This window comes from Lygodium microphyllum, chromosome 18 (genome assembly GCF_053477565.2).
Source record: "Lygodium microphyllum isolate KBCC chromosome 18, Lygodium_microphyllum_v1.1.10, whole genome shotgun sequence".
NCBI lineage: Eukaryota > Viridiplantae > Streptophyta > Polypodiopsida > Schizaeales > Lygodiaceae > Lygodium > Lygodium microphyllum.
In genome coordinates this window covers 91002943-91147121 of record NC_141152.1, presented here as the reverse complement: position 1 = coordinate 91147121, position 144179 = coordinate 91002943, and the positions used below count along the sequence as shown (strand labels likewise).

The following is a 144179-nucleotide window of genomic DNA, read 5'->3' as shown; positions in this document are numbered from 1 at the left end:
GAAACCTTGGGATCTTGCCAAGCCACGATTGATCCCGGATCGAATGCTGGATATATTCGGAGAGAAGGATTCACACCTTAGCAGTTGGCCGTATAAACGACCACTGGAGTGCTTGTGTTTGTACACTTAGGAGCACTATTTATACTTCTTTGATCAAGGAACAAATGTCGGAAAATAACTAATACTTCAGGTTGAAAGCTGGAGGGAGAGGCAGTATCAGTTACCTCCAACTGTCTACCTGACCCTATCTAAGGGGGTTGTTTAGCTGCGCCGGGTACGTGGACCGAACTCGCCGCAAGAGATCTCTCCATGGGCGCTACTTGGAGCAAGAGGATGCCTGGGTGCCAGGGGAGGCTCTGGCCGTAAATCCCTTGCCTCCGGATCCTGCATAAGAGGCTGACGTGACTCGAGATGGGATCTCGAGGCCCGCATACTAGTCAATGGGCGGAACTTGGAATAGCAATCCCTGAGGATTACTGGAATAGCCTTCGGGCGGATTATATGATGTATTCCAAAGACTGATAAATAAAGATCAAATGTTGAAAAGGAACTTGCTTGACATTGTTTTTCTTTGTCAGTGCCTAAGTTACGTGAAGGAACCAGTGTGTAATTGGTTAATTAAGGAAGCTGTTTTTTCTTGTCAAACTAAATGTGGTAGGTAATTAGATAACTAAACCAACCTGAGGAAAGTGTGGTGGATGTGACCTTGGGTCCGTTCTATGGAAGGGTGGTCCCGGTTGGCCGGGAACTTTTCTCAAAGGATTTGACAGCGAGGTAACAATGACCTAGAATCTAGAGAGCTAGAGTCCCGATTTATGCTATTTTAGGGGAACAGAATGGGACTATGCCTTACGGGTAGAAAGGTCGAGCTTTGCATCCCTCTCGTTTCCCATTCTCCTTGAACCAAGTGCAGTATAAATTCGCTTCGACCCTGATGTTTCTGCATAAAGTAGTTCGTCTGGGGTTCGACGCTAGCTACCATTCTAGGAACTTGACCATTAGGGAAACCCTGATTCAGGTCGGTCCTAAGTGGGAACGGCCGGAATGCTTCCTGTTGAGTGTTGAAATGACTTGTTTTTTGGATGATTTTTGTTGTTTTTGAGAGCTGAATGGTTGATTTTATGGGATGATTGGTTGATTAGGAAGTGGATTGAGAGTGTTTTGGATGATAATGATTGTGTTTTGGAAGATCATGATGTTTGTTGATGGTTCTGTGATGTTTTGATAGGTTCTGTATACCTTCTGTTTTGCTCTGTTTTGTTCTGATTGTCTTCTGTAAGGAGGGAAGGAGTATTGATTGATGAAGAATGAGATATTGTGAAAGCTTAGTGAATGTTTTGTGAGAGTTTGGAATGGGTTGAGAATGAGTTATGTAGTTTTGATGACCTTCTGTAACCTTCTGTAGGTCTTCTGTAGAGCTTCTGCTTCTGTTCTGCTTCTGTTCTGTTCTGTACTGTAACTGTTCTGGTACTGTTCTGTAGACTGTTCTGTATACTTCTGTAAGTGTTCTGTGGAATGTATGTGTGACTTTGGGGAAAGTTTTCTAGCCTTGGAAAGAGGTGAATACAAGTGTAAAAGAGCTGAAAGAAGTGGAAGAAGTAGCTGCTGAAGACTCAAGTGAAGACTAGAGTGAAGTGACAGTAGTGAGCTGTGAAGAGACACTGTAGTGGCTCTGGTGACTCTTCATATCAGACATACCTCTTGGGAGGGGTATCCACGACCTAAGAGTGATTATTGAGAGTGATTTTGAGAGATTGTAGTGAGGATATGATGTATTATTGATGGAGTGTGTGAGAAAGAGTCAGAGATAGCCAATTCTACTGAAATAGAGTGATTGTATATGAGAGATTGAGAGAGAAGACTATGAAGATATTGAAGATGAATAATATGTGATGTATTTCCATTCAAAGATGGTGTACTTCTTTGCTTTCTTTGTTCTATTGATGGATTTTGTGAAGATGTTGAAGAATATGGTTGATTCTATTAAAAACCGTGGGAGATCTACATGATGCTGTATGAAGATTTGTTGTGCCTGGTGTTCTTTTCTTCATTGTGATCATATGAAACATGATAAACAAGCTTGTTGATGTTACAAGATAGATTTTCTTGCAAGAGAATTCCCTTTTCCTTGGTGTTCCTCTTGGGGCTCCATGTTTTTGGTGCGCAGCCGGGGAAACTTGCCATCAACAAGCACCAAAAGAGGCTGAAAATGAAGGAATTGGCATTGCCAAGAAGAGAAGAATTCAATGGATGTTTGTAAAGTTCCTTCTTCCACTGAAGAGTTGGAATTCCTCATAATCAAAGCCACTTTCCACAAGAAGTTCATTCCACAATGGCGGAAACACATCACCATCATGATGCATGCTTTATGTGATGGACAGTTTCCTCTTCCTATTGAAGCAGCAGAAACTTGCATCTTGGTGGCAAACTGTTTGGGAACAAACTGAAGAGCAGAAACAGAGAGAATGAACATCCATGGAAGATTTGGCATTCATTGAGAAGTTTCCAGACAACATCAAGTGGGAGATTGTGAAGAAGCTTCAGGAGTCTTGGTCTGTAGAGGTTCACAAAGACAAGAAGGAAAAGAGTTGGAATTTGTTCGTGGATGCTCAACAGCAAGATACATGGGATGCTTGGTATACTGATAATCTTTTGTTTGTTCAATTAGCAACCCACTGGAAGTTGGTAGACAGAGTGTTTTTCACAACATACACTATTGAAACCATCAGAAGCTGGCATTACTATAATGATGGCACCACCACAATGCTCAGACGTATGCATTTTGACACCTTCAGAACCGAATACCTTCCTCTGTGCAGTGGCATGAAAGCAAAATTTAGGGACGTTGAGAGGAAAGAAGTAGAAGAAATGTTGGCAAGAGAGTCCTCCAGAGACTGAAGCCTTCTGTTAACCCTCTGTGAAGCACTAACAACATAGTGGAGTCAACCCCCTGATGAATGACGCAATAAAAAGGCAAGCGTTGGAACGAGTCCAGAGGTACGTGAGAAGAGAGAAAGCAAGAATCAGAGCCGAGAGCGAGCTCGCAGCAGAAGCCGCCTTTGACGCCCTTGCGGAACTCTTTACAGAAGTCCCAATGGCACATCAAGCCCTTCCTCCTCCTGCTGGAGGTCCACTTCCAAGCCAGATCCGTCCTGGAAATATTGATGACAGACCAGCGAATGTAGTCCCATTGCCAGTTTTTAAGGGAGAGTACAATGAAGACCCCGATCTTCATGTAGCAGAGTTTATGGTAGCATGTGTGGCTAACAATGCCAGAACCCCTGAGCATTGGTTGGCAATATTCCGTGCCACTTTCAAGGGCGCGGCGTTTCAGTGGTATGAGAGACAAGCAGTAGGAACTTTTGGCACATGGGACGACCTGAAGTTGGCCTTCCTCACTAAATTCAGGCGTGAAGGTTTTGAAGAGCGGATGAGAGAGGAATTTATGAACCTAAGTCAGTCCTCTGGAGAAAGAGTGGAAGCCTATGTCTCACGAATGGAATCCATCCTGAAGAGATGGACTAACCATAATCTAGATGATGGCATTCAGAAGGGAGTGTTTCTCAGAGGATTACAACCAGAAGTCCGTAAGTTTGTGGAGCTGCAAAGACGAGCCACACTGCAAGCTGCAACAGAAGGTGCAAGACTGTACGATGAAGTGGAAGCTCGATTAGCGATGAATTCGGGAAGAGGAGTCCTACCTCCTCTGATGCCAGGAATGATGTATCCACCACATGCAGTCCCAGGGACTGTTCCCTACCCCTACCAACAGATGCCCCCAGTCTCACAGTATAGTGCACCAAATCCACAGTGGCCACAATCCATGCCTCAAATGATGGCTCAACCACAACAACAATGGTCCCAACCAATTTTCTCAATGCCAAATCAGCAGCAACAGTGGAACCCTACCAACTGGAGTCAACAGCCAACAGTTCAAACAGGAGCACTGAATCAGAACCAGAACAGAGACCCCTCTGTACCAACCCAACCAGTTTATGCAGTGATTACAGAAACTCCTCAAAACCCTCCTGCCAGTACGTCAGGAGGAGAAAGCTTGAAGGATTATTTATCCAACTCAGTTGCAAATATTAAAAAGGAGTTGATGGATGTGATTACAGAGCAATTACAGACGCTGAAAGTGAATACCGCAAGCATATCCAATGTTGCAGGAGCACGAAGAGATGTGATGCGGTCAAATACTTGGTGTGGTAAGTGTCATCAAGCAGGCCATTTAGCCACTGAATGTACATGAAAACCAACCATTCCTGGGGCCTTCTGTTCCTACTGTTTGCGGAAGAATCATACAGAGGACATTTGTTCCCTGAAGGAGATGCATGATAGGAGAAGGAAGGAAGAAGACGCAAGATTTAACTTGCTGGAATCCAAAATGACAACACAAGATATTGGACCCAAGCCTAGAGAGTTTGGTCCTAATTTCGGACCCAGAAGATTTCCTTCTCAAAGTTACAGAGGAAGACAGTCTGGCGGTGGTCAGAGATCAGAAGTGGAGTGTTACAGATGCGGGGAAAAGGGACACATCTCACCAAATTGTCCAAATCCTCGAAGGTCAGTGGATTACAAGCCCTTATGCAGTCGATGCAAAGGAGAAGGCCACACTGCAAAAGACTATCCAAGCCCAGCCCCAGTGAAAAACAGTGCTACTGATAGTCCAGCCAAGGCCCAAGAGCCTACCTCCAATTTAGTGGAATTGGAAGTTGCTGCCATCACTCGTGCAAAGCAGAAGGAACCACCTATCCAGAAAGAAAATAACCCTCGTGCCAGAACAGTGAAGTTCAATCTTCCACCAGAAGAACTGAATAGAACAGAGCCTAACAGTGCCGTACAGAGCCCTACAGTGCCACAGAGAGTTACAGAGACAGTTACAGAGGCAGGACCAAAGGTCCAGGATACAGAAGAGGAGGAAGTGCCACAAGTGGCAGAAGAAGTTCCTGTAATTCCTCTGATAGAAGGAAGAGGGAAAATGAAAATGGGTGTTGCCCCATTCCCTAATCGGTTAGAGAAGCCAGTGGATCCTATTAAGGAATACGATCTGGTTAGAGATCTAGATACCTTTAAACCAAACCTCACATTCCGACAATTATTGATGTTGTCCCCCAGTTGCCGGAAAAGATTCAAAAGTATACTGACAAAAAGACGTGGTTTAAGGATTGCTCCCTCGACAGCAACAAAGCCCAATAAGGCTCCAGAGCCTGTAAAAGAAGTGGATGTGGCTAATGCTTTCCTAGATCCAGGTACTCCAGAGACTGGTGTATGGATAGAAGGTTGCTTCATTTCAAACGCACTGATTGATGGTGGTTCGTCAGTGAATATTATGACGGATGTGACAATGAAGGATCTAGGCCTACAAGGTGTGCAACCCACCCAATGGCTCATCAGACTGGCGGATCAGAGTAGAATCAAGCCTTTGGGCATTCTTCCATATGTGAAGACTACTACGGCTGGAAAAGATTATTGGCTGACCTATTTGGTGGTGAAGCCAAACTCTTATGGTACATCCTATCCTCTGTTATTGGGTAGACCATGGCTTTTTGAAGCCAGAGCAAGGACGGATTGGTTCAAAGGAACCTTGACTTTGGGCAGAGGACCCAACAAAATGGTGCTGAAACTGTATGGTTCTCAAAAAGGACATGGATCCACCTCCTTGGAATTATCTTCTGACTCCCCTAACGAGGCTACAGATGGAACATCAGCAGACGAAGATGCTGTCAAACAGATCCTTCCCAAGAAAACAATGGCACATTCTTTAACTGTGGATACTGTAAGCCGACTTCCAAAAGATGCAAAGCCATTATCAATGGGTGAATACTTCCTGCCTGAATCAGGAATGCCTTCTGAAATCACTTCTGACAGTGAGATAGAAGCATGGATGTACTGCTCTCCCTGTTACATGGTCACAGCAGAAGCAGAACCAGAGACAGAGGCAGGAGAGGAAACAGAGAATCTGTTCTTCTGTTACAGAGCTCCTACAGAGACAGAAGCAGAAGCAGAGACAGAAGCAGACGCAGAGACAGAGACAGAGACAGAAGAGGTTGGATATGAAATGGACGAAGAAGATTATGAAAGTGAGCCAGAAGAGTCTATCCCACCTAAAAAGGATACATTTGAGGAAGAAGTTCCAGAAGTATCAGAAGCCGATGAGCTCATGCTATGGGACAGCATGGCGATGGTACCATTTGGTCTGGTAAATGGATCTTCTCATATGCAAAACCTTTATAAGAAATGGATTAAGAAGAGCAAGGCGTCTTTTAAGTGTGGCTCCTGCCGTCCTAACCCATCCTTGCCAAAGAAAGACGATGATGATGCACCGTGCCAACCAGCACCAGTCCCACAAACCCAACAGGCATCAGAGGGTCCCTGTTATGTGACGTTCCTAGATGTATCATCAGAATATGAGTCTTCAAGCCAAGAGGTAATTACTTTTGAAACCAAACCCGGAACAGCTCTAATCCCATTCCAACGTCTTCAGGAGCAACCTAAGTCTCCACCAAAAGAAGAAATCGGTTCTAGTGGGACATCAGACGAGGACACCACTCCCTTGAAGGAGTCGGATCTCTACCCAAAAGCAGTCCGCGGGACCTTTATCCGTGAAGTAGAAGGTGAAAGGCAGTTAACCTTTGTGGATGCAGAAGGCACTGAACGCCACTTGAAGGTGGGTAGCAGTCTCCCAGAAGAGGAGTTGTCAACTTTGTACAACTTGTTGAAAGAGAATTTGGACGTGTTTGCATGGTCTTACAAAGACCTAAAGGGGATTGATCCCACAATATGTCAACATCATATTGACTTGGAGCCTGATGCCAAGCCAGTACGGCAACGACAGAGGCAAATGAACCCGAATTATTCCACATTGGTGAAAGCGGAGTTGTTGAAGCTTCTAGAAGCCGAGTTCATTTATCTAGTGGCAAATAGTGAATGGGTTTCACCCATCGTGGTTGTACCCAAGAAGAATGGCAAATTGCGAATATGTGTGGATTTCCGAAAGCTTAATTCCAAAACGAAGAAGGATCATTTTCCTATCCCTTTCACAGACCAACTGTTGGACACAGTGGCAGGACATGAGCTTTATTCCCTTCCGGATGGATTCAGTGGATACAACCAAGTCCAAATCGCAGAAGAAGACCAATCCAAAACAACCTTCACCACAGAATGGGGGACCTACGCTTAGCGAGTGATGCCATTTGGGCTCTGCAATGCCCCTACTACTTTCCAACGAGTCATGATGGCCGCATTTCAAAATCATCTGCACGACTTTATTGAGGTATATTTGGATGACTTTTGTGTCTATAGTTTGATCAGTGAACACTGGGGACATTTGGAACAATGCTTTGACCGATGCCGGGAGTATGGGATTTCCCTCAACCCCGACAAATGCATCTTTGGAGTCTCTTCTGGAGTTCTGTTGGGCCACATTGTCTCTGCACAAGGGATATCAACAGACCCTGCAAAGATTGAAAAGATTGCAGCTCTGGCAGCACCCACCAACCTCAAACAGTTGAGGGGATTCCTAGGCCATGTGGGTTACTACAGAAAGTTCATAGCCCATTTTGCAACAAAGGCAACCTCCTTGCACAAGCTTCTGAGGAAAGATGCAGAGTTTACTTGGACAGAAGAATGTGACAAAGCCTTCCACACTCTGAAGCAGTGTTTGATAGAAGCACCCATTCTGCAACCTCCTGATTGGACGAAAGAGTTCCATGTACACACTGATGCATCAATTGAAGGCTTAGGTGCTGTCCTCTGCCAGAAGGGCTCCTCAAAGCTGGACCAACCGATCTATTACGCAAGCCGAAAAGTCACTGATAGGGAACAAAACTATACAGTGACAGAGCTGGAGTGCTTGGCAATGGTGTTTGCCCTGGAGAAGTTCCGCCACTACCTCCTATCCACCCACTTTAAATTTTATGTGGATCATGAGGCCTTGTCCTTCTTGATGAACAAAGCAGATGTGAAAGGACGATTGATGAGATGGCTCCTTTTATTCCAGGAGTTCGACTTTGAGGTGATTACTAAGCCTGGTCGTTCCCATGTTCTGGCTGATCATCTGTTGCGTATCCCACAAACTGCAGACGAGGAGCAGGATGATCCAGACCTCCCTGATGCTTCCCTATTTTTGGTAGAAACTGTCACTCCCTGGTATGCAGACATTGCCAACCTGCTGGCAACCCAACAGTACCCTCATGGTATTTCTAGTCGGGAAAGGAAGAAGCTCATACTAGAATCAGCCCCCTACACCCTGCTAGGCGGTGCACTGTACAAGGAAGGCAAAGATGAAGTGCTCAGAAGATGTGTTGCAGGAGAAGAGATTGGGATTGTTCTGAAGGCTTGCCACGACGAGCCATGTGGAGGTCACTTTGCAGGAGAAGCTACAGCTAGGAAGGCTCTGCTAGCAGGATATTGGTGGCCTACCATCCACAAAGATTCCTATGATTACTGTAAAAGATGTGATGCTTGTCAAAGAATGGGGAAACCCACCAGGACAAGTGCCATGCCACTGCAACCTATCCTTCCTTTGAAGCCGTTTGAGAAGTGGGGCATTGACTTCGTAGGTCCGATCGACCCTCCCACCAGAAGGAAACAGAACCGATACATCCTCGTATGTACGGATTATGTCACAAAGTGGTGTGAAGCTAAAGCCCTAAAGCGGGACGATGGTAACAGCGTGGCCCTGTTCATGTACGAGAATATCATCACCCGTTTTGGTAGTCCCTTAGAGCTGGTAAGTGATAGAGGCACTTATTTCCTCAACAAAGTCATGGAAGAGTTGACAGAGTTGTATAAGATCCGCCATCGCAAGTCCACTCCTTATTACCCTAGAGCCAACGGCCAAGTCGAAGTCACCAATCGCATCCTCTGCTCGATTCTGACAAGAACAATTGCTGCACATCGTCGTGATTGGGATGATCGACTTACAGAGGCCCTCTGGGCGTACAGAACCTCCCATAAAGCAGTAACGGGACAGACACCTTTCCAGTTGGTGTATGGAACAGAAGCTGTTTTTCCTGTTGAACTGGAACTACCCTCTTTGAGAGTGGCGATCAAAGAGCATTTGGGGGATGATGATTCACTGCAACGCCGTCTCCTGCATTTGGAATGTTTGGACGAAATTCGCAGGATGGCTCTACAGTGCATGGAAGCCACGCAAGCTCGACGCAAGGCTTACCATGATAGCTTCATCAAGCACAAGGAGTTCAAAGAAGGTGATTTGGTCCTAGCCTATGATTCACGATTTGGCAAGTTTCCTGGCAAGCTCCAACAGCGGTGGATGGGCCCCTATAAGGTACTTGCAGTCAACCCTAATGGCTCTGTCCAAGTGCAGACCGTTGATGCCTCTGATGATCCCTTTCTGATCAATGGATATCGCCTCAAGAAGTACTTCCCTCCTTGGGGATCTTGACAATTACGGACACTTGATCCTTTCCCTCGTTGGCACGGCACTGTAATTCTTATGATGCTACTTCTGATAGCCGTTCTTCAATCACTCCTGATGAAGTGGACGCAACCCTCTGTCCCCTCAAAACCCCCTTCCAGCCTTGATCTCTTATCCTCTATTTTCCACCAGCAACAGTGGCGAGGTGGGTTCTGACAAATGGTCTTTCTAGCATTCCCTTGTTCAATATAGAAAAAAAAAAAGAGAAAAAAAACAAAACAAAACAAAACATATCGGTCATGGGAGAAAAGGACTTAGGTCCCTATCATGCCGACCTATTCTTCGAGAAAAGGTGGAAACACCCTCGGGAATAGGGGAAAACAAGAAAAAGAAAAAAAAAAACAAACAAGAAAAACAAATTTGTTATGAGAGAAAAGGAAGCAATTCCCTGTCATAGCGGGCCTCGTTCCAAGAAAAGGTGGTAAACACCCTTGGGCGGGAAGCTGGCTGTGGAAAAGGTGGTAACACCCAGCAGTCCAGAAAGTGGATTCATTAATTGATATCCCTAGGATCCAATTCCGACGCTACCTCCCTTGGTACGCTGTGTCCTGGGTCTCTTTGCAAAGTGACTAACTGTCCTCTAGCAGACGACATGTTCCTATCCAACACAATGTTCGATTTGATGGCTACCTCCCTGGGTACGCCTCTTCAACAACTGATGACGCGATCTTCATCGACAACCCCTTGAGTGATGTGAGCTTTCATCCTAACCGGATGGGGAAGTGAGTACGGTTGCCCTTTGTATCTATCAACAGAGAGTGAGACAGAGGGTGGGTCGAGAGACCAGTCTTTTCCCTTCCAATCAAATGAGAGGTGAGAAGTGTGAATGAAGTGTTGCACGCACGGGATGGGCCTCTCAAAGCACAAAGCACAATTTGTTTCTGTGCACTGCACCATAAGGCTCCCTGGCCTTCATTCTCGCACCGTATGCCGGCACAGGGCGGGATGCACAGTTGCACCATCAAATGCGCACAAGGCATACAACCTTTGCACAAGTGACCGTGAGGATTACATTAATGGGTTTCAGGAAAAGGCTGCCCTCCTGTATCTATCAACAGAGCGTGAGACAGCAGGTGGGTTGAGTGTGACTGGAGTTTCTTCAATCAATTACCGAGAGGTGAGATTGAGGGACGTTACGACACTTGGAGTTAGGTATGTTCCCGTTTCCCTATGCACCCACGGGATGGGTCTTTACCGTTAACACAAAACACATCACCCTGTTCTGTACACTGCACTGTAAGGCTCCCTTGCCTTCCTCCTTGCACTTATGCCAGATGGGTTGGATGCACTAATGCACCATCAACTGTGCACCCTGGCATACTCCTTCTACACCATTCCCCCTTGTCGATTCCTCAACCGGGTATGAGATATGGGTCTTAATCCTTATTCCTCAAGTGATATTAGTCATGGGGCGAGTGACTGATCTTTCATTCCAATTGAGTGATTGTGAGTTGAGTGCAATATCCCTCATCATCGACGAATTTCCTGCGATTCCTTCCATCAACTACCTCCCTGGGTGCTGCCGCGTGGTCCCTTCCATGACGGACGTGTGCCGAGAAGATGCCTTGGTCCCTCCAGCGCCGACAACAACACTGGACGTGCCATCGACACTCAACCTTGATTCTTGACGAAATGGGCCAAGTTCTTCTAACCCTACACTTTGGTTTTTTTCGTGCCGGTCATGTTTTAAGTGTGGGGAAGTTAGTGGATGGTCTGTGGCGTGGTCCTAGGTCCCTGTTGTTCGGTTAACCCTATCCGTTAAGGTCTTAAGTGTGGGGACGCGTCCCTGCGCGTCTACATTGCATACCCTTTTGCATATGCCTTACCCTGCTCATGCATGTATGCCATGACTTGCTTTTACCCTAATGGGATCCCTTTCCACCCACCCGTTTATGTTCCACCCACCCTTGGGGCTATTCCCTTGCAGTTTTCCTTCATTCCCTGATTTTGCGGTCCTGTCCTGTGAATGCATCCTACGTTCACCAAAGTCCCAATCCAACCTTATAGCCCTGTTCCCCCCATTGAACTGATCATTTTTCCTTTTTACCTACCCCTATTTCGGTGCACGGTTTTTGAATTATTAATTTTTGAAGCATTTTACGCAATTTAGCCGGTTTTCCATGTGAACGCGCTTTTCTTGCTTCGGAACCGTGATCTGATGTCATAGCCCTGACCACCACTTTTCCCCTGACATTTTTCAATTTTATTCCACATCATTCCGATACACGGTTTGTCCGTTATTAATTTTCCGGGTTTTCACGACTTTTTTATGCGTATTTTTGACATTTTTCCATGTGAACCTGCCCTATTTGCATCGGAATTCCAATTTTATTTGACAGCCGTGTCTCCTGTGCCTTCCCCTACCTTTTTCCTTTTTCCTCCACCCTTTTTCGACTTCTGGATTTTTACTTATTAATTTTTTAATGACTTTTCGGGAGTATTTTTGGAGTTTTTCACATGTGAACCCCTCCTACTTCCACCGAAACTGCAGTTTAACATGATAACCCTGTGCCACTCCTTTCTGTGGACATTTTTCCTTCTTACTGCATGTCATTCCGGTGAATGGTTTGTTCGATATTAATTTTCGATCCCATTTTCGTGTTTGTTTTTTTGGGTTTTTCCCATGTGAACACGTCTTATCTCAGTCGGGATTATGTTTTGATGTGATAGGATTGTCGGGCACATCTTTCTGCACAGTTTTCCTTTTTTCTGCACTTCATTCCGATGCACGGATCTTTCGATATTAATTTTTAAATTGCGTTTTTAATTCGCTTTTTGTGTTTTTTGCACGTGACCGCCCTTTATCCCTTCCGGAACCCCCGTCTCATATTTTTCTTGTTTCCCCCCTGTCGTCCTGCCCACTTTTTGTTTTTACGATATTTCGTTTTGACGTCCGGATTGGGCGTTATTAATTTTTCTTTCTTTTTACGTTTTTTCTCGCGCTCGTTTTGCGCGTGAACGCGCCCTTTTTCGATTTTACGAATCTCCACGCGCCTCGGTCGTGTCCGCGAAACCCGTACCGTCTTCCCGGTGCCATTTCAATCCCGTCACGGCAAATTTTTTTACCCGTCCCGCGCATGTGCGCGGGACGGGGGTACCTACCCTTGTCCCCACCCTGCCCACCCCCCTACCCTACCCTTGTCCCTACCCTTCCCTACCCTTCCCCTCACCTGCCCACCCCATGGCCCCCCCCATGGGCCCCCCCACCCCTTCCCCCCCAACTGCCCATCCCTTCTCCCCAACGGCCCTTCCCTCTCTCGTTCTCTCTCCCTTTCTTTCTCTCTCTCCCCCTGCGTGTCTCCTTCCCGCTACCTCCATCGCTACCTCCATCTCCCTATTTCTCCTTCTCCTCCTCTCCTCCCTCCCTCCTCCACGGCGCCTCCTTCATGCCCCCTCCCTCTTCTCTTCTGCACGCCCCGTGGGCCTCCCCACCTCGGCACCCTGCCGCCCCCTCCTGTGGTGACGTCGCTTTGTCCGTTGCCGACGCCGCCGAGTGCTGCGCCCTGCCCCCTCCTGTGGTGACGCCGCTCTGGTGCCCGCCGTGACGCCCGCCGAGTACCCCGCCTTCGCCATGTGGCCGCCCTGCCCGCCATCCGCCTCTGCCCCCCTCCTCGTGGCGCCCTGTCCTGCACTCCCTGCCACCGCATGTGGCCCCGCCGTGGCCTCCTCCTTGCCGCCGTCTTTGCCATCGTGCCGCCGCCTCTGGCCCGCCGCCACTGCGCCTCCTCGTGGGCCCTGCCTCACACCCCGCCGCACTGTATGCCTCTGACGCTTGGCGTTTCGCCACGTGCCCGCCGTCTGTGCCCTATGCCCCGGCTGCCCCTGGCTGTCCTTTCCACCACGCGCCCGCTGTCGGCTCCTTTCCCCCACGTGCTCCTCCCCACCAAGCCCCCCTTCCCCCCCCACTAACCCCCATTCCCCCCACTGCAACCTACTAAACCTACCCCCCCCACTAACCCCCCTTCCCACCCACTAAACTCACCCCTACCTAAGCCCCTTTTCCCCCCTCGGGACAATCACACACACCCTGCAGAACACCCCCCCTTATACGCCTCAACCCCCTCCTAAACCCCTGTTTTTCCCTCCAGCAGACCCGCTGAACTTCACCCCACCTGTGTCCCCTGCAGAAGATCCCCTTTACGCCCCCTTTCATCCGCCGACACCAGCCGCACCCGCCGCCATTCACGGACCACGTGGAAACCCGCCGATACATTTTCTCCCCCCTTGACGCACGCGCATGTGGGTGCTTGTTCGTGTTTGATCGTGTGATTGTGCGGGATCGAGTGCGGAAGATCATCAGTTGGTTGCTGACCACGCAGCTGCCACGCAGCCTGTTGCTGGGTATTTTTCCCACATTTTTCATTAACACACCCGTAAATCCTTTTTTCCATTTAAATAACACCTAAAAAACACACAAAACCATTGCAAAATGTAAATAAATCATTAAAAAACCACTTTATATTCTGAAAAATTACCGAAAATCTAGAAACCTTTCCTTTTATTTTTGCAATCCATGGCCCTCTTTTTCTCAACCTATAAATTTCACCAAAAATATTTTTGCCTATTTTTAAATTCCAAAATCTTTCAAAAGACCCAAAAATATGCTAAAAATTCATTTAACATGCTAAAAATTTTCAAATTAATTTCTGAAAAATTCCTAACACTTCCCTTCACATTTTTATTTATTTTTGGTATCTTTTTCTTAGCTATCATAATATTTAATTTTCCCCTTCCATTCCTTAAAAATACAATACAATAATCAGTCAAACCTTTTTCCTTCAACACACCAACTAACCGTCTAGAGAAAAAATCCAGATATTTTTGGATAGCAGAGAAGCGCATTCTTTGCATTTTCATACACCCACTACCAGGTATTGCCCTTTTTATTTGTTTAAAAATAAAAACCAAAATAAAACATACACACAAGCTACCCCAAAACCCACGGTTACTATTATTATTATTTTAAAAAAAACACCAAAACAAAACAACACGAAAAAAAAAACACACAACCCAACAAATCAATATTTAACCTAAATCAAACCTAACTACCACTCTGGCACGCGCATTCGCGCTAAACACACATACTTTTTAATTAACAATGAACCAGCCGTTCACTTAGCACGTGCTACGTGCGCTACAAAGGCACTTTAAATTTTAAACTAAAATAAACCAGCCGTCACATGAGCACGCGCTGGCAAAAAAGCGCTCCACATCACCTTAATTTATAATTAATGAATTGCATTTAGAGACCCAGTCGGGAATCGAAGTCCGGGAATCGCATAACTGCACCGCTTAACCTAATAATTGGTAATTAAATTTATAATAAGGAACCGTCGTTTTTTTGTTAAGGTTTATCACCTAATAAAAATTCACCCATTCCTAATAATTTATTAAAATGAACCCTTCATTAAATTAATTCCCCCCTCACTGCACTTAATTCCCTTTTTAATGAAGCGTTTCGTGGGATGGGTATACGCAGTCATTAGTGTTCTTTTCCATGGTCCAGTCTTGGTTTATCACAGATGTCGTATTGATATGTGTCGGATATGGTATGGTTTTGGTTTCCTGTCTTAGTTACGATTACGGGTACGGTATGCAGTTTTTTTTCTTTTATTGCCTGATACGGGGTTCAGGGTGTTTGTCTGATGCATCGCATGAAGCTTTCGGTCGCATTTGTCTCAAGGTCATGTCAAATTTTTTCTAGGATGTGGTTTGCTTGGGGTTAGTAGGTCGAGTCACGTTTGATTGGTAATTCTCTTATCCTTGGTTTTTTGTCTGTTGCTTTGCAGGCATTCTCTTTGGTTGTCTGTGTTTGTGGTGTGTGTGTAACCATCTGAATGGCGCCTTCTCATGCTCCTCCCCCTATCCAGTACGTCCCACTAGTTAGTAGGGATTACTCGTCCCTACTTACTTTTGAGCCCCTCACGAAGGCAGGACTTGCTGCTTTTGTGGCCACTCCTTTTCCATTACTTCTAGAGGATCCGTCCTTATGTGATGAGTTCCTGGCCTCTTACAGCAAGAAGACAGGCGTAGTCCAAGGAATGTCTATGACATTGACGTCTCGAGGCTTAGGGAAGGCTCTGTCTTTACCCTTCAAAGGAGAACCTTTTGTGACCACTCGTCAGCTCTTCTCTAATGAAGAGATTCTCAAGCTGTTGCAGAAGCAGACAAGGGAAGTCCTTGATGTTAAGAAAGTGATAAACTCTTCAGGAGTTTCGTTTTCTATGATCACTGATCCCGTATGGAAGACGATGTGTCAGTTCCTTCAGGACAGGTTTATGCCTGCCAAAACGCCATCCCACTATTTGTCCAAAGAGCTTTTCACAGCTTCCAAGATGGTGTTGAAAGGAGTTGCTATTGATTGGAGCACTTACCTCCTCACTAAAATGGATCAGCATTTTGTTAAAGTCACGAGGGGTAATGTTACCAATGTTACCTATGGATCATATTTGTCTGCCTTCTTGACCTATTCAGGTTTACAGAAGACTGTGCCTCCACCTCCTCCATCAGATCCAGTACCTCCTCCTCCACCTTCAGAAGAGTCAGCACCTATTGACATTGAGGATGATGATTCTCCGCCTCCCCTGGTCATACAGCGCAAACGCTTGAAGAGGCTAGCGGATAAAGCCCCTGCTGTACTTCCCTCAGTGCCTATCCCTGCTACTTCTAGCAGTGAACTCCTTGGGTATCTCACTTGCAATAATCTGTTCCGAGCACATAGAGAAGGATCCTTGGAGATCTCAGTTCCTTCCCTGAACAGTCTTGTTTCAGGAGATGCCATTCCTTTCCTCTGCAAGGATATTCAAAGTTCCATTGAGTTGTCCGTGACAGCCTGTGTTCAACAGCTGTACGCATCTTTCTATGAGGAGCTCATGCAGTCTAAAGACCAGTTGCATAAGGCAACATCTGAGTTAGCTTCTGCTAAGGATACCCTAGCAGATCTATTTAAGCAAATGGAACAGCAAACCCAACTGGTTGCCACTCAAAGCGATGAGATTGCTTCATTGAAGACCCAGTTATTCGAGGTTCAGTCACAGGTTACTCGCCTTTCAGCAGAGAAGGAGAGGATGTCCAGCGAAGTGAACGAATTCCAAGTTCTTTTAGATGACAAGCTTTCAGCTTTACAGATGGCTAATGACACAGTGGCCAACCAAGCCTCCCAAATCCAGCAGTTGCAAGATCAGCTTGCAAAGTCCCGCTCTGTTCCTCCAAGCCCTCCTGTTCCATTGATTCCTTCTCTTTCACAGCAGGATTTGGCTGCCCTACAGAGACAGGCTACTTTGTGCCCTCTATTCCAAGATAAAGTGGAAAGATTGCAGTCCAGAATGGACTTGTTATGGTCTACCTTTGAGCAGTTTCAGGAATATGTCTTACCAGACCATTCTTTCTTTGTCCACTACCACTTACAGAAGTTGGTCTTCTATATGAAGCTTTCCACGATGGATTTACCTTTTCCAGAGGATGGCTGAAGTGGGGCTTGGTCTGCTGAGTTGTTGACAGAGGTAGTCAGAATGGTCTTTGAAGATTCTGTCACGCCAGACACTATGTTGATGTCATACATGTATCTCCAGATGAGGTAGATATGGCATGGTATGTGGGGGATGTGGTCTTACAGGCTGTTCTATATGTCAATCATTTGGAGTTGCGCATAGCTGATATGTTTCAGAGTTATTCCTCCAAAGTAGTTGATTGTCAGGATAATTCGTGGCATCCCATGATTGATTCGGTGGTCCTAAATCAAAGACAAAACACAGCTCCTACCTTTACCCAGACTACTAACCAACTGAGGATGGATCTCTTAACCTATCTTTCCAAACATAATCCATTTGATGCTACCTTCTTTGATGCCTATCATAGACGATCTCTCTTAGGACCTTCTGTTCCTACCCTCCTCTATTACCAACAATTGGCTCACCGCTATGCTATATATTTTTCCCTTTGTCAAACTAATTCCACAGTAATTTTACCACTTCTTTTCCAACCTTCCAATTTCCCTCAAATTCCTATTTTCACATACTGTTCCTTTATTGAGGATAGGGTATTTTCCCCTTCTCCACCCTGTCCTTCACCCCTCATAAATGTACCCTCCACATTTCCTATTTATCAGTTAACACCGTTCCTTAGTGATTCCTTCCAAATTTCTGCCACTCCTTCTTTAACCTTTTCTTCCTTTTATGATTTTTCATATCCTTCCCTACATCCACTTTCCCTTATTCCACTACCCTCTCCTAACACTTCCATATCTCAATCACCTCAGTTGGTTAGTGACTATGACGGTTTTGATACTCAGATTTCCAGAAGAAGGGGATGGAGTTCGGATGATTGCCTTATAGGACCACAGATTAATTGGCCCGTAATTCCAGGGGAATGGACAGCTTCTAGTCAAGCTTATCAAAACTATGTTCATTTTGCCCAACAATATTCACAGTCTGCAGATCCCTCAGTGAGATTAACTGCTCACTTTGCTTGGTACCTGGCGTATATGCATAGGCACTCTCATACTGATTCAAAGCCTATTCCAAAGTTGTGCATGAATATCAATGTTAGCATTGATTCCCAACAGCTGGAGATACTGTATTTTCATGCCCTCTATTTGCCTAGCAGATACCTCGTCCTGTTGGAAAGGATGTGCTGTCTCCAATTTTTTCAAAATCCTCCTAAAAACTTTGTAGATGAATCCTTATCTATGGATCGATTCCGACAACATCAATCTTTTAAGAGGGATCATCTTCATTGATACCTTTTCCATGTATAATGGAAGCTTTTAATGCAAAACTCTCTTTTTGACGGAGTCATTCAGATGGTTGTGTTGTGTATTAGTGTTTGTGTTGTGAGTTCATGTATGTCAAACGAACGTGGTGGTTTCCTATTGGATTTTGTGTACGAGCTATGTTTTGGAGATTTGTAGAGATGGGGCCGTGGTTGGAGAGTTGCAGCTGATGCAGATGACGAAGAAGCAAACTTTTATATCCTTTACAAATTTGTGATGATTTTTAGTTTGATAAGAGGTGTTAATTTCAAACGAGTTTTCATTTCTTTGTATTTTTATATCAGAAACAGGTTATAAGTTGGGGTCGTGGTGGATGGATTCTTTTTGAAAAGATATTGGGGTCGTGGTGGATGGATTCTTTTTGAAAAGATATTGAAGATCAAAGTTGAGCTTTTCTATGAACTTGTATTCCCTTTTTCCTGGGTCGCGAGGACGCTTCCTTATTAAGTGTGGGGATATGTTGAGTGTTGAAATGACTTGTTTTTTGGATGATTATTGTTGTTTTTGAGAGCTGAATGGTTGATTTTATGGGATGATTGGTTGATTAGGAAGTGGATTGAGAGTGTTTTGGATGATAATGATTGTGTTTTGGAAGATCATGATGTTTGTTGATGGTTCTGTGATGTTCTGATAGGTTCTGTATACCTTCTGTTTTGCTCTGTTTTGGTCTGTTTTGTTCTGATTGTCTTCTGTAAGGAGGGAATGAGTATTGATTGATGAAGAATGAGATATTGTGAAAGCTTAGTGAATGTTTTGTTAGAGTTTGGAATGGGTTGAGAATGAGTTATGTGGTTTTGATGACCTTCTGTAACCTTCTGTAGGTCTTCTGTAGAGCTTCTGCTTCTGTTTTGTTTCTGTTCTGTTCTGTACTGTAACTGTTCTGGTACTGTTCTGTAGATTGTTCTGTATACTTCTGTAAGTGTTCTGTGGAATGTATGTGTGAGCTTCTGCTTCTGTTCTGTTTCTGTTCTATTCTGTACTGTAACTGTTCTGGTACTGTTCTGTAGATTGTTCTGTATACTTCTGTAAGTGTTCTGTGGAATGTATGTGTGACTTTTGGGAAAGTTTTCTAGCCTTGGAAAGAGGTGAATACAAGTGTAAAAGAGCTGAAAGAAGTGGAAGAAGTAGCTGCTAAAGACTCAAGTGAAGACTAGAGTGAAGTGACAGTAGTGAGCTGTGAAGAGACATTGTAGTGGCTCTGGTGACTCTTCATATCAGACATACCTCTTGGGAGGGGTATCCACGACCTAAGAGTGATTATTGAGAGTGATTTTGAGAGATTGTAGTGAGGATATGATGTATTATTGATGGAGTGTGTGAGAAAGAGTCAGAGATAGCCAATTCTACTGAAATAGAGTGATTGTATATGAGAGATTGAGAGAGAAGACTATGAAGATATTGAAGATGAATAATATGTGATGTATTTCCATTCAAAGATGGTGTACTTCTTTGCTTTCTTTGTTCTATTGATGGATTTTGTGAAGATGTTGAAGAATATGGTTGATTCTATTAAAAACCGTGGGAGATCTACATGATGCTGTATGAAGATTTGTTGTGCCTAGTGTTCTTTTCTTCATTGTGATCATATGAAACATGATAAACAAGCTTGTTGATGTTACAAGATAGATTTTCTTGCAAGAGAATTCCCTTTTCCTTGGTGTTCCTCTTGGGGCTCCACTTCCACTTCATGGCAGACTTGGGAAGACCTAGATCGCAAACCCCATGACATTCCTTAGGAGTACAGGGTGGCGCTTTCTAGACTCTCTTCTCAATGGGCTGCTAAGACGTGTCCCACAAGTGGACAGGGGGACACGTTACAACTATAAATTAAGGGCTTGGGGATGACCAAGAACGGGGGACGAAAGCAATCTTCACGAGGACGAGACACTGATCGAGAATTAGGAGACTATTGCGCTGGTCATAGAGACATCATTCTATTCAACCCAAGGAAGGGAATACGTTGAAGCTCTCTTATCCTCTTCTACTCTAATAATCGAACAAGAGAAGATACTAAAGCAAGCGTCCTCTCTTTTAACCCTCCTTGTAAAACTATAAATTGAGGGCTTGGGGATGACTAAGAGGGGGGACAATGAACAATCTTGACGAGGAGAAGACCCTAATCGAGAAGGAGGAGATTCTATTCCACGAGAAGAAGAGACATCATTCCATTCCACCCACGAAAGGGGATATGCTGAAGGTCTCTCATCCTCTTCTACTCTAATCCGAGAAGAGAAGACACTGAAGAACTTTATCATATTTTATCAATCCGGTTAGAATTCGTACCTCTACTCTTATTCCTATGTAAGCCTTGGAGTGATGGCTGCCCAACGAGGTGCCACGCGCTGCTCGCCCATAGATTCGTAACTTTTATCTTCATGCTACAAAAATGGAGCTCCCTCTATGGCACCATCAATGATGTCATCAGAGGCGCTAAAAAAAGCATTCTCCCTTTGTCATAGATGATGTCATTGAAAAATGCTAAAAAACAAGTGTCCTCTGTTTTAATCCCACTCTGCAAAACTAATGAGGATGAGACACTCATTGGGAAGGAGGAGACTCTATTCCACGAGACGAAGAGACATCATTCCATTCAACCCAAGGAAGGGGATACGCTAAAGGTCTCTCATCCTATTCTACTCTAATTCAAGAAGAGAAAACACTAAAGCAAGCATCCTCTCTTTTACCCACCTTGCAAAACTATAAATTGCGGACTTGGGGATGACTAGGAGGGGGGGACAAGAGCAATCTTGACAAGGATGAGATGTATATCGAGAAGGAGAAGACTCTATTCCACGAGACGAAGAGCCATCATTCCATTCAACCCAAGGAAGGGGATACACTGAAGGTCTCTCATCCTCTTCTACTCTAATCCGAGAAGAGAAGGCACTGAAGAACCTTATCCTAGTCTCTTAACCTGGTTAGAAGTCATCCCTCTACTCTTGTTACTGTGTAAGCCTTGGAGTGACAGCCCTCCAACGACACCCCACGTAATACTCACGCATGGATTTGTAAATGTTTATCTTCATGGTACAGAAATGGAGCTTTCTCTTTGATGTCATCAATCATGTCATCAGAAGCACTAAAAGAAAATGTTGTCTCTTTGTCATGGATGATGTCATCGAAAAACACTAAAAAGCAAGTGTCCTCTCTTTTACCCTTCCTCTGCAAAACTATAAATTGTGAGCTCGGGGATGACAAGGAAGGGGGGACAAGAGCAATCTTGATGAGGACGAGATGCTAATCGACAAGGAGAAGACTCTGATCCACGAGACAAAGAGACATCATTTCATGCAACCTAAGGAAGGGGATACACTAAAGGTCTCTCATCCTCTTCTACTCTAATCCGAAAAGAAATGAGATTGAAGCAAGTGTCCTCTCTTTTACCCCCCTACAAAACTATAAATTGAGGGCTTGGGGATGACCACGAAGGGGGGACAAGAGCAATTGTGACGAGGATGAGACGTTGATCGAGAAGGAGGCGACTCTATTCCGCAAGACGAAGAGACATCATTTCATTCAACCCAAGGAAGGGGATACACTTAAGGTCTCTCATCCTCTTCTACTCTAATGCAAGAAGAGAAGACACTGAAGTAAGCATCGCCTCTTTTAACCCCCCTTTAAAGCTATAAATTGAGGCCTTGGGGATGACTATGAGGGGGGAACAACAGCAATCTTGACGAGGACGAGACACTAATCGAGAAGGAGGAGACTCTATTCCATGAGACGAAGACACATCTTTCAACTAAACCCAAGGAGGGGGATACATTGAAGGCCTCTCATCCTCTTTTACTCTAATCCAAAAAGAGAAGACATTGAAGCAAGCGTCCTCTCTTTTGCCCCCTACAAAACTATGAATTGAGGGCTTGGGGATAACCAAAAAGGGGGGACAAGAGCATTCTTCATGAGGACGAGATGCCAATGCAGAAGGAGGAGACTCTATTTTGCGAGATGAAGAGACATCATTCCATTCAACCCAAGGAAGGGGATACACTGAAGGTCTCTCATCCCATTCTACTCTAATCCAAGAAGAGAAGACAGTGAAGAACCTTATCCTATATCAATCCGGTTAGAAGGCATACCTCTACTCTTGTCCCTACGTAAGCCTTGGAGTGACGTTCGTCTGATGACACGCCACGTGGTGCTCACCCATAGATTCGTAAATTTTTATCTTCATGCTACAAAAATTGAGTTTCCTCTTTGACGTCATCAATCATATCATTAGAAGAGCTAAAAGAAAGTGTTCTCTCTTTGTCATCGATGGTGTCATCAAAAAATGCTAAAAAGCAAGCATCCCCTCTTTTACCCCCTGTAAAACTATAAATTGAGAGCGTGGGGATTACCAGAAAGGGGGGACAAGAGCAATCTTCATGAGGATGAGATGTTGATTGAGAATGAGGAGACTATTGCGTGAGTCATAGAGACATCATTCCATTCAACTCAAGGAATGGAATACACTGAAGGTCTCTCATCCTCTTCTACTTTAATCCGAGAATAGAAGACACTGAAGCAAGTATACTCTCTTTTACCCCCTTATAAAACTATAAATCGAGGGCTTGGGGATGACTAGGAGGGGGGACAACAGTAATCTTGACGAGGACAAGATGGTAATTGAGAAGGAAGAGACTCTATCCCACGAGACGAAGAGACATCATTCCATTCAACCCACGGAAGGGGATATGCTAAAGGTCTCTCATCCTCTTCTACGCTAATCAAAGAAGAGAAGACACTAAAGAACTTTATCATATTCTATCAATCTGATTAGAAGTGATACCTCTACTCTCATTCCTATGTAAGCCTTGAAGTGACAACAACCCGATGACATGCCATGTGTTTCTTGCCCATAGATTCATAACTTTTATCTTCACGCTACAAAAGTGGACCTCCCTCTATGATGTCATCAAAAGCACTTTAAAAATGTGTTTTCTCTTTGTCATAGATGATGTCATCGAAAAACACTAAAAAGGAAGTGTCCTCTCTTTTATGCCCCCTCTCGAAAACTATAAATTGTGGGCTTGGGGATGATGATGATCAAGAAGGAGGAACCTCTATTCCACGAGATAAAGAGACATCATTCCATTCAACCCAAGGAAGGGGATATGCTGAAGGTTTGTCATCCTCTTCTACTCAAATTTGAGAAGAGAAGGCACTGAAGCAAGTGTCCTCTCTTTTACCTCCCTTGCAAAACTATAAATTGATGGCTTGTGGATGACCAGGAGGGGGGTACAAGAGCAATCTTGACAAGAACGAGAGGCATATTGAGAAGGAGGAACTTCTATTCCTCTAGACGAAGAGACATCGTTCCATTCAACCCAAGGAAGGGGATACACTAAAGGTCTATCATCCTCTTCTACTCTTATCCGAGAAGAGAAGACACCCCACATAATGCTCACCCCCATAGATTTGTAAATTTTTATCTTTGCACTACAAAAATCGAGCTTCCTCTTTGACATCATCAATCATGTTATCATAAGCGCTAAAATAAAACGTTCTCTCTTTGTCATCAATGATTTCATCAAAAAATGCTAAAAAGCAAGTCTCCTCTCTTTTACCCCCCTGCAAAACTATAAATTGTGGGCTTGGGAATGACCAGGAAGGGGGGACAAGAGTAATCTTGACGAGGATGAGACGCTGATCGAGAAGGAGGAGACTCTATTCCATAAGATGAAGAGACAACATTCCATTCAACCTAAGGAAGGGGATACACAGAAGGTCTCTCATCCTCTTTTACTCTACTCTTAAAAGAGAAGACATTGAAGCAAAGGTCCTCTCTTTTACCCCCCTACAAAACTATAAATTGAGAGCTTCGGGATGACCAGGAAGGGGAGACAAGAGCAATCGTGATGAGGATGAGATGCTGATGGAGAAGGAGGAGACTCTATTTCGTGAGACGAAGAGATATCATTGCATTCAACCCAAGGAAGGGGATACACTAAAGGTCTCTTACCCTCTTCTACTCTAATCCGAGAAGAGAAGATACTAAAGCAAGCATCCTCTCTTTTAACCCCCCCCCGTAAAACTATAAATTGAGGGGTTGGGGATGGCTAAGAGGGGGGACAACATCAATCTTGGCGAGGACGAGATGCTAATCGAGAAGGAGGAGACTCTGTTTCGAGAGACAAAGAGACAACTTTCAATTCAACCCAAGGAAGGGGAAATGGTGAAGGTCTCTCATCCTCTTCTACTCTAATCCAAAAAGAAAAGACATTGAAGCAAGCGTCCTCTCTTTTACTCCCTACAAAACTATATATTGAGGGATTGGGGATGACCACGAAGAGAAGATAAGGGAAATCTTGACGAGGTCGAGATGGTGATGGCGAAGGAGGAGACTCTATTCCGCTAGACGAAGAGACATCCTTCCATTCAACCCAAGGAAGGGGATACGCTGAAGGTCTCTTATTCTCTTCTACTCTAATCTGAGAAGAGAAGACATGGAAGAACCTGATCCTATTCTACCAATCCGGTTAGAAGTCATACCTGTACTCTCGTCTCTATGTAAGCCTTGGAGTGATGGCAGTCCGACGACAAGACACGCAGTGCTTGCCCATAAATTCATAAATTTTTATCTTCATGCGACAAAAATGAAGCTTCCTCTTTGACATTATCAATCATGTCATTAGAAGCACTAAAAGAAAACGTTCTCTCTTAGTCATCAATGATGTCATTAAAAAATGATAAAAAGCAAGTGTCCTCTCTTTTATCCCCTGTAAAACTATAAATCGAGGACTTTGGGATGAGTAGAAGGGGGGACAAGATCAATCTTTACGAGGACAAGAGGCTGATCAAGAATGATGATACTATTGCGCGAATCGTAGAGACATCATTCCGTTCAAACCAAGGAATGGAATACACTGAAGGTCTCTCATCCTCTTCTACTCTAATTCAAGAAGAGAAGACACTGAAGCAAGCTTCCTCTATTTTAACCCCCTTGTAAACCTATAAATTTAGAGCTTGGGGATAACTATGAGGGGGGATGACTCTATTTTGCGAGAGGAAGAGAGATCATTCCATTCAACCCAAGGGATACACTGAAGGTCTCTCATCCTATTCTACTCTAATCTGAGAATAGAAGACTGAAGAACTTTATCCTATTCTATCAATTCAATTAGAAGTCATATCTCTTCTGTCGTCCCTATATAAGCCTTGGAGTGACGATTGGTTCGACAACAGGCCACACGATGCACGGCTATAGATTCATAAATTTTTATCTTTGCGCCACAAAAATGGAGCTCCCTCTTTGACATCATCAATGATGTCATCAGAAGCCCTAAAAGAAAACGTTATTTCTTTGTCATCAATGTTGTCATCAAAAAACACTAAAAAGCAAGTGTCCTCTCTTTTACCCCCTGCAAAACTATAAATTGAGGGCTTGGGGATGATCAAGAAGGGAGGACAAGAGAAATATTGAGAAGGATGAGACACTGATCGAGATGGAGGAGACTCTGTTTCACGAGATAAAGAGATATCATTCCATTCAACCCAAGGAAGGGGATATGCTAAAGGTCTCTCATCCTCTTCTACTCTAATTCGAGAAGAAAAGACACTGAAGCAAGTGTCCTCTCTTCTACCCCCCTTACAAAACTATAAATTGAGGGCTTGGGGATAATCAAGAAAGGTGGGATAAGAGCAATCTTGATGAGGACGAGACACTTATCGAGAAGGAAGAGACTCTATTCCACGAGATGAAGAGACGTCATTCCATTCAACCCAAGAAAGGGGATACGTTGAAGGTCTCTCATTCTCTTTTACTCTAATCCAAGAAGAGAAGACATTAAGAACTTTATCCTATTCTATCAATCCGATTAGAAGTTATACCTCTACTCTCGCCCCTATATACACCTTGGAGTGATGGTTTTTTGACGACACGCCTCGCAATGCACGCCCATAGATTCATAAATTTTTATATTCGTGCTATAAAAATGGAGCTCCCTCTTTGAGGTCATCAATGATATCATCAAAAGCGCTAAATGAAAACGTTTTTTCTTTGTCATCAATGTTGTCATTAAAAAACGCTAAAAAGCAAGCGTCCTCTCTTTTACCCCCTGCAAAACTATAAATTGAGGGCTTGGGGATGATCAGGAATGGGGGACAAGATCAATCTTGAGAAGGACGTGACACTGATTGATATGGAGGAGACTCTATTTCGCAATATGAAGAGACATCATTCCATTCAACCCAAGGAAGGGGATATGCTGAAGGTCTCTCATCCTCTTCTACTCTAATTCGAGAAGAGAAGATATTGAAGCAAGCGTCCTCTCTTGTACCCCCTTGCAAAACTATAAATTGAGGGCTTGGGGATAACCAGGAAAACATTCTCTTTGTTATCGATGATTGTATTGAAAAACACTAAAAAGCAAGTGTCCCCTCTTTTACCCCCTTGCAAAAGTATAAATTAAAGGCTTGGGGATGACCAAGAAGGGGGGAAAAAAGCAATATTCACGAGGATGAGACACTGAGCAAGAATGAGGAGACTATTGCGCTAGTCATAAAGACATCATTCCATTCAACCCAAGGAATGGAATATGATGAAGCTCTCTCATCCTCTTCTACTCTAATAATCAGAGAAGAGAAGACACTGAAGCAAGCGCCCACCATCGTCTACTACTCAGAAGAGATACATTATAGTAGCCACTGACTACTTCACAAAGTGGTCAGAAGCACGAGTGATGAGGCAGGAGAATGTAAAAGAGACTACCAGTTTCCTACTTGAGCATATCATTTTCTGTTTCGGTTCGCCAAAGGAAATACTATCGGACCGTGGAACCCATTTTTTAAACAAGATGACTAAAGCATGGAAAATCAAGCACAATAAGATGACTCCCTATAATCCACAGGCAAATGGACAAGTTGAAAGTACCAATAAGTAGCTTATGGGTATCCTGTCCAAGATAGTCTTTGAAAAGAAATGGGACTCGGATACAAAATTATATGTGGTGGTGTGGGAGTATAGCACGACGTTTAAACGAGCCACTGGCCACACCCCATTTAAATTAGTTTATGGGGAGGAGTGTGTCTTGCCCTTAGAAATTGAGTTGTCGACAATAATATTTGCAATCAATCATTCCTTTGGTGACAAAAATGCCCCATTCGAGCATTTTACAACTATAGCCCACTTGGATGAGCTTAAATTGCAAAGTTTGTGGCACTAGGAAGTATCTAAACGTCGGATGAAGCAACTACGTGATCTAAAAGCAAAGAAATATAGGTTTAAGAAGGGGCAGTTAGTACTCTATTACGATGCGCATAGGGAGCTATTTCCAAGGAAGCTCGAACCTAGATGGGATGGCCCTTACAAGGTAGATAGGATAGGTAAAAATAAGTCCATGGTTTTACTAGCTGATCTATAGGGAGTGGAATTTAAAAATAAGGTTAATCTTAATAATATTAAACCTTATTATTTCTAAGTATGCTAACGCACTAAATGCACTACAGGTCCATGATGCTGGAGAGGATTTGAGACCTGCAAGAGAGCTTAAACTTGTTGATGGGACGGTTAATCTCTTATTTGGAGCACTCATATCTAGATCAAAGATATCATCAAGGGAAGCTTATCTAGTGGAGCAAAGGATACAAAGTAGTTGAGCAAGAAGATGGTACCTTTGTGGGGAGATTAAATTTTTCTACCATCACTGTTTACAAATCTTGACAAGCATCCTTGTTGAGTTTAATGAAGAAGGTGGGATGGAGCCATCAGTTCATCCTCTAAATATGTTGAATTTTGACTATCATAATTATGAATAGGGGAGTTCTTGATGGCTGGATGTGTAGACCCATTGTGGACATACACGTTATACTTTGATGGAGCATCCAGGGGCAAAGAAGGGAGTGTTGGAGTGGTTATCCGAGATCCTCGACGTAGAGTTGCAATAAAATTAGCTGCTTATCTCAAGATAGGATTCACTAACAACATAGCAGAGTATAAAGCCTTGATTATGGGCCTGAATATTGCCAAGAAATGTGGTATTTGGCAGTTGTTAGTAAAAGGGGATTCCTTATATCAACTAAATGAGATATACACAGTCCAAAATCCTATCCTTCGCATATATCATCGAACTGCTATGACTCTACTTGATGAATTTGAGAGCAACTCTCTTCAGCTGATCCTACGTTCTTGGAATTAGTTTGTGGATTCATTAGAGAATTTTGCTTATGAAGAGGACCTCTTCTTCAACTATGGTTCTAGTCCATATATTGTTACTGATAATGAGATAGGACTTGATTGTTTGTGGGGAATTTTATCAGACCACACGTTATATGGTAGGTGATGGTTGATATGGGTAATGCAAAGAGTGGTCGAGACCCATCTACCACTATTATCTTGGACCCATAGGTTAGTTCGAAGACATGTTATGCATACCCCTCTTGCTATATATACAGGAGGGATGGGTCACAACTTGATGCATTTAGTTTAGGCCTGAGAGCCCTATTTTTCCCCTTGGAATGGAGCGTATATCTTCTTTATTCCAAGGAGGGATGTCTAGGTGTTTTTATGTTTGATCTCATTAGGGCCAAGAGGGCTAGTTGCTTTAAGGTTTTAATGTTTAATTTTATTAGGCCAAGAGGGCCAATCAATTTTGTAGTGTCATGATTGATTTCTTTAGGCCAAGAGGGCCCCATGTCTGTTTGGTACAGGTACGTTTAATAGTTTTTTGTTTTAGTGATTACAACATATAGGTTGACGAAGTCACTGGAGGGAGCCTTTACAGCGAAGAAGCTTCTTGTGACCATTCCAGGTGGTTTTGTCCCCTTTCCGAGTCTTTTTTCCTTAAGCAATTAATGATATATTTGCCTGTAAGGGTTACTTTCTTTTGGTTGTTGGGGACCACCAATTAAGCCATGAAGTCTATATATCTGTATATTTGTGGGGGGGTCTGAGTAGTCATTGCCTTCTGCAAAAGCCATGAAGTCTGTATATCAGGTTTAGGTTCTGTATATCTGTGGGGGGGTCTGAGTAGTCATTGCCTCCTGCAAAAGCATTGTCAGACACTGAAAGACCTATTTTAGATGGGAGTTCTAGTGACCCTATTCTGCTGACCTATTAGACAGCTTTTCTAGGTGTTTTTATTAGTGTGAGGCAGTTACAAAAGCCTGCCAACACTACAAGATATAGACCTTATAGCGACGTTTAAAGCGACGAAAATACAAACAACAAAATTTGCCCCCGTCGTCGCAAAAAGCGTCGTTATTGACGACGCCATGGAATCGTCGCTATTTTCGTCGCTATATGCGTCGCTATTTACGTCGCTATATGCGTCGCTAAATAGCGACGCATATAGCGACGGTTACAGAGAGTTTGCGATGCTGATAGCGACGACAATAGCGACGCCTGCAATAAATTTGCGACGCAAATAGCGACGGTAACAGAGAAAAAAAAAATTGTGGCAGGGCAGCAAGCTGCCCTGCCACATATAGCACTGTGTGCTGTATGAGAGCCATACAAAATAGTTTCTGCACTGCTGCATACAAAGCGTTTGCAAACAAAAAGAATCTATACTGAAATCATAAAACTGATAGATGAAATAAATACATGATATCGCATAAAATGCGATTGGTACAATCATAAAACAATATCACTAATACATAGAAAATGTCTACATAGATCGGGCGACTAAAAACTAAAGGTATGTGAGCGCTAAGGATCCGAGGGCGAGCTACAAATCGTCGTCCCCCGAAAGCTCGTCCCTCTGCAAAGGAGCATCAAATGGATTCTGCAGAAAAAGAAACAACATATCAATCCACCATACAATAATGCATTCAAATATCTCATGGTAACTACGGACATGAAAGATGAGAGACTTATTGGGCCGCCGCGTCTGTACAATCGGTCGATCAATGATCTGAGACCGTGCCTCTCTACATATTGAGTCTCAAGGCCTTGCGGATCACGATTTGTAATGGAGTGCTGCAAAGAAAACAAAATGCTAACTGTTAGAAACATGATTGTCAGTACAAATAATATCTCAAAAAAACAAATAAGCAAAACAAAAGAGAAACTTACAAAGTCCTCCAAATATGTCCTGTGGCCGCCACTCCCAAGATGATGTACCGATCCGGCCTCGATTCGTGCCCTCGCCGCCTCCCGCTGCTGACTCCAACGTCCTGGCGAATTTGTAGCCTCCTCCCTCAGTCGGTGCCAGTCCTCTGCATCTAACCACTCGGGCTTTGGAGCCCCACTCTTGATTGCCTTGCGTGCGTCGGATCGTCTATGTGACATGTATGCACGCATGCAATCCATCATCCAACCCATAGAGAATCTATCCACTGCGGCTGGCACCGGGAACTCCTCGTGCAAGGATGCTACTATGTACTCCTTGCTCCCCTCCGGTATGTTCCTCCAATGATCCAGGACGTTGTGCCGAAAAACTTGTTGGCACAACTCCCTCATGCGAGCCATCACCCTCCTCCCCTCATCATTCATGATGATAGCTCCTGACCTGCCATCCACTAGGTATCCATAATCCCTAGGAGTGTGCCTCCTATGGGCCCTCTCCCATCTCTGTCCACGCTCCTGGGCATATCCAGGAGACCCCTGAACATCCGGTGTACCGACGGGGGTACCCTCTCCCGGAGTGCCACTGAAAGGGGTGCCACCAGAGGGAGTGCCACCAAAAGGAGTGCCACCAAAAGGCGTGACATCTGCCGACGGCTGCGCAAAAGCCGGAGTAACTGGAGTGGACGTCCCCACAGGTGTAACAAATCCTGGAGGTGACCGAGCTCCAGCTGAACGACGAGACGGAGACACCGCGTCCGTGTCTCCACAGCAGCACCCCCCTGATCCTCCTGCAGTCGCAGTCCCTCCCTCTAGCCCAAGTCGCGAGCGTCGAGATCGTCTGCTCGAAGCTGAAGCATCTGATCGCACTGAAGCTGATCTAGCAGAGCGCCCTGACGAAGAACGAGACAGCTCCTGATCTGCTATCTCTCTGAATCTCGCGAGCTGATCTGGAGACATACGTGCCATCATCTCCTGAAACTCCTCATCGCTCATCTCTCGACTCATCCTGAAAATATCGATACCTGCAGAGATAAAAAATAATGTTAGAATAATCAATTGAAACTATACAAAGCGCATTAATATAAATCATTTTTGAAAAATCCATCTTAAAATGCATATCTTATCTACCTTTATGGAAGATCTAAACAACGAATTGAGTAATACAATTCTCCAAGAATGAAGTATTCTATGGTCCCATGTTAATCTCCTGACATAACTCTGCATACACTGGAAGGTCGATAGACATGTCACCACAAAAGAACGAGTCTGCCTCGTTCTCAAAAAATTCTACGACTTCTGTATTTCCATCATTGTTAGCCGATGCGGGCTCCAAGCTTGCGGTGGCCTCCACCCCTTGTAATTTTGATCCCTCTATTTGCATATATTCTTCATCTATGCCTGGAACATCGCTTTGATTGTATACTCTCGCACCTCGAGGAGTTGAAGGTATAACATACCACCATCGAGGTTGTCGGGGATTTGGATAGAAGATTACCTGTTCACAAACACTTACAAACCGTCTTCAAACCATTGTAACATAAAGCATGTCGTATTACAATTAGCAAGCAAATGACTAGAAGATTACCTGTTCACAATGTGCCGGCAACACAAAGGTGTCGCGCAAATCCATCCATTTTTTTTCGGAATCTATTTCGAGAAATCCAGATGGACCTCGTCGAACCGTTGCGCCAGCTCCTCCAAGTACCACTTTGAACCACTGCACATCGAATATTATCATGGAGAAGCTACGGTAATCCACCGTAATAATACTTTGCAAATTTCCAAAATACTCCATCTCATCCACAACCGTGTTCGGATCCGTTGCTCGTCGCCGGCTCTCTTGCTCAAACCTTGCCATGACACCACAGTCCATTGTGGAGCGCATTTTGTCAATACGCTCCACCCGAAAATGCCGTCCGCGCGACCACGCTGCACTATATATTTTGTACTGCACATTGAAACACTCAAATTAGATGTAGCAAACAAATTCAGATACGACACATTCTAAACCCCTCATTACCTTTAGACTACATCCCCTCGAGAACTCCCACTCCTCCATTGAGACCTCTGCCCCTTCGCTGGATGCTGCGATCAAGGCTCCATGCAACCATCGTGTTGACATAAACCGCGGCATCTCCTCCATGCCTTCGGGATATCGAATCGGTCGGTGACGCGTACTGCGTCAGAATTCAGCTCGCGCTTCCTCTCGATCTTGCCTTGCAATCTGGTACTTGGCGAGCCACGTCTCCATGGAGGCATGGTGCAACATACAAAAGCGATTCACCTTCTCTTCCATTGAGGCATCCATTCTTTTTTCTACCCCATTTCCAACCACCACATCTCCAGTCAGTCTGTCATCGTCCTTGAGCGTCCATAGCATTTCATTGTCTGGTTCCACCGTTGGTAGCCATTGTGAGATATGCACTAATGCCTCTGACACCAACCAACCCTCCGCCATGCTACCTTCCGGACGAGCTCGTTGTCGCACAAAGCCTTTCAGGGTTTTCATGAAGCACTCCAGGAAGAACATCCATCGCGTATGGACAGGTCCGGCAATCTCCACTTCGTCCACAAGATGCACAAGAAGGTGAACTTGTATCGTGAGCATGCTAGTGGGCAGGTATTTCTCAAAGAGACAGACCGTCTCAACTGCTCCCCGCCTTGCGGATTCAATAGAGGACGTTTTAATCTCTTTCTGTGAGATCCATTGCACCAAAGTCGACAGCTTGTAAATGGCCCCGCGAATTTCAACTCGTACCACCCACATACGTGCGGTTTACCATTTTCAGCTCGTACCAGCTTGCAGCGTTCATACGTGCTGGAGGTCGTCCAAGAAAACCTTCCCTGAGTTCATGATCCTCCGGCAAGAAAGCGGCGTGTCCTTGATATACCATCTTCTTCATGGTTCGTGACCTTCGGGAGTCTAACTGTGGCCCACACAATGGACATGCATGATAACCTGAGGTAACGAGACCTGCAAGGCGATCCACGACCTAGTGAATACTTGATTGAATGAAATAAAATATAGATATTACCGGCGTGAACAAAGGTCTGCTCACCTGAGCACTCTCCCAATCCCGGAAAGTCATGCATCGTCCACATGAGAATGGCTCGAATGTTGGCTGACCGCCGACCATCGCGTCTACTCATATCTTGCACCGTGACCCCCTCCTCCCACAAAATCTTAAGCTCATCGACTAATGGACGAAGATACACGTCCATATTTTTTACTTTGTAGCGGCCCGGGACGAGCAAGCTAAGGATGAGATGTCCTTTCTTCGTAGAAAGCCATGGAGGAATGTTGTAGTTGACAAGCACTATAGGCCACACACTGTAAGAAGTCGAGCGCAGACCGAATGGGTTCACACCATCCATGGCGAGACCGAGCCGAAGATTCCTTGGCTCTCGCGCAAAGCCTGGGAAGGTAGAGTCAATGTGGCTCCATGCGCGCAAATCTGCTGATATTCGTTGCACTCCATCCGTAGACCTATTCTGCACATGCCACGTTGTCAAGCTTGCCATGGCAGACGTGCGAAACATGTGGTTTATGCGGGGGATGAGCGGAAAGTGTCTGAGGACTTTTTGAGGGATGGTCTGCCCTTGCAAGTCCTGTCGATACCTGTGAGCACCACACTTTGGACATGTCTCCATAGTCTCGTATTCATCTCGAAACAATATGCAGTCATTGATACATGCATGGATGTTATTGTAGTCCATGCCAAGCTTCCGTAAAACATGTCGTGCATCATCACGAGACTCAGGCATGGTGTTTGCAGGTGGCAATATATGATATTTCAATAACCTGAAAAAATCATAAAACACCTTGAAAAATCCATCCATATTTACAATAATACTGTTTTTAAAAAAAACAATGAAGTCTGTGTGCAAGGTACCTGAATAACTCAATCACACTCGTATCGCTCCAACCGTATTTTGCTTGCACACTTAAGAGTGCAAGCAATGTCTTCAACCGAGACACTCGGCACCCATCATATAATGGTATGGATGCTTCCTCTCTAAGCGGGTCAGATGTCTCAACATCCATGGGAATCAATGCATCGATCATTGCCTCCATCTCAGGCTCCAAGATTGTAGGCAAGTCGGGAAGGTTGTCTGTCTCCTCTGGCATTGACGATATAGATGGGCCTTGCGAGTGGTCTATTGGCTCCTGCCATCCATCCATCGCACTTCCACGAACTCTTCTAATTGGCCGCAAAGGGTGCACTCCCCCTTGGGTCGAGACATCACCCCCCTGGACACAAAATTTGCCAACAAGACCCAATCTTATTGTGTATGGTTTTCAATTAGCTTGAGAGTACAATGCATGAAAAATGCTAACTTGAAAATACCATTTGCTGAAAATCTGCAATCGCCTGATCAATAATCTCAGGTTGAAACTTGCCAAATCATCGTACGTGTTCTATAGACAATCGGCGTTTTCGTCTAATTGCCAACTTGCATTGAGAGCAAGGACATGGGACACGCTGATTAAGATACGACTCGCGGTCTTGAACAATAGGACCTTCTTCATTTGCCATCTTATCTACATTACAGCAAACGAGGCTTAAATGGATAGCTTTATGGAGATGTACGTCAACTTGCAAGTTGACCATAAACCTTGCATTGTATATAGTAGTCGAGAGATTTTCCGATGTTATATCTCGGCCTTGTATCATGCTCAACGATTTATTTATCCCGGTAGATAATTTTTTGTTATATCTCGGCTTTGAGTATAAGTAATCCATTTTAAAATTAATGCGCGCCATCTATGAAATTTTACAACTATAGTAATAAAATTTATTTCAATCAATTCTACTCATAGTCATAAGACCTGAGAGAAATTATCCTATACTCAATTTAAGGGATCTCCACTTCTATAACAATAATTTTGGGTTAATTTTGATGAAGTACGTGGCCGTATGCAAAGCACATTGCATACCATTATCGATACGTATATTATCTTAAATTTCATTCCCTTCCCTCTCCCTCTCCCTCTCTTCCTCTCTTTCTCTCACCCTCTCCCTCACCCTCTCGTTCTCTTTCTCTCCCTCTCTCATTTCCTCCCTCCTCCTCCCTCTCCCTCTCCCTCCCTCTTTCTCCCTCTTTCTCCCTCTCCCTCTCCCTCGCTCCCTCTCCCTCCCCCTCCCTCTTTCTCTCCCTCTCTCATTTCCTTCCCCTCCCCCTCCCTCTCCCTCTCCCTCTCCATCTCCCTCTCTTTCTCTTTTTCTCCCTCTCCCTCTCTATCTCTCTTTCTCTCTCATTTCCTAAACAAGCAAAAAATAAAGTGATTTAAACATCCTCCAAGCAAAAGGGAGAGGGAGAGATACAATGCACTCTCCCTCTCTTTCTCTTTCTATCCCTCTCTCATTTCCTTCCCCTTCCTCTCCCTCTCACTCTCTTTCTCTCTCATTTCCTCTCCTAAACAAGCAAAAAATAAAGTGATTCAAACATTAAACAAGCAAAAGGGAGAGGGAGGGAGAGAGAGAATGCACTCTCCCTCCTTCTCCCTCTCTTTCTCTTTCTCTCCCTCTCCTATTTCCTCCCCCTCCCTCTCCCTCTCCCTCTCTCTCTATTTCTCTTTCTTTCTCTTTCTTTCCCTTTTCCTCTTCCTCTCCCTCTCTTTCTCTCTCGTTTCCTCTCCTAAACAAGCAAAGAAGAAAGTAATTTAAACATTAAACAAGCAAAAGGGAGAGAGAGAGAGAGAATGCACTCTCACTCTCTTTCTCTCCCTCTCCCTCTCTTTCTCTCCCTCTCTCTCCCTCTCCCTCTCCTTCTCTTTCTTTTCCTCTCCTAAATAAACAAAAGAGAACGATTTAAACCTTCAACAAGTAAAAGAAAGAGAGAGGGAGACTCACCAATGAGATATGGCGAGCGTGGGCGGCTTCTCTTTGCAACGAGGGCTCCTCCTCTCCTTCGCGAACAACGACGGTGGCGGTGGCGGTGGCGGTGGCGGCGGCGGCGGCGGCGGCAGCAAGTCTCTTCCTCCTCTTCTCTCACAAAGCCTTGGCTCTCTCCCTCGCTCTCTCCCTCGCTCTCGCTCTCAAAAGGCGAAGAAAACAAAATGAAAATGGCGCTCTAGTTTCGGCCGCGCTTTTTTTCCCTGCGGCGTCGCTATTGGCGTCGCTATTTGCGTCTCATTTGCGACGCAAATAGCGACGCCAATAGCGACGCCAATAGCGACGCCGATAAACGCCGTCGCTAATCGGCGTCGCTATTGCCCCAGTCCCTTGTAGTGCAAACAAAATGATGACACAATGGAAAAAACCCTAAATATCTACAAGAAAATATATGCATATACAGAGGTGTGTAAAAAGGGGTTCTAACCCCTATAAAAATAGAAAATGATAGAAAGAAAAATCCTTGAGTAGTTGTTCATCACCTTGTGAAGGCTTTGTAAGCTCCTAGGGCCGAGTCAGAACCAATGCCTTGTCTTCCTAGGGGTGGCATCTAGCTGAAACTAAAAGTCAGAGAAGGTTAGAGCAAAAATAAAAGTGAGTGTTAGAAAATGATTAAGTGTCGCCTTGCGAGGGCTTGGTAGGTTCTTGGGTACCGAGACAAGACCTGATGCTAATGCCCCATTCTCCTTGGGTCACTACACTCAGCTCCATCCTTTTTACACTCTCAAGTATGGAAAATCATGGGCTAAAAGAAAAATGTGCTAAAAGAAAACATTTATTGATCAGGCTATAGGAGTCCTCACCTAGGAGGAGCTCCTAGTTGAGTTGTCCTTAGTTAGATAGGTGGTTCAGACCACCACTTAGGATGACCTCTATGATAGTTCTAGACTCCCTCCATTTGCATCAACACTCCCCCCTCTGGCAGTACAGCAGTGTGATTGGTAGGTTCTCAATAGGGAAGTGCAATGGAAACCTCTAGTCAGCCGCCGCCAGTGCATTCTGTGAGTGCCCCCCAGTCAAACACCTTCTGTATTGTCCTCTCGGAGGAACAGCTCTTGGCCGTCCGTGCCACAGAGCTAGAGCTTAAAGAAACAATGATTTTCTGTCAGGCAATAGGAAACTCCCAATCCAATGCCCAGCTTTGGGATTGGCTCCACTCCACACTATGCATTGGCACATGTAGATCGTGGAGGTAGTCCTCATGGGCTGTGGGATCTTCATGGTTTGTCTTACCTCTGCCGACGCAGCTCGTGAGTTAGTGAAGAGCTCACCCTATGCCTCCACGAAGGTGGTCATTCACATGGTTCCCTGGTACAACGGTTTCATAGTGGAGTCATTTGAGCTCTACAATAGATTTCTCAAACACCCAGTTACTTTACTTTTCCTTGGACTGGCAATAGAGTACCGCCAGTTTAGTGGAAGACTTTGGTCGGCTCTTCGGCATAGTTCTTCCTGCCTCCTTTGCAGATGCAGTGACAAATGCAGGAGTCCCCAAGGTACAAGTGGCCATGAAAGACACAAAGAGTATACCCAAGTTCCTGGAGATAGAGGTAGGAGGTCACTCCTTTAGGCAGCAGGTCACTGTGATTGGGCAACTAAGGCAGTTCCTACGCTACCATGACTCTCGGCATCAAGCAACAAGCTATACGTGCTTCGAAGCCAAGGCAGCTTCGTCGACAACTCCACAAGTGGATGCTGATGGCTTCACATGGGTCTAGAGATGACAGAGAGGGAGACGATAGGGGGGCCACAACCAGACAGCTCCTCATACATAGCCTCGACAGTAGGGAGTAGGAGGGCGTGAGATGCCCCCTCAGTAGAGCATTCCACAGCCCCCCTACCCGCCCCACCCGGTAGGACCGCAACCCTCCATATCCACCACCCACGCCACAAACTACCTCACCTGAGATCCCATAGCCCCCACACCCAACCCCCCGCCACTGACCTGGGCCCATGTCCCCCCTTTCTAGGGCCACCAACCCCCCCACACCCACCATGTACTTGTGACCATCCCACCATCCCTCGATCTTCTTTCCCCCCACCACCTCCCCTACCGAGCACCCCCCCTGATCCGCCCTCGGCTTAGGTGATCCCCCCTGTCTCACCAATGAATTCTTTGAGAACTCGGCCACCCAGCTGGTGAAGCCATTGGCGGTTATGTTTCAGCAGGTTTGGGAAACAAGGGTCATGCCTTCCTCATGGAAAGAAGGCCTTATCAAATTGATTCCAAAGGTCCCTTCGCCATCAATGCTGCAACACTGGAGACCAATTTCTTTGATGGGCTCCATGTATAAAATCTTCTCCAAAGTGCTGGCGAATCGGCTTCACAAGCACCTTCCAGCTATTGTGCATCCTCTCCAATATGGTTTCATTAAGGGCTGCAACATTCTGCATAATATCTTAAATGTGCAAATGGCTATTGATTATGCGAGGCACTCTAGTCAAGAAATAGTATTGATTCAATTGGATTTGGAAAAGGCTTTTGACTATGTAGACTGGTCTTTCATTGCAGATCTCATGTCTGCTATGGGTTTTGGTACTCGGATGTTCCGATTGATCTACACCATTAGTGCTGCGGCTTCTTCAAGAGTTATGCTCAATGGTGGGGTTACAGAGCCATTTGTCCTTGCACGCTCGGTCAGACAGGGTTGCCCTTTGAGTCCTCTCTTCTTTGCCCTGGCGACTCACCCGGTCCTTTTAATGTTATCCTCAATGGCGGCTTCTGCTCAGCTGGCCGGATTGTCTCTTCCTTTGGGGCAGCACTTCATTAGCCAATCTTTGGCTGATGATAGCTTTATGATTTTGCGGGCAGACAGGGACAACATTAGAAAGGCATTAGATGTTTGGACGCTCTTTGGTCATGCTTCTGGTCTTCGCATCAATGCCTTTAAATCATCCATACTCAGTTGCACGAACCTGATTTACAGTCATTAGGCTGGCAGGGCCAGGTTGTTTCCCGTGGCTCCATTGTAAGGCATCTTGGATACCCATTGGGGGTGGATGTACGACTAAAGGAAGTACTAGAGTGGATTTCACAAAAACTGGCAGCGAAGTTTATGTATTGGAAGTTGCAAGCGTGGCCATTCCATATCCGCCTCAAAGTGGCTCAGACAATTATGCTGCCAATGCTAACGTATTTCCTGCCATTGCTCCCGTGGATGCCTACTACTTTGAAGGCTCTCACTCGCCCTATTCGTTTCATGTTATGGAAGAAGGATTCACTGCAAGCAGGTATTTCGTGGATTTCATGGTCACATACATGTACCCCTAAACGCATGGGTGGTGGAGCTATTTTGGATCCTGAAACTCATATGCTGGCTCTTCGTTGGTCTCTTTTTCGCGCCATCTGTGTGGATCATCACCCGTGGACCATTATAGCCCGTTATTTTCTTGAGGACAGTGGGCTATGCCATGGTAATACACGACTTCAGGCCTCCTGGTGGCATGTCCTTAATGCTGACTCTTGATTTGCCAACCCCTCTTCCTTTCTGTTACTGCACTTGGTCGGCTCTTGAAAAGTGGTGCTCCAAAAGACCCGTTGGCATCCAGTGGGGGACCGCTTGCATACTAACTCCTTTCAACTAGAATTGTTGGCAGTATCAAGGTTACTTTCATGGGAAGACAAACATCAGCTCAAACCAAGATTTAACCGCATGGCCCGTTTAGGTGTGACTTTGATTGCGGATGCTACCCTTGCCACTCAAAATGTCCTCGCATTGTTTCGGACTACTAGGAGACTTTTCAGGATCCCGCGCGGATACCGTGGTTTATGGCAATAGCTTTTGTCGGAGCTTCAGGGTAGGCAACCCTTTCTTGCCCTGGCTGTGGATCGTCCTTGGCAAGACTGGGACCTTGCAGGCCGGTTGAGTCTGGAAAAGGCCTTGGCTAATCAGGTGTATCATCTTCTCATTCAAGATCATCAATGGCTGGGTGTGAAAGCTAATAGTGTTTGGGGACTGCGGAAATCGCAGTCATGGTGGAAGGCAACTGTGATGGAGGACTGGCTGAATAAGACACCTTTCAAATGCAAGGTCTTTCTTTGGCGGGTAATGATTGGTGGTCTTCCTCTTGCCTCGGCCCTTTCCAAGTGTAGAATCTCGAATGGCAATTGTTTCTTCTGTACCACTACTGTGGAATCGACCCGACATCGATTTCTTTCTTGCCCACTCGCCAAGAATATCTGGTCACTCTTGTCGCAAGTCTAGCGTGCAATGGTGGGGTCCTCATTAACTCCTTTCGATTGTGTTTTTGTGCGCCCAAAGTACCCCACACCGCCACAGTTACATATGAAGATCTTATTCCACTTTTTCACATACTGGGGATGCTAGCACATTTGGACCACGCGGAATGCTTTTCTCTTTGATTCGGCCTCTAATGTACCGAGACACATTGTCCGGCTTAAAGGGCTCATTCGGCACTCGGATTTGCTCCCTCAGGAGGATTTGCTTCCCTGGCATATAGCAATTGCCTCTAGGTCTTTGCCATGATTGGTGTAACCTTTTTTGTGGATTAGTACTGGGATTTTCCACACGTTGGCCTAGGGGCCTCGTGTCTTTTGTAATCATGTAATCATGTAATCTTGTACCTTTTTTTCGTAATTAATACAATTACCTTTTACGAAAAAAAGAACCATTGCCTGCATCCTCAATAAAAGTAACATACACTATCGTATGTTGTTGTATGCTAATATCTATACTCTCATCAACCTGGATGGAGTACATTGGACTGCTCTTGATATCATGTTTTAGTCTTTCCCAATAAACATGCTTAATGGCCTTCACAAACTCTTTGCCTGCATCTTTACTTGTATAAGAAGAGTGCTCACTGACAAGAGGCATATTTGGAGTTTTCATGAATCTTTGGAAGCTACACTGATAGTGGAACTCTTCCAAAGGCAAGTATCTCTTGACAACATACCAAGCAATTTGTATGCATGAGATTATACGTTCTTTTTCATTGTCAATCATAGTATCAATGTGCTTTTCCATAGGGATCATACTTCTTTTCTCATGTTCTTGCCACATGAGCCTTGCTTCAACATGCTCCTGTGAGTTTTCATGGATCTGCAATGCATTCTTCTACAAGGATGTTGCTCCATTAGCTTTAGCAAAGGGATTCGCCTTTTGAGCAAATGAACACCATTTACATTTCACCCTCTCTTTGCCATCATTGTCAACTATACAATAGACCCATGCATGATGAATTTTCCAATGCTCAAGAAAAATCCGATGATGATTTTTCTTTGCACTATTATTGCTTTCATCTATACCAAGCATTCCATTCATAGTATTTGATGCATTATGATCCATCTCTCTCGTAAAGCATGTAATCCAAGTGATTCTTCTAATGTCTTTTTCTTTTTACTCTTTTTTATGTGCTTCCATGTGGCCATGATTACACATTGCCACATACAAAAATATACATTTGATTTTTCTCTAAAGCACAAGTTACAACTTGAAACGTACAAAGTAAAAGGAAAGGCACTATAAACATACCTCAAGACTCAAGATAAAGCAAGGTAAGCTTTTGCCTTTTTAAACAAGCTCCAACTTCCAAGTTCCAAGCTTGGTTTTTCTAGTTTGAATATAGAGATATTAGAATTTGATTAAGTTGTAGTGACTAGTCTCTGTTGTTGCTACTCATAAGTTAACCACAGTTGTTGCGTTGCTCCACAGATATGCATGATGTTGACAGTTGGAGTGCTGACTCCTGACTCTCTCACTAGTCAGTGTGAAGTGAGTCACACTAAGTCAAAGTCCACAGCCACAGGAATATTTGCATAGGCTGCCTATAGGCTATAGGCCTGCCGCCTCAACCCCAAGGTTCGGGGATATTTGCGCCAGGTTGCGCAATGTGTGCACACACTTTGTTGCACTGTGCAGACTTAGGCTTGTAGACTGGAGCTAAGCAATACGCAACACACCAACTTCAGCAAAGTAACATTGGCACGCAGGCAGTGATGGTGCAGGTGGTGCAGCACTCAGCACTGGGCCGGGGCTGGCGTTTGCTACTGCTCAGTGCTCATTGTCACTCAAGTTAGAACTCCAGTCTTGACGCACGCGGCACGAGTCATAAGGACTCACAGGCTATAGCTCGTGACGCACAGTGCACATAGCACCACTGCTCTAGAGTCCGGTGTGATTGTGGTCTCGACTCTCAGCCTCTCTTGACTCTCGAGTCAGTCTTCACACATCACGATTCATGATGCATTCCTATTCGAGGAAGAGTGGGTGGGTGGACTTTGGAGGGAATTTTGATACTCCTTCCAACTTTTCAAGAGTCACATCCATAAATCTTGTGTGAAAGAGACTTGTCAGAAGAAGATTAACTAATAGCTATACGTAATAGTAAATATTACTTACTATATACCTTAAAATTGGTTTCAGTTTTGGATAGGCATTCCTCGATATTGCCCATCCATAGACATTTTTCCCCAAACATTACACTTCCATGTAGACTAACAAATTTCTAAGTTGCCAGTGGTGAAAAGTTCAATATTATTTCACCATTCGTAGGACAGGTGGAGACCCTTAGACGTGTGGACATCCATCAAATCCTAACGTTGGTTATAATCCCTTTCTAGAGGATAATAACCTTAACATTACTAAGCCCCCATTCACACGGGCTAAGGTTTGGACTAGTTCACAAGGTTGTTTTCTCACTACAAGCAACTATGTTTGAGCTAATGGGGATCTCTCTTAAAGCATGCTTCATGTGTCTACACCATGTGGACTTCATTTTATTTGCATGCTACACATAAGGAAGGTTCATTACCAAGGTGCTTGACAATTCACTTGTCTCTAATGCAGACGCTATTTTTGCCCATCAAGCACAATAGAGTACAAGAAGTTTTTGCATCATTGAAACTTCAAATGTCCAACAACAAAGTTCTAGAACGACAAAACTACAAACAACCAAATCAAAAGAATATAGCAAAAGCCTTGCTAACTCACACAAAGAGTTACAAAAGAATACCTTTGACTTAAAATTTTCTTTTTGTAATAGTTAGGCTTATGTTTTAGGGAACTCCTCGATTTTTTTCTAATCCTCAAATACACTTCTAAATGTCTCTTTGATTATGTCTATGTTAGCTTTTGGTTATCATAGATTTTGAAGAGAAGCATGAAACTTCAAAACTCCATATGCTTAATTCTATTTGTAATCCTGGATTTTGGAGAGAACCATGAAGCTCCAAATACTCTAGATATTTGGTTTTCTTAAAATCCTAATTGAAGGAGACAACCAAGATGCTTCTTCCATTTAAGATGTTTTGCTTTTGTTTGATTTAGGAAGTAAGTGCCAGCTAGCCAACTTTGTTTCTTTTCTAGCCTATTTTTTAGCCAAAGGTGTTGAAATATGACCCCTCAAATAGGTTCACATGAATCCTCTCCTATTTAGTGGAAAAGAGGAGATGTATCTATACCCATGTAAGATGTTAGTTGGACCTACCCCATGTGAATTTGAGGTCATCAATGATGTGATCAAACCCAGTTGTGTATGTCTATAAAGGGAGCTATTTTCCTCATTGTAATCAATACACTCAATCAATATGAAGATCATTCTTGTTTGCATCTAGCTTGTGTCCATCTTGCTTTCTTTTCATCACACACACACACACACAGAGATGCAAACATCATGAGCACTCTAAGGTACCATCCTCCATAGGCAACCTCTCAAGCTCATGAATATATGCGGACCCAAAAATCCAACACCTTCCCTTGTGGAGTAGCAAAAGACGAAGGTGACGTTCTAACATTTCTACTTCCCACATTCCCAATTAGTGGAAGACAACATGTATTGCTAATATAAATTCAAGTCTTATTTAATATTTGGAAGGACTACAATATAAAATAATGTAATTCATTTTTTCAAGAAGACAAGGAAAAGTATATCTCATAGATTCATGACATGGCCTATGCTCCAAAATGGGACATTGATCGTCAAGCTCTTATTGTTTCAAGAGTTCAACTCTTCCTATGGCTTAAATTTTCCCTACCAAGAGAATAAGAAGAAGAAGAAGAAGGAGGAGGAGGAGGAGGAGGAGGAGGAGGAGGAGGAGAGCTTCTCCACATTAGTCTCTCTCACTCTCTCCCTCCTCTCCTCTCTCACTCTCTCTCAACCTCTTACCTTCTCAAGCTATGGAAGAGAGAGAGAGAGAGAGAGAGAGAGAAGAGATGAAGCAAGCAGTAAAGATAGAGCTTCACCCTTACTAGTCCCTAATTCTGAGGCATGTTGTCACTCTCAAGTAGGGGAGGTTGCGAACTTAATGGAAGAATGTATAGAGAAGTAGAATCTCAAAAGTTGCACATATAAGAATGATAGTTCTCTTCATTTTTACACATTATATACATAGGGTTTCATTATACGGTTGAGTGCCCTTTACCCTTCTTCATTTGTCTTGTACATTGCACTTTGGACTTGGGAGCCTATCTACCTTGACTTCTGGACATGATGTATTTAAAAATGAATTATCTTGCCTACAACCTCGAGACATTTGCATGGAGGCAAGCTCAGCTCTCACTTTATTTTGTTAAAGTCATATAAGAGTCATATCCACAAGTGTTAGATCAAAACATCAAATATCCACCTTGTGGACTTGTGATGCCTAAAATAATATGATAAAGTAAAAAGGATACATAATTCTTTCAGAAAAAAATTCTAGCACCAATAGTTGATCTTCTTCACTTCTTGTCCATAAGCTTTAACTGGCTTGTTGCAACTTGTTATCTCTTTGGGTTAACATTTATCCCCCTTTCTTGGCTAAGTGCTAGTCCCATGGCATGCTTTGTTGAAGGTAGTAGAATGGAGTGGAGGATAAGGCCCTAGAGGTGCGCAAAGTTCATTGGATGGGAACATAATGTATGGGATGGTAGCTATTGATGAGAAATAGAAGGGATTGTCGATGTTGATGGCTCCGAGTTGTTTTTCAAGTGTGCTTCCAAGCAAAAAATATGCTCTCCTCAAGGTGGGTCTACCTGGCAGTATAGTGGTGGTGGTGGTTATCCTACAATGGTCAGCTAGGAGATGGGTCTAGCTTCAAGAGGACAAAATTCCTCAGATGTGTCCGACACTTGAGGAACCAATAGGTGTAGGGGATGAATGGGTTGCACTGAAATCCAATGTGATAACTTCGTGGAGAAATCTTGGGATATCCCACCCTTGATGTGCCCTAAATTTATGTAGTGGGAAAAGGACTAGGAAGTTAGAGATGGAGTCAGGTAGTTGAGCTACTAGGTATCTCTACTCAAGGACCCCTAGGTGCAATGTTGTGGTTGGTTGCACGTAATCTAAGGGTGGAGATTTTATATTTCTTTGCTCTCTTTTATTTTCTTTTTAGTTTTTCTTATTCAAATGGAAATACTACATCTCAAGGAGGGGGTTAATGTTTGAGATAAGCAAGTTCTTCTTTAGATATGTTCCTTAAGCAAATCCTATAGACAAAAGAAAGATTGTGGGAAGAAATAATGGGAACATTGGGGAAATCTCTTGTGCACCATGTCTTATAACAAGCTCAATGTGGAGGTGACATCTTATGCATCTATAATATCAATCCAACAATCTCTTCAATCTTTTATGTATTTTTCTTCTCCTAGATTTGTTCTTGAATGTTCCTTCCAAAACATGAGAATGTGTCAAAATGTAGTTCATGCCTTTATGACTCTTTTTAGCTGAATGTTAATAGAGGAAATGTTGTACACGTCAAGATTGATCTATATACAAGTCATCAAATTTTGTGTATTGACCATTCTACTCTTAATTATGAGTTATTGACAACTTAAAGAGCTTCATGCTACTTTATGCAACTTCTTAAAAGAAGAATCAATAAGTGAATGTCATATTATTATAATGTTTTTGAATTACTTTCCTCAATGTTAAGGTGGACTTTCTTAGAGGGGCCCAAAGTGAGTACAAGTTCTCCTTAATGAGGTTGCACATCATGGAACAAAATCCTTCCCTAAACTTCATAAGTTAGCTAGTTGTTTTATGTGTCCTACAAGGTCAATGACAAAATCATCTTGTAAGGGAGAGTTCGCATGGTCAAGGTCACACAAAAGTTTAGGGTCTCTAGATGTGTTGATGAAAAATATCCTAGAACAAGTCCTTAAGTAGATGTATCACTCCTATTTCAACTTAGTATTGGATAAAGGTAGCGTACCTATCATACAAGTGCTTGATGGTCCATGCAAGGCTATCTAAGTTGATTTTTGGTCTGAAATGTTGCTAGATAGGTCAAGCATATCGGTCTCTAAGTCTTGGGAATTAGTCAAGGGAACCTACTACAATTCCTATTAATAGCTTTAAAACACATTTTGAGGGGCACACTAGTACACACTATGATTAGCTGAGCTTTTGACCCACCTATCGAAAAAACAGTCTCATAGTTTATGACATGGAGTACTAAGGTATCTAATCTTGTTTGTTTTTTACCTTGCAACTTGCACCATCATGTTATGGATATTTGATGTTGTAATAAGAACTTTAATGTGATACCACAGATTTTTGGACACCCAAAGGCTTAAACCTTGAGTAGTATACAAAATGTGTGATGAGTTCCTTGGGGCGATTCCATGTTTATGAGAGGGTTTGGAAAGTTTGACTTTGACTTTTACCAAACCCTAAATTTTTACTAGATGACATTGCAGTACATTATGAGGTCACACATTCTCGAATTACTATTACTTCTATAAGAAAGGTGGCCACTTTGCTTGAGACTATCCAAAGATATTGGAGGATCAAAGGCTAGGGTGCATCAGCAAGTTCTTAAAGAAAAGGTGTGGATTTTGCAATGTAGCCAATAATTCGAGCATCACTAAAGAAATAGTAGTAGTTAAGAAAACTACAAAAGATGACGATAGAAAAGTGCATCATGAGGTAGCACTTGGCCAATTGCAATCACCAAGAAGTGATGCTACCCAGGAAAAGCAAGATCATCAATCATGAGAATTTGGATTCCAAAATGGATAAGCAAAGGAATAAGCATTAGAAACCCAAACAAAATTTATCAATCAAGAAGCTTGCAAGACTTTCACTAGTTGTATTTATTATGCAACCCTTGAGGGAGATGAATGGATTTTTGAGGATATATATTATTAACATGGATTGGATCACAAAGAAACTTCTATTTCCAACCTCACATTACTATTTTCCAATAGAAGGAAAGAGGCATTGCACTCAGTTGTTTAAAGACAAAAGCTAGATATCCTTTCTCCTTAAGAAATCAAAGTCGATGAGGATGAACCAAATTAGCCCATTGTGATCAGATATATCATTAGTGATGTGGGTTGTTCCCAAGGAAGGGGAGGCATAATGCTCATGACTAGAGACTAGCTATCACCAAAGATAGTTTTGCTAGTGTAGTTGGTTCAATTCTCGTAATGAATGTTCTGATTAATGGTGAGCAAGCATTGGTAGTTTCAGTATATACTTTCAAATGCATCAACCAAGAGAGTGACTCGATGGGCCTCACTAAGTGGGGAGCTAGATAACAAGTGCTCACTACTAATGGGGGACTTAAATATAACAATTGAAGAAGCGGACTACTTGGTCATGGTGGTATGATCAATGATGAGAAAGAAAAATGGAAGTCCCTACAAAATGACCCACAATTATAGGACTTAGGTCCCATGTTCGATGAAGCCCAATGGCCAAGCTACACATCACATAACTATCATCAAGGCAATACTTGGAGGGCTACACACTTGGGTAGAATTTATGCCAATAATGTAGCTTGGTGATTGGCAATCAATTGTGGTGTCATAATCACAGATATTATGGCATTGAATCGTTGTCCCCCTTGAATGTATTTTAAGATTTCATGGTGGGTCTAAGAAATGCTATCATTGTTCTTAAATATCTTTGTCTTATTAGACCCCAAATTTACCATGAAGATCAAATGTGTGTGGGACAATACAAAAGGCACTACGTCCAACCTTGTCACCAAATGGATTATGTGTAATGATGCTACCATAGACAAGTCAAAGAAACATGGCAAAGCTTGTGCTCATAAAAGGAAACTTCTTATTAATCTTAGCACCCAAGATAGCAATGATTTGCTTTGTGCTCTTAATTTGTACCTTAATAATTAAATTCTATACCAAATCTTTACAAGAGATCGAGGCTTATTTGAAGGATCAAGGAGCAATTGAAGTTCAATCTATTCAAGTACAATGTTGAGAGCCCAATAGATGCTCTTAGTTCATTTTACTTTAATGACCTCAAACACAAACAAATAAGAGAAACTAGGTGGCCCTCTGAACTAATGATGGAGCCTTACTAACAAAGAGAAGCTATAGATATGAGAGATTTCTCAAATGGAGGACTATTTGCCTTCATATATAACACTCATCCACTCAAGTCCTTGATGTTTGATAATGGTATAGTCCTTTGGGCTTGTGTCAAGTGGAGTGATTAGAAGGGCAACATCTCTTTAAGATATTTGAATATTGGTAGAAGAAATGCCCTTGCACCAAGTTGAGAACATGGAAGAAGGGAATCAAATTGGTTTAGAAGAATAACCATTCAAGAAGATTGAATTGACCTTAATGAATAAATTTCATATAAGGGAGAGGTTAAGCAAGAGGAAGGTCTCTCCACTATGTGTTCTATGCAAATGATAGAATGAAACTCAACACTTGCTATGGAAATGCCAAGTCAAAAATTTGTGGGCTTTTTTAAAGGAAACGGGTTGACTTGGTAGGTTTTCATGGCAAACTCATTGTGAAGATTGTCTTGTTTGGTGACCATGGAAATCTGAATGATCAATGTTGTGGAATCTTTTTCGAGCAATGGGTTAACTTGGTAGGTTTTCATGTCAAACTCAATGTGAAGACTTATCTTGTTTAGTGACCATGGAAATATGAATGATCAATGAAGTTGTGGAATCTTTTTCGAGCAATAGCCATAATATTCATCAAGAATTTAAGAAATAACTTTCTTTTTGGTAGACTCCCTACTAGCTCATCCAAAAGTCCCCTTTAAAAGTAATGCTCTTGAGAATTGTATTTAAGCTCTTTTGGTCTTATAGCCCATTGTTCCATTATAATCTTTTTCCAACCAATGGAAAAAAAGAAGAGGCTGAAATGTGTCCAATTTTTGTTATAAATATATATCATTAGCCAATTTTATAACTAAAATGTTTTTAAAAAAAGGTTTTCATAAAGTCAAATTTGAATTTAAAGCATCTTTTTAAAAATCTAATCGAGAAAAAACACAATAAAGGTAGAGTTCCACCCCACTTTTTGTGATTGATATAAATCTCTCTTTTTATTTTACACCATGCATCATGTGAAATTCCCAACAAGCTTTGAGCAAGAAAAAGACTCAATCTGAAAGACTCAATCTGTTCATTCTACACGCTTTGGATTTGCTTTAATACAAGTGGTGGAGAGAGTTTCAACTAGTGTTCACGAAAAACCTAGGTTTAATGTAAGATTAATTGCAAAAATTTCAAAAAATACTTTAAAATTTAAACAAGAAGATTTTAAACCTTAACTTTCACAGACTTCTTAGTTATGAAAATGGCAAATACATGTATATTGGTTTTAAAATCCCTCAAAATTTTTGGGTTAAAGGTATTTGAATCTACTATTAAAAATGTTTTTAATAGATTCAAGTACCTTTAATAGTAGATTCAAATACGTGTTAAAAAATTTAGTTTATAAGAAATTGCAAATACGTGTAATTTGATTCAAAAGTCCCTTCAAAATTTTCGAGGTAGAAGCTCTTGTACCTACTAGCAAATATGTTTCTTGTGAACACTGCAACTGAATCAACAAATCAACCATTTCAACTTTCTGCTTCTCTGAACCAGTTGGTACAGCTTTCTGACAATCAATTAACAGTAGTTCTTCAAAGCCAAACTGTGAGTGCTTTGAACTTAAAGAAGGTTATGGTGCATGGTAACTCGACTATTTCCCTTGTGGTTTGCTACTTCACAATAATTTTACACTCAGCCACATCATGTTAGATGCAGCATTAGCCTTGTACAACGTTCCAAGTGAGGCTGAGTACAAAGGAACTGTATAGTGTGTGGTAATGTTTAATTTACACAAGGTACACTTGGCCTATGCTGAAGAGACTTTCATGAGGAATGTTTAAAGTAGCACTGTTTTCTCTACATATCCTCCTCAAAAAAGCATAAATATAGTCAACTGCCACCTTCTTTATAAAATTTGCCTCTCTGTTGGCTCTCACCACCACATCCCCTAAGATGTGAACAACACCATCTTCCTTTGCTTTCAGTAAAGCTTGCAGTTCATCTTCTTCCTCTTCCGTCGCCATCCTCATATCAAACCTAACTCGGTTTCCTGGAGGCCTCCCTGTTGATGTTTCTGAAAGTATAGAGTCACTTGTGAATGTCAGTGCAGAGTGATTTCCAAGCTGGTCAACCACCACAGTAGTCTGTGGAATGGATTCCTGAACTGACCCTGATGATCGAAACAGGGGGCTCAAAGATCCCTCAATGGAATCACCTTCATTGGACTCAGACTGCTCATTAGTCGGGTTCTCTCTGACAAATGCAGCAAGGTGGTCAAGTAAATTCTGTTCAAATTTATCATCCTTTTTGTGCAAGTCTTTGTATCCATATCGAGCCACACATCTGTAAAGGTAGAAGCCTTTTGGACCTATACGCCTTGTCAAAAAACGCTCCTCACGAGGAACAGTATTTACAGGAAGGTATTTGATGCAAACAAAAATGACAACAGAGTGAACGGCTGGTAAATGTGTGATGAAGTGGGAAAATATGGGTGGAACACCGTTTGCAAGTTCTGTATAGACAAATCCAATCCCTGGAACCCTAACAAGACCCAGGCTAGGACCTAGACCTAGTATCCATGCCATGGACACTTTGCTTTGCATCTCGAATTCATACCTTTTCAAAGTACCATAATGCCAAACATGCATAACAATCAAGAACACAGCTGCAATCACCAAAGGTGCCCAACCTCCTTGATCCACCTTACACAGAACAGATGATAAATAGACCATCTCCACTGCAAGAAAAAAAGTAGCAAAGACTATCACCAACACAATGTTACTCCGCCACACCAACAGCATTACTAGTGTCATGAGGATTGTAGTCACAAGCATAACAATGATAACAGCAGTACCTGCACAGATGGTCAAATTTGTTACTGTTTAAACCAAACTTACGTTCTTGCAGAAAAGACAACACTAAGAAGCAGCAGAACTTGCCATATGCATTTCCAATTTGAGCTGTTTTCTGGAAGCCTGCAGTGATGATTATGCATAGAATCATCAGAATCCAATTTATCTCGGGTATGTAGATTTGACCAAACATTTTGTTGGATGTATGAATAACCTTGACCCTTGGGAAACACCCAAGAGCTGATGCTTGCTTGATGATCGAGAAAGTTGCAGAGATGGTTGCCTGACTTGCAATCACAGCAGATAGAGTGGCCACTACAAACATCGGCCAATACACAGATTCTGTTTTGAAACAAAAACAGAAGAGCTATACTGACAATGAACTATAATATAGACCAATTCTCAATACATTTACTGTTTTTCAGGCATAACAAAAAGAGAGGTACCTGGTATTGACTTATAAAATGCTTCATTTACATGCTCTGGGAACTTAGAAAGGTAAGCTGCCTGTCCCATGTAGGTTGCCAATAAGCAAGGAAAAACGAGAACAGTGAAACCAATCTGTAACAAAATGGCGAAACTTTATCAGCTCTCTCCCTCTCCCTTTAAGAATCATCTTGGAGATTGCAAGCCATGAAAGAGTCAGTGGGAATATCCAAACAAGTAATTACAAAGCAGAATCATCTTGCGGATTGCAAGTCTTGAAAGAATCAGTGGGATTTCCAAGAGATGAAAATATCACCTGCTAGTAAATCTGAGCCAAGTTGAGAAGAGTCATGAAACTGGGGATGAAAGTGAAATGTTAGAGAGAGGAGAGAGAAAGAAATACTGAAGAAAGGAGATGTAATGAGAGGAGAGAAAGAATGCCAAAGAGAAGATAGAAGTCCGTGGAGAATCTTGCAATAGAGGTGGAGTCGAGTGCAGGGTGGAGTTGGCGATGTGGAGTGAGGTGGAGTCCAGTGAATGGTAGAGTAAGATGAAATGGATTGAGTACAACAGGATGAGAGCAAGGAGCACAAAGAAACCACATTATTATTACTTGACTTGAAACTTTACAATGGTATTGCACCTTTTATTAGAAAGGACAAGGCTCTTAAGAGATCTCCACACATCTTTGTCTTCAACAATATATTTTTAGAGAGAACAAAAATCTTTGTGGATGCTGGACCCTAGAAAGTCTCCAGAAAGAACTGATGTGGTCGAATTGAGATTTTTTCTAGAGAAAACAAGAATCTCTACAGGGAATCTGCTAGACCTAGAAGTCTTTGGAGAAATCTCAGGTGGTTCAAGTGGAAAAATCTCAGTAGAAACATAATGTCCAGCAGGGGGGGATATTTAAAAATCTCTAGAAAACCAAAATCTCCCTAGAAAAGTCAAGTCATGTAAAGTGACTCAAGTGTACAAAAGTAGAGTGTAAAAAGTGACTAGTACATCCCTAATAAGGGTTGTTATTATGCTGCACATACGAATGGTGAGTAAGGGCTTGTTTTTGAGCTACACACACAAGTGCTTCTTCAAAGCAGTATGCTCACTTTGCTGTATAGCTATGTAGCCTTTGGAAATGCTACATGTTTTGAAAAGTGTTGTAGAAATGTCATTGAAAATGCCATAGGAATGTCTCAAGAAAGGAATCTCGCATACAAAGAACAGTCCACATTTACACATCTCAAATATCCTGAGCATCTACTAAATTGAACCACACCATCAAATATACTTACAAGGTGATCTGCTTCACAATACTTACTATATCCCCAACTATCACCTTTGCCAAGGCATGGAAGTTTCCTCTCCTGCCACTCTAGCTATTGCCTCTATGGTCAAGCCGTCTATTTGTATGAGACTCAAGGTGTAGATGCGTTACCAAACATGCCACTTTGTGCCCCAAACATCATGCCAATGCTGCCATACATGGGGTTATGCATATTACTAGCCATACCCAAATACATTGGGCCTTGCATACCATGCATTGGTTGCTGCATACCATAAGGAGTTGTACCAAACATTCTTGTATGCGTTCCTTGATTCATCATACATGGAAAATAGTGCCATCACCAAAGTATCCTAGCTAGCCCATCAGTGCATGCATGCCCAACTGTCGGGTTGGCACTACCAGCCCTCAACTAAGCAAGCTTACTTACATAAAGCTTACCATACTTGGCCTACTCTAGTAAGTCCACCTAGTTAACCAAGCTTAGCTAAGGTGAAGCAAGCTTGCTTGCTTGCCAAGTTGGTCGCCTAACTCGCTTAAGTTTCCTTGCAATCGACAGGGATACTCAAGTCTCTTATCCAAGGTAGACTAGTTTGACTACCAAATCACTTGGACTTCAAATTCAATTAAGGTTACTTGCCATAAGTCCCTTGAAACCATCTACTTGACCAATAGGTGATCTTGTCTACTTGACCTTCAACTTGGGCTTGTTGATGTACCCTTAGCTTAAGCTTGCCTATTGATCTCAACTCAATTAAATTTGCTAGCTTACTACCAAACTAAGCTTGCCTTAAGCTTACATAGACTTCAACTATGCTTGCACTTGACCTAAGCTTGATTTCTTATAATAACCTTACTTATTATTGATCTGGACTCAAGTGCGCTTGCTTACTTGACTTGACCTAAGATTGCTAAGCTTGAGGCAAATGTCTTACGAGCTCGGATATCCGCATCTCCCATCACTTTTCAACACTTAACAGCTATGCTACTTGAGTACGAATCTACTTTATGATTACAAGGAAGTCTACCATCTCATTTTGGCGGTCCTCGTTTGAGAGCCTTAGCTACTTTAGAGAGGGGACACACATAATAAATAAGGGTCAATGCTACTTTTCTCGCAAGAAGGGGCACCTCTACAAGGACTACAAGAAGCGAGTGCCATTGCATAAATAGGAAGAAATGAAGAGCAATAACTGTTGAGCTAAAAATGCATTAGCTTGACTTAAACAACCCCAAAACATGCTTAATGAATGAAGAAAACATTTTACTTTAAAAAGAAACACGATCCTAGAGAGTTATTGTGTCCCACATGCAAAACCCTAATTTGGGTGCCCCAAACTTTTTATAAATAGGCATGCAACCCACCGCTCTCCCTTAATCTCATTTTTGCAGATTTTAGGTCTCGCACATGTTTTCAATCTTCCACCCACTGTTTAGAGTTGATTTCACCCTCCTCATTGCTACTGTTGATTTTCCCTGTTGTTGCTAACCTGCCACATCATCAACCAGCCTGCATTTGCTGTTTGGAGCTGCCGGCTGCACAGTTTTCTCTCCCCTCAACTGTCGCCTTCTCCTGCAGGCTATCACCTAGCCTTTGTTGGCTGCATTTGGCAGTTTTCTCTCCCTGCAGCTATCGCCCAGCCTAAACAAGCTGTGCTTTGCTGTTCTCTCTCCTCACCTACGTTTTTAGTCTTTCTCTCTCTTGCCTACCGTCTACATCACATCCAACCTTCCTTGGCTGTGTTTGTTGGTGTTTGACATTCGGAGGCTGCCTTGCTGTGTTTCGGGATTCGTTCGAAGTATGACACACTCTCCAACTCATTATCCCTGCCCTAATCCTCAAGATACAAGAGTTTTTGGTACAATATTCACTCTCTACATAGTGCCTTTGTTGCATGAGCATTGTATATTCAGCAATCATTCACTTCATTATTTTCTGTATTCATTGTCTCTGAGTTACCCTAACCCTAATTGTGTTCTATGGTATCAATTTGCGCTTTGTCATACGATAGGTATTGTATTTTTGTGTTTAGAGCATCTCGTCACATGGTATCAGAGCCAAGTTCTCTTTGAGAAACCTTGGACTTATCTAAGAGCTCATCCGCACAAAACAAGAACAACAAAAGGTCCAAATGACTTCGAACAACGACACACCGCTCCAAACTCCACAACCAAGCACATCAAGAAATGAGCAGGGGTGGGCCTCCTAGGTTGCCTTTACTAAATCTACCATGGGTGGAGAAACTTCGGACTATCATGGAGTCCATCAACTGTACAAGATTTCAATCGTTGCTGAGTATGATCTCATCCTTATGCATAGGGCTTAGCAGTAGCAACAGATTGGAGGTAAGCCTGAGTTTCCTCCTTTAGATTTGGTGCATAGAACTATTAATCATGTAGGTACAACGGAATCTCCACTTCGGACTGGCCATCCTCAAGTGGAAACAAGCACAGATTACATACCACTTTCATCTTATTTCTTTTATCTAGTGCCAAGTATACACAATCTCAATTCTAATTCTATGCTATCTGATTCTTCTATTCCTCGTGGTACGGGAGATCCTCCCGAAGAAGGGACAATACATAACATCTTTTGGTTTGGAAGTAATGAGGAAAATGGATATTTCTTTGAAAACTCTATACAAGGTTTAAAAAAAGAAGCAAGAACTTGTAATTATCCCTTCTCTTCCTTTTCCTTCAAATGACTTTGTTTCTCATGGTCATATTGGAGTAGGTATATCTCATTTTGTTGCATTTAATGAACAAAAGGAACCAATGATGTTTCCCACATCTTTACCCATCACAAATCCATTTGGGCTTCCACCCATCCCTCTCTCATCTTCCACTACACATTTCTTTCAACCTCCATTAAGTGTACCTATGCTTCCACCACATACCACACTAGGGGGTCCTCCATTGAGCACAGCCTTTAGGACTCCTTCCTTCTCCTATTTGGGTGGTGTACTAATTGTTTATTCCTCAAACAATTGAAAAATGATGGAAAAAGACCAAAGACACGCAGGTGGCCTCTAAAGCTAAGCTGGGGCCAAAAGTGTAATTTTAAATGAAAGGCACCTTTAAAAAAACTCCAAAAACTCGTGTAAAAGAACGCCAGGCTTCGTCCTGTGCCAAGTGTAAAATTCTAGATGGATGTAGACTAGAGGCATAAGGCTAGAAAAGAAAATAGAGAAAGGACCTTGCCACAACAGCTGGTCATGTAAAAAATGGATGGGTGCCCATGGGATTTTATGGTTTGTATATAAAGTTCAAAAAGTGAATGAAAGCTCATTCTTTGATGTGTGGCTAACAAGAGTTTTCTTGTTCTTCTCTTCTCTTCTCTTTTCTCGTGGGCGCGGCTATGGTGGATGAAACTTGAAGATGGAGGAGGCTTGAGGATGCTTGAGCTAGCAGCTAGGATCGTGGAGCTACCGGTTTGTGCGGGAGAGGAGGCAACTCATATCGGCATCAAGGTAAGCTCACTACACCCGTGGATATGAATGGCGCATCAGCTATGTGAGAGATAGCCATTAGTGCTCGGCTTGGGACACTTGAAGCAATAAGCGGTCCGTGGGTCTTGGCAGTTGAGCGAAAGCTCCCACATTTTGGTTCCGTTGCCAGAACCAAAGATTCAAGCTTAAGCGCTTGTGCGCCTCATATCAAGCATCGAAGTAAGGGATTCATCCCTGAAACGGAGCTTAAGATAGGAAGTTTGGGTGTTTTGATCTTTGAAACAAGTAAGTATTTTGGGTTAGTTAGTTTGTTTGATGATTGGAAAACATGGAAAAATCATTTCAGTTTGTTGCTTTCGATTCTTGTTGCATTTAGCGTAGGATAGGATTAGGAAATCGAATCAGGAAAGGGTAGGGTTTACCATTGCAAAACAAGGCAAAACAAGGCATAAATCATGCAAAAAATAACAAAAAACTTGCTTGGGATACTTAATGTCGGCAAGTGAGTGATTGGGAGCGTCAGAACCTTACCCGGGAAGGGGTTTAAGAGCTAAGAGGCCAAGGGAGAGCTCATTTGCAACCATTGCAGTGAGAGAGAGAGAGAGAGAGAGAGAGAGAGAGAGCTGCTGCAAAGATTTGATTCGATCTCGTCATCGGAGAGCCTACCGCTCACCTCAGGTATACCAATCACTTCCCTTGGCACCCTAGTTAGGATCTGGAAGTTTGTGCTTGGAGTGATTCTCTAAATCGTGAGATTTGATCGAAATCACGATTTAGATTTGATCGAAATCGTCGTTGCACTGCATTCATCGCGCTGCGTTCAGCCCGTCCGAGCAGCCGTTTCTGGGCCGAGGCCCAGAATCGGCCCTCAGCCCTTGCCATTCGGCTGACTTGGCCCGGAAACCCTAATCAACCCTCGGCCCAAAGTCTACTTGGCCCATCCGAGTAACGGCACTCGACCCCATTGACCAACTCAACCCACTCAACTCAGACGCCCACCGCTCAGCCCGTGCGCCTCGGCCCATCCGAGTCACCTACTCGGCCCCTGCAATTCAGACCAGTTGGGCCGACTGTGAATTTGTCTCAAATTTTCAAAAATTTGACCTAATCCGGCTAGAGCTCAACAGTGCAAACTATCGCAAGTTCTCCTGATGCTCAGAACTTGATTCTAGGGCACGGAATAGATAAAACTGTAAGACGCAGCCGCTTAGCAGCTTGAGTAGACTGTTGCAAGACCTAGAGACCTAGAGGCAGCCCGCTGAGCCATAAAACCCTGATTGGACCAAAAAACAAGTAAGACAATGTAACAGAAAAACCCTAAACGCCGTCAAGACGGCCAGAGAATTGATCGACAAAGCCTATCAGGCCCAAAACGAAGAGAGAGTGCATAAGACACTTAGAGATTGTTTGCCGCACTCACCTTGAATTTCCGCATGTGAAGTACACTTGAGAAAAATTGAAAGCCTGATTGAGCGCAAGTGCACTGGGAAGGACACACATTGAGTGGAGATAAATTGAGGATTGTATTTAATAAGTCAAGGAACTCACTCAGATAAACCACTCAAAAAACCTACCAATAGGAGAGGACCCAAAGATGTGGACAAACCATCAACACAAGAAGTAGGACCAAGCAAGCGGCGCCAACGAAGTGGATTTGACAAACCTACTCAACCTGATCGATAGCTTGGTGGAGCATGAGAACTCAACTATGGCAGAAGAAAGCTCAGACCGCAGGTCTAACGAGGAACTCGACTTAGGCGTCTTTCCAGAGGCTATTCAACAGCTGGTTAGTAGCTACGACGCGCACGCCCGGTATGGGCACCGCGGCAGGACAGCAGATGCTATCATCGCAAACTTAGAAGAAAAGAAAAAGATAGCCCACAAGGCATTGCAAAGCATAGTCGAATACAATAGAGACCAACAGACTAGGAGCCAAAGGCAAAGCACGGAGTTGCGTGAGATGCAGCGAGTGCTGAACTTAGCCAGTAGAAACCGAACAGATCACGAGAAAGCCCTAGTTAGGCCGAGTGTGAATTTGTCTCTCTTCTTCTAAGTCTGCAATGATAGCATCTGATGTCCTGCCGTGGTGCTCATACCGGATGTGTGCATCAAAGCTACTGACCAGCTAACTGAATAGCCTCTAGGAAGACGCCTAAGTCGAGTTTCTCGTTAGACTTGCGGTCTGAGCTTTCTTCTGCCATAGTCGAGTTCTCATGCTCCACCAAGCTATCGATCAGGTTGAGTAGGTTTGTCAAATCCACTTCGTTGGCGCCGCTTGCTTGGTCCTACTTCGCGTGTTGATGGTTTGTCTACGTCTTTGGATCCTCTCCTATTGGTAGGTTCCTTGAGTGGTTTATCTGAGTGAGTTCCTTGACTTATTAAATACAATCCTCAATTTATCTCCACTCAGTGTGTGTCCTTCCCAGTGCACTTGCGCTCAATCAGGCTTTCAGTTTTCCTTAAGTGTACTTCAAGTGCGGAAATTCAAGGTGAGTGCGGCAAACAATCTCTAAGCGTCTTACGCACTCTCGCTTCGTTTTGGGCCTGATAGGCTTTTTCGATCAATTCTCTGGCCATCTTGACGGGGTTTAGGGTTTTTCTGTTACGTTGCCTTGCTCGTTTTTTTGTCCAATTAGGGTTTTATGGCTCAGCAGGCTGCCTCTAGGTCTCTAGGTCTTGCGACAGCCTACTCAAGCTGCTAAGCGGCTGCGCCTTACGATTTTGTCTATTCCGTGCGCCAGAATCAAGTTCCGAGCATCAGAACTTGCGACTGTTTGCGCTGCTGAGCTCTAGCCGGATCAGGTCAAATTTCTGAAAATTTGAGACAAATTCACACTTGGCCCAACTAGTACGAATTGCAGGGACCAAGGGCCGAATCAGGTTCATCCGAGGGCTGAGTTTTGCGTGGGCCGAGGGCTGAATTGGGTCGCTCGAACAGGCCGAGCAGTGGATGTCCGAATCGCATGGGCCGAGTTGGTCAATGGGACGAAGTGTCGTCACTCGAACGGGCCGAGTAGACTTTGGGCCAAGGAACGATTAGGGTTTCCGAGCCAAGTTGGCCGAATAGCAAGGGCTGAGGGCCGATTTTGGAACTCGGCCCAGAAACGGCTGCTCGATGGGCCGAACGCGGTGCGATAAATGCAGTGCAATGACGATTTCGATCAAATCTCACGATTTAGAGAATCACTCCAAGCACAAACTTCCAGATCCTAACTAGGGTGCCAAGGGAAGTAATTGGTATATCTGAGGTAAGCAGTAGGCTCTCCAATGACGAGATCGAATCGAATCTTTGCGGCGGCTCTCTCTCTCTCTCTCTCTCTCTCTCTCTCTCTCTCTCTCTCTCTATACAATGGTTGCAAATGAGCTTTGCCTTGGCCTCTTGGCTCTTAAACCCCTTCTCGGGTAAGGTTTTGACGCTCCCAATCACTCACTTGCCAACATTAAGTATCCCAAGTAAGTTTTTGATCATTTTTTGCATAATTTATGCCTTGTTTTGCCCTGTTTTGCAATGATAAACCCTACTCTTTCCCGATTCGATTTCCTAATCCTATCCTACGCTAAATGCAACAAGAATCGAAAGTAACAAACTGAAATGATTTTTCCATGTTTTCCAATCATCAAACAAACTAACTAACCCAAAATACTTACTTGTTTTGAAGATCAAAACACCCAAACTTCCTACCTATCTTAAGCTCCGTTTCGGGGATGAATCCCTTACTTCAATGCTCGATATGAGGCGCACAAGCGCTCAAGCTTGAATCTGTGGTCACAACAACGGAACCAAAATGTGGGAGCTTTCGCTCAACCGCCAAGACCCACGGACCGCTTATTGCTTCAAGCGTTCCAAGCAGAGCACTAATGGCTATCTCTCACATAGCCGACGCGCCATCCATATCTAGGAGTGTAGTGAGCTTACCTTGATGCTGATATGAGTTGCCTCCTCTCCCGCACACACCGGTAGCTCCACGATCCTAGCTGCTAGCTCAAGCATCCTCAAGCCTCCTCCATCTCCAAGCTCCATCCACCATAGCCGCGCACGCGAGAAAAGAGAGAAGAAGAGAAGAAGAGAAGAGGAGATGGTGAAGAGCTTCACCCTCTTGATCCCTCACTCCCACACACTCACTCTCTCACACTCTTACACTCCCTCTCTCAAGAGCACACATAAGCAAGGAGAAGAGAAGAAGAGAAGAAGAAGAAAACTCTTGTTAGCCACACACCAAAGAATGAGCTTCCATTCACTTTTTAAACTTTATATACAAATCCTAAAATTCCATAGCCACCCATCCCTTATTTACATGACCGGCCGTTGTGGCAAGGTCCTTTCTCTATTTCCTCTTCCAACCTTATGCCTCTAGTCTACATCCATCTAATATTTTACACTTGGCACAGAAGGGAGACTGGCGCTCTTTTACACGAGTTTTTGGAGTTTTTTTTTAGGCGCCTTTTATTTAAAATTACGCTTTTGACCCCAACTTAGCTTTAGAGGCCGCCTGCGTGTCTTTGCTCTTTTTCCATCCTTTTTCCACTTAGCTACCTTGGGTGGTGTAACAAAGATGAGGTTTGATTCCGCAGAGCTTTGACATAGTCAAAAACTTCAGCCCGCAATACATCTGCATTTTGCATTAGACACTAAAATACTAGTGACTTCCTGGCCACCCAAGGTAGCTTATTCCAATTCCACTGATGGAGTAATGCGATTCTTTAAGAAGTTATTCTATGCAATGAGCTCAGTCATCCTCTCCTCCAATTCATGAAATTGCTTATTTGTTGCTATTTCCCGCCCAAATTCCGAATTCATTCGCAGTCGTAAGAAAGTCCACATACTTCCCTTACATATCAACTTCCATCTTTACCTTGTCTTCTTTCAAAGCCCTTATTTCCTGTGCACCTTCATCAATTTTAATGCGTAGGGATGCCACCTCTTGCTCCAATGTCTCCTTCCAATAAAAGTCCGCCTGAACTAATACTGGCATATCCAAGACTCCTTCAATCCATCTAACAGAAATATCTGATGCTTTATTGACCATCCAATGAGGTAGGTCTGGTATTTTCCCATAAAACTTCTTCAATCGAAAGCCATTCACTGGCTTGGGTACCAAGGTTCCAAAGGCATCCTATAATCTGAAAGTACCTTGGCCCAACTCCTCAACAATTTGATAAGGACCATAGTATCTCAATTTCAACTTACTTGGGTGTGGCCCAAGCTTGGAATTGTACAACATGACCCAATCATTTTTTTGAAAATTTTTGAATTTCACATGTCTTACAATCCAAGCTTGCCTTCTGTTCTAAGCTACCTCCATGACATAAGCACTTTGAATCCAATCTTCCTCCAATCTCAACAACTGCCTTTGCCTATGCAAAACTAAATCTTCAGGGCTTAGACAATGCTCAACTGCCAACCTTAAACTAGGCACCACTGCTTCAATGCCATAAACTAACTTGAAGGGCGTCATGCCAGTGACAACTTTGTATGCAGTTCTGAACGACCATAGTGCAAAATCTAATTTGTCATCGCAATCGGATCGGTTTTCTTCAACAACTTTCTTCAGAATTCTGACAAGCACCTTGTTTGTACTTTCTGCAAGTCCATTGGCCTGTGGGTGATATGGGGTAGACTTCTTATGCAAAATCATATGTTTAGATGTCAATTCCTCTATAACTGAATTCAAAAAATGAAGTCCTTGATTAGATACAAGCTCAATAGAACATCCAAACCTTGTCATAATCTGCTTATACAAAAACCTAGCCACACTAGCCGCCTTATTATCTCTGAGCGGAATTGCTTCCACCCACTTAGTAGCATAATTTGCTGCGACCAAAATATATCTAGCTCCTGTCCTTTTCGCTGTAGGCTTAATGGGCCCAACAAAATCTAGTCCCCCACTTTTGAAAAGGCTCAAGTGGCATAATTGGATGATCTTGCATTCTATCCATTGAAGTTGGCTGCCCAATCTTTTGACATTGTAAGCATTCCCTTGCAAACTGATGTGCATCTTTAATCAGCAATGGCCCCCATAAACCAGCCTGCATGATTTTCCTTCTTGTAATTTCACCTGAAAAATGACCTCCGGTTGCTCCAAAATGTGCCTCATGCAATACAGCTCTTTGTTCCTCATCTGGTACACATCTGCGAATAATCTGATCTAGTCCCTTTCGGTATAATGCACCCACAATAATCAGAAATGGTCTACTCCTCAATGCAAATTTTCTTTTTCTAATCTGTTGTCATACTTGCATTCAAAATCCCATCTGTCAAAAATTGAAACATTTGGTCATACCAATTGTCATACTGCTGCCCTTGTATCTGAAACAATTCCGCATCCGGAAGATTATCCGACACCCCAGGCATTTCTTGCTGATTCTCCAACCTACTCAAATAATCCGCGACTACATGTTTACTCCCTAGTGTGTGAAGTATTGTATAATCAAATTCTTGTAACAGAAGCATCCATCTAGCCAACCTGCCTTCCAATTTTGGCTTTCTCACTAAAAAGATTAATGCTTGGTGATCAACATGAAAAACAACTTTGTTCCCCAACAAATAATGCCGGAACTTTTCTAATGAGAAAATCATCCCCAAAGCTTCTCGCTCAGTTACGGTATAATTTTTCTCAGCTGGCCTCAACATCCGACTTGCATAGTAAACTTGTTTGAACCATCCCCGGATCTTTTCCTGCATTAAAACAGCCCCAACTGCAATATCCGATGCGTCAACAAACACATGAAATGGTAACTGCCAATTTGGTGGCTGAATAATGGGAGAAATAACTAGCATCTTCTTCATCACTTGAAATGCTTTCTCTTGGGCCTCCCCCCAAACAAACTCTACATCCTTCTTGGTCAAATGTGTCAATGGTGCACTAATATCTGCAAGATACCTCAAATACCTGCTGTGCCATTTGATTTGGCCCATGAATCTTAGCACTGCTTTCATATTGTCCAGTGCTGCTGCTTTCTGAATTGCACTCATTTTATCTGAATCTATCGACATACCTTCTTCCGAAATGATGTGTCCTAACAAGTTCCCTCTTTGAACTGCAATTGCACACTTGTATGGATTAAGAGACATTCTAAACAGCCGACACCTCTCCAAACATTTCCTGAGATATCCCAAATGTTCAGCTTTTTTACCAAAAACTGAAAAATCATCCATGAAAATCCGCATGAACTCTATCAAATATGGCTCAAATGTCTTGAAAGCTGCTTTAGAAAATGATGGTGGTCCATTTTTTAACCCAAAACTCAATACTATATATGCAAATGCACCCCATTCTGTTACAAATGCAGTTTTTGCTATATCTTCCTCAGCCATCTGAATCTGATTATATCCGGAAAAACCATCAAGAAAGCTGTACATCTCAGGCCCTGCTACATCATCCAGAATTGAATCCATAAAAGGTAATGGGAATGGATCAACAATAGTGACTGCATTTAATTTCCGATAATCTACACATACTTGAATTTTTCCTGACTTCTTTGGAACGACAACAATTGGGGACAACCATTCTGCTTGATCAATAGGTATAATGAAGCCCACTTGTAAAAGTTTATCCAGCTCTTCCTTTACCTGTTTGGCATAATTTGGATTCATGCGATATCGCTGCTGAATTACTGGAACTGCATCTTCCCTCAAATTGATTCTGTGCTTATATACTTATGGATCCATCCCTTTTAAATCAGAATAGTCCCAAGCAAACACATCAATGAACTCCTGCAGCAATCTCCTGAGATCCTCCTTAAATTGTGCATCCAAATTGACACTCAGCTTGACCATTTTTGGATTGATTTCAGACCCTAAATTTAGATCCTGCAAGTCATCCTCCTTGACTCTTGAAACTTTATTCATCAGTTTGTCATACAAAATTTCTGCTCTAGTGACTCCTTCTTTTGATGACATCTCCTCATCCAAATATTCCGAATCCTTCTTTTCCTGTATATCAGAGTCAAGTCCTGCATTCTGAATTGATGTTTGACCTGTATCCAATACACCAATCTTACCACCATTCCTCTTCTCCTGTCCCACAGAAACCTCCTGTACTACATACTTCTCTACAATCCGTTCCACATCAACCTCAAACATGGGGATAACTGTCGGGTTTGCATCCATATACCATGCTTCTTCCTCATCTTCAACTTCATCTGCTAAATCAATGGTCTGTGCCATCATAGGTCTCTCTGATGTTGACAACTTCTTTTTAGCAGTCATCGAAATTAGTACTAAATGCTTCCCTTTCTTTAGAATGACTTCATTCCTTTCCCAATCCTGCTTAAGTTTCGCAGATCGGGAACCATGGCCTTCCCAATAATATCGAATAGGCATTTCTTGCATCCTGCATTTTTAACACCACAAAGTTTGCTTTAAATGATAACCCATGTACCTTTAGAATTTTCCCTCTCAACATTTCGACTAGTTGCACTCTCCTCTGATCTGCCATCCGTACTTGAAATGGTGCAGGTTCCAACTTAGCATCTGACATCTTCATAAATTCCGCTTCAGACAAAATGTTTACCCCTAAGCCTCCGTCCTGCAAAACATCCGAAAATATGCACCCATCAAACTCCAACTGTATTGCAGGTATAGTGAAATCCACATCATCTAGGCTGATTTGATAACTCCCCACATTATCCTTTAATGTTGTTTGAAAATTTGGAATAGGAGTCTTTTGTATTACTGAATAAAATTTATCCCTGAAAATCGGCACCAAAGAAAGTAGCTAATCCAATGTAAACTGCATAGGAGTATTTAGTAATTCCTCAAACAATGCTCCAGATGGTAATTCTGAATTTGCCACAATCTTAAGTTGCCTTTGCTGTTTTTCAGATGTTCTAACCTTCTCTACTTCCTCTACTACCTCATTCCTAACCTCCTTTTGTACTTCCCAATCTAGTGGTGATTTCAATTTTGATTTTGAACGTGTAACAGCCATTGCTTCAGGCTCCTCTGATTTACATTGATGACAATCACATTCTGGAGAACATTCCACCAACACCTGATTTGTCTCTTGTACTTCTGAAACCTCAACCTCAATCAGATTACTCTGAGGTGCTTTATCTACCTCTCCTTGCTATACCAATGGTGCAAGTAACTGTGCCATTTGTGTATTTGGTACTTGTTGATTCCAATTTAGCTGATTCCAATTTGAATTTTACTGCCATCCTTGCTGTTGTTTCCAATTTCCTCCCCATGGTCTAAAATTTGGATAACGGGGTCTAAAGCCTGAATTGAAATTACCTTGATATGGCCGATTTTGATTGTAAGGTGGCCTCCATTGCTGTTGGGGTCCTCTCCATCCCGGATTGTTGTATGTCCGCTGCTGTCCTGCAACATCCGGAAATATTCCACTTGCCTGTGCTATACCTTGCTGAATCCTCTACTGAAGTCTTTCTGGAATTCGTCCTCTGTAATTTGGATTATACCAACAATTCTGTGTTTTATGACCATCAATATCACATATGTCACAATGATGCCGCTTACCACTTGACTCAAACTCCTGCTTCACCCCCATCTCTTTTAGCTTTTTCTCCACCAACTTTTCTACCATGTTATCTTTAAACTTGTCTTTATCCTTCTTCTTATGCTTCCTCCTTTTATCCTCCTTTTCTGAATCTGAATCAGAATCGGTATCAGAATCTAATCCACTGCTTGTGCTTGACCTAGCACTTGAATCTGTATCTGACTCAGAATCTTCATCACTGCTGTCATCCGAAGATCTCCTTTTCTTCCCTTTCCTCTTCCTTGAGCTCCGTTTTGTAAGACCCTGAATTTATCACACCAAATCACTTTTCTACTCTTGTTGCCGTTTGTATTAAATCATCCAAACCTGCTCCTACATCCACACCTACTACTGCATTCCGCAGTTCCTTTCTCAAACCATTCATGTAATATCCTGCCAACATCTCATCAGTGGGTCTTTCTACCGCTGTAAGTCGTCTCAAACACTGATTAAACTTCTGATTATAGTCTTCCACAAACATCTTTCTCTGCTTGATTGCTTTAATCTTAGCAAGAACATCATTTGCAGTTTTCTCCTTCCGAAATCTATTCAAGAATTTTGTCTTCAAATCCAAATAGTCTGCAAAATGAGTTGGATTAAAATTGCTCAGCCACTGCATGGCTCTTCCTTCCAATGCCACTTTGAATTGTCGCATCTTAGCTTGAGCATCATACACTCCGTCAAATCCTCTGGCCTGCCATCTTGTGTCAAATTGAGCTATGTGGCAATCGGGGTCTTCATTAGACTTCCCTGAAAAGCTCCCGAACTTGATGCGGAAATCTGCTCACTGTGCTACCATCCTTCACTACATATTTGGGGATAGATTCCCTACAAAAGATGCTGATATCACTAGTGATGGAGGTGGTGCTTGTAAGCTCCCCCCTACACTCAAAGGATCAAATTGTAATCTCCTTCTTGCAAATAATAGCCATTGTAAAACCACTACTCCTACTACAAGTGGATCCCATTGCTGGTTCTGCTCCCCCTCCTGAAAAGCTCCTTCATATTCCTCAATCTCCTCTAATTCTTCTGCATTCCTTTCAAACTCAGACTCCGTACTGTCGCTTTGCATTCCAAGGTTATTACTACCTTCATGCCCTTCCACATCAGGATCATTCTCTTGCTGCTGCAGTCGCCTCCGTCTTTCTGCCCACCTGGTAAAATATGAATGAAGAACTTGATGCGAATCCTCCAGCCCGTTTACTGCCTGACATTTAACTTCAAAGATAACACACCAACATCTGCTACCATCATTTCAACTGCTGCTCCATCATTTCTTGGCACTCATCCTTCTACAGAAGAAAATAGATTCGACCATGACATCCTATCATCAACACCGTGATCGCCAATGTTTATTGTTGCTTGAGTAATGCAGTTTCCACACGCTTCTTGATCTGACTACACTACCTGTCATCTAAACTGTCAACCTACACTTCATCTTCTACCTTAAGAAATCCTACCAACTGTACACACACATCTCACAGAGATCTACTACTGCTCGACACTTCAAACAAATGATACAGAACAGAAGAAAAAGAAGATAGACAAAACATCATGTAGAGAGAAAACTGTAAACTGGGTTGTCATATATTGTCCGCCATAGCTACAATCAAAAGAACATCCGCCAAGAACTACAGGCGTATCCCAACAAACAGTACTTCCACTATATATAGATAGACCCTTGCCTTTCTACATTCCAAGAACTCATGACCAACAAACTTCCAAAAATCCGACTATTACAAAAAAACATATTCTAAACATCCGCCCATTGGTATGCCTTAAATACCAATGATGGGAGATCATCCTCCTATTCACACACTTTCGAGTTTTCCCCCTCCAAGGCATTCTTCAAGTGTGGATCATTTAGTACCACAATTTGCCTCTTATGTGTCATAAAGACAAGGCATTAGATAAGTTTTAAAAATTCCTCACACTTGCTGAAAACATAAACATTAAAATGTCTTCGCTCTAACAATGGTGGTGAATATGTATCAAAAGCCTTTCAGGCCTTTTATGACAGCAAAGGGATAAAAAGGAAGCTCACTGTCCCTTATAATCTGCCCCAAAAACGGTGTTGCAAAGCGTACGAATAGGACTATTCAAGAGAAAGTCCGTACCATACTATGTTATCCCAAGGATTTTTTACAAAAGTTGTTATGACAGTTGTACACTTGATAAATCGATCATTGAATAGGTCATTTTGGTGGGGGGGGGTCCCTCAAGAAGTGTAGTCGGGCAACCACCTTCATATGCACACTTGAGAGTGTTTGGCTGTAAAGCATTTTTTCACATATGTAAGAGACAACGCAACATATTGGAGCCAAAGTCCTGTAAATGCATTTTCCTAGGATATGGTGACGAGGATGAAATGGGATATCAATTATGGGATCCCAAGAAAAGGGAAAGTGTACGTAGCAATGATGTTATCTTCCGAGAAGATTGGATCCATAAGCAACCCGAAAAGACTGAGAAAGTCAGAAGGGCTGTGTTCCGAGAAGAGATACCTATAGGACAGCAAAGAGTGCATGTTGTATAGTAGCAAATACATGTTGTAAATGACCCTGTGAATGCAAGGAATGATGTTGAATTTGATCAACAAGAAGTTGCCCATGATATACCATAGTTTTAGTAAGAAAATGTGCCATTAGAACAGCCAAAACAAGGAGGACAGAATGCTGAACCATTTGAACAACAAGCTATTAATGCAAATTTGCAGGCTGAACAGCCAACAAACACTGATCATTGTGTTTGTAGATCGAGTAGAAATACAAAACAATCAGATAGGTTTGTTTTCTGGTGCAAATTATGTTGCTGATTATGCAACATTGATAGATTGTGGTGAACCATCATACTTGAAGGAAGCTACGAACAAAGGGGACAACAAAAAATGGCATAAAGCCATGCTTTCAGAGATGGAATCTCTAAAAAAGAATGACACTTGAAATTTGGTGCATTTTCCCAAGGGATAGAAAGTCCTACCATGTGAATGGATTTACAATATGGTCACTTCTTGTTCCTTGCTAAAGTACCAAGCACGGCTTGTTGCAAAGGGCTTCAAGCAAAAACATGGGATTAGTTTTGATGAGATCTTCTCTCCTGTCGTCAAGATAAATACTTTGCGGACCATATTGAGCTTGGTTGCATGTGAGGATATGGAGCTCATACAAATGGATGTAAAGGCTGCTTTCTTAAATAGTTATCTGCATGAGGACATATATATGCAACAACCAAAAGGTTTTGTTGCAAAGAGAAAGGAAAAGTGTGTGCATAAAGGCTTTGGCTCCTAGATATTCTGACTTTCCTTGATTTTCACGACGTGTAATCTTTTGCTTAACCCAATCAATTTTTGGGTTGTGTGTCTTTAGCCAAGGCATCCCAAGGATGATTGGATTCGTGGGACTGGATATGACATTAAAGCATATACGAGATTTGTGGATGCCAAGAGTCACCATGAGTGGTTACGTTTCCTTGGTAATATCTCTAGATGCTAGAGGTCTTTCATCCATGACTTCAGGTGGTGCAGAATTGGTCTTTTGGAGTACTGAAATCCGGTATCTATTCACAAAGCCATCACCAATGAAACATGCGGAGACCCCGTAGTCGACCAAGGCTTTGAGGGAAAGGGTCTTTCTTGACACGATCATCTGGACTATGACAAGGAAAGTTTCCATGGGTGTGGCTGGAATCAAAAGACCCTTTCTAATATCAAGGTCCAGTTGTACGGTCTCATTCACAACCGGACATCCTTGTTTTCCTGCTCGAGGGTAGTTGCAGCAACTCTTGGAGTTCTTACCCTCTTACTTGGGTAATTTAGGGTGATGTATCCAGGGTTTTCACAACATAGGCATAGATGATTCTTTGTTCGTCTTTGCTTTTCTTGTGGGGACAAGGGCTAGAATTTGGTATTATCTATTTGTATCGGTTCGAACTTGGTTTCTTCTCTGATTGGGTCTTGATTAGGGCTAGGTTCCATTGGCAATGCCTTAATTCTTCTCACTTTTCTCGGTTCCTCTCGAACAATCTATTATCACACTGGATAGCTTGCATGATATAACCGTCGAGTGTTTTTGCCTCAGGCATAGTGAACATGAGGTCCTTGATGTCATCTCGAAGACCCCATCTAAATTGGATGATAAAATACTCCTCATGCGAAGTGAGGCCACATATTAATTACCTAAATTCAAATGCATAAGCAGAGGCAAGGCGGTTACCTTGTTGTAGCTTCCAAAGTTTTGTTTCTACTAAACAGTATCTGCATCTCCAAATGTGGAAGTGAGATCGCAAAGAAATGCCTCATAGTTATGAAGTACTGGCATATTTGTTTCCAAGATTGGGACAAACCATGATAAAGCTTGACCACAAAGCAAAGTCCCAATGAATCCCACCTTGGAAGTGTCATCTAGATACCTATCCGGTTGCATGCAGATATAGAGCTTTATTTGTTGGAGGAATCCACTAAACTTCGAACTATCACCATTGAACTTCTCTGGCATGCTGATCTTGGGTTCTCTTGTTGGGGTTGATAAACACATGGACTCATTTGATCACTTCCTCTGTTGTTCTGCAAGTTTCGAATCTGGTTTTGTATCTCTTGAAATGTAGGGCCTAGATGCATAGTGTATTCTATTTGAAGTTACGTTGGTCATTTACTCAAGACTTGAATTTGTTGTTGGAGGTTTTGAAGGGAGGCCATGATTCTTTCAAGGATTGCCTCCATGTTGCTCAATAGGGCTAGAAAGTAGTCTTGCCAAATTGTTATGGGTGCACTAGACTGTGCTCGAGAGACTAGACTAGATACAAGATTTGTTATAAGAATTCTAATTACAAGATAATCCCACATAGGGCCACAAGGTACAATGATAACTTAACAAGATAGGGAAAATCCCACAATCCGGGACCATAGGTATAGATAACAGGACCTGATAGAATATGAAGGATCCCACAAACTGAGACCGTAGATATGAATACAAGATTTCCCTCGACGGGAATGAACAAGATACAAGACAATATTAGACAAAATCTAGTACCTTCTCTTGTGTAGTTCAGCTTCGCTGCCTAGTGCGGAATTTTCCCTGGACCGGGCAGATGGTTCCAGGGATTCTCAGGCCAAGGTGGCGTGGGCGACCGTCATCCGACATCGGTCTAAGGGAGGGCTTGGGATCATAGACCTAGAGTTCCAGAGCCTGGCCCTTTTGGGCAAGCTAGTAGTCCGCAGGTTCACACCAAGAGGGTAAACCTAGAAGGTCCTACTACTGCAGGAGGGTCTCCAGGAGTGCAGACCAAGGCTTAGTGGTGATTGAAGGCTATCCTTGAGATGGATCTTCACAACGGCCCAAATCACGCCCCCCATATTCTTCTTCCTCCGCAGCCTATGTGTGTGACAGGGCCTCCGTAAGGCCCTAATTCAAAGCCCCCCAGGATGCCAGGAGGAGATAGAACGCCAGCCACTGGTCTGGAACCCCCAGGTCAAAGATCGGGACAAGATACAGATTGGTGAGCACCCCCACATCCAATGGGCTTGGTTGGGAGGCCGGCCCTACTCGTACCATCAGGACATGGCGGAAGGTGTACAGGATGGTAGACCAGGAGGTGTTGCAGCAAGCATCAGGTTGTCAAAGAGGAGCTGAGCTGAGAAGAAGGGAGATTGATGCAGCGATACCTCAAGAGTAGCTCGACCCCCCGTTACGAGAGCCGGTAGAGCCTAGCGAGGTATGGGCCGCTAGATTTTCACCGGCAGGTATCCCCCTACTGGTGACATGTAGAGTAGACAACGCCCCCTATGGGACTTTCTTCATCATGCAAGAGGGGGGGTGTTTGGTCCTTGACAAAGGGCAGCAGGATGAGGAGATCATTGTCCTTCCTTGGAGGAGGATTCGTGGGGTTGGTCTTCAGGAAAAGACCTAGCGTCTGGACCCTTATGTATTCTGGGAGGAGTTCCGAGAGTGGCACCTCTGGATATGGGAGAGCATGCCACTTGATGAGTTGGAGTGGGACCTTGGAGAGTGACTATGGCCGGCCACTGCGGTCGCCAAGAAGCCACCGAGTTTCTTGAAATACATAGCCAAGATTGGCAAACATGTACTGACGCACGAGGACATGCACTAGGCGCCTTTGCGTAGTAGATACTGGGCGGAGCACAACATCACGGATGCCTTCCGTCGGACTTTCTGGTGCCGCCTATGGGACAGTTGGGGGCCAAGGAGGATATCGTATTTCCTATGGCTTTTGGCACATGGAGATCTAGCGGTGGGGAGTTGACTAGCCCAGATGCAACAAGATGGAGGGTGTAAATGCTACCCACAGCAGCTTTTGGAAACTCCAAAGCACTGCCTTTTGGTCATGCAAGGCAACACAGCTCGTGTGGAGAGGAGCGTGCCGCATTCTCCACCGTCTGGCACCCAACCTTGGATGTATCTCGTGGGGAGCTTTCTGCTAGCATACAGTCAGCTAAAGCCATCACCTTTTGTATGAGACCGAGATGCAGGACACTATTTTCATCATTGAGCTGGGTCTTGCGCAGTGGTCGGCTTGGAGGCTTTACCTAGCCGCCAAGTACTGGAGCCCACACCAGACCGCTCTAAGGTATGGGAGATCGTAGGGAGTCTTACTAGATGGCACATCTGGAAGGCACGCTGTCAAGAGGTTTTTTATGGGGAGAGCCTTTCAGTACAGGCGACTTTGGCAAAGCTCAAACTTCCATCATCCACTCCCTCCGCAACCGGTGGGACCAGATGCAAGGCTTGTCAAGAGGTCCCTTTTCACCTCCTACGCACCTGGGGCGGGTAGGACCTGTTCTTCATGATGCCAGCAGGCAGCCCCAAATGGCAATACACCCCCTCTCCATGGCTTCTTGCCCCCATCCCCCCCAGACCGCCTTGAGAGCCTTGTATACATGATGTATTTGTGACTTTGCATCAGCCCTAGCTACTCTGTTGAGCATGAGCACTCTATTGTAATCAGTTTTTTGAGTAATATAATCAGCCACATTTTACTTGCAAAAAAATATTCTCTCAACAATTCTCAGCACAATCCAACCTTCGGTGGAGCAATTGAAGAAATTGTTGTTGAAACCCTAATTTACAATAGAGTTAGGGTCTCCATAGCCACCTTGGGATCTTGCCTGATTATTGAAGACCTTGTACTCGGTGTGGCAGCTGAAGGCAAAGAATTTGCAGCTGATCGGAGAGGTTACCCATTCTCAAGTTATTGTGGCCCACATGCGAGAGGTTGAAAACCCAATTGTGCCCAATTTGTAGTACAATCAAGGGGCAAATTGATTTTTATAAAGTGCTGGTCACCTTTAACACCAATTATATTGAAGATTGAAGGAGATCAGCCGGTATCCTAGTGTACTTCAACATTCTAGTAATATAAGATTTAAAAAATACCACAAGGGGCACTTCTTGTTGGGGCCAATCCAAGATCGATTGTCAAGATTAAGTGGTAAAGTTTGCAATTTCAGATTTGTGTATATATTGCTTGTTGTCATTTGTAATAAATGCAGCCATTCACCACCCTTGCCAAGAACGAAGGCTGGCTTCAGTGGTGCCATCATCCCTCACGACTTCATAGTGCTAGAGAGAGTGTGTGTGTGAGGTGGTGGAGGTGGGCCATGCTAGTCTTATCTATATGCAGATGTGGTGGACCTTGAGCATGGCTTTCTACATGCATTGATGAAGTATAGCAAATTTAAATCCCAGAACTAGTTTTCCTTTAAGGTTCATGATGGGAGGTGAGAATGTGAGTGTTCTCACATGAGGGGACACTTTGGTGGTTTGACCAAAGGAATCCCTGGTCATGATGTGCTTTCTACAAAGCTCGTTCATGACAAGCATTGAGATTCAGCTATTTCTACTCTTTGTGGTGAGGGATTGGTAAGATCAATATTGACATCATCTTTTTGAGGCATCTTGCTTATGGCTTGATCATCCATTCCTTGGGTATCCATGGTCCTAATCGTCATTGTTGTATGTACTATGGGGGGTATTTCATCATTTCATCGTACTTGTCACCCATGATTTGAGAGAGGGTGTTAGCATAGTACATTTCATGGGTTGTGAAGCTAGTTTATTGGCTGTGCATATGGGGGCATTTCTATTTGTATAGTCGGCATATTTCAGCCTAGCTGACCTGCATGTATGGCCCTATTAATAGCTGCCCGACCTGATTATTTTATTGCCCCATTTTTGTCTATTTATATCTCTCCTCATGTTATATTCATTGATTCATACATGTACATCGCATTCTATTGGATAGAGGGAGTCAAGGAGCACTTTGTTGGTTGCCCACAACTTGTCTGGTTGCACATAGTTGTGCTTTGGTATATGGATTCCATTTCCAAAGTAATTATTTGTAAGTTTTTGCGTTCTTGTTCTTTTGCACAATTCTCTGTGCATACAATAGCTTCATTGCCTTGCTTCTGTTGGTCCACATTTGTCTGACAAATATTGGCTGCTATTGTGACTCCATTCATGCTGTCAACGCTTTTCCAAGGCTGAAAATCAGAATTTCTGCAGCCAAAGTGAGTGAATAGAAGTCCAACATGGCGTGGAGGAATGGTAGAGGAAAGAGAGAGAGAGATGTGTGTATTTATGTCTCTAAAAAGCCACGATGACCTAGGAGACAAATAAGTGAGTACATCTAACCAAGTTACCTCAACCCAAGAATAACAATGAAAATGAAATGCAACCCGCTAACTATAATGATGTTCATTTTCCTCACATGCCAAAACAAATGATCAATAAGCCTCTCTAAAAATGTTGTACTCTCCTCAATGTGATAATATCTTTCATGCGGTGATCCAAGACAGTGAGTCAACTAAGAGGAGATACCCATCTCCAATTGCAAGCAATGATGGCTCGGATCTATTGAAGATAAGGATGCCAAGCAAAGCAATGGGGTGGTAGGCATCGTGCACTATGAAGTGTGAGCATTTGATTTGTTGTGACCCCTTTGACTCATGGATGGTGTATCAAAGCTACTGTAGTGATAGCATTTAGAAGGCTAACTCTTGTTACTATATTTTGGTAGTGATGTGTGTGAATACATTTGGGACCGTCGGCACCTTTTTCCCTCCTTAGGAGGTTTTCTTCCCTCGGGCTTGTATATATGCCTATTCACTTTTAGGGGATACTTAGTTTTTTGAATCTTCTCTATTGATACCTCTCAATACACTTTGAGTTGTGCTCTCTCAAGCTTCTTCTTCTCCAAGCTATGTACTTGCATTCCTGCCACCCTAAATCTAACAATTGGTATTAGAGCAAGCTTTGACCTCTTGGGCAAAGTCGTCGACACCCTCTGCTTGATTTCCTCATATTGGCACGAGATTTGATGAGCATTAGCAAGTTGACAAATACTAGGGAGAGCCATTAAGGACTTGGCATCGTCAAAATTTTTACTCGGTTTCATTTTGGCTTTCGATTGTACAACTGCCAGTATTGTGCACGCTGATCCTTTTGTGCAGGTTTCTCACTTTACCATGCAAATTTCAACCATCAGCCACCTACCATCTGTTGTCTAGCCATCAATGACTACAACGCATCACTATCTAGCCCTAGGTGGCCTATTTCCAGCCATCGCCCTACTGTTTAGAGGTCTCCATTTGCTATGTCATCATAGCACCTGATCAACCTGCGTTTTCGCATCTAGTACCGAGCAATAGGTTACTGCCATCTCTCCCACCAGGTGATTGCTACAATAACTACGTTTTTGTTGTCCAACAAACTGCCTACATCGGCACACGGCGCACGCCTCCTATTGTCACCTAACAATTCTCTACCTCAAGTGATCAATTTTCAGCCTTCTTTGATGGTACACTGCTACATTTACCAAATTTCAGCCTCTGACAACTATGTTTTGGTGACCATCCTGTTGCCTTTCATTATTCAGCACTCTCTCATCTCTAACTAGTGGTTACAACACTTGGAATTTGTCTACAATGGACGCCATACTCCGACACTCTACTGCTCTACCCTTGAGCATCCAATACAGTCTTACATTCATTTACTACATTGATTCATTCACTTCACAATTCTCCTTCTCTCTCTGTTTGTGTTTGTGTTTTGGTGTTTCGAGTTTTGAGTTTTGCATTTAGGGCTTGAGTTTTGCACGTCATTGTTTGTATCTTTGTGTTTCTATCGTGGTCATACATGTTGTGTTTCCTCAGTGCAAACCCTAGCAATTCCTTCACATGGTATCAGAGCCAGTGCTCTTGTAAAGGGTATCCTGCAGATATTCTGGAGGCTTGGTTTTGTGCGAGGCACATGAACAACTCATAACCGAATCATAATGTCTCATACACCTTCTCAAGATACCATGATGCCTTATTAGGCTTCTCCATCATTGGAGACCTTGAGGAGGCATTATGAACTTGGCAAGGAAGACGACACCCAACCTTCACCTTCTTTGTTTTCTTCTATTCCAAATTTCAATCTCATGACAGAGGAGAAGTTTGATAAGTACTCGTATATCACGTAGAGTCTGATTTTTCTGTGATTTTGTTTAGTTATTAGACTTTGTTAATCTAGTATCTATTCTTGTCTTGAGATTTGAATATTATACAACTTTAGTCTCATTTATGAGTTATTTATGATATATTACGATTCATTCTTGATTTTGACATTTTGTCAGTTTGTTTTGAAATGAGAATCATGATGTTGCAACTTGACTCAATCCATATTATAGATACGCTATTTACATGTTAATTTCAATTTTCTTTCTATGATATATATGAATCGTAATGTTTGAGTTCTAAATCATAATACTGCTAACTTTGACATAAGTGAGAAGTCAATAATGGATCATGAATATATAATGTATAATGTATTATTCTCAATTGACTCTATTATCACTCAAGCTCAATTAGCCACTCTTTGTTTAAGAGAGAGTTCCATAGAGGTTAAGAACCTCTTTCCCCAATCAAAACTACTAAAAATCCCAATATAAAAAAACCCGCGGTTCTTATTTTACCCCCTCTTTAAAGAAACTTACAAAACACGTTTCTGACGTTTCGTTTCTAAACATTTCTGACGTTTCTGGCTATTATATTCCTAGGAGTTTTGCTCTTCTACTAGCATAAAGGCTCCCCCTCTCGAGAATGATTATGCAGCATCTCTCTTGATCCATCCTGATGGTTCTCGGCACCACAAAACCGATATCAAGCTCTTCTTTTTTCTTCAGTATCAACATCTAGGGTTGAGAGGGGATTTCTATCCTTTCATGGTATTCTACAAGTTTCGACACTTGTGTTCGACATCAGCCTCCCTTCCCTATTGTATATTCTCCTTTGCATTGCATGATTTCATCACCTTTGTAAAGAGTGCTTGGACAAGTGAACAATTTCTCCGCAATGGATACTATCCAACTGGAACCTGTTACATGAGCATTCTCAGCATGTAGCATACTATGCATCTCATTGTGTAGAATACCCCTGAGTAGATCCTAAGCTGTCTCCACCAACGGTTCTTACACCCCACCACCACTCCATCACCCTTTCCCTCGTCATTGACACCCCCGAGTGCTTAGGTTAGCTTGTTTGTTTTATGATGTGTTGAATTTGATCATCCTTTTTCATTCTCCCATATGGACATAGTTCCTTAATTGACCGCAAATCATATCTAATCACATCTTTTAAATTTTTTTTAAAAGAAGATTCAATGCGATTCCATCCATCTTCATAGGACTCAGTAGACCACTGGAAAACCAACGAGTACCCTTTGTTTGATGCCCCGTTCTCTCTGAGGTGACTACTTGGAGTCCCTCAATAAGATAACCATCGCCTCTTTAGTTTTTGTAGGCCACTTGGCAACCGTCGTACACCTTTTGCCCGATGCCCTAGCTGATTTGGGGTGTCATACCTTGGGGTAAACATGTGTTGGCCTTCCTTTTTTACCCTACTATTTGGAGGTCTCCATTTGCTATGTCATCATAATACCTGATCAACCTGCATTTTTAGCATCTAGTGCCAAGCAACAGGTTACTGCCATCTCTCCCACCAAGCAACTGTTGTAGTACCTACGTTTTTACTGTCCAACAGACCACCTACATCAGCACACACCTCTCCTATTGTCACCCAATAGTTCTCTGCCTTAGGTGATCAGTTTTCAGCCTTCTCTGGTGGTATACTACTGCGTTTACTAGATTTCAGTCTGTGTTTGCTGCGTTTTGGCGATCAACCTACTACCCTTCATTATTCGGCACTCTTTCATCTCCGAATGGTGGTTACAGCACTTGGGATCCGTCTATGGTGGATGTCACACTTCAACACTCTACTGCTCTGTACACTCTTACGCTCCTTTACTACATTATTTCATGCACTTCAGAGTTCTCCTTCTCTCTCTGTCTGAGTTTGTGTTTTTGTGTTTTGAAATTTGCATTTTGCATTTAGGGTTTAAGATTTGCACATCACTATCTATTTCTTTGTGTTTTTGTCGTGGTTGTACACTCTTGTGTTTCCTGAGGTGCAAACCTAGCAGTTCCTTCACACATATATACACTCTCCTAATGATAAGATAGGAAAGCTCACTCCCTGAGCTAATCTCCTAATTTTTGTTGAATATTCTTGTGAAGCAAAAGCCTATCGCTTGTTTTGTCTTATATGGTTCAAGGTTCATCTTTCTAGTCAAGAGTGGCTAATGGCCAAAACATCCTAGAATCATACTTAGGTTGTCATTGATGAGATGCCCAAGAGCAATTACAAATTGAGTTGAGTGGTCAAATTGACCAGAAAGCCCAAATGACTAAGACTTTTTCACTCGGATAGTCACCTTGACTAAAAGCCTTTATAACGAGTGGTTTCAAAAAGTAAAACTAGATGCTCATGATCAAAGAAACAAACCATGAACCAATGAACCTATGCAATTAAGCTCTCCAAAATCTAAATTTGGTGACTCCCAAAAATTAAAATGTTACTATTTTTGAAAGTTACTCAACTGGAAATTTTGTTTACGTCAAAACTCTCAAATTTCACAAGGAACAATTTTGTCTTAGCAGCTCTCTCAAAATCTTAAGTTTTTAGAGTAGAATGTTTAGAAGCTTCTTTCTCAAGAAAAGTGATATGTCGAATCTAGAACAGGTAATGTGTCATTCTGAAGAGACAATTGTCTATACACTTATCATTTTTAACAAACATTGTCGTCTGTAGCCTCTACTTTCCACTTTTGAGCACCCAAGCCCCAAACCTATATATTGGAGGTCTCTCTCTTCATTTCAAATAAGCTTTCATACTAAAATTTCAGCCATATGCTTTGTACTATCCTATCTATCACTCATCCAAGAAGCACTTTCTACTTAGCTTGATCTAGTCCAAGCATTAAGGAAGAATATCAACTTGGTACTTGGATTATGTAAAAATCAGGATTTCAAAATCCTAATTTTCAGAATTGCAACAAATCAACCCTTTTGTATATGGTTCAAGCACCGAGTTCCTGTGGTTTGTTTAATAAATTCCTATAAGAGGAAGAACCAATTTCCCTGTCAATGTGGTGTCGACTCTGTGTATGTGTATGTGTGTGTGTACTAATTTCCATGGTGATAATTAATCAGATTAGTTAAGTTCAAAGTATTATCATTCTCACCTTCTTCCCCACCCTTACATTGGTATTAGAGCGAAGACTTCTTCCTTGCAAGAACTTTTCTGGTTGACAAGATCATCAGGCCCAAGTTTCTCAACCATATTAAGAGGCAAAGAGAAGAATTTTGATAAACAACCGGCTCTCGACAACCTATATTTGTATGCTTCTCTGATTATGAGAAGATACAAAGATATAAGAAGCTAGAAGCAAATCCAAAAATTCAAGGTTTGATGGAGAGAAGGTCTAAAACACGGACTGAAGTGAAGGTCTTTGAAGATTTCCTTACTAAGAAGGCTCTGGAGACAAATGGTATTACAAATAGTCTTCTTTCCCTTGTTAGGGTATTGACCAATCTTGTGTCCTTTTTCTCCACAAAGAAACATCGCCCTTCTCTTGTATATTTTGCTAAATGTTGACTTGGGGTAAGATTGCTAATCAGCTTGTGCTCATTCATTTTGATATAGAGGCTCCATATCCTTATATCCATCCTCAAATTGTTAAAGCTCTACATCTACCAAAGAAGAGGTTTGGAACACTAGAAATATCAGGTGCTACTTTTCAAGGAATGGAGTCTCAAGTTACTCCCATTTTTGGGAAACTACGAATTAAAATAAGAGATTATGTAGATCATGAGAGTTTTATCATGGGAGATCTTGGTCATTGTGAAATTGTATTAGGAATAACCTGGCATAGAAGAATAGATCCAACCATTGACTGGAATCAAAATAAATTTAGATTCCCTTTTAAAGGTAAAAATGTATCTTTTGATGTGGGAGTGGAAAAAACCTCTATTCCCATCTTATCCCATGTACAAATTTATAAAGCAATGAAAAAGTCTATTGGGTTTAACTACGCTCACAGAGGAGTGTCAATGATCCTCAATAGGACACTAGGGCACTTTTTACTCTCCTTACAAGAGGTTTTTTCCCCCAACTTTATTCTCTTTTATTTTATGTGCCTATGTTACACAGTTTGGGCACTTATCGTGTGTTACACCTCTCGAGTGTAAACACGCTTAAGTAACCCTAAGGTTTAAGGGCTATACTTTGTACTTGCACATTACACTCTTTGATTTGCATTGGGATTCGTGCCTTCACTCACACACACTCTCTTCATTGTCAACTATACTCTCAGCTGAGCTTCAATCTCACTGAATTCTCTCACCTCTCACATTTGGTATCAAAGATGGCCCTCAGCTTAGCTGAAACTGTGGCCACCACCAACTGAGCCACCACTCGCAGTGAAAGCAACTCACAGGTGGGCGGCCTTCAGCCCCACAAGCAGCCTGTCCACCTGTAGCACCAGCAGACACCTCGCCAGCCCTAGTCCACCGCACCTGCAATTCTGTGCACCTCCAGTCAGGCACCTGCCAGCCAGAGTCAACACCACGCAGGCCCGCTGCTTGTGCCACTTGCGCCAACCCTGTTTGCCATTAATGCCTGCCACCTGCTCCTGCCTACACCACCAGCGCCAACAACACCCCGTCTATTCCTGCCTGTACCACCTAGCCTAGTCGGCTGACTGCGCTCGCCCGTCTGCAAGATGCGCTAATTCAGTGCTCAGTTCTCTAGCCTGCTCTGCCTCCAATCACCTCCATTGCCAACTCAGCCACCAGCTCAGCCACCCAAATCAGAGGTAAAAAGGGGAATAAAAATCACTTTTTTAATTCAAATTTGATCTACTGGAAGGGGCTTGTGCCCATGTAGCATATTTCTGTTTGTGCAAGTGTCGGGGACACATTTATAGCAGAGATTTTGTGAATTTTGGTTCAAAAATTTGGGGCTTTTGATGTCAGCTCAAAGATTGGCAAATGTACATCAGTGACAGTCTATAATAGACTGAATTTGTGCATTTTGAGACAAGAAATTTTGGGGCTTTTGCATTTTTGTGCTGCTGATCACTGTTTGTACCTTGGACGAAGTGTATATCATACCCTTTTTTGATAGAGTGTGATTAGATTTGCTAATTACAGCAAGGTGCTTGCTGTAATTTCTGGAAATTCTCAGATTTCCAGGTTAGTCCAACTTGAAGTATTGCTCTTGTCCTCTTTGATCAGTGACATTTACCATGGCCAATCAGGGAGGTGATGTATTCACATATGTGTCCAAGGAGGATAGGTTGGATGGCAATGACTATTCTCTATGGTCTTTTATGATGAAAAATGTGTTGATTGCAAAGAATCTGTGGAATTATATCAGCGGTGGAGAAGTTCGGCTTGGAGTTGTGCCTCGTGCTACAACTGCTCTAGGAGGATATGGACAAAGAGCCACTTAGCCTGTTCAGTCCGCTCCAATTGAACCACTTCCCTAGAGATCAACAACACAAAAGGCATGGGACACATAGAATGCTCAAGCATTGTCGCTATAATTGCATTGGCAGTTCAACAGTCTATCATAACCCACATTATATCTACAACTTCTTCACGACTACCAAAGAGACCAAAAGATCATCACGTTGACATTGTTCCTGGGAGCTTGCCTCCAAATAGGCCACCCTATCATATGAGTCCAATAAAATAAGAGGAAATTATGAAACAAGTGAATGAGCTCTTGGAGAAGATCTAATAAGACCCGGTTGCTCACCTATTTGCTCTCCACTCCTCTTAGTACACAAGAAAGATGGATCTTGGTGCATGTGTTTGGACTATAGGGCCCTCAACAAAATTACAATTTGGAATACGTTTTCCATTCCAAGAATTGATGATATCTTGGATAGATTGGATGGATCCAAAATATTCAGCCGGATTAACTTGAAGAGTAGCTACCATTATAAAAATTGCTTCTCAAGATATTTATAAAACTGCATTCAAGACAACTTTTCTTCGTACAAGCTTCTTGTGCTACCTTTTGGTCTCACAAACACTCCTGCAACCTTTAATAGAATGATGAAAATAATCTTTAGAGCACACTAGAAGTTTACAAGTACTTCTTTGTTGATATTTTGGTTCGTTCAAAAGATGAAGCAGAATAAGCAAGTTGCAACACTTGAAAATAGTGTTTCAAGTACTCTGTAAACACAAACTTTATGTAAATGGCAAAAAGAGTGAATTTTTCCTAAAAGGAATTCACTGCTTGGGCCATATTGTATCCAAAGATGGGATTTGTATGGGTCCAAAAAAAGATCAAGGCTATTGTGAAATGACCATAATTAACAAGTGTTCATGAGGTTTGAAGTTTCTTGGGATTTTTGACACAATCTATAGATTGCAGATTGAAAAGGCACAAGATCATGATGGCCTTGTTGGAGAACATTTTCAATCAAGCCATGTGTGAGGGCTCTCTCACAGGTCGAATAGAGCATACCATTGTACCACTCTTTAAGAGCGGGGGACTATGGTACCATAGAATTACAAGACGATCATGATTAGTCACTACTTGCCCAAGATATATGGCTGCATTTTAGAGCATGAGCTTAGCACATGGTATATAGCACGAGGGCAAGCAAGCTTCAAGAGAAGGTTCATGATGCTTGATAGACCCTCAGAGCTATTATAGAGGAAGATAGGGCACATGGGAAGAGGATTTATTACTATTTTGTGGATTTTTGCAAAGCATTCGACATTGTGCCCCGAGCTAGGCTCATGCAACAACTATAGGATATTAGCAATATTGACACTCCAAAATATCTACAATGGGGAATTTATGCCTTGTATGAGTCAATGACAAGGAGGGTGCGAGCTCCAGGAGGGCTTTCTAATATGATGGACCGTACTATCAGGGTGAAGTAGAAATGCCCACTTTCGTCTACTCTCTTCGGTGTTTATGATGATGAGCTTTCACATTATGTGGATAGATTAGGAGGATCAGGTGCGAGCTTGGCTAGCATATTGATACCCATCCTGTTGTATGTTGATGATATGGTACTAATTGTGATCCACCTGGGGGCTTGCAAAGACACATGGATACACTGCAAGTGTTTCGCAAAGACAAAGGATTGACGATGAACCTTTGGAACTGAGGTGATCGTGTTTAATACTACACAAGCTTGGGTGACCCAAGCAAGACATCAATTTACTCTTGGTAGGGATATGGTTGAGTACGCCAGATCCTATATATATATATCTAGGAGTCACATTTATAGGACCTACATTTTCATTGTGAGATGCAGCAACTACTAGGTTGGAGGTTACGCAACGCTTGGAGCACTTGAGGAAAAATGTGCACATGCTCAATTCCAAGAACCTCCAACTAAATTATGGCTATTTGATACATTGGTTACCCCAGCCTTACTATATGAATCCCCAATATGCGGACTAGGTCTTGTAAACAATTAGTACCTCATGAGATTATTAGAGCAAAGATTGGAGCAACACCTATGGTTACAAAGGTATTATTTCAGGCTATAACTTGCTTCAAAGAATATGGAGCTGCCTAGATATAGATATCTCCAATTGGCATTGACTTTCTCCAAACAATTAGTAGAGAGTGGGGATACACATTGTTGGTATGCAAAGATGCAGTCATGGCTTAGGACACATGGATTAGATGGATGCATTCCCACCACTCCAATACAGTTTGGATTGCCCATACTTAGATCTCACGCATACAAAGTAAAATCAAGTGATCAAGGTAGATATTATGAAGATTGATATAGATCGAACATGAATGCATCCCCTAGAGTCCCTTGATATGAGGATGGTAGAGTATCAATGACCTTTCCTACATGTGTCGACAAAGAGATTCATTGTTAGGCCAATGTACATCGATGTCCACCTCTCCCATAGGATATATAGTACTATTGGACAAATACGGACACTATCCCACTAGCTCAAGATTGAGAGAGGATAATATACACATGTGCATCGTGTATGTCCAAGGATGCACGCATCTACTGGTTTTACCACCAAGAGGTTGAGTTTGAGAAGTACTTTATTTGTAGATTTATTGTATATTATGAGATTAGAGGTTTCATTGCTTTTTTCAAGAGGGGTTTGAACCTCTCCATAGAGTGATGGAATGTGAGGACCAAAAATGCCTAGGACTACTCTTATTAGAGATCCCGCATGTAGAGAGGAGCTTCTAAGGAGCAAGACAAAAACTAAGTCGGAGTCGGCAAGCTTGTGGGTTCTTACAGAGTTTTTCAATGCTAGCTCCAAAGCTAGCTCACAACATGCTACTATTACAGATGCTATTGCTACAGCAATGCCACTACACCATCCACGAGTCAGAGAGATCACAGTGGACCAAGCAGCCACACTTTGTAGAGCACGACATCCACCACCCCATCATCGTGCCTAACATCCTTACCTTTGGCAAATTCAAACCATTATTGCTTGCCATCAAAGCCGAGTACCTTCCCTTAGTGGTCTCCATGTCTTGCACAACCCCATGACTGATCTTCTTGCCTTGAGGAGGGAACATTGTTTCTAGAAAGTCATATTGATCAGGGTGGGATCCTACAAGTTAGCTATCAAGGGATCATTTTGTACATGATGGCAGTCTATACTTGTTGTCAATAGGCCATTTTGCCTTTTTGGAGACGTAAATACTTCTTTCTTTCTTTCTCATTCCATTTTCTAATCAGTCCATGCATCCACTTCTACATCACAATACTTTGGTATCAATATGGGTATTGTGTGAAAGCTCCATATGAGTACATTAACAAAACAGTGATAGAATCTTGATATGAGTACTCTATGCAAAGATATGTGCATTCCAAACTTTAAGTCTACACATTGGCCTAAGCTTTTGCTCAATCCATCAGTTGGCCCAAGCTCATTAAATATTTATCCTTGGTAGTGTTCACATGTATGTCTCGTGTGTGTAATTGTCATTCCCCTTGAACCTTGCACATGTGTATTTAATAATACACGGGCCATCATAGTTCTAAGTCTTGTTTCACTGTCATGTCATATCAATCAATGTGACAATAAAGGTGGTCTAGAAGAGTCCTTCATGTGTTCCTTGTTGTCCAATCACAAGAATAGTTGGTAAAGCTCCCATTTAATCCTAGCCAAGGAGGCTCACTTGTTTTATGAAATGAGGCATCAAAAGGTGACTTTGTGTCTATTTGAGATCTCTCCATGGTAACGTTGTGGTGAAGGTGGCTCATATCTTGGAATAGGAAAGAAAAAGAGAGAGAGAAAAAGAAAGAAAGATATATTAACATCTATAAAAGGACAATGTGACCTATGAGACAAAACCAAAATACATCTTTGTTTGATGTCATGTCATCATGAAAGTGGGAAAAATACATCCTAGTGTAAGGCCAGAATCCTAAGATCTCCAAGTCTAAGAATTGTATGTACAAGATATCTAGATACTAGAGCTGCTTCTTTGAATCTCAAAGTTAGCATGTGATTCCATTTATAATGTGGTCTAGGGCCGTTGTGCTTAAACGTCGAGGGGCGAGTCTCTTGTGCCTCGCAGTGGTGGCTCCAATTTGACTATGGTATGGTCCCCTCACTTGTGGACCTAGTGGTCAACATTATCATGCCTAGCAAAGTTAGTTCCATGGTCATGTAGGTCATGTTCAACAATGGTTATTGTGGCAAGTTAGTTCAATGCTTTCTATTGGTGTGATCCTTAGAGAGGTGGCCACTCTATGGACAGATATCATCCTCATCACCTGGTTGTGTCCGTTTTGTGGTCCCCTTCTTCAGTTATTATAGCCGTGTGTTTTTGGTAGCCTTTTGGCTCCATGTGTTGTTTTCTACCTGTCTTATGGGTTTGCATGGTTGGCCAGAAGGCCCTTTGTAAATATCTCAATTCACTAATTTAAACATTTTCACAGAAAAACAGAGATAGAGAGAGAGCATAGAATCATTGGCAGTTCAAGGATTCTAAATTCTTATTGGTTGGTCTGTAAATATTTTGTTCACCCTATGCTAGCATAGTATACACCTTGGGCGTTAGACACCCATTTGTGTGCACAGGCACACAGAAAGAGCAGGATTTTGGAAGTCAAACAACAAGTATGATGGTGAAAGACACCAATGAATGAATGCTTGAACTTTCAGATTACCTTTTCAAGTGGTGTTCTTATGGAGGCTTATGTTAGGAGGATTAACCCTTGGGTTGAGCTCAGAAAAGGAAAAGTAAGTTATGGGCATTGCATGATTTGGGAGCAGCTGGGGTCTTTGTCAGAAAAAATGTTACCTTAGATTCAGATCATAAGTATACTAGAATGGCATGATAGCTTCACTACGAATTCCTCCTGTTCACATGGGCCTTTCATTCTGTGCAGAAGGCCTATTGTAAATATGATTCTTTTCAAACACATCGAGCATTAGTGGGGGCGGCAGGGGGGAGAGAGAGTCAGTTGATATTCTTGTACTCAAGAAAGGATAAGTTACCTGAATGGATAAGGCAGAGAAATGACTTATATCTGCATAAAGAGCCTCCGTACCTGTGGGTGAAGTTATAACATCAAAAGTTACAACATCATCTTCATGCTGTGTCAATACAAGAAAGAAATTAATGACCCATGAATTGACAGCTCAATCACCTGTAATACTCAGAAAAATTCCTCCAAGAGAAAGCCATGCATCTTTTTTGTTAGTAAGAAAGTAATGCACAAGATAATGGGGTGAAAAGGCACGAAAAACTGCAGGTTCATGCTTGATGATGTTGTATAATCCAATTGTGCCGATGGAAATGAACCATATCAGAACTATTGGAGCAAACATCCATCCAACCTTGTCTGTACCAAAACGTTGTAAAAGAAACAGCCCCACCAATACAATACAGGCAATGGCAACAACATACTCTGCAAAAGCAAGTATAATAAACTCATCAATTGGTGAAATTCATCAATGATGTACCATCATTTGAAATAATTTCATAACTATAGCAATTTACCATTGTGAATTCTTGGATAGCTTACTTTGAGTCCACTAACAGATGAGAGGACTGTATAAAAAGAACACACAATCTTAGATACCTTCACTTTCCAAAAATTTGATTCATAGCTATGGTTAAAACAAATGTAGCTTATTGCTGCATGTGAGCTATATCAATGAATCTCCCAATATCAACATACAGTTTAAATTTTTATGGAAGGCACGAACAGACTAGTTCCATCCAAATGAGAAATAGATCATCAGAAAGAAGAATATTATTTTCTTTGTTTTTGCTTGGTCTAAAATGAGTTTTAGCACCTACTTTTCTTAAGATTAGCCTTACAAGCCATCCTTTCCCTTTAATGACTAGGAGTGGTTTACATCTTATAATTAATTTGTGTTCCAGTTTTACACTAGTATCATGTTAGTGTGCATTGTCATTGTGGTAGGCTCTGCAGTTCCAAGGATTCTTCAAACTTAAAGATCCAGTCATTACAACCAAAAGTAATTAGTGGATGCTTTCAACCAAAAACACTACTTGAGATTCTTGAACCAGATCTTCCAGCTTCATCCCAATCATAAGCACAGCATTGATAAGGTCCACTACGTGATCCAGCCAACAATCAAGCACAGGTAAAGCTCAAGGAATTGCACCTGTGATAAGAATGCTCAGCCCCTGCCAACTATCACGGCAGCAAAGGAATGAAGGCACACCATCAAGCACAGCACCTCTCACTATTGTAGCCAAAATGTACTTAAAAATAGAGGTGCACTTGCCATGTTCAAGTCACTGATAAATCAAATGTATGGAATGACAAAACCAAAATTTCGGTATTAATTATACTCTTATGGCTAGCCTAGGCCACATTGCACAAGTTTTTACAAGAGCAGAGACTCATTCAGAGGGTGGGTTTGTTTTTTTTATTTTTTGTTTGTTTGGTTTTTTGTTTTTTTTTTGGGTTTTTTTTTCCTTGGCCCGCGGGGGGGCGCCGAGAGAGAGAGAGAGTGTGTGTGTGTGTGTGTGTGTGAGGGTCGCAACCCTGCTGATTAGGGTTTTGACCATCAGGCGTTAGGGTTTTCTGTGTCCTCAGCTTGATACGCAGGCCCAGGTCACACAGACAACCCATCGTCAGTTCAGCTGCATTCACACTGTCGCAATCTGTCTTCAGCCGAAGCCAAGCGCAGGTTTCAGGCACACTTCCACATTTACCAGGACAGGCACAGCCCCTCTCAGTTAAACGCAGTATTCATACTTGAAAACCAAGGGGCGCGACAATGAAACTGCAGTGGTGCAGACCTTCAATGACTCGCAGGAAGCAGACCAGCAGGTGACCATATTAAGAAGACTGCTAGGGTTTGCACTGAGGACACACAGAGTGTACGACCACAACAGAAACACAAAGACATAGACACAAACACAGAGGGCAAAACTCAAACCCTAAACGCAAAACTCAAAACTCAAACCCTAAACACAAAACTCAAAACTCAAACACAAACAGAAGAAGGGAGAGAGAGAACACAACTCTGAAGTGAATGAATGCTGTAAATGACTGTAAGAGTGTATAGTGTGCTCAAGGGCAGAGCAATGTCGGAGTGTGATGTCCACCGAAGACGGATCCCAAGTCTGTGACCACCAGTCTGAGTGTAGGAGTGCTAAATAGTGAATGGCAGCAGGCTGGTCACCAAGACGCAGCAGTCTAGAGGCTGGAAACTGGTAAACGCAGCAGTGTACCACCGATCGAGGGCTCCAAATTGTGCACAGTCTGCTATAAACAACAGCTGAAATAGTGTCTGAGAGTGTCAGGGCCTGCAATGCTGAAAACGCAGGCTGGCTGACCCTGGAGATGATGGACAACAGGCTGAACAGCAGTCTGGGATAGTCTGGAGCAATCGCCAGAAACTGAGAGCTGTCGCCTACAGCAATGGACAGGCTGAAGATGATGTGGCTGCAGTCGATGATGGCTGGATAGCAGATGGAGGCAGGATGCAGGCTGGAAACTAGGTGCCAACAGCAGCAGAGGGTGTGTGGGCTAGTGTAACCTGCAAACAAGGATGATAGCTGAATGGGGGCAGCCTGTCTATTTAAAGATGTGGAAGGGCGCCCCAAAATTTAGAGTTTCCACTAAACTTTCTCGAACCGCTCCCCGTTTTAGGGTTTCCACTAAACTCTCTTGAACCGCTCCCCGTTTTAGGGTTTTACTCTAAAAGAGCATTTTTAGTGTGTTTTGGGGCTGTTTAAGAGGCTAATCAGCAAGTAATTCATATTTTAGCTCAACACCCCCTCTCAGGCCCAAAACTGAGCCGAAAGGTTAGGCCAACCATGGTGATGTTTATGTACCCCAAGGCGTCCCACCCCAAAGCAGCCAAGGCATCGGACAAAGAGTGCACATCGGCTGCCCAGTGGCCTACCAAGACTACAGAGGCGATGGTTATATTACCAAGGGAATCCAAGTAGTCACCCCAGAGAGGACAGGGCATCGGACAAAGGGTGTACGTCGGCTGCCCAGTGGCCTACCAAGTCCTACAAAGGCGGATGGAACCACAATGAACTTTGTGTTTTTGTTTTTGTTTTTTTTTTTAATAAGTGTGGTAAATTTTATGGGATGCGGCGGATTGAGTAATAGTGACCCAAAAGACGGGAGTAGGGAGGATACACCCAACACATCACAAAACAGTACAAGCTAACCCATCCACTCAAGGTGTTGATGACGAGGAAAAATAGGTGATGAGATATCCATGTGATGAAGTAGGATGATGGTGTGGTAACAACAGCCGCCGGTGGAAACAGCTTAGGATCCGCTCAAGTGGTGCTCTGCACAATGAGATGCAAAGTATGCTACATGCTAAAGAATGCTCATGCAACAGATGCCACTTGGACAGTGTTCCTCATGGAAAAATTGTTCACTTGCCCAAGCGCCCTAGTACAAAGATGATGAAATCATGCAATGCAAAGGGTAAGGTACAACAGGGAAGAGAAGCCGATGTCGAAGACAAAGTGCTGAAGCCTGTAGGATACCAAGAAGGGTAGGAATCCCCTCTCAACCTGGATGTAGATGCCGAAGAAGGAAGAGGAGCCTGATGTCAGTCTTCGTGTGGTGCCAAGAACCATAAGAAATGAAGAGGAGGAGGAAGCATCCCAACTGGAAGAGCTAGGTAGAAGTCACCGCCATGATAGCATCAAGAGAGATGCTGCACAATCCGCCTCGGGAGGGGAAGCCTCCATGTTGGTAGAAAAGTAAAACTCCAAGGACGATGAAACCATGAAGGAACGGCACGCATCCCAAGTCTCCAACCCAGGTAGGATTGGGCAAACCTGCATGTTAGCCCTACACTGAAAACAAAACCTGCAAAGGAGATCAAAGTCTGCAATCACAAAGGTCAATAGTGAGATGCTCCAAAAACAAAACTAAACTAAAATGAAAAGCTAACTAAAGGAACAAGTGCAAAGATGCAAATGTGTATATGTATGTGAGTAAATGCAGCGGAAGACTTAAAATGTAGAGATAAAAATCCTATAGGCTCGACTCTAAGAGTGCGAAAAATGAATGTAGACTGACCTAGGGTATCCGAAAGGACCTAGAGACATGCTAGTCTTGTTGGAATGGAAGGCCACAGCTTAGAGAGTTTGAGTTCGAACAGGAGCGTATGAGTATGACGGCTGGAGAGAGAGTGTGAGCAGAGTGAAAGTACGAGAAGATAAGAGTGTACCAACAAAATGTGTTGGTATACAAAGAATAAAATGTATTTATACTTAGGCCACGTAAAGGGTGTGTTCACATGTACAATGTGCGTGTACTATATACACGGAGATTACCAGGCCTTTATATCCCAACAACCTCCCTCTTAAAGGTCCGATATGAACCTCTAGCTAACCAACTCCCACTAGTCGAATGCAATGCTCATGTTGAGCTCTGCTTAGACTTTTAGTGAGAACATCTGCAGGGTTATCTTGTGTTTTAATCTTGGTCAATGTGATTTAATCATCTTCCAAAATCTATCTGATGAAGTGATATCGCACATCTATATGCTTTGTGCGTGAATGATACATGGCATTCTTAGCCAAATACACTGCACTCTGGCTATCACATCCCAAAATTGCAATACCCATAGATATGCCGAGATCATCTGCAAGTCTGCTCAACCATATAGCTTCCTTAGAAGCTTCAGTATAGCTGATATGTATTCAACTTCAATGGTACTCAGTGCAACAATGTTTTGCAACCTAGAACACCAAGAAACAGCCCCACCAACAACTGTAAAGACATACCCGCTAATGGACCTACGAGTGTCCAAGTCACCTGTCATATCTGCATCACAATAACCCTGCAAACTAAGTGCACCCTACCCATAGCAAATACTTTTCCTTTGTGTACCCTTAAGGTATCGAAGAATACACTTGACAGCCTCCCAATGTGCTTTGCCAGGATTTGACATAAACCTGCTAACAACTTCCACTGCATGAGCAATGTCTGGACGAGTAGCAACCATAGCATACATAAGAGAGCCACAGGCTGATGCATAAAGAACTCCCTTCATAGCATTTGCTTCCACGTCATCTTTTTGGGCTGTTGGCTTTGCTAAGCTTGAGATAAGGAGGTAAGGGTACCCCGAAAGGCTTAGCTTCAGCCATGTTAAACCTGTCCAGTACCTTTCCAATGTACTTTTCTTGAGATAAAAATAGCAATTTCTGCATTCTATCTCTACGAATCCTCATGCCCAAAATATGCTCTGCATTCCCCAAATCTTTCATGTAGAAAGCTGATTTCAGCTGATTTTTGAGAGCATCCAAGCTAGTCTTTCTTTCCCAGCTAGTAACATATCATCCACATATAAAACAAGTATTATGGGGCTGCCATCTGTATCCTTTTTCATGTACAAGCAATGATCTGCATGGCTGCATGTAAAGTCATGAGATAGCATGAAACTATCAAACTTTTTGTACCACTGCCGTGGTGCTTGCTTCAACCCATACAGGCTGCGTTTTAGCTTACACACCATCTGTTCTTTTCCAGGAACTACAAAGCCCTCGGGCTATTTCATGTAGATTTCCTCATCAATGTCACCATGCAAGAAAGTTGTTTTTACATCCATTTGATACAGCTCTAAATCCAAAACAGCAATAAGAGCAAAAAGCACACGTAAAGTGGTCATCTTCACAACACGTGAGAAAACCTCTTGGAAGTCAATTCCTTCCTTTTGTGCATAACCTTTGGCAACAAGCCTTGCCTTGTACTTGGGTTTCCCATCAACTATCTTGACTTTGTACACCCATTTGTTTGAAAGTGGCTTCCTTCCCTTTGGTAATGACACAAGATCCCAAGTATCATTTGCATATAGAGATTTAATCTCTTCCTGCATAGCTAGCTCCCACTTACTGCTGAACTCACATGACTTGGCCTCTTTGTATGTAAGAGGCTCACCCTCATCTATAAGCATCACATAATGCAAAGAGGGGTCAAACCTATGTGGTTGCCTTCTTACGCGTGTAGACCTGCGTACCCAAAGATCAACATTTTCAAGAATTGGGTCTATATCAGGAGGTATATTATTTTCAGCATTCATTTGCTGCTGTAGACCATTTTCAGCATGCTGTTCATGCTGTACAGCACCTTCATTTTCATTTCCAGCACCTACATTTTCATAATCAGCAAGCCTATCTTGCTGTCCATGACCTCCTTGTGCTTCTATTTGCTGTACATCATCATCTGGCTCAAAAGTAACCGGCTGATCATCAGTTTCAGCCTGTGGTACAGCACCTTGAGGCTCATTTTCTGAAGTTATGGGTGGCTGTAAACTCTGAAATTTCACCTTTTTCATATCTTCATTAGAGGCTACAGAGTCTTTCAGCAATTTTGCCTCATTAAACACAACATTATGACTGTGAATAATTTTCTTGGACTGAGGTAACCACACTCTGTAGCCAAATTCACCCTCATCACCATAGCCCATGAAAATGCCTTTGGTGGATTTTGGGTCAAGTTTGTTCCTTAGCTCATCCCGAACATGTACAAAAGCATCACAGCCAAATATATGTAGATGGTCATATGAGGCAAATTTGCCAGACTAAACCTCCTCAGGAATGCCATTATTTAAAGACCTATTTGGAGAGCAGTTGCAAATGTGAACCACGGTTTTGAGTGCCTCTCTCCAAAATGCATAAGGGAGATTGGCAGTGGACAACATGCACCGCACTCTTTCACATAAAGTCCTGTTATATCTTTCAGCCACCCCATTTGAAAAAGGACTGTAAGGGGCTGTAAGCTCCCTCTTAATACCATGTAAGTCACAAAATGACTTAAATTCAGTCGATGTGAACTCGCCTCCATTATCAGTTCTCAAGCATTTCAGCTTTCTATCTGAGTGGTCACAAATGCATGAAAATTTTAAAAAATAGTAAACACTTCACTTTTCTTTTTCAGCAGGTACACCCAAATCTTCTTGGAACAATCATCAATAAAGGAGACAAAATATGCAACACCACCCAATGATTTCACGGTCATACTACATACATCAAAATGCAATAAGTCCAAGACATTGGACTTACGAGAGACACCAGAGTAAAAGGAATTTTTTATTTGCTTTCCAAATTGACACTCATTACAAAAATCAAGTTTAGAGCCTTTTCCATCAACCCTCTTCAGAGAGATAAGAACATCAAGTCCTTTTTGGCTCATATGGCCTAATCTCTTATGCCATAACTCCAAGTGGCTGCAAATTTCAGCAACTGCAAGAAACTTGCCATTCAAGGCTTTACAATGCAAACAATACAATGTGCCCTTCTTGGTTCCTTTTGCAATCAACATGGAACCCTTTTTTACTTTCCACAAACCACCACCAAACAATGTGGTGTAGCCATGCAAGTCAAGCTAACCAACAGATAGTAAACTCTTTTTAATGGCAGGCACATATCTAACATCTTTCAACACAAGTTATTGACCATTGTCTAAAAACAAGTGTACGGTGCCAATCCCATCAATGCTGCAAGCATGGTTATTTCCAAGGTACACCTTTCCATAACTGCATGCATTAAACATAGCAAAACACTCCAAGCAAGGTGTTACATGGAAAGAGGCACCAAAGTCTATAATCCAAGTCTAAGTGACACCATCATCAACTGACAAGAGTGCATCAATCACATCAGCCTTGGTAATCTGCATATCCTGCATGTGACATACAAGGGCATCATAATCAACTGCACATAATACATCAACCTCTGTATCTGAAAGCCCCTCTATGACCACACTGGAGGCCACATTGGCATTTTCTTTGCCTTTGGATGTCTCCAATGCATCTGTCTTTTCTTCCTTCTTCTTTTTATCTCCTGTATTCTTCTTTTTATCTCCTGTATTCTTCTTTCTCTCTTGTTCCTTCTTGTAGTACCTGCAGTCAGGTTTCTTGTGGCCCTTTCGACCACAATGATAGCAAGTGATGTCACTCTTATCCTTTCCTTTACTCTTGCTCCTGTTTCTCTGCCCTGCATATGCATTTTTCTTTTCAGCCCTGCCTCTTACATTATAAGCTGAGTTGCTGCCTTCTCCACTAGACATACGTCTAATTTCTTCATTCAAGATAGAACCCCTCACCCCATCATATGAGAGATTGGGGTTATTGCTGAGTGAAACCACCAAGGTTTCCCACGAGTCCGGCTCAGTGTCATGATCAAAAAGATCACCCTCAACTTATCATCAAAGTCGAGGTTTGCATCTTTGAGCTGATTTAGAATCCCTGTAAATGCACTCAAGTGCTCAATTGCAGGCTTTGACTCACCCAGTCGCATATTCACCAACTTGCGCATTAAATGTACATGATTAACAGGTGTGGTGATCTCATAAGTAGTTTTCAACTTCTCCCATATTGCATAACCTGTGTCTAAACCCTTAATGTCTGTGAGAATGTCATCAGTGACACCCATCTTTATGTAAGCCACAGTCTTTTTATTCACTCTGGCCCAATCTGCATCAGACATTAGTGCGGGTTTATCTTCCTGCAAAGCATCCTCACAATCCTTCAGGAACAAAATGCCCTGCATACGGTCTTTCCGAAGGTCAAATCCATAGCCATCAAACCGTTTAATCTCCATTGAACTCTTGATGTCTGAACTGGAAGTTGCAGCCATTTTATCACGAACACAAGAGTAAATGCACTAATCTGCGGAAGCACAAGCTGAACCAGCAAAATACCCTGCTGTTTTTCCTCAACCAGAAATGAATCTCTGTTGTTTATACATTAACCAGCCACTGCCCAGGCAAAAATGCAGAAATTTACCAAATTCTGTACAAATCCCTAAAAGTTCAAGTGCAAAATTGCATGAATGTCAGTCAATATGACCCAGCTAAGTAAAGCTTTGCCAATACATGAAAAGCCCCAAATTTCTAGGATCCAATGTCGGGAAATTTTACCCAAGAAAGGCAAAATTTTGACAAAATTTGCAAAATCCCCAATTTAATTGAGGTCACCGCACGCGATGTCTGCAATTTCTGACTCAAGAGTCACTGACAGGCATGAATGATGCCAAATCTGAGAAAAGGCCCAAATTCTGTGGCCCGATTTGCACAGATTTTGAAGCTGTGCCTCGGATGTGTGAACACCCGTCAAGGCTAATGAGGGGATTAGAGAAAATTTGATTTGTTTTGAAAAAAAAAAAACACGAAGGAACTAACGGGGGGGGTCGGTTGACCCCCATCACGTCGCGTCTGCTTGTCGAAACTGCCCGCCGAGTCACGTCTAACTGACGCGTCACATACTGCCCGCCGAGATGCCACCTGTTGTTGGACTTGGGGAAGGGGTCTGTTGACCCGCTGCCGACCTGCTGCACGTTATGCCATGTATGCCTAGTACAGATTGGTCATGCTTACTCAACAGCGTGGTCGCCCAACTCCATGCTGGTCATGAACTCCAGCCGAGCTGGACACGAACTCTAGCCGGCTGCACGCCTGTCGTGAGCACCTGCACGACCTGATGATCTTGTACCGTAAGCTCTGATATAAGTTGTTGGACTAGAAGGCCACAGCTTAGAGAGTTTGAGTTCGAACTGAAGCGTATGAGTATGACGGCTAGAGAGAGAGTGTGAGCAGAGTGAAAGTACCAGAAGATAAGAGTGTACCAACAAAATGTGTTGGTACACAAAGAATAAAATGTATTTATACTTAGGGCACGTAAAGGGTGCGTTCACATGTACAATGTGCATGTACTATATACACGGAGGTTACCGGGCCTTTATATCCCAACAATTCTAAGAAGGTGGCCACCATCGCGTACGTCCAGTAGCACGGCTCTGCCAAGGGAACGCCTGACGAGGTGGAGAGAGAGGTGAGATAGATGCATAAAGTGCAACGGGATCGAAACCTGCAAACCAATTAATCAGTCCCTCAGGAGTAGTGAAAGAGATGGGCTGCTGAGGCTATACTCGAGCCACATGTCCAACGGCAACAATGGGTGCCGAAGGAGTAGATGAAGCAAGAGTGGAAGGCGGAGCCCCACTGGACTGTGAAGTCGCAATGGTCTGCTGAGGCTTTTTAGGTGGAAGACCTTGGGCCTTGGAGCGACACTCCTCGTCCACATGGCCTGGTCTCTGGCAATGTGTACAAAACCGGTTTTTCTTAGGGAGTTGCTGCCAGAGAGGTCTTGATTCTTTGGTTCCATCTGAGAAAGAGGAGTCACCCTTTGATTTGCTTGCCTTCGCATCTAGCGAGTTCTTGCCACTGGTGGTTTTTCCTCCCGAAGAAGAGGCAACCAACCCCCTCTGCTCTGAATAAGGCTGTGATGAGGATTTCTTGTGGACTTGATCATGTAGCCTTGCGTAACGCAAGAACTGGCACTCAAACTCGTGGAAGGTTGGCAATCGAGGTTAGGAGATGATGTGTTGAATGAAATCGAAGTATTTTGCAAGCAACTTATTCAAGAAGAATGTAACCTGATCATCATCTGACTTTGGAGAGCTAGTAGTGGCGAACTCGGCAAGTAACCGCCTATAGTCAGCCAACTTGACTTTCAGATTATCCCCTTCCTTAAGAGAGAACTCTTGAAGCTCAAAGTCGAGATTGATGCGCCGAGTGCGATCACGAGCTGCATAGCGGTCGAGAAGGTGACTCCAACGCTCTGATGCAAGCGAGAAGTGATGCAACTGAGAGTGAAACTCAGGAAGCAATCCCTGCATCAGCTCGACATTGGATGTAGCATTGCGAACTCTCCATTGACTGATGTAGTCAGGGTGAGCTAGTCGAGGGTCTGGCATAGGCTCTAGACCAATGACGAGGTTCCAAAGACCCTGAGACTCAAGCACTTGTTGCATGAAATTCGACTAAGAAGTGAAATTTGACCCATTAAAATGTGTCTTATCCGTGAAGGCATTCTTGGCCGTTGCAACAGGAGTGGTAGTGCTCGGAGATGGATAGTGTGAAAAAGTGTAGTGGAGGTAGGATGGGGGAGTGGAGTATACTTGGGAATGGACCCCAGAGTGCCCACCAGGCATATAGGTAGTGTACAAGGTGGATCTATAGGTAGGGATGGGCTGACTAGGCATGGATATGGTAGCCACATGAGAAACCCAAGGAGGTGGGATGGGAACACTGCGAGCAGAAAATGGGAATTCCTACGTAGGTGTAACCCAAGGAGAGTGTGAAGACACATCATAAGTTGAGGATGAAAACCTGCGTATGAGTGGTCATGGGAGATGTGAAGCTGGGGATAGTGAGGGGGATGCCCATCACAGTCGACCCAGGAGTTATGGGTGTGCTCATTTGCTGAAAGGTGAGAGGCACTGTGTTAAAGGGTGGCATTCCCCCTAACAAAGTACCATGGTGCAAAGAGGTAGAGAATCGGGTGGAGAAGAAAAAGGTGCTAGTAGCGGAGATGGAAGATCCAGCCCCTAGGGTGTGTGAAGCAGATGTGGAGTGTAATCCAAGATTTTGAAAAGATGATGAGAGATGATCAAGGTGTGATAAAGAAGAGGGTGGGATGGGAGGAAAGTGAGAAGTGTGTGTGATATGGTTAAATGAAACTGAAGCTGTAGATATACCTAAATTCCGTCTGCTTCGTGAGCCCCTCTATTGAAGTTCACATACGCAAAGCCATCCGGATCCTGTATCTCAAAAGAAGAAACAAGCAAGGATTTTGATTCATGCAACACAAAAGAATTGTACAAACCTGACATTGGACCTGCCTGAGATGATGAAGATGGATCGGTAGACGTTCCGAATGCTGTATGTCCTCCATGATCAGAGAGGTGGCCAGCCTCACCAACCGGTCCAGATGTGGTAGCAAAACTGGTAGGAGGGGTGTAAACATCACTGTACTTGTTGCGATAGTACTCCTCAAAGTCCTCCCCTGTCATGTTAGTGAAATCTGGTGAAGGTGGAGTGTCGTCCTCCTCACCGAGTCCATAATGTCGTCTCAAGGCCTCCAATGATGGAGAAGCCTGATAAGACATCATAGGAACTTGAGAAGAAGGTGTTTGGGACATTGTGATTCAGTTACGAGTCGTATTGTGTGCCTCACACAAAGACTAGCTCTCAACAATATTCGCAGGATACTCTTTACAAGAGCACCGGCTCTGATACCATGTTAAGAAGACTGCTAGGGTTTGCATTGAGGACACACAGAGTGTACGACCACGACAGAAACACAAAGACACAGACACAGACACAGACACAAAGGGCAAAACTCAAACCCTAAACGCAAAACTCAAAACTCAAACACAAACAGAAGAAGGGAGAGAGAGAACACAACTCTGAAGTGAATAAATGTTGTAAATGAATGTAAGAGTGTACAGTGTGCTCAAGGGCAAAGCAATGTCGGAATGTGACGTCCACCGAAGACGGATCCGAAGTTTGTGACCACCAGTCGGAGTGTAGAAGTGCTGAATAGTGAATGGCAACAGGCTGGTCACCAAAACGCACCAATCTGGAGGCTGGAAGCAATGTACCACCGACCGGAGGCTGGAAACTATGCACAGTCTGCTGTAAACAGTAGCTGAAACAGTGTCTAAGAGTGTCAAGGCCTGCAATGCTGAAAACGCAAGCTGGCTGACCCTAGAGACGATGGACAGCAGGCTGAACAGCAGTCTGGGACAGTCTGGAGTAATCGCCAGCAGCTGAGAGCTGTCGTCTACAGCAATGGACAGGCTGAAGATGATGTGGCTGCAATCGATGATGGCTGGACAGCAGATGGAGGCGGGCTGCAGGGTAGAAACTGGGCGCCAACAGCAACAGAGGGTGTGTGGGCTGGTGTAACCTACAAACAAGGATGATGGCTGAATGGGGACAGCCTGTCTATTTATAGATGTGGAAGGGCGCCCCAAAATTTAGGGTTTCCACTAAACTTTCTCGAACCACTCCCCCTTTTAGGGTTTCCACTGAACTCTCTCGAACCGCTCCCCGTCTTAGGGTTTTACTCTAAAAGAGCATTTTAAGTGTGTTTTGGGGCTGTTTAAGAGGCTAATCAGCAAGTAATGCATATTTTAGCTCAACAGACCCACGGGCTACAAACAAACTGCAATGGTGCAGACCCTCAGTAACTTGCAGGAAGCAAACTAGCAAGATAAGTCAAACAGTGACTAACACCATCAGCACTGACAACACAGCGTATCAAGAGACTAACAGAGATCGAGAAACAGAAAGAGAAAGGGGGAACAACTGACATGGCTGGCCGTGATACTGTGTTCGTGGACCAGCCGGAGGTTGCAGCGGCTCTGGAATGTATGGCTAACGTTGAAGAGGAAATGGTTCCATGCACACAAGAAATGGTGCATTGTTCGGATAATCAGCCAGTAGGCAAGCGTCCTAAACATGCTTCTAATGAACCTATGGGCTTTGGGAAGGGTTCTACTCCGGTGCATACTCCTGTCCACTCTTGTGCGCAAGCAGCCACGGTCTCTGAGGACTCCCAAGAGTTGGATCGGGAGCACTTGCTTGAATTTGCAAACACTTTGTTGAGTGATTATATCCACTAAAATCTTTCCAGTGCCACAGGCACAGTTGAGGAAGATGTTGTGGATGCTAATGTGGATAGTAAGGCTGTTCTGCACTCACTTTTTGGGTTTTATGAAAAGAGTTCCCACTATTTTTCACAGGTGAAATTCCGATGCTTGCCCAGATCCAGCCTCTTTCGTGCAAGTAACTCTGTGGACGAAATTTTCATAGGCCCTAGGAGCTTGTGAGGTGCCCTTGCATTCTCCTCATATGCAGGATGCTTTATTGGCTAAGATACCTTTGTTTTTTGACCGCTGCTTGGTACACATTGTGCCCTGTGACCCCTGACAAATCTCCAATGTCTACTTGAGCATGAATGTCCCATCTAGGTGGAGTTTGAAGCTTGCCCAACAACATACTAGCATTTGTTAAGGGATGTTATGTTTGCTATTAGCATGGTTTTGATGCCACCAAGCTTGCGTGCTGCTAATCGGAACAAATTATGTATATTGTGGGATACCGACCATAGGCTGCACATAAATTGCTCCAATATGCATCCATTACTCTTTGGGCTCAAATGGGACACCTTTGCAAGCCATAGCTTTTGTTGTGGAAAGTCGGATCACTTTATGTCAAAGCGTTAGGACAAAGTGGATACAAATGTTGCCCCTACAAGGGATGCAGGCATGTTAGCAGATGAGCTGAAGGATAGTGAGACCCCTCTATAGAGGACCATGGATAAGGGTAAACAACGTATACATTCAAGTAATCAGCCCGCACTTGCTTGGACAGAGGTGCGTTCAAAAAAAGCCAAATGCCTTGAGGCCTAAAACCAGCCGTCCTTCTCAGATAGGGTGGCAATACTTGATTAAGCACTTAATTACAGCAATCAATAAATGAGCATAAACTGAAATGCACACTTTACCTCAATAATCTTGGACAATGGACACCCTATTAGCCCCAAAACCAGCACCCCGTTTGGTATTTTTTTAACTTCAATTGCTAATGGATTGAATACAAACCAAGATTCCCCCATCTACTTGGCTGATCCAAAAGACCCTTGTTGTACTAACAACCAGCAAACAAATTGGGCGAATTGCCCCTTGATTTTCACCCAGGACTTGTCTAATGGAACCCCGACTAGCCAAATGCTACCCCAAATTCACTATGGATGAGCTGGCATCTGAAATCCCTAACAATTCCTTGAATTTCAGGTGCTGATTTCAGTGTACAATGCCCTTGACTGATGGCACAGGTCCCTAGGTGATTGCTAAACCCCAATTGCTGCTGTAAATTGGGGTTTACAGCAGAATTTCTCTTGCTGTACACCAAATCTAGCTGTGATATTCTCCAAATGGCTGAGATTTGGTGAGATAACCTAAGAATAGACTAGAGAAGATGAGAGAATTCCTGAGAGAGAAATTCCTGATTTTCCAGGTGGAAAATGGCTGAAATTGATTATTGCCTGTACCAGCCTGTATTAAATGCAGTCGCCTACTACCAAGAGGCTCATAAATGCTGTCACCAGCCCCAAATGGTGGTCTCTCTGCTGTCGCATGCCTCCTAAAGCCCCCTGGTGGTTATTGCTTGCATCAATTTGTTGCTCTGCTCAAAAAATGAACCAGCCACATCCTCTCTCTCTCTCTCTCTCTCTCTCTCTCTCTCTCTCTCTCTCTCTGTGGCTGAAAAAACACTAAATGTCCTTGCTCCAACCCAGTTTGCATGGGTATTCGTGCCAAGTAGCAACCTTCTAAACCCATTTTCAGCATTATTCAACCATTAAATTAATTTTCAAAATTATTTAATTTCAAAAATTAATGTTAGACCTTCTACCCCTGCCTATTACCTAAAATTGAATGTGCCTATCCATAATTAGATTGGCTAGGCCATTTGCAACCTAGAGTGGTCGTCAACATCTGTTGACCCCAAGACTAGAATTAATTAATTAATTAATTAATGCTAATCCCTAGAATCATCACTGACACTTAATGGCCAAACAACTATCCTAAAGCCAAAACTGACACCAACAACTCATTACCAATGCCCAACTAGCATAACTTTGTTGTTCAAGCTACTCGCATACTTAGTATGAAAGTGCAGAGAGTTGAGAGCAATAGTGTGAGAGAGTGAGCACGACACAATGGGTATTCGGTACAATGACAAATGTACCACATTTTTAGGCTTTGAATATATATAAAGTACAAAGTGTAAGGGTGCGTTCACACCCAAACACAATAAATAAAAGGCATGGTAAGCCTTTATTCCCAACAACCTTCCACCTAAAGGCAACCATGCTTGAAGGTAGAGGAAAGAATCAGCTAAGTGTATGTATGTACAAAGCTGAAAGACACATATACTATCCAACCTCCGTCATCTGGCGGCAATGAGCAAACCGATCAGCTAGGAGACCTTTCGTGAGAAGGTCTGCAGGATGATCATCTGTATATACCTTGACAAGCTCAATGGCTTTGCTATTAATATTAAGTACATCCCTAATGAAGTGACACTTCACCTGTATGTGCTTTGTCTTTGCATGAAAGACAGGATTCCGTGCTAGTATGATAGCACTCTGACTGTCACAGTGGAGGATAGGAACCTCTGTGATCCCAAGCTCTCTCACCAGCCGTGAATGCCATAAAGCCTCTTTGCATGCCTTTGTGGCAACTACATATTCTGCCTCTGTAGTAGACAGTGCAACACACTTTTGCAGTCTAGATATCCAAGAGATTGCTCCTCCTATGAACATAAACACATATCCTGAAGTAGACTTCCTGTAGTCAAGATGGCCAGCATAGTCTACATTTGTGAAACCAACAACAAATGACTTCTGCTTACCAACACAGATACACAAATTCTTTGTGCCCTTAAGGTATCTTATGATACCCTTCACTGCTTCCCAATGCTTTTTGCCAAGATATGCCATGTATTTGCCAACTACTCCCACCGCAAATGCACTGTTAGGACGTATAGCAACCATAGCATACATCAAGCTGCCAACAGCTGAAGCATAAGGTATCTTGGCCATTTCAACCTTACCATCATCTAATGTAGGGCTATCGTCTGCACTATGTTTCACATATGGAGGCAATGGTACACTAATAGCTTTTCCCCCCTCCATATTGAAGCATTGAAAAACTTTCGTAATATACTCCTACTGTGACAGATAAAGAAGGCCCTTTGATCTGTCTCTGAGTATACGCATGCCAAGAATGTGATTTGCTTCACCAAGATCTTTCATATCAAAGCTATTGTGTAGACTCTGTTTTAAGGAGTCCAAGGCATGAACATCCTTGCCTGCAATTAGGATGTCATCCACATATAAAAGCAAGAGAATAAGGTTGCTATCTACTGCCTTCTTGGTATATAAGCAGTGATCAACCTGAGAACGATAAAATCCATGAGATTGCATGAATGTATCAAATTTGTGATACCATTCATGTGGTGCTTGCTTCAGCCCATACAGACTTTTGTTGAGTTTACATACCATGTGCTCTTTTCCCTTTGCAACAAAACCGTCAAGCTGCTGCATATATATTTCCTCATGCAAATCACCATGTAAGAAGACAATTTTTGTATGAGTTCCATGTCCTCAAATGCAACCAACCCCAAGATGGTTCGCAAAGTAGTCATTTTGACTACAGGAGAAAAGATTGCATCAAAATCAATTCCATATTCTTGCTTGTACCCTTTAGCAACCAAGTGTGCCTTGTACTTGGGCAAACAACCAAAAGTGACTTTCATTTTGTAAACCCATTTGCACGATAGCACTTTCTTTCCTTTTGGCAAAAGTACCAAATCCCAAGTGCCATTTTTCTCATGAGAGGTTCCATCTCTGATAGCATTGCTTTTTGCCATTTCTTACTATAATAACCAGCCTTCCTTCAGTGGAATATGAAAATACAAATTTACCTACTGATCTTGGACAATGCATACCCGATTGGCCCCAAAATTGGCGCCCCTTTTGGATTTCCTTAACTTTATTGAAGAATAAGTTGATTTACAATGGGATTCTCCCAATCCCTTTTAGTATTCCAACTCCCCTTGCTGTGATGGATCACCAGCAAGTCTTTAATCCAATTTGCCCCTTGATTCGAGCAATCAATTGGCCTTCACCCACTTTGATAGAAATGGAAAATGTCCCAAATTCAATTATTTGCTGGTCCCTCCACTTAAATAGGCTAAAAACAGCTTCAACCCTATTCAATCCAAGTCTTGGAGCTTCCAATTTCTAGCACAATTCTCGAGGCTGCTGCTAAACTCTAATTTCTACTGCATATTAGAATTTACAGTAGAGAAATCTGAAATTTCTCAGCCTCCAAGGGTCCAAATGCTAAGATCTTCGAAGCAAGGTTGTGAAATGGCTCGGAGATGAGAGGGAAAGCTGTAGAGAGAGAAAATTCAGAGTTTTGTCACAAAGAATGATTGAAAATCAGTCAAACGCAGCTACTGCCCTGCCACAACAGCTTGTAAATGCAAAGAACTGAAGAAAATCAGTCATTTACAGCTACTACCCTATCTCAACAGCCTGTAGATGCAGCCTCCTACTATTGATTGGTCTTCTCCTACCCTTGGCAACCTCAAAAGGTCCTCCAATGGCTACAAATCAGACCAGCAATCTCCGCTTACTCTCCCTTCCAAGCTAAATTTATAAAGATGCTTCTCTCCAGCCTCTAAAGACGTTTTTCAGTCTTGCATGGGCATTTTTGATAAGTAGCAACCTTCCCAAATGGTTTTTTCAATATTTTTCATAATTAAATATTAATTTTCAGTCTTTAAATACTAAAAATTAATCTAATAATTATTTCGGTGCCCTGAAAAATAATCTGATTGGCCAATAATTAAATTGGCCAGTCAACTTCCATTCCCGAGTGTCTCTATGCTATCTTTGACCATCAGATTGGTGTTACGTACCATTAAACGCTACTTCTCTAAAGTCACCAACTGACACTTATGGCCAAATGGATGACCTAAGCCAACAACTGGCACCAGATACCACCAAGTACTTGTGCAATATCACGAGGACGTGAAAATTTGATGCTTTGCATATGTTTAATTGATATTTGGTTAAAGGATTAATCAAATGTGCAATTAAAATATGCACATGTGTTGCACATGTGAGATGTAAGCTACGTTTTTACAGTTGAAGGCCCAAGGACTCTGTGAAAAAGATAGGTGTCAAAGGCAAAAGTTATAACAAGTTATACTTGTTAGGTTCTTAGGTGAATTTTGATGTCAGTTATAATTGGCCATTAAGTGTCGGTGGTAACACTAGGGACTAGGCATTAATTAATGGATTAATGCTTGCCCAAGGGTCAATTAATGCATGGAACCACTTTGGGTTGCAAATGGCCTAGCTAATTAATTTTTGGATGGGCAAAGTCAATTTTCTGGGCATGGATTAAGGGCTGAATTAATTTTCAGATTAATTAAATGGCTGAAAATTACTCAAAATGGATTAAGAAAACTGCCACTTGGCAAAACTTTCCCATGCAAGTGGAGGAAAGGCTAAATAGGGCTGAAGGGGGAGGGAAATCTCATTTTTTCATTTTGAAGCTGTTGGGAAGAGGTGTTGGACTGTTGCTGCCAACATTTAGGGCCATTTTCCAGCCATTGGAGACCATTTTGGTGATGGAGATTGCATATTCTTGACCTTGGGAAGCTGGCAATTGATGCTGATGCACTTTCTCCTAAAGATCACAGTCTATGATGCTCCTATTGTTATTGGTGCATCCGTTTGGGGCTGGTACAACAGTGCGGTAGCTGATTTTGATCGGTTCTTTATGACAAATCTCAGAATTTCCTCCCTCTACAGCATTCTCTCATCTCCTTCAGCCTATACTCAGTCATTCTTAACAATTCTTAGCCATTCAGAGGAGATCTCAGCCATTTTTGGTGGCCTGATCTGTAATTTCTGCAGTAAATCCTAATTTACAGCAAAAATTAGGGTTTAGCAGCCACCTTGGGATCCGTGCCAGAGATTGAAGGCTCAAGGGACTGAAATCAGCAACTGATAATTAAAGATTATCAAGGGATTTCAGGAGCCAACCCATCCCGAATTGATTTGGGGCAGCATTTGGCCAGCCAAGGGTCAAATTGGAAAAGAAATCCTGGATGAATCAAGGAGCAAATGACCCAAAAGGCTTGCTAGTCATTTATGACAGCAAGAGCAATTGGTTAGCAGGAGGATATTGAAGAATCTCAAGTTGTACTCCTTCCAATTGAATGAAAGCTAAAGAAATACCGCAAGGGGCGCCAGTTTTAGGGCCAACAGGGAGTCTACTGTCCAAGAATGTTATGGTAAAGTGTGTATTTCATTTTATGTGCATTTATTTATTGTTGTAATTAACTCTTAAATCAGGTTATTATTTACCCATTCCAAGTAGAAAGGCTAGTTTCATGCAGCATAACTTACAGCAACTTTTGCCTTTGACATCCCATGATTTCTTCAGGTCTCAGGCTCGTAAATTTACTTTAACCCCAGTTGTACCTCACATGTGCAACATTTACTTAATCATGTGATTAAAATTAATCCACATGTTAAGTGAGGTTTCAAAAGTTCCACTAGAAGAAGATACATTTACTCATAGTAGCCAGAAATGTTTAGAAACGAAACGTCAAAAACATGTTTCATAAGTTTCTTTCAAGAGAGGGTAAAATAAAAAACCCGGGTTTTTTTATATAGGGATTTTTAGTAGTTTTGACTAGGAAAAGAGGTTCTAAACCTCTATGGAACTCTCTCTTAAACAAAGAATGGCCAATTGAGCTTGAATAATAATAGATTCCATTGAGAATAATACATTACATATCCATGATCCATTATTGACTTGTCACTTATGTCAAAGTTAGTCTTTGGACAAGTTTTAGTATGGTTTAGAACTCCAACATTATAATTCATATATATCATACAAAGAAAATTAAAATAAACATGTAAATAGCCTATTTACAATATGGACTGAGTCAAGTTGCAACATCATGATTCTCATTTCAAAACAAACTAACAAAATGTCAAAATCGAGAATGAATCATAATATATCATAAATAACCCATAAATGCGACTAAAGTCATATAATAATCAACTCTCAAGACAAGAATAGATACTAGATTGACAAAGTTCAATAACTAAACAAAATCACAAAAAATCCAATCTCTCATCCAAAATCTTGAGCCCTCACATGAGTCATTACACAACATCATCATCATGTTTAACATTGCCCAATAGTTTTTGTCAAAAAAACCATGTTTTGAGTTCCAACTCACCGAACAAAAAAAAAATCCACGTTTTTTACTCTCAAAAAACGTTTCGTACTTTAAGAAACATTTCGTAAGTTTCAAATTGAAAGAAACGTGTTTCTTAGCTGCTATGCATTTACTTGTATAGTATCAATTGCATTAGTGCGTTGCTATATGTAATGATTGCTACTCAATAGAGAACAATGAGTAGTCATCACTTGTATTTGTTCCTTGTGAGACATCTTTGCTGAATTTCCACAAATTCACTGTTGTATACTGAATTACAGCAAGCCAAAACTTGTCTGCGCACCTCAAGACAACTAGAGCTCACCCCCATAGGAAAGATGGTGATGCCCTAGGAAAGGAACCATGAAACCATCCCATATATCTGATCTATAAGGCAATGAACATAAACTTACAGTGCACACACTATTCAATTCAGCTAAGAAAATAAATGACACAAAGAACCTAGGAGCTAGAGCGCTCTTACATAGTAAACAATACTAGATTGGCCCCCAAGGTGAGCACTCCTTATGGTATTTCATTAATATTGAAGATAATCCCTTACACGAACCATTTGTAACCTGCCCGTGTGATCAACGTGGTTGTCACATACGAGTACTCTTTTTGCTCCCACCAACCTTGACCAACGAGCTTTGAATCTGTCTCAATTACACACTCAAACTAGTGTGTCTTCAAGCATACAGAGCTGCAATTACTACAATGTTAACCAAACATGACATTAAGAAATGCATCCATGGTCTCTCATTGCTACCACACCAATCAATGAGAAATTCGTAAAAGAAAGTTGAGCGTAGAATGCCATGGAAGAAAATGAAAACTGCAAGTGTGCAATGGAAGACTTGAAAGTAAATAGAGTCTAAAAGATGCTACGAGGCACTGAATGAGGGAGAGATTCAAGATCCATTGCACCAATGGCCAACCATTGATAAACACGGATACTAGGAGGCGGAGAAACTAAGCTACCTCCCTAGGGAAGACCTCTTGTCAATCTCCTTGGAGCGACACTACCACGATCAAAAGAGGTTAAGGTTGATTTGGGTATTCATACTATGAGATTAGGTTCATAATGAGAGGAAAATCATTTGTATTAGCAGACTTTTGGGCAATAGGCAATCACACACAATGTTTGGCATGCAATCTTGGTTAACTATAATATCCCTCCATGGCTCTTAACCAAGAAGGGCCATCTCATACTTAGTCTATTGATTCTCGATCAATACAAGGTGAAGAATATGCATGTCTATATCTAATCTTTGATTGAGGAGCTTCAACTATTATGGATAGGTGTTCCAAAAAGTGATATGAGCAAGTATATTGATTAATAAAGAAATGTACTAGTTTGAGGGATCTTAATATGGACCACTTTCCTGGGTACAGAGAGCAGGAAGGGTGGTACTAGTTTTAAATATGTAGGTGATTCCTTTCCACTCCTTAAGTGATTGAGCAAGGAGGGTGGTACTAGGATTAAATGTGTAGGTGATTCCTTTCCACTCCTTGAGTCCTTCAATGAAGGAGATGAATCATTAGCACAAGAAGAGGGTTTGTGCGTTTGAGCAATTGGGGAGGGTGCTATAGTGTCCAAGAGGGGGACTCCCCACACAACAAGATCAAAGGATAGAGAGTGACGTATTTGCAGATATGGAGGAGGTGCATAGTGCACAAGTGGCATTTCTGGAAACAAAGCACCAAGATGTAAAGTAGTAAACCTTTGAGTGTCTAGTCATGGCGTAAAGCCTAAATGTGCATCAAAGACATGTTAGAGTTGGACACCTGGACATTCCCTGGACAGGCAAGAGCAACTGGAGCAGCAGGAGCAGGTGACAAGTGGCAAGCAACAGCTGAAAGAAAAATTTCATTAGACAGCATTTCCAAACGTGTCAAGCGCCAACAGTTTTCAGGTCGGACAAGCTGATCTTACAGTATTGCTGTCAATTGGCTGCATTTAATGCACCCAACCTGGTATTTTGTGCCATTTTCTACTGGCCTATTTATTGGCTCTGCCTTTTGCAGTCCTTCTCAGTTGTGCACTCAGATTTCAGGCTGCAGACCGTGGAGACTACCCTCAGGAGACTAAGATCTTCTAGGTGGAGACATACGCAAACATTCTCTCTACTCCTGTATATTTTTGCATCCTTATACAACATTCTTCACTGCAAATTTTTTGTGTTTCGCTCTCTTTCTCTCTCTCTGTTCACTCTTTGTCTTGGTCATTCACTTGCGCATTGCTTCACTCTATCATGGTATCAGAGCATTGAAGGACTGACCTAGGGTGGACCCATATGAAGAGATTTCAGCGCGACACAAGGCTGTGTTTTCAGCGTTCAAGTGCAAGCAAGAGGGTTGCGCATCAAAACAAGGCTGAGGCGAGCATAGGTGCGAGAAAGGAGAAGATTTGCTGAAGCTGCTGCTAGTTTTTTCTATTAGAGAAGGTAGAAGGCTCCGTTTTGGGCCTTCAAGTGCAGATTTTACCTTTTCATCGCCTCTGGCGAGTGAAGGAGCAGGATGAGCGGTCAAGAGTCCTAGAAGGCTGTATTCTCACAATCAGAGGGGGGTGCTTTTTGTGTTTTGTGCAAGCATTGTAGGTGAAGATGTCTTCTGAGGCCAAGACAGAGTTTCAAGCGATCATGGACCCGTCTTACTGGCTCTTCCATCAGATCAAAAGCTCGATGGTGAAAATCACCTCATCTAGCGGGTCATGATGCTTGCCATTTTGGAGTCCTATGATTTGGCAGAGCTTGCTACGAAGGCTATTCATCATTCTTTTTCGTGAGATAAGTTTAGACTCTCTTCCAATGATAAGGTGGAGTTAGCAAAGGCTCAAGCACATTGGGATAAACTCAATGCTTGCATTCACTCGTTTTTATTTCTCTCATTTATTACAGTTGTTATCTCTCATATTGAGCATTTGACGGTGGCTTGGGAGATATAGCTAGAGCTTAATCAAATGTACAATTGTGGGAGCTTTTGCTCAACCGCCAAGACCCACGGACCGCTTATTGATTCAAGCGTTCCAAGCCGAGCACTAATGGCTACCTCTCACATAGCCGACGCGCCATCCATATCTATGGGTGTAGTGAGCTTACCTCCGTGCCGTTCGAGTTACCTCCTCTCCCGCGCACTCCGGTAGCTCCACGATCCAAGTGCAAGCTTCAAGCAAGATCCATCCTCAAGCTCCACGCTCCAAGCTCCATTTCCGCGAGCAAGACAAGAGAAGAGAAGAGAAGAGAAGAAGAGAGGAGAAGATGGAGAGCTTCTCCTCCTCGGTCCCTCACCCTCACACTCTCACACTCCCTCTCTCAAGCACAAACTCAAGCAAGCAAGAACAAGAAGAACAAGAACAAGAGGAGAGCTACTTTTGGCCACACACAAGAATGAGCTTCTCATTCACTTTTCAACTTTATATACAAACCCTAAATCCCTTTTAGGCGGTCATCCCCTTTTTTTCATGGCCGGCCGTAGCCTAGGCCCTTTTCCCCATTGTCCTTCTATCTTCCTAGCTTCCTTTCCACCGCCCGTCTACATTTACAAATTGCACGGGTGAGAGCCCAACGCTCCATGAATTAAACCATGATGCGCTTGCGCTCTTTTACAATAGTTGGACTTGCGCTTTTCCTCGTGCACCTTTGTCTTCCGTTCCTCTTTGCCTTGGCCTTTGTCTTTACCTTCTGTTTTAGCTTTCCGGATTTTCCACCGCCTGGCACTCTTTTACAAGATTTCAGGGTGCGCCTTTATATTTTAAAATGCGCCTTTCCCCTTTTGCATTTCCCTTGGACTTTTAAGGTTGCCCTTGCACTTCTGGCCTTTTCTCATCTTCTTTCTTCAGTCGGGCTACCTTTTTTCCGCCTTTGACCTGCATCTTTTTTATTTCCTTTTGCTTTCTTCGTGTTGGGGTTAACATTACCCCCCTCCTAGACGAGTGACAGTCCCATGGCACTCACCGTCGTAGGTAGCAGACTGTAGCATGCACCGAAGATGTGGGTGACAAGGACGCCTGTGGTTTCCGTGGAGGAGTGTTGGTGGTGGTGTGGCAAAAGGTCCTGGGGGCCTGTTGGTGGCCAAGGTGGCTGGTGGAAGGTTGTTGGAGTTGTTGGTAGGGCTATGCTGTGTTGGGGATTGCATTGATGGCCAGCACAAGTGTTGGTTTGTTGGGGATTCTGCACATGACGATTCTTTGCGGGCTTGTTGGATGGTAAGGGACAAGTAGCAAAGTTGAGTGTTGATGAAGAGCAACAACACCTTATACCTGCAATTGGAAAACCTCACCTGTGATCTCTCCTTAAGGGGTAGTGCTAGGCTTCTCATCGTGCATAAGACATATTTGGATTAGTTTGGGAGACAGGTCGAACACTAAGCAAGCCTAGAGTATTGTCTTGCACTTGAGGACCCAAACCGTGGATATACTTTGGTGCAAATATCATGTGAGTGCTCGTGCATACTTAGATATTACATAGTTAAAAGACCGTGGGCTAGTTTCTCATAACAATTCGTGGATGAAGCAAAGTTGTCCATGTGGAGGAGTACGCGTGAAGGCATATGAGACATCCTGTGCCTTGTGACTGCACAATGTAGCATAATGGAATGCAAGGACACCGCACTTTCAGTAGCTGGAAACTATTGGACTTGCGTGATGAGTACGGTGTATTTTTCATGGCCAATCGTGCGGTGCTTATTACCACTGATTGCAATGGTACGAAGGCAGAGTGCAAAAGAAAATTGTGCAAGTGGGTCAGGGTGACAGGTCTAACCCTAGGCGAGAGAAGCTCCCCAGGTATGTCCTGCCCTTGATGTGCCCTGAACAATTGTGGGTGAGTATAAGGGGCTAGGGGACTAGGGACGAAGCCGGTCGACCAAGGTCACCAGACGTACCTAATTTGAAGACCCCTAGGTGCTGTGCTATGATCGTGGGTGCTTCTTATTTTTCCATTCTTTTCTTTTCTTTTTCTTTTTTATTTCTTCTCTTTTTTCGCGTTTATACGCGCGTCTATAGTACAGACTACACACGCTTATACACGCGCTTCATAATTTAAATTTTTTAAAAAAATTAAATATCTTTTTTTTTAAATGACATTTTCTGTTTTTCGTTCGCGTCTACCAGTGCTTGTAAAAACGCGTCTACCAGCGTGTCAATATGCGCGTGTATATGTGCATCTATTGCGCGTCTATTTTTGCGTGTAAATTTGTTGATACATGAGATTATAGACGCAAAATGATAGATGCGCAAATAGACGGGCGGATAGACGTGCCCGTAAGATTTTCTCTATATTCAAAAATCGTGTCTAAATGTGCGTCTATGAGGCCTTTTTGTTGTAGTGATAGACTCCATAAATACTTCTTCTCATCAAGATATTGCACCATTAGAGTCGAATCTTCCAATTGTGACTAAACCCACCAACTGTGCCCAGTACCATCCTCTTGATACCTCAAAAAATAGTGATACTAGCATAAAACCAACGAACCCAAGTGACTTAGGAGCTCTCAAGCCAAGCTCAATCTGACCAAAACCTTGAGTGCAATTGAAGGGAATGGTCCCCATGCTGATGTTCGCGTTGCCTCCAGTCATTAGCGGATATTAGTTTATGCTAAGTCGTGTGGACTGGTTGTCGTGGAGTGGGACAGGGTACATCCTCAGGAGGATAGAACAAAAAGGGGAGAAGGTGTATAGGAAGGGACTACACCCTGTCTACACCATCAGAGTTGTTGGTCAAGGCCTCCTATGGCGGCAATATGGGTTGCATGCCCTTCACTTAGAGGTGGGGCTGGTCACCCGACTTTTAAAAGTGTAATGTGAGGAGGACCTGAGGAGCTTAGCCTGTCAAACCCGACTCTTGTGTGTGTTGATATTGTTTATACATGGTGACACAAAAATCAGTGTTTATTTATATACATATCTATGAATCCATGTCACATCACAAGGATAAGAACCAAGTGTAGAACTCGGGGTTGTACCGGAGCGTGGCACACGCATCTAGTATTCGTGGCAGCTGACTTAATACTAATAGATATTTTGCCACGTCGAGTAGCATGGAACCTTGACCGAGTCTACTGGCAATATGTAACTCCTCCTCAGTGAGAACCTTATCAATCAAAGGGCCTTGGAGCCTAGTCTCAGCTAAGTCCGTACCCCGAATGTCAGTGAGTACTCGAAGGGAAGTTGGTGCCACATAGGTTGGGTCCTAAGCTCAAAGTGGTCGCACGTGTCTACGTCCTTGAGGACGTGGACACGATCCCCAAGGAGCAGCTTGGAGATTACTTGACCTTTCCTCTATCATGGGAAGAACAAGAACATCTTAACGGGCACTACGATAGGCTCCTGCATGAACAGATGCGACTCATCCCTGACGAGGAGGCTGACGAACTACGCTTAACCGTCACATTCAATGAAGTGCTCTGCCGACCGAATCTCATAGACATCGAGCTACTAAAGCGACTGTCAGCAGGCTAGAGTCAATTTGAGCAGCGTTGGTGCAAAAGCCGCGTTGTAATGGCCGAACTAGGGGCTCAGATCATGACAGTCTCTGAGGAGCGATTGGCCAAATGGCGATCCAACTCAGTTAAGCATTCTGCGACACTTCTATGTTCAACGAGGGCTTGCTCGGTTGCTATCTCATGCAAAGTTCTAAGAGTTTCCTTAGGCTTTAGCATGGCTGGGGGCTCAAGCCTAGATGAGCAAGATTGGTCAACGCTAGGATTTCTTAAGCTCTTGGGGTTCTTCCGTTTCTCCTGAGGTTTTGCTGCTATTTTGTCATGGTTCTTCTCGGATATGACTGGTATAGATTTGTCACCCTGTTGTGACAACATTGTATCCACTCTTGATTGATCAATGTGAGTTCTATTGTCAGTGGATAGAGTGTTGCAAGCAACTGTTGATGGCAACTGTTACTTTGGTTTGTCAGAGCACACAGATGTGTCTGAGGTTTCACCGCTATTAGAAGAGGCATCAGTGGGTTCATTGGTGGATGGACTCGATGCTTTATTCATCAACTCTCCAGCGCCCTTCGTCACAATGTTCTTGGGGTCCACAACCACCTGCAACTATTGTTGTTTTCTCTGATTTCTCCTCTTTTTCTTGGTCAATGAAGGTGCCTCTCTCAACGACTCAGAACCCTGGGCTATATCGACCGCTGATGTACTTGGTCGGGCCTCAGCATTTCCCTTCTCTAGTATGTCCTTATGGGACATAGCCGTGGTTTGCTGAATAGCCTTGCCCGGTTGTGAGGGCACAACTGCCGCCCTTTTCGGAGAGTCTAGCTTTTCAACCAACTCCCTTGCATTCGACTTCTCTGTCCTAGGCTTTAGGCACTTTGAAAGTGCTGGAGTTGTCGAGGGATTTGGTTGCGACACCTCCTCAGGTAAACCACTAAGGACACATTCCACAAGGGGCATTGTCACAGCCAAGGGCTGTGGCTGCTGTGGTCCCTGATTGGAAGTAGTAGCAGCTAGTTTAGTGGGCTAGCTACCCTTGGTGGATTGCGGTGTCAAGTCCCTAGGGCGATCAGAAGTGGCTGTGTCTTTCATTGGCCTTTGAGCACTCATTTGTGTAGATCGAACATGAGCTGATCTAGTCGCATTAGGTGGCTCAGGCATATCCTTGGGTCGAGAGCTACAGATGGCATCATGCCCCACCTCTTTGACGGTTAGAAGCTTAGATGGAGGTAGAGATTTGAATTGAGCAGTCGCCCTTGACAACCGCTGTAGTGCTTCCTGTGTCTGTTTGGGAGAAGAGGACGTAGGAGATCTAGGACTCCTAGGTGGATGTGGCACTAGCTGAATGATTTTCTCAAGGCTATTAGATGATTGTGCCATTTGCTTTGTTGAGCGAGTAGCCTTGCCATGAGCAATGTTGTGCCTATGATGTTTGTTCTCCCCTTGGGAAATCAAAGGCTCAATGGGCACTAATGGCTTTTGTGCACGCTCAATGGTTACATATAACATCTGCTTATTAAGCATGCTAGGTTGAGGCTCTTTCTTTCGAACACTCATGTCCGATTTCTTATCTCGAGACCTAGAGTTTCTCTTAGATTTCCTCCTGTGCTTCGTTGCTTTTGATGTACTCTGGCCTTCAGTCGACCAGGGAGGTTTAGCAAGGGGTTTTGGCACCCAAATCCATCGGTTGCCTGTATAATACCCTTGAGCCCGAAGCAACGCCTTGGATATCCATCGTGGCGTTGTGTTGGCTCTCCATCGACGCCTCCGTCTATAAGGCTTAGGCTTCTTTTGGGGTCTTCTACGATATTTGTAAGTCCAAAGCCCGTCCTTGGCATTGTCTCTTGACCTTCTTGTTTCAGACCTGGCCTCACTCACTGGTTCTCGTTGTTCGACCTGTGCTTGTATCAGTTTTTCCAACAAGTCCTTGCTCTCGTTAGTAGGCTTGAATATTACGTCAGCACCTTCCTTGCCTTTCCCTTGAGGTTCGATGAGGTCACCCTTGCTAAAGGTGGTGACTATCCTCACACCCGGTAGTGTCAGGTGTATCCTCTGTACTACATAGTCAGCCTCGCATTTGGTCGCCCTTTTGAAGGGTCTTCCTAGGAGGGTTTCTTTCCTGCAGCTAGCACTTTTTGGAGGAACATGAAATAGGATAGGCAAGCTTTCCGTTTCAATTGTCGCAAGGATTTTGCACTTCCCTATAAGTGCTTGTGGGTGTCCCCCATAAGGGCTAAGAGTTGCACTAGTCGGTGTCAGCTCTGGTTGGCCTAGTAGGGTCCACGATTCATAGGTCAAGACATTAAAATCTGCTCCTTCATCAATTAGAGCATCAATAGTATGCTCTCTTTTTGCGGTGAGTTTGACCCTAAGATAAGCAGGTGGTACTATGTCTTCATCTTCCGGGTCCTGGCTTGTAAATTTAAGCCTTCTGACAGATGCCCTTAAGTCCCCACTCGCATGTCCAGACGTGGATTCTCCACCACAGTCTTGGGTTGTCTGTGCAGTGTTGCTCAAGGTACATCTCTCGTCCAAAGTATCATGTCCAATCATCTTCGCATTTGTAGCTTGCTGAAGTTGCATTTTGCTCTGACTAGATACGGTTTGAACACAATGTCTTTGTGTTCTCGTGGTGTGGCCTTTTTGCCCTTGATGGCTAGATTGGCCCATTGAGATTCTAGGGTCTCTGTTTCTCTCTATTCGGGCACGGGCTTTTGGTTGCTCTTTTGCAAGGGAGAATCCCTGCTCGTGTAGAGCCCTTGCTATACTAGGGTCCAATTTGGAGGACTTGTCATGGCGCGCATTTTCTCTCCAACCTACTCGAGGGAGGTGCGGAGGGGGCAGAGCCAGAGCCCCCTCTGTGGGGGTCCAGGGGAGGCAGTCCCCCCCGACCCGCAGGGCCGTTACGATAAAATCCATGCACAATTTGGAGGACCGTTTATAGCCAAATTTTGAACTACGTACTCTAAAATTTAGCCCAGTGATGGATCTGTGATGTGCCTTTAGCTCTACGTAGCCTTTGGGGTCAATCTCGGGGTTTAGATGCGTTAAAATTTGTATTCTCGATACCTGTCCGATTTTGACAGTTTTCTGTCCGATTCTCAGATGTCCGATTTTCAGGAGTCTGATTATCAAAATCGGACGTCCGGTTTTAGGTTGGTCCGATCGGCCCAGTGGTCCGATTTTGGTCACGTCCGATCCTAGGAGTCGGATCAAAAAGTGGTCCGATTCTGGGAATCGGATCGGACAGGGTGGTTCGATTCTGGCTAGTCCGGTCCGATTCTGAGCTGGTCCGATTCTGGGACTCGGATGGCCTGGTCCGATTGTGAGTGGTCCGATTATGGAACTCGGACGGCCTAGTCCGATTGTGAGTGGTCCCATTATGACTCGTCCGAGTGTCCGAGTGTCAAAATCGGACGGGTTGGTCCGAGTGTCACGTGGCACGTCCGTTCGGGCTGGTCCGATTCTGGGAATCGGACGGTCCGACTCCCAAACTCGCGTGGTCCAATTCTGGGAATCGGACCACAGCGAGTTGGTCCGAGTACGTCGGCAGCGGACGCGATTCCCGCGCGTTTAACCCCTCCTCACTGTCTGGTGCACACAATCACCACAGACTTTCTAGATCTGATCAGGGCACTTGTTGAAAAACACCAGACTCACCTGGAGCAGCACGAATCACCAGCGCCTAGAAATCGGAGCAGCGCTTTCTCGTTCTGTGAACCAGAAGTTCTCTCTCTCTCTCTCTCTCACACACAACGCAAACCAAGGAACTGAGGTCTGTCCTGGCCTCTCAGGCCTCTTAAGGTCCTTTCCCAGCACTGCAGAACCTTACAGCTAGTTCCCTGTCCATGTCTCACCCAGAGACTTGAATCTGGTCCCCTGTTTCCCTGTTTTAGCCTGTTATACAACAACAGAAAACCCTACTGTTTGCCTGTTTTTTTCTTCTTTTTCGTTGTTTTTTCCTACCCTAAATGCATCCAATCACAAAGTAAATTCCTACACTACTTCATTCCTCAACATAAATCTCAAGAAAACAAAACACCTACTTGCCAAGGAGATCGAATACCATCTTCAACCCCCTCGCTTCCTACCTATCTACCTCAAGCACCGGTTCGGGGAAAACCCTACTCCAATGCTCGATTCGAAGCGCGCAAGCGCTCAAGGCTTGAATCCGTTGGTCCCGACAACAAAACCAAAATGTGGGAGCTTTCGCTCAACCGCCAAGACCCACGGACCGCTTATTGATTCAAGCGTTCCAAGCCGAGCACTAATGGCTACCTCCCACATAGCCGACGCGCCATCCATATCTACGGGTGTAGTGAGCTTACCTCCGTGCCGTTCGAGTTACCTCCTCTCCCACGCACTCTGGTAGCTCCACGATCCAAGTGCAAGCTTCAAGCAAGCTCCATACTCAAGCTCCACGCTCCAAGCTCCATTGCCGCGAGCAAGACAAGAGAAGAGAAGAGAAGAGAAGAAGAGAGGAGAAGATGGAGAGCTTCTCCTCCTCGGTCCCTCACCCTCACACACTCACTCCCTCACACTCTCACACTCCCTCTCTCAAGCACAAACTCAAGCAAGCAAAAACAAAAAGAAGAAGAACAAGAGGAGAGCTACTTTTGGCCACACACAAGAATGAGCTTCTCATTCACTTTTCAACTTTATATACAAAACCCTAAATCCCTTTTGGGCGGTCATCCCCTTTTCCCCTTTTTTTCATGGCTGGCCGTAGCCTAGGCCATTTTTCCCATTGTCCTTCTATCTTCCTAGCTTCCTTTCCATCGCCCGTCTACATTTACAAATTGCACGGGTGAGAGCCCAGGGCTCCTTGAATTAAACCATGATGCGCTTGCGCTCTTTTACAATAGTTGGACTTGCGCTTTTCCTCGTGCGCATTTGTCTTCCGTTTCTCTTTGCCTTGGCCTTTGTCTTTACCTTCTGTTTTAGCTTTCCGGATTTTCCACCGCCTGGCACTCTTTTATAAGATTTCAGGGTGCGCCTTTATATTTTAAAATGCGCCTTTCCCCTTTTGCATTTCCCTTGGACTTTTAAGGTTGCCCTTGCACTTCTGGCCTTTTCTCCTCTTCTTTCTTCAGTCGGGCTACCTTTTTTCCGCCTTTGACCTGCATCTTTTTTATTTCCTTTTGCTTTCTTCGTGTTGGGGTTAACAACAATCATATGACCGTCATGAAGCGAGTTTCTTTGGAAGTGCAAATGTGGACCATGAGTGTCAATAAGTCATCTTCTATGCAGGAGCATATTAACAAGCTAAGGTAGCTTCAAATGCACGTATAAAACGCGGGAAAGGTGATCACTTTTGAAGACATGGCGATAACTCTTCTTTCAGAGTTACTGCCCTATTTTAGTGATTTTTATTCCACCTTGCTTGCTTTAGGGCGGTCTGAGACTCTTTGGTAGGAAGAGTTGCTTCTTGTGGTCTTATACCAAGAGGAGCAATTAAAAAAGCCAATGATTCTAAATCTAAGGCTTTGGTTGGTCAATCCTCTCAAAAGAAGGAAAAGGACTCCAAGATTGACAGAATAATCACTGCTAAATACTCACCTAAATAGGGTAGCACTATTGTAATACTTGTGAGAGATGGAGTGGATCGAAGCTCAACTAAAAGTGAAGTAGACAATGTGAAAAGTGGAAGCACAACACCCAATGCAATAGACTGAAAGTGTAAGATGAAAGTACAAGGTACAACCCTTAAACCTTAGGGTTATAAGAGGATGTTCACACCCAAAGTGTGTGCAATACGATAAGTACCTGAAAATGTGTAACATAGACCCATAAAATAAAGAGAATAAATCTAGGAAAAAAACCTCTCGTACGAAGAGTAAAAAGTGCCCCAGTGTCCTACTGAGATCACCGACACTCCTTTGTAAGCGTAAGCGTGAGTGAAACCCAACAAACCCCCCTGGAGTGAAGAGTGACCAAAATACAAGGGTCATTTGCTACCAAAGGAGATCAAATTTAAAGCATTGTGAAATGCTTCAAATTTGTCACGAGAAAGAGCTTTGGTGAAGATGTTTGCCACATTACTAGTAGTAGGACAATAGACAAGGCTGATATCTCCAACATGTAGCCTCTCTCTAACAAAGTGATAATGGATCTCAATGTGTTTCATGTGTGCATGAAACACTGGGTTCCGTGCCACTGCAATGGCACTCTGACTGTCACTGAATGAAGTAGTGGGCTCCGTGACAGATACATCCAGATCAGCTAGCAAGTGTCTAAGCCATACACATTCAACTGTAGTAGTGAAAGCTTCCTTGTATTCAATTTCACCTTACGATGTGGCAACAGTGTAGTGTTTCTTGCTAAGCCAAGATATGCAAGATGAACCAAGAAAGAAACAATTGCTACTAGTGGAGTGACGCGAATCATAATCACCAGCCCAATCAGAATCACTATAAGCATATAAGTGTAGTGGTTCCCCCTTTGGCATAAAGCAATCCAAGAGATCTAGTACCCTGCAAGTAACAGAAAACACACTTGACAGCTTGCCAATGTGACATGCATGGCTAATGCATATATCTGCTCAGGGCTGAAACTGCAAATTGTATGTCTGGCCTAGTGTTGCACAGGTAGATAAGGCATCCAACTATTGGAGCATATGTGTGTATATCAAGCAAGTCACTATCATCATGCAATGGCAGCTTTAGTCCAGGTTCCATTGGTGTACAGACTGGCTTACAATCCTGTAAGCCAAACCTCTCAAGAAGTTTACCAATGTATCTTAACTGTAATAAACCGATACCTCTAGCATCATGAATGAATTGAATGCCCAAGTAATAGTGCAAAGACCCCAAGTCTGACATCTCAAAAGTTTGCTACAAATTTTGTTTAAATGCTGAAATCTAATCAGCATGTGTCCTTGTAAGCAAAAGGTCATCAACATATAGACAAATGATTAGCATGGATCCCCCCTCTTTACATACATAAAGAGTAAACTCTAATGAGTTGTTTATGAATCCTTGGCTGAGTTAAAAAGCATCAATCTTTGCATATCAAGCTCTAGGAGCTTGTTTCAAGCCATATAAAGTCTTTTTCAGCTTACAAACCAAGTGTTCAGATCCCTCAATTGCAAAACCAATGGGCTGTTGTACATATACTTCTTCGTGAGATTCCCCATGTAAAAATGCAGCTTTATATCTAACTCATGCACAGTCCATTCATAATGGCCAGTCAAAGCAATCATAGACCTAATGGTAGTCATGCAAGAGGTAGGAGCAAATGTCTCCTCATAGTCAATGTCTTTCTTCTATACATAGCCCTTGGCTACAAGCCTGGCTTTATATTTGTCAATGTATCCATCTGCATTCCCTTTCAGCTTATAGATCCATTTTGTTCTAAAGACTTTCTTCCCAATAGGCAAAGACACTAAATCCCATGTTTCATTCTTAATGATGGAATCAAACTCAGCTTGCATTGCTGCCATCCGATGCACGCTATGTTGTGCATCCTCAAAACATTCAAACTCCTCATCATCAACTGTATTTGCTGCCATAACAAACTCCATGGTATGTGCATTATCATGCATACGAGCTTGCCTTCTAGTAAAACCAGCCATGGGAGCATCCAAATGATTATCTTTCATAGTCTGTAAATACCATCTAGGCATTTGTCTTTAGGCATTTGTATTGCCTCCTGACTATACATAAGCTCTTGCTGAATTTCAGATTCAGCACTTTGCTGAATATTTAGATCAGCCATTGGCTGATTTTCTACATTATCCAATGGAGCAGCTGGCTAAACATTAAGTTCACTTGCTGCAACTCCAACTGAATCACCAAATGAAATGGGGGGCAGCCCTTCAAATACATAACTAACAGCCTGATATGTGTCAAAACCAGCAAGGGATAATTTTGATTTTTCATTGAAAAGTACATCCCTACTAGCAAATACCTTTTTAGAGACAGGATCATATAATCTATATCCTTTGCTCTCATTGCTATACCCCACAAAAATGCATTTGACAACCTTATTATCCAACTTTTTTCTAAGTACCTTGGGAAGGTGTGCATATGCAAGACACCCAAAAGTATGAAAGTGCCCAGCAAAAGGTTTCCGGCTGTTCCAAGCCTCAAAAGGCGTGATATTCTTTAATGCATTGGTGGGGCATCTATTCAAAACATAGCAAGCACACATAACGGCTTCCATCCAAAAACTGTGTGGCAAGCTCATTGCTTTCAACATACATCTGGCCATCTCCATGAGTGATCAATTCTTTCTCTCTGCAACTCCATTCTGCTGTGGAGTATAAGCAGTAGTGAACTGATGAGCAATGCCCTTTTGCTTCAAAAAAGAATTCAACATAGAGGACATATATTCCCCCCCTCAGTACGAACGGAGAGTCTTCACCCTACAGCCAGATTGTTTCTCAACAAGTGCTACAAAACCAAAAAATGCATCATACACTTCTGACTTTTTCACTAAAGAATAGACCCAGTAGAAGCGGATAAAGTCATTAATAAAAGTCACAAAATAGTAACATCCACCCAATGACTTTGTCTACATAGGGCCATATACATTTGAGTGCACTAACTGTAACCTAGCTGTGGCTCTAAAAGCAACATCACAAGGAAACGAAAACCGATGCATTTTCCCCAAAATACATCCCTCGCATAAGTGCTCAGGAGATCTCTCCAAGAAAGGTAATCCATCAAGCATCTATATAAGCTATAGAAGCATCAAGCTACCATAGTTTACATGCCCCATGCGACCATGCCATAACTCCGCCTGTAACATAGCAGGAGTAAGAGTGAACACTAAATAGGCGGACTGATCAACTGAAAGAGCATCCAACTCATATAGCCCATGACATAAAGCGTCAGTCAAGACCAAAGTCATGTGTTCCTTATCTCGCAACATGCATCTGTCATCATCAAAGGTGACCTACAAACCACATTGTGCCAAAGAAGAAATAGATAATAAATTCTTATTTATACCTGGCACAAACAAAGCATCCTGTGGGCACCGAATAAAGCCATCAATGGCTATGAGAACAATCTCCCCAATACCTCTAACAGGGTATGATGCATTGTTGGCACACTATACAAGCTTGCCAATTGGGACTACACCAACAAAAGCAAACAAATCTCTGCGCAAGATGTGATGTGCCTAGAAGCACCATTGTCAAAAAACCATGTGTCTACATCCTCAATAGAGCTAAATGCTCTATCAGCCCAAGAAGAGTCATAATTGCATGTATAAAAACAATATTTCCTATCTGCAACAAAGGACGCACCAATGTCAAAAAACCATATGCTTGCATCCTCAATAGAGCTAAATGCTCTATCAGCCTAAGAAGAGTCATAACTACATGTATAAAAACAATAATCCCTATCTGCAACAAAGGACGCTGACTCAGTGCAGTGGAAGGAGCATCAGAAATAGAAATCCCCGACTCCTCCTTGGCTATGGGCTTTCTACACTCAGTGATGTAGTGGCTTGGCTTATTCCAATAATGGCATTTGCTCGTCTTGGCTTGCATGTCCCCTTGTTTCTTATTGCCCTGTGAAGTGCCTGAAGTCCCAGAGCTCTGCAGAGCATTCTTTGCTTGGCTGCCCTCGCCCTTCTGTCATGCCATAAAAGCCTGCTCAAAGGCTATAACATCCACACCACTGTTTCTTCTTGTTTGCTCCTCCTCTAAGAGCAAACTGACCAGCTAAAGGAAAGTAAGTGGTTGTGGGGCAATCCTCATGGCGAGGTTCAAGGCCATATGAAAGGCCAAGTACGATGGCGACAATGAATTCAATGTAGTGGATATCATCTGCGCATCTGAGTAATACTCATCAACATTCATAAGCTGCTCACACAAGTCTTGAATTTTGTTTAGGTGATTCTACATAGAGTCACCGTCATCCATCTTCAGTGTCTCAAGCTCTTTCTTTAAGAAAGAGATACGGATCTCATACTTACCAGGAAACATTTGCTCCAAGGTCAACCAAGCTTCTCATGAAGAAGCTACAAACAAAATGTGAGGAATAATAGATCGCTGAACTGTCAATGCAATCAGCGACAAAGCCTGTGCATCCCGTGTATCCCATGCCTTGGAGCAGGCTGAACAGGTTGAGTTGCCCATTGTCCACATCCTCCTGGAGGAGGGGTAGCAGGAGCTACAACTCTAGGCCTAACTTCTTCACCCCTGACATAGATCCAAAGATTCTTCACAATCAGCACGTTCTTCATCATGAAGGACCAAAGTGAATAGTTAATACCATCCAATCTGTCTTCCTTGGATACATTCCTTGGATACATAGGTAAATATATCACCTCCCTCATTTGCCATGATAAACAATGCCAAAAAGAGCAAAAGAGCAATGTCCTAGCTAAACCAACCTAGAAATCGTAAAATTTTCAGAAATTACAGCAAGTTATTTGCTGCAATTAGCAAATTGAAGTACACTCTATCAAATTTGTTTGTAATGCACGCAGTCCACGGTGCAATCAATGCTCAGCAACACTATAGAAGCAAAAGCCCCAAAATGCCCTAAAACAGTCTATTTCAGACTAAAACTGCTCTGCATGTACCAATGTCTTCACAAAACCCAAAAGCCCCAAAATTCTTGACTTATTTGCCAAGAAATTTCTATATAAATCATGTCCCGGACACGTATCAAGATTGCTTGTACCTGCCCGGGCAAAAGCCCCTTCCCTAGAGATGAATCTGAAATAAAAAAGTAATTTTAACTTTAAAAAATTTATACCTGGCGCAGGAACCAATGGCAGGAGCATCTGGTCTCAGTGTCGAGCTGGTGGCAGTTGTAGTTGAGCTGGTGGCCGGGACTAGCGGCCAGATAGGCCAGGCAACATTGGCAACTAGGCGATGAAGCTGCAGGGGTGGCGCTGGGCACAGGAGCGCAGGCGGTCGGCATTTGAACACAGGGTGGCACAAGCAGGCGGCAGTCGAACACATGGTGGCACAGGCGGGCAGTCGAACATATGGTGGCACAAGCAGGCGACGCTGGCCACAAGCGGGCTGGAGGAGACGGGTGGCGCAGGGCAAAGGCGGGCGGCAATACAAGCGGGCTGCAAGGCAGGTGCAGCACAGGTGCAGACAAACACTGCTGCGCTAGCGGCAGTCAATGAGCTAGGACTGCTCCGCTGGAGGAGGCAGACAAGACAAGGCTTCTCTGGCAGCGGCTCTAGCTGATTGGGTGACACAGTCTACAAGGTACAAACTGGCACAAGCAGGAGCTAACTGTTCCAACTGAAGGGACAGTTCCACAAGGGTTGAACTGAGCTGTACTCTGCTCTGATACCAAATGTGAGAGATGGAGTGGATCGAAGCTTAGCTAAGAGTGGAGTAGACATTGTGTAGAGTGGAAGCACGACACCCAATGCAATAGACTGAGCAGAGCTGTACTCTGCTCTGATACCAAATGTAAGAGATGGAGTGGATCAAAGCTCAGCTAAGAGTGGAGTAGACAGTGTGGAGAGTGGAACCACACACCCAATGCAATAGATTGAAAGTGTAATATGAAAGTACAAGGTACAACCCTTAAACCTTAGGCTTGTAAGAGAGTGTTCACACCCAAAGTGTGTGCAACACGATAAGTGCCTGAAAATGTGTAACATAGGCACATAAAATAAAGAGAATAAATCTAGGGGAAAAAACCTCTTGTACAAAGTAAAAAGTGGCCCAGTGTCCTACTGAGATCACAGACACTCCTCTATGAGCGTAAGCATGAGTGAAACCCAACAATACTATTCTACCAATAGATAGTTGCTCACAAATTGCTTGTGTGAAGAGAAATCATGGATGATTATGATGTCTACATGTATGTAAGCTATCGCAAAGTTTTATGCATAGAACTCGAGGATATTTATGGGCTGAGTTAACTTTAGAATAGGGCAACTTAAAATTTTATGGGCTATTCTTATACGCAGAAAACGTAACCCTATGGAACATCTCAAATCATAGAGTTTTCTTCTCCTCCATATTGGTACCAATCTAGGTCTCCATGGTGACTTATAATCAATCCTTGCATAACTAAAGAAGCAACATAGACATAATCAAAATCGCACAAAAATGGATTGTATGATCTTGCCACCGGGATTGTTCTTTCCTCTAAGAGGTGATCAATTTCATCAAAAAAGTGCTCCAACTCAAATGCAGCTTGTGGACTATGAGACAAAAAAGAGTTGGGCCTCTATGAATGATCCCTTTAAAAAAGGTTACTACATGGAGTATTGTCCTCCAAATCAAGACCATAGTGCCTCAACAAAGCCTCCATTGAAGGAGTAACCTGTGAGAACATCAAAGAATCCCAAGATGGAGCGATTTGAGCCATCATGAATCAATACATGACATAATGTAATCAAGAACAAACCAATAAATCCATGATAGCCTTAACTAACACTCTAGAAGAGCACTGGCTCTAACACCACATGGAGATATGCTAGGGTTTGCAAAAGAAAACAATAAGTGTACGACCATGACTAAAACGAAAAGAACTCACAAACACAAAAATGCAAAACACAAAAACACAAACAAAGAAGAAAGAGAACTCTAAAGTGAACAATGTAAATGAATGAAAGAGTGTACAAGATGCTTGAAGGCAAAGCTGCCCCACAGCCGATGGCTCGCGTGGCAGCAAGTTGAGGGAGGTGTCAATGTGTGTTTTCCACTAAAGAGAGAGTTCCCGAGTGTTCCAACCACTAGTTGGAACAAAGGTTGATGAAAAAATGTGCAGAAAATACAAAAACGACCTGCTATAGTTTCTCAGCTGTCTCAAGAAGTGTGCCTTCAAATATCAGCCATGCGACATAGGGATTTGTTGGAAATCTCAAAGAAAGCAATAGATCTAAAAAAGATTGCTCATCTATAGTCAAAATGGCACTCAATTCTTGCTCTGTCCAACACAGTTTCCTTGCATGCTTAAGTTATCTATCTGATCAGCATGTACTATGGAACATTTAGGCACTCAATTTTGCAAACCTAACTTACATTTGAAGATCTCAAAATCTACACATGAACCACCGTAAAAGCACACAAAATCCTTTCCCTCTCAGTTTTATTTGGTCCAGAAAAGGACTTCCCCCTACCAATGAACATCTTGTATTGGTTGGAGGACATACGCCTGTTGCCTTCCCTCCACTTTCTTTCCTTCAGCTATATTATGATTGATTCCTACATCAGCTAGACCAGTATCTTACAACTCCATTGCTTTTCAGCTGCTGCAAGCCATTGCATGTGCTTGCAAGCGAGGATTTTTTTCTTAGAGGTAAGAACTCAGAAGATCACAAACACATTTGATGAAGCTTTCATGATTGTCAATCTTCCGCTTGTCTCACACTTTAGTAAGACCATGATAGCATTTTCATGAACAAAAAGCATTTATTTATTCATGTAAAGCTCTCTTCCCCGTCTCTTTCTCACTTATTCTTATTACTTAGAACTGCTGCTTGTTATTCTTCTTTTTTTTTTTGTCGCAAAAAGGCAGTCTCTTTGTGAAAGTAATTACCTTGCTTGAAATTGTTTGTGCTTTTAATTCTCTAACCTGGATCCCTTAGCTGGAAGGCTACATTGAACACACTCTTGTTTTTACTTGTGTAGGAAAGAAAAGGCAGCTTTCCCCTTTTCTTTAGATCTTGCAAACAATGATATCAAGTTCTTAAGACAATTGATGCTTCAACTATATATACAAAGAGTTAGGACCATAGGTTAATAAGATATAAGGTTGCAGATAGGATAGTTGAATTACCAGAAATTGCAGGGGTTAAGATGCCATCCCCAATGACCATGCAGGTGCCAAAAAGAACAAGGAGAACTAAAGCACTTTGACGGTACACTTTAGCTTCCAACCATGTTTTCGTCTTCCCTGCAACTGATTCTTTGTTAAATTCATTCCTAATGTACGTAGTAAGTTTGTGATCTGTTGGATGCTGATTTGTGATTGCATTGACTCTAGCATGTCGACATATTGAAGAATAAAGAGCAAAAGTTCCACCTGTAAGAGAGATTTGTTTCAATTCAGAGAATGATGATTCACATTGTCAAGGTGCACAATAACTTCTGAAGAGGGTTTTTCTGGCCATATACGTTTTGTTATCACTCACACTTTGAATTACCTAGACTTGACCATTTCTTTGACAAGATATCATCAATTTATTTTAAAAACTGATTTTTGCAGACAGCTACACTGAAAGTCTGGTGAGCTAATTACAGTGAAGTCCTTTTCAGATCATTGAATCATTCTTGATTCCTGCAATTCGTTATGGTCACTTGTGGACAGAAACAATACTGAACTCTTTACTCCAAATACATTTGAAACCAATGGCAAACATCTTAACAAGGTATATAACTCTATACTACATTAGTTATTCAGCTGAGGAATAATGAAGAAGATACTGTAAGACATCTCAATATATAGCATGTACATATAACCTTAAAAAGATGATACTTGCCTTCTCCATGGTCATTTGCTCTCATGACAAAAAACGTATATTTTATAAGTGGTATCAATGTGAGGGAATATATGATGCAAGAGAGCACCCCCATAAGGGATTCCTTTTCAGGAATTCCTTTCGGAAATGTGCTGTGGAACACATACAGAGGAGAAGTACCCAGGTCCCCATACACTACTCCAAGACTCTGAAATGCCAAGCGTAATACCACAAGAGCTGGCATGACCTGCACCAGCAAATTACATTGTACTACATTAGAATTAGGACTAGCTGCAAATTACTGCGATCAGACTAACAACATTTCAAGAATACAGATCAAAAAGCTGATCCTCAGCAATTAGGCGAGGCATTGCACATACACATGATCATGAAGTAGAGTTAGCTACTAAATGACAGCAACTGACTGCAGTCAAGTATCCGACGATCATCACATACAGAATGAGTCTAGACCTCAATTACAGAATGCCATTCTGCTTCTTGTGACAGCTTGTTCGGAAAAGCTCTGGAGTTGAATTTAACAGTTTCAAATAAGTTTCACGTTGTGAAACTAAAACAGAGGTTTCAGAAAGAAAACTGCCGCATAGGAGGCAGCTAATTTCGAGGAGAAGGTTTCATGATATGTACAGCAGATGACTTTGGATGAGTTAAAAGAGCTTGAAGACAAAAATCCATTTGACACAAATAGCGCTGCATGGATGTATGAAACATCGATGCAAATACCTTGGATGGACGCGGCTCATTTTTAATTTGGGTGGCTTCAGCATCCAGGGGTTGGTCCAGTCTCTGATTGAGCTCCCACATCCTGCCCATAGATATGGATTCATCCTGCGTGTCCATCCAGTTTGTGACTTAGGGCACTTCCAATGATCACTCCTCAAACAGTAGTACAGTGTGCGCCCGTTAAGGAAAGTCACCTGATGTTGGGTAACACTGTGCTGCCGCCTAAGCAAATAGATATATAGGGGAGGAGGGCTACATAGCTACTTTTGAACGAAAAGGAAGAGACGAGAGATGAGAAGGTGGCTGCGGCAAGGGGGAGCCGAGCAGGGGTGAAAATTTAGCTGGTGGCCATCAAACCTGCTAGCTGGTTCAAGGCTTGCCAGGTTAATTGATTGATGCAGCAAAGTGGGCATTCATCTGCTACAGGAGAAAGGATGCTATTACTCGACGATAGAGGGGAGACAAATGAGAGATGGTGAAGATGTGGTACATGTCTTTCATCACTGCACGTGAGAGAGAGAGAGAGAGAGAGAGAGAGAGAAAGCAGAACGATGATCAGAGAAACCAGAGATGAGAAACAGGCGGATAGGCTGAATGAAAATGAATGAAAAAGGGGGCAAAAGGCCTATGATGGTGACTCCGTAAGGAAAAGAGATTAATGGTTGAAGAGGTGGGCTGATTTATCGGGGGGAGGGGGGAGAGAGAGCAGAACGATGATCAGAGAGACCAGAGATGAGATACAGGCTGATAGGCTGAATGAAAATGAATGAAAAGGGGGGCAAAAGGCAAATGATGGTGACTCCGTAAGGAAAAGAGATTAATGGTTGAAGAGGTGCGCTGATTTATCACATATTCTAGGCCCTAGGATGTGACGAGGGAGAGTAGTGCTCCCCTTCGCTTTGCCTGCTGTGACACTGTTTGTTGTTTGATAATTACCCCTCCCTCCTTCATGATCATGCCATCAATCGATGCTTTTGTCCCCTCAGATTCTCTCACAGCAAACACACTCACATGCGTGCATACGACCAGCAATCGAATGCCTCATGATGCTTCAGATGTATACCCCATTCCAATTCAATCCCCAACCATCATGCCCAGTTTCAAGGAGCGCCGTATATGCCCAATTTCGATTAGAGCATATGTCTCATAATATTTCTCAAAAATCCATGCCCAGTTTCATATCTGGGTCCTGCGATCTTTCCCAATTTGCTGGGTGGGCTCCTTTGAGGGGTCCAATGCCGCAGTGGGAAAGAGTTGTCATAGGCTGTACAAACCGCCCACGTATTGCTGATACGTAAATTTCGAATTTCGATCCGCTAATTTTTGAGATTAGCAAGCTGGGTTAGGGATCGCCGAGATCATATTTGGTGAAGGTTTTGAGCAGATTCACGGAGAGACACAAAGAGAGAGCCGCAGGAGGCTCTAGGATGCAAAGATACCATATATGGGTTCCGTTTTAGCAGCTGCGAAGTCTGTCAGATGCTCCCTCCTGACTCCTGAGTCGTATATTCAAGCAGAAAAGCCCCTCTCAACGCCAGCGAGCGAGAGGAGAGTGTTTTTTAATGTTTTATTTTGACTTTATATAGTGTAGGCAGCATATGCTTGCTGGTAGGCTCAATTTACTCAATTGCTTACATCTCAGATTCCCACGTGCAAAACTGAATGCCGGGGAGTCGAGACTCGTCTGCTCAGGTTTTTTAAACCCACGTACCCTCCATATCCTAGAATTTCAGTTGAAGGGTGAAGACGTCGCTCAAAGTTATAGAGAATTTTTTAATTAGATTACTGTTATTTTTATATAACTAAAATTTTTCAAGGGCTCAAGGGTTTTAGACCATCTTTTTCTCCAAGGTTTTTGTGAAATTTTTGCAATTCACTTTACATTAACTCTTGATTTTTCAACTACTTCATGGAGAGTACTTCCATTTTTGGAGATACTCCATGAACTAGCAAAAGTTTTGGCACATAGGTTAAGAGTGGTTAAGTAAACCATCCACACCTTATTGAACTTGACTCACAAACTTGTGGAAGTAAATTTTACATGTGCATATCCTAGCTCTTAGTTATATATACTACTCCACCCATGCACATTATGGATGTTGCATTTTGTAAGATTGTTTCATTGTAATGTTCATGAAATGCAACAATCACACCCTCTTGTTTCAACATGTGTATTGCTGGGAATGTCACAAAGCACATAAGGTTTGTAGTTACATTGATCACCCCACATTTTCTACGAGCAAAAGGAAGCTATCGCATGGTGACCTAAGCATAGAATCATGAACTTGTCACACAAATGTGAGCTCACTACAAAAGCAAGTGTGTTATCTTTGATAGGCATAAAGTTGGCATGCAAAGTAGGCTCAATATAGAATCTTTGATAGGTACTATGATTACCAAGTGAGCTTTGCACCTTAAGTTGCACTTCAAATGGGCAAGATGGTTATCAAGTACACTAGCTTGTTGTGCTCCTAGTCACATAGGATTGTGCACCACGGCTATATCTCTACCATGACCTATCAGGTGGAGAACTCTTTGTCCATCATTCATTTGTTGGGATAAAGGCTAATGGCCAATAGCTGAGCAGTACCCCTTGTATAAGTACACATTGTGCATTCATGTATAAGTGAAGACAACAAAGAATAAAGATACTATTTATTGTACCCACTAAACTCTCTTATGTGCTTCTCTCTCTCAACCCTCTTGCACTCCATAGCTTCTACTTTGCATTCCATCATTGCTTCATTTTCAATTGGTATCAAGGCAATGCTTGAGAGAGCTTGTGCTTAGAGCGAGGAGTGAAGCTTCATTCCAAAGATCAAGGATTCAAGCTTCTTTTACAACATTTTGTGCTTCATTTTGATAGACTCACTATTCTCATCGTCGAGCTTTATATCTAAGTCAAATAGGTGTTTTAGGTTGAGAAGCCATTGAGCTTGATTTGGGGGCTTCCATAGCCCGATATGATTGCATTTGGGAAACCATTAGTGGATGGATTTGAGATAGAATGGCTTGGTTTCAGAAAACTTGAGAAAAGATTTTGGTATATGACTTTCATATATGCAAGCACAAGGGCTACTTAAGCAAGGGGATATGTTGTCATTTGGAAGCATGGGACATGCTTTCCAAAAGCACTAAGGGTTAAGCAATGCCTTTAAGTAGGGGGACTTGCTCTACAATTTGTAAATAGAGAAAAGGAAAGAGAGAGAGAGAGAGAGAGAGAGAGAGAGAGAAACTTCATGGTTTATCAAGATAATGATGTTGCTTATCTAGATGCTCCAAGAGGTTTATTTATGATGAAAACATGTGGTTATGTATTTTAGTGATTCAGATTACTCATATCATTTTTGCAGATTTTTTTATGTTTCACAAGCTATATGGCATCTATTTTATCACAAAAACACTTTTTTTATAATTTGGACTCAGGTTAATTGAGTTAAATTTAGTTTTGCACTACAAAAACAAGATACATGTGCTTTGAAGGTTGTTTTGCTTGAGATTGATAATTGGGAATCCCAAAAAATTTTGAAAAAAGATTGGTATGCATTGAAAAGACCATGGACTATTATGGTATTATATTTGCCTTTATGGTGAGCACGTGGTTTTGCTGTTTTTGGTCTTGTAGTTGACCATATCTTGGTTTCTTGGTGTGCATTTGTAACGATTTTGAGATATCAATGGTAGTTTAGCCTTTGTTTGGCTTTGTGGGGCACTCGAATCACATAAATTTGGTCTCTCTTTAGTTGTGATTGAGTATACTTTGGGCATTTTATATGCAAGACGTATTGTAGGTATTATGGCTTCTTTATCTACTTTTGAAATTGTATTATTTGATATTGAAAAACTAGATGACACCAATATTTCTTACTGGAAGAGCAAATCTATAATGTATTGGTTTAAATGAAGCAAATAAAGCCAATTAAATGAAGGGATATTGAGCCTAAAGACATGGATGTTGATATATGGGAAGAAATGGATGAGTTGGGACATTCCACTATCATATTAACACTCAAAGTTCATATATTTTAAGGTAAAAGGTATGGAAGGTGGTGTAGTTTAAGCTTGGTGACTTGTATGAGAAAGAAAGTGTAGCTCGGTGACCTGTATGAAAAAATCCATTGATCTCTGCATATAGGAGGGGCCTTCTATATCCAACCATCTCAATGAATTTTCATTGATTTGGCATCTTAGAAGATCACCTTCTGTGATTTAGTTAAGGCTATGTTCTTATTGGTCACCTTGACTAAGAGTTGGGTTATTCTCAAGACAACCATTAATAACGTTGCACCTGTAGGTGATCTCATGAGTGATATATATTTAGAGAAATTTTCTTATTGAGGAGGTGAATAGAAAGAACAATGTAGGGTCAAAGAGCTCTAGTACACTCATCATGAAAGGAAGATCAAATATAATGGGAAACTCTCATGAGAATAGCAAGTCAAGTAGTAAGTCTTGCAACAAGAAGGATGTGAAATGCTTCTTTTGTAACAAGGAGGAACATATAATGAAGGATTAGTACAAGTGGAAGAATAAGCGAAAGGACAAAAAGAAAAATGAAGATCGTAGTAAAAGGAAGAGAAGAGAAAGGTAAAGATAGAGGAGACTAATGCATATAATAGTGATGATGGAGATGTTTTATATGTATCCTCTTTTGGAGATATATTTTTGGTTGACATGGATAATGGCATTTCACAAAATTGACTTTTAGATTCTAGAGCATCATTCCATGTCACTCCACATCAAGTGCTTTACTACTTATGATGTAGGGAAATGAAAATGCATCCATGTTGGTAATAATGATGCCTGCAACATTATCGGTATCAAGGATATACATTTGTCACTTCTTTATGGATCTTCTTTTGTTTTGTAGAATAGCAATTGAATCACAAATTGAAATCATAAAAGGCATGTTGTTGTGAGCATTGTCTTTTTTATAAGCAAACTAAAATGTCACATAAGAGAAGTGATGGTATTAGAAGATCAGAGTGCTTAGATTTTGTTCATAGTAATCTATATGGACCTATACTTAAAAGTCTCATTGGGTGGAGGTTTATAACTTTTCAAATTAGGAAGATTTGGGCTTATCCTATTCATAAGAAGAGTGATGTGCTAGATGCATTTCAAATGTTCTTAGCATTTTCAGAGAATCAATCTTGCAAAAAGCTTAAGTACTTATGAAATGATAATGGTGGTGAATACACCTCTCATACCTTTACAAACCTTTGGGTTAGCTATCATATCACAAGATAGTTGATAGCTCCCACGAATCTTGCTAAAAAAGATTTGGTTGAGAAGATGTATAAGATAATTAAGGAATGAGTCTATAGTATGCTTTCTAATTTTGCCCTCACAAATGGGTTTTGGGATGAAGTTGTAAAGACAACAATATATTTGATCAATAGGTCTTATAGTAAGCCATTGGATGGCAAGATTCTAGAGGAGTTATGGTCTAGAAAAAGACCTAGTTATGATCACTTACGTGTTTCTAGCTGTGAGATATTTATGCATGTGTCTAGGGATAAGTGGAGTATGCTTGACCCTGAGTCCAAGAAGTGCATCTTTCTTGGATATGGTGAGTTCGGAGAAATGGGCTATTGATTGTGGGATCCTGAATGTAAGAAGATAGTACATAGCCATTATATCATTTTAAACGAGGATAAGATTCATAGGCAAACTGTTTGAGTGGTTGAGATTTGTAGAGTTGTATTATCAGGAGGATGGAAAACCACCACATAAGTAGTATGTATAGTATGTGTTCCACATGATGCAAGGCTTGAATAACCAACTATAATCTTGAGGTGGGAGAACCACAGGCATGTGCACAACCTCATGTTTTATAGGATAGATAGGTGGTGGGATAGTAGAGGCTCATATTGAGAGAGTTTTATGGTGGTCTATGAGCGTTATTAGACTACCAATTAGATAAATTCCATCTCTAGACTATGCCATGGTTACAGATTACAGTGAGCCTTCTTGTAATGTTGATGCTATGATTAGGAATGATAGATTACATACTCTTTGGTGAAATTAAAGTTAGTTCCTTTGCCTAAGGAAAAACATGCATTGCCATGCAAGTGAGTCTACAAGTTGAAGGTATCTCCATATGATGCATTGCCTAAGTATAGGGCAAGACTAGTGGCCAAGGGATTCAAGCTAGACAAGGGGATTAGCTTTGATGAGATCTTATCATTAGTAGTCTAGATGACTACCCTTTGTATGGTACTTGCATTGGTTGCCAAAGAGGATATGGAGTTGGTTTAGATGGATTTCAAGACAACTTTCTTGTATGGACACTTGCATAAGGACATTTATATGTGGCAACTTAAAGGGTTTGTTATGGAAGGAAAGGAACAATTGGTGTATAAGCTCTTATATAGCTTATATGTTTTGAAATAGGCTCCTTGGGAATGGAATCATAAGTTCAATGCCTCTATCTAGTCTCATGGATATATTATAAGTGAGACTAATTATTACATTTATACTATGAAAGCTAGGGATGGTAGCCTCATGATTTTGATCCTATATGTGGATGGCATGATGATTGCTGGGATGTTAGTAGTGGATGTGGATGCATTAAAAAAAAGATTGCATGAAACCTTATGAAGGACTTGTAAAATGTTGGTTACATTCTTGGCATACACTTTATGTAGAATAGAGATAAAAAGAGACTCTACTTGTCTCAAAGTAATACATTGGGAAAGTATTGGAGCATTTCAATATGGAGAGGGGGAAGGAAATCAATGTTCCATTGCCTCCATAGTTCAAACTTAGTTAAGAGGATAGTCCCAAGTTAGATGAGCGTAAAGTTGAAATGGCCAAGGTTTCTTATGCATCCACAGCTAGTAGCTTGAAGTACGCCATGGTTGCTACATGTCCAGGCATTGCCTATGTAATGGGAGTAGTTAGTCGGTATATGGGAAACCCTTGCAAAAAGCATTGGGAGGCAATGAAGAGTAGCATGAGATGCTTGAATGGCATTAGAGGTATGTGCATATACTTTGGAAGAAAGGATGCATCTATTCTTAGATATCTTGATGTTGATTTTGTAGGGAGTGTGAGGGGAGTGTATGTATACTCTAAAAGGTTTACTACAAGTTTTATCTTTATTTTCATAAGTGGTGCATTATCTTGGGTCTCTCAATTGCAACCGTATACAACCTTATCACAACCAAGGCTACGTAGTTTGCACCCATTGAGGCCTACAAGGAAGCTATATGGCTTACTTGTCCAGTGGGAGACTTGGGCATTAGATGAGGGATGCCTACATTGCATTATGATAGTTAAAGTGCCATTGAGTTAGTATAGAACCCTAACATTTGTGCAAAGACAAAGCATATTTAGGTGAAGTATCGCTTTATCAGGGATATTCTTGAGGAAAAGTGCATTGAGCTTGTCAAGATCTATATGGATGATAAGTTTGGAGATCTTATCATGAAGATTTTACCTTCTGAGCATTTTGTACACTGCAGAGTACTAATGGGCATTTGATAGTATATTCACTTTCTTCTTGTACTCCTATAAAGGTGCATTAGCCTTTATGTGGGAGATTGTTGGGATAAAGGCCAATCCCATGCTCTTCAAAACCTAGCTCCACCAGCTCATTGATGGAGAGGCCGGCTTGTCACAAATACTAGCATTGTTATTTTCTCATTAGGCTGGTGCCGATTGAAAGAGCACACTCTTGCATACCATACTTCAAGGCTCTGGTGGACATTTCTAACTTCCTTCTCGTCCTCTCCACAAAATCCCCGTTGTCCACTTGCGTTGCATGGAGCATTGTGCTTAAGAAGGCTTGGCTTTGTGCATCTAAACTTGCTTCTGCGGCTTCAATTCTGGCCTCTGCCAACACCTTCTTGCATTTTGCTATGGCTAAGTGCTCGGCAAGTTTTTGCACCCGTTTGAAGTTGTGCTCTTCCCACAATTTGTTGGCTCTCTCTTTTAATTCCTTCGTGCCCTTCTCCATGCTTTGAGACAACATCATTACCACCTGTTGTTGTTCATTCCATACTTCCAATATGTGTGGTTTTTCCTTGTTCCGGTGGTTTCGGCTATCTTCTAGGCTTGTTGCACCATGGAGAGTTGCATGGAAGTTTCTGAAAACCTTTTAGGCATATCTTCATTCTTCTGCGCGCCTGCTTCTTGGCTTTCTTCTTGCCACTGTCTTTCAAATTCAACCATGGTTTTTATTTCCTCCACCTCATGTTCTAGGTTTTCTAGCTCTTCTTGTAGCCCTTGGGTTACTTCTTTGATGGCTTCTTCTTTCTCTTTCTCTAAGCATTTGATTTCCCTTTCCAGCCTCTTTTGTTCCTCCAACTCTAGGGCAGTCCTTTTCTTTAAGTCTTCTATTTCTTTTTGATATCTATGTGCCCTCTCTTCTCTTACTGCCTCTAGCTCCTTTGTGGCATACAAGATGTTTTTCATATCTCCTTGCACCTCTTTACACAACTTTGCTAGCTCCTCATTAAGTCACTGCATGCTCATGAGGTTCTATTTCTCCTTAGCCAGCCTTGCTTCCCACTTTCTTTCTTCTCCTTCCTTAGCTTTGAGTTGCTCTTTCAGCTATCGGATTTCTCATTGATGCTTTGCTGCTTGGTGCGTTGCTTCCAACTTGAGTGCTACTGAGGCTTCTCTTTCAGTCTCTCTAGCTTAGCTTTGTTGCCGCTCTCTTCTCTTCCTTGGCCTTTTCTAGCTGCGCTAAAAGCTATTTGACATACTCATCATATGTTGTGGCCGTGGGCATCGTGGGAGATGTTATAGTCGTAGAGGCCTCTAGCTTTTGCCTCTTGGGATCCTGCCTCAACTCGGCGTCGACTTTGTGGCAACCAGTCCTTTAGCTCCTAAGGTGGGGACTCATGCTCTTGATTCTGGAGCTATCTCCTGCATCTTCGTTACTAAAAAATGCATCATGGACATTAACTTGCTAGTGTTCATGGCAGCTGTAGTGTCTTGGGTAGCTAAGGTGGTCATGGCGTGGGACGTGAAGATTGATGGGAGGGGGTGAATTGGGGCCTTGCCCTTTCTTGATACTATCGGGACTACTTCAACCTCTAAGGCCTTGGTGATGTTGCTTGGCTCTCCTTCCCTCCGGGGGCTCATGGTGGCTAGCTCTTCTATGCCAAAAGTCTCCTCCATGGACATGTGCATCGCCTCGGCCATGTCTTCATCTTCCTTTCTCCTCAGCTCTTTCATCTCTTCCTTTGCCTTTCTTTTCCTCTTTTCTTTGGCTCTCTAGACTCTCTTTGGGCCCTCTTTAGCTCAGTTCATTCCTCCTTGTTCATTCTTTCTTTTGTTTCCTTTTGTGGCTTCGATGGGGTTCTCTTCTTTGGTGTCCTGGACTCTCCCTGGCCAGTAGACTGTGTCTCTTGCTCTTCCCTATCACTTATAGTCCTCTCACTGGACTGCTCCTGCTCGGGGTGTGACAATCGGTCAGGGGTCTCCCCTACTTCTCTTCACCTTCCAGGGCTTCTTGGATGATGGCCATTTGCGAACCTGATGGTGGATGCCTTGGAGGAGGACCTTTTCCTAGCTAACCTCGTTGTGGAGGCTAGGGACTCTCCACCTATTGTTGCTGCGCATGTGGCCAATGCCTTTGCTAAGTTTTTGATGGCCTTGCACACAAAGGCGTTCTAGTCCACCTCATCTGGGGATCCATTTGTAATGCTTTCCAGCAATTGTACCACGATTCTGTTCATAAGAGCATTATATCTTTGACTGGAGAAGAGGGCATGAACCATCTTTGCCTGCATTTTGATTTCAGGGTTTGGGATGTCCACCAAGCTTATCCCATCCACTATGTGCACGGCAGCCTTGCTCACTCGTAGCATGTTATACACATCCCTCCTTGGGCATTTCTTAGTCTTGCTGGCTAAACCTAGGGCCTTCTCCACCATCACAGGGCTCAACTCCACCTCTACTTGCTGGGCTTCTTCTTCTCTACTTATTGCCACCATGCCATAGTTTCTTTCGGCATTGAAGCTCCTCAAAAATTATGCGCACTTGTTGTAAACCTTTCTCTACATACTTCTGTAGGCTGCATTGGTCCACGAGTTTTTTTACGGGATGGCTCCTCCATGATGGCGTCTCTTCTAAATTTAGGGCATGCTTGAATGTGAATTGGTTGTAACCCCTTGTTTCTACCATCAAGCTGTACTTTGCTTGCTCTTCCTCCTTGAATGGGAGCTTGCCACCTTTATCTTGCCCTGCCATGTTGGGTTCTTGTCATATATCATGGCTCACCATTAGTTTTCTTGAGTCAACTTCCGCAAGGAGGCAGATACAACATGCATGAAAGCTCTTAGGAATGTGAAATGCTTAAGTATAGAGCAAAGGGTCTGCTTTAAGCAATCCACACAATTCAAAAATATTCATGATAATTTTTCCCACATTCTAAGTCTTGTCATTTAGACATTGATTGGCATTCAAGGCATGTTCATTTTCTTCTTTTCCAATCTTTTTAATGTTTCCTCTCCACCTTACCACCTTTCTCCCCCTGGGAATGATTTGAATCCTTCTTAGGATTGAAGGGCTAAAGGCATTTAAGCGCGTTTTGGCAGGACATTACACTGTAGAAGCCAGTCTCATAGAATTGTGGGTTATATTCCAACTGAGCATGGCAGTCCATATCATGAGGTCTAGTGCCTACATGTGTGATATAGGTGAGGACATCAATGAGAAGATCACCAGAGTCGAACTTGCAAGCAATGTGTAGCTCTTCTTTAGTAAGGACTCAATCTAGGTAAGGGTGGCTCATGACATGATCTTCCAATGATCAATTGCGAGTGATGGCCAATACTCTAAAAGAGGTAGGAGCTACATAAGTGGAATCATACTCAAAGGTCTTAATGGCGCATCGTTGCTCGGCATTGGTCATGATTTGCTAGTCTTCTTGTTCCCACTGAAGTCAAAGTGCATACCATCTGCATAAGAAAGAGGAGTCGTTGGCAATGAGCTTCTTCAACTTCTCAAATTCCTAGTTTGTGGCAAGGACTTTGCTCTTGACATAAGATGTGATTAGGCATTGTTTGTGTGCTTGTTCAATGGAGAGCTCGATGGTAATGAGGTCCTCGATTACCTAGGAAGTTTTCACAAATATGAATTCAGATTCCTCCCATGAGCAAGGTAGCGTTCACACTTTTGTTGCTAAAGGCTCGTCTAAAATACTTAAGTCTAGCTGATTATAACTTTTAGCAAGCATGGTAAATGTGGCATCCAAGCATCTGAGATAGGCAACCAATCATCACCAGTATTCTTGGCTAAGTTAGTAGCCAAGGTTAGACTGGATCTCCGCTGGTAAGAGGATCTAAGGCCAACAGATGGGTGAGGTTTGGTTGGGCTGGACACTTCAACAGCTAACGGGTGCAGCTTTGGTTGTGGTTTTAGCATTGGTGCACTAGGGGTGGCCCGTGTGGTGGGTGACACACTTCCAGATGCTTGGGTGGCGGTTGGGGTACTAGTAGGGCGAGGTTGAGGCGGTTTAGGAGTAGCGAGCTAATGTTTTGGTTGATAGACTTGTTGAGTCTCAATGGGTTTAGGTTCTGTACGGGCAATGGGCCATGCAATCAGAGGCTTTAGTCATGTTGATGCTTGATTCGTCTTGATGCTTCATGTGGTGAAGCTTGAGAGCAGTGTTTGAGTAATGTCATTGGTGGTCTTGGCTTTAGGCACCCAAATCTAGGTACTGCCCTTGTAATAGCCTTGTGCTTGCAAAAAGGTCTTGGGCATCCATCATGGCTTGACCATTCGTCGATGCCTATAGTTTCTTCTAGGCCTCCTAGGTTTCGAGGGAAGGTTCCTAGACTTGTGAGTTCATGGTTATGTGCTCCTAGGCAGCAATCTTGGATGTTTTAGTACCCATTTGAATTGGTGTTTAAGAGTTTCAGCTTTATGGTCGGCTTTTTGGTCGTACTAAGGTTTGGTGGGGTGTGACAAATCATGACCCCCTTCCTTAGGCTTGATGGTTGGTTTCTCTGTCGGTGGCTTTGTGGATTGTGATGGAGTCGCACAACCCCCCTTGCTGAAGGCTGTGATGATGCATACATTGCCAATGGCTAAGTGAATACCTGTGACTGGTAGTCGACATTAGAGTGTGCCTTCTTCTTAAAGGTTCATCCTAACAATGATTCCATGCATCTTTCGTGTTTGGCAACACATAAAAGACCATGGGCAAGTTCTTAGACTCAATACAGACTACAAGTTTGCACTTTCCCAAAAGTGCATATGATCGGCCCCCAAATGGGCTGAGTTTGGCATTAGTGGGCTATAACTATGGTTTGCCAATTTGAGTCCAATGATTGTGAGTTAAGATATTAAAGTCAGCACCCTCATCAATCAATGCATCAATGGCACGTGTTTGCTTGGCTGTAATGGTCATGCGTAGGTAAGCCAGAGCTATGGCTTCCTCATCCTCATCTTCAATTGCCGTAGTGGTATCTATGCATATATTGACAGGGGCTTCTAGCATCGAGGGTTTGTGAAGTGGGTGCGTGGGGGGATAGTACTTCTTTATGCAGTTGCCATTAAAGAATCCTATGCCCTCACCTTCCAGGGTTTCGAGTTCCACATTACCAGTTCAGCTTATGGTGCGAATTTTGAAAGGTCCTAACCCCCTAAACTTCATTTTCTGCTTATGCCCCTTGATCGAGTACAACAATACTAAGTCAACCTATTTGAAATCTCATTGCTTGACGTGCTTGTCAAACTAGCTCTTACATTGTGCCTTTTCGCAAATCAGTGCATGAGTGGCTAGAAGTCGAGTTTTCAATAAGTGCTCTAGCTCAACTGGATGTTTTGTCCTGGCTTCCTTTCCCTTCCACCTCTCTTGAATAGCGATTATTAAGCTAGGAACAAAGAATTCTACAGGTAGAATTGCCTCAGTTCCATAGGTCAACCTAAAGGGGGTCTGTCCCACAATTGTTTTATAGGCTATCCAATGATAGACCAATAAGGTTGCCATTAGCTTGTTATCCAAGTCGCTGCGTGAAGCAGAAACTACCTTGGTCAGGACGGTTACCAAAATCTTATTTGTTGATTCCACTTGGCCGTTAGCCTAAGGGTAGTAGGGTGAGGACTTCTGATGGATGATCAGGAAGGTGGAAGGAGATGGGCAATCACCTCATTAATGAAGTGTGTACCTTGATCACTGACAAGTTCGATGGCACAACCAAATCTAGAGGTTACTTGCTCCCATAAGAACGTAACAGTGGTTCATGAGTCATTCTTTTTGGTGGTTCGAGCTTCCGCCCACTTTGTGAGATAACTGGTGCCCACGATGATGACTTGGCTTGTGAATATTGAGCTGCGGGGCTAGTAGGCCCAATGAAGTCAATCCCCCATTTCTCAAATGGTTGTCTTGCAATGATGGGACTTAGCTCCATTTTGTCCTTGTGAACTGGTACTTTGGTCCATTGGCACTCGTCACAGTGCTTGACGAATCGTGCCGCATCTCAAAAAAGCATGGGCCACCATAGTTGAGATTGCAGTACCTTGCAGGGCATCGTATCTCCATTGAAGTGCCCTCTTGCAATTCCACCGTGTGCCTCAATTAGTATGTCATGCATTTCATGCTTACACATGCGTCTCTATAGCAATCCATCTTGCCCAAACCGATAGTGTTGGCCTACTATTAACTGATAGGGTTGGATTTTGAGAATGACTCGCCTCAGTCAGGGATTTTTCTATAGGTCGGGTCTAGTAGTCCATGCTCAAGCACTTGGACTATGTCATCTAGCTAGTATGGCATCAAGTTGGCTCTAAACAAAATTATTTCCCTAGATAGGGAAAATAAGTGTGTGTCTGGCAATTCATCTCCAATGCCTTGTCTATCGGCTTCTCCTGTGGATATGCGAGATACATGATCATCCATATAGTACTGCTTTCCCTTGCGTACGACAATGGAGAAGTCAAATTTGAGAAGCAAAAGTAGCCATCAAGCTATGCATCCAGTGACGCAAGGGGTTTGTCTACTAGATACAACAAGGCTTGATGGTCAACGAAGAAAATAAAGGGCGTAGCCAGAAGATAATGCTAAAATTTCTTTACGGCAAACACCATGGCTAACCCCTCTCATTCGGTTGTGGAGTAATCCATTTCTGTATCCGTGAGTTGTTTGCTAGCAAAGCTCATCGAATAGTCTAGATTGTGATCACCAAGCTGGCACAACATAGCTCCTACTACAAATTTTGAAGCGTCAATATGAACATGAAAGGTTACGTTCTAGTCTAGGGCTCTTAAGATTGGTGCAATGGTTAGAGCCTTCTTCAATTCCTTGTATGCATGCTAGCATTCCTCGGTCCACTCGAATATTATCAGTAGCTTGTATAGGGGTCTAGCAATCAATGCATAGTTTAGCACAAATTGTAAATAGTACCCTGTATGGCCTAGGAAGCACTGAATAATCGGTTGGGGGTGGAAGATTGACAATAACCTTGACTTTCGAGAAGTCAGTGGCAATGCTGTTCTTGGACACCATGTGCCCTAAGATGCATCCATGCTTTACCTAGAACTAGTACTTTAAGGGGTTCAATATGAGAGATGATATAGTCTACATCGTTTAAAGATTACTCGAAGTTTGTCTAAGTGTTCCTTCCAGTTGGAGTGAATACACAAGTCATCAACAAAGATCTCTAACTCTTTCCTAAGCATATCCTTGAATATTGCGCACATGAGCCTTTGAAAAGTAGTAGGTATGTTAGTCAATCCAAAAGGCATGACTATGTAGGCGAAGACGCCCCACTTAGTGGTGAAGGCATTGTTGTCAAGGTGCACTTGTACTTGATTGTACCCTGAGAAGCTGTCCAAGAGGGGCCACCATCCTTCTCTAACTGCTCGTCATCTCCTAGGTTTTGTGTGTAGTGAGCTTACCTCGATGCCCAATTGAGTACCCTCCTCCCTAGTGTACACTGGTGACTCCACGATTCACGATGCGAGCTCAAGCAACCTTAGTCCCTCTCCTTCAAGCTCCATCCTCTATAGCTGCACGAGACAAGAGAAGAGAAGAGAAGAGAAAAAGAAGAGAGGAGATGATGGAGAGAAGATGGAGAGGAGATGATGGAGAGCTTATTCTCCAAGATCCCTCACCCTCACACACTCACTCCCTCACTCCCTCACACAAGCACAAGCAAGAAGAAGAAAAAGAAGAAGAAGAAGAGGAGCCTTTTGCTACACACCAAAGAATGAGCTTCTCATTCACTTTTTGAGTTTATATACAAAACCCTTATCCCTTTTGGGTGGTCATCTCCTCTTTTACA

General features: G+C 42.9%; 1 protein-coding gene and 1 pseudogene across 3 annotated transcripts; both read right to left on the bottom strand.

Moving 5' to 3' along the window:
- Nucleotides 1-40708: 40708 nt before the first annotated feature.
- On the bottom strand, nt 40709-41386 carry LOC148021145 (uncharacterized; annotated as a pseudogene).
- Nucleotides 41387-49813: 8427 nt separating this feature from the next.
- On the bottom strand, nt 49814-130385 carry LOC148021144 (potassium transporter 11-like). 3 transcript variants are annotated; one of them, XM_087698989.1, is made up of 11 exons: nt 129129-130385; nt 128935-129039; nt 128215-128440; nt 127512-127757; nt 127308-127397; nt 87234-87284; nt 86881-87141; nt 86729-86781; nt 51656-51770; nt 51297-51551; nt 49815-51211 (listed from the first exon to the last, which is right to left on the bottom strand). In XM_087698989.1, the coding sequence occupies exons 2-11, from the start codon at nt 129022-129024 to the stop codon at nt 50145-50147; spliced, it is 2454 nt and encodes an 817-aa protein (XP_087555115.1). In that variant the 5' UTR covers nt 129025-129039; nt 129129-130385; the 3' UTR covers nt 49815-50144. The 3 variants fall into 3 exon arrangements, with proteins under 3 accessions (XP_087555116.1, XP_087555115.1, XP_087555117.1); XM_087698990.1 differs by lacking the exon at nt 129129-130385 and having other exon boundaries at nt 49814-51211; nt 128935-129057; XM_087698991.1 differs by lacking the exons at nt 127308-127397; nt 129129-130385 and having other exon boundaries at nt 49818-51211; nt 128935-129061.
- Between the last annotated feature and the right edge of the window lie 13794 nt (nt 130386-144179).

Bases quoted from the DNA above. Each gene is read 5' to 3' on its own strand.
- LOC148021144 (XM_087698990.1), bottom strand. From the start codon at position 129,051: ATGGACACGCAGGATGAATCCATATCTATGGGCAGGATGTGGGAGCTC. The intron at 127,398-127,511 runs GTAATTCAACTA...ATTGTTTGCAAG, and splicing joins CTTAACCCCTGCAATTTCTG to ATCTAAAGAAAAGGGGAAAG. The intron at 87,142-87,233 runs GTAAATTGCTAT...TTGCTTTTGCAG, and splicing joins CTATCCAAGAATTCACAATG to AGTATGTTGTTGCCATTGCC.